This window comes from Rhinopithecus roxellana, chromosome 4 (genome assembly GCF_007565055.1).
Source record: "Rhinopithecus roxellana isolate Shanxi Qingling chromosome 4, ASM756505v1, whole genome shotgun sequence".
Lineage (NCBI taxonomy): Eukaryota > Metazoa > Chordata > Mammalia > Primates > Cercopithecidae > Rhinopithecus > Rhinopithecus roxellana.
The window spans coordinates 55010838-55155016 of NC_044552.1; positions in this window are offsets into that span (position 1 = coordinate 55010838).

Sequence of the window (144179 nt, forward strand, 5' to 3'; positions counted from 1 at the left end):
CATTTATGATTTATGACTGGATCTTAAGTGCATCTCACAGGACCTACATATTTTAAATGAATCTGCTTCAATCAGAAATCTCATGTTTATATATGATCATTCATTCAGAATTATGTGATATAGTGAAATGTTCTCTAATTTGTTGCCAGTTCTTGAACATGATCAAGAGTAGGGGTGCTGTAGCTCTTCAAAATATAAATTAGTAAAAGATGCTGTATTCTACTAAAATAAAAGTTTTCATTCTTTGCCATTAGATTATTAAATTATAAATCTGTTTAAATGAAACTCATTTGAGCAATGGCTTTATACATTATACAGTGCTTGCCATGAACGTGATAACTAGTAGTATCAGTAGACCTGTTGTCTGTTTTCTTTAATTTTAAAATAATTAAACTTTTTTGTTTTTTTATTCCAAATTTTATCTTACATTCAAGAGGATACATGTGCATGTTTGTTATATGGGTAAATTGCATCTCCCAGGGATTTGGTGTACAGATTATTTCATCACCCAGGAAATAAGCATAGTACTCAATAGGTAGCTTTGTAATCCTTACCTTCCTCTCACCTTCCACCCTCAAGTAAAACCCAGAGTCTCTTGTTCCCTTCTCTGTGTCCATGTGTACTCAATATTTAACTCCCACTTATAAATGAGAACATGGGGTATTTGATTTTCTTTTCCTATGTTAATTTACTTATAATAATGCCCTCCAGCTCTATCCATGCTATTGTAAAGGACATGAACTCATTCTTTTTTATGGCTGCATAGTATTTCATGCTGTATGTGTACCACATTTTCTTTATCCAAGAAAATGCAAATTTTCGGATTTTAGACAAATCCAGCCCACTGCCTCTTCTTGTAAATAAAGTTTTATTCAAACACAGCCACATTAGTTTGTTTCCTTATAATGTATGACATATTTGGCACTACAATGGCAGAACTGATATTTGTGACAGAGACTGAATGAACTACAAAACTGAAAATACCACCTGCTTCTTTACAGAAAATGCTTGTCCACTGCTGATCTAGATTATGAAATGTCTCCATTTTATACATTAGTATATTTACATGGCTTCCATGACATTTTGCAGAGAACCATGAACCACAAATTCACATATTCCTGGTTTGATTATCATAAGCACTCCTAGAACAGGGTCATTTGCTAAGAGCATTATATCAGTAAGAACTCTCATGCTAGAAAATATTAGTTTATTTACACAAGGTATGTTTTCATTATGTTTAAAAGATAAAAAAATACCAATTTTACATAAATATTTTAACAATGATACATATTTTCAGAGTGCTTCCACATATATACTGTTATTTGTATGTCTAATCTCAAACACCCTCTAATGAAGATAGGTCAGTCATATTTTTAACATATTCTAACATATTAGAAAGCAAGTTCAGGAATATTAAATCATTGTTCAAAGCATGTGTCACAAACTGTTCTGAAATTTGGATTTTTGACTCTTAGCCTTGTATGATTTCTGTCACACAATAATGAATATATATTCCATCATAATAATTCTGTCAGACATACTTGAAGGTATAAATACATAGAAGGCACAGGATTTAGAGAAAGTGAATGAAGTGAGGTTGTGTATGTGATAGGTTAAGAGTAAAGACTCTGGAGTTAGAGTACTCCACATCTACTACTTACAAAATATTTTACCTGGACAAGTTCTCCAAGCCTCAGTCTCCCCATATGGCTATCATTTAGAATAAAATGAGAGCAATATATACAGTCATCTATCAATATCCACAGGTGATTGTTTCTAGGATTTCTCATGGATATGGGAAAATCCACCGATATTCAGCACCTTATATGTACATTGGTGTAGTTCTTTCATATAACCTGTGCACACCTATGAATCATCTCTAGATTATTTACAACAACTAATACAATGTAAATGCTGTGAAAATTATTGTTATACTGAATTATTTAGAAAAAATAATTTAAAAAATCCTGTACATGTTCAGTACAAAGCAACCATCCATTTCTTTTCTCCCTGAATATTTTCAATCAATGTTTGGTTGAATTCACAGATGCAAAACCCCTGGATACAGAGATCAGATTGCATACTGCTTTGATAGGGGCCTAAATAGAGAGTGAACATTAAATAAACAATAGCTATCATATTGCAGGGTAAACCTCTCAAAATTAGTGAGATAAATTATAGGAGTAAAACACTGACTCACACTAATTTAGAGTAACTGAAATGAAGATGATCTTAATTATAAACAATTTTAATGCAGTTTGAGTTTATTTCAGTGAATAGTCATGTCATAACATAGTGGGATAAGAATGAACAAGTGAAGTGTAAGGAATGTGCAAAGTTGGATTTTCAGATTTCTAAAGTAGCATTTAATCAAGAACTTGACCCCATCAAAATACGCATTTCATGCAAACACACGGAGATTAATAAAATTATATTGGGAGTGAAGTTATTCTGGTCTTTTACCTATTTCTCCCTCTACACATTTTTTCTTGTATTTTCTTATATATTTAATTTTCCTATATATTTAATTTCTTATATATTTATATTAAGTCTTATATATTTAATTTTCATTAGTGTTTGACTCCCAACTTAGATCTGTCTGTCCCTGGAAATGCAGGGCCATGTATTGCACTGCTGTCTCAATATCTCTATTTGCATATTTCATAGATTCTTCAAACCTGACATCTCCAAACTAATCTTATCACCTCCATCTATTACATTTTTCAAAAGAAAAACCTAGAAAATGTCCTTGACTCCTTGTTTTCATTTATTCTCCATTTGCATTTCATCACCAGGTTCAGCTGATGTCACCTTATTTTTCACATAATTCCTTATCTATTGTTACCAACCTAATCCAGTTCTTTATCATCCCTTACCTACCACAGTCTCCTAATTGGTCTCTATGCCTGACCTCTTGCCCCTCCACCAGCAGTTTACATTCCTTTATATTTCTAATACAGTGATCTTTTCAAAATAGATACATATGAATCAGACTCAGTAAACTTTTTTCTAAAGAGTCAGGTGGTAAATATTTTAGACTTTGTAGTCATACGATTTCTGTCACAACTACTCAACTATATTAGTCCACTGTTATGCTGCTAATAAAGACATACCTGATATTGGGTAATTTATAAAGAAAAAAGGTTTAATGGACTCATAGTTCCATGTGGCTGGGGAGGCCTCACAATCATGGTGGAGGGTGAAAGGCATGTCTTACACGGTAGTGGCAAGACAGAATGGTGGCAAAGTGAAAGAGCTTTCCTCTTATAAAACCATCAGATCTCATGAGACTTATTTACTACCACAAGAACAGTATGGAGAAAACCACCTCCATAATTCAAGTATGTGTCACCAGGTCCTTCCCACAACACATGGGAATTATGGGAGCTAAAATTAAGATGAAATTTGGTTGGAGACAGAGCCAAACCATATTATTCCACTTCAGCCGCTCCCAAATCTCATTTCACATTTCAAAACCAATCATGCCCTCCCAACAGCTTCCCAAAATCTTAACTCATTTCAGTGTTAACCCAAAAGTCCACAGTCCAGAGTCTCATCCGAGACAAGGCAAGTCCCTTCTGCTTATGTGCCTGTAAAATCACAAGCAAGTTAGTTACCTCCTAGATACAATGGGGTACAGGCATTGGGTAAATACAGTTGTTCCAAATGGGAGAAATTGACCAAAACAAAGGGGCTACAGGGCCCATGCAAGTCTGAAAACCAGCTGGTTGGGCCAATCTTAAAGCTCCTAAATGATCTCCTTTGACTCCTGGTCTTGCATCCAGTTCATGCTGATGCAAGAGGTGGAGTCCCATAATCTTGGGCAGCCCTGCCTCTGTGGTTTTGCAGGGTACAGCCTCCCTCCTGTCTGCTTCCACAAGCTGGTGTTGAGTGTCCGCAGTTTGTTCAGATGCACGGTTCAGGCTATTGGTGGATCTACCATTCTGGGGTCTGGAGGATTGTGGCCTTCTTCTCACAGCTCCACTTAGCAGTGCCCCAGTGGGGACTCTGTGGGGACACTCACTCCACATTTCCCTGCTGCACTGCCCTAGCAGAAATTCTCCATGAGAGCCCTGTCCCTGCAGCATACTTCTGCCTGGATATCCAGGCATTTCCATACATCCTCTGAAATCTAGGAGGAGGTTTTCAAACCTCAGTTCTTGACTTCTGTGTACTTGCAAGCTCAACACCATGTGGAAGCTGCCAAGGTTTGGAGCTTGTACCCTCTGAAGCCATGGCCCCAGCTGTAAGCTGGCCCCTTTCAGCCAGAGTGGCTGGGACACAGGGCACCAAGCCCCTAGGCTGCACACAGCAGGGGGACCCTGGGCTTGCCCAAGAAACCATTTTTTCCTCCTATTCCTCTGGACCTGTGATGAGAGGGGCTGTCGTGAAAACCTCTGACATGCCCTGGAGACATTTTCCTCAGTGTCTTGGTGATGAACATTTGGCTACCTGCTACTTAGGCAAATTTCTGCAGCTGGCTAGAATTTCTTCTCAGAAAATCGATTTTTCTTTTCTACTGCATCATCAAGTTGCATATTTTCTGAACTTTTATGCTCTGTTTTCCTTTTAAAACAGTATGCCTTTAACAGCACCCGAGGTACCTCTGAAATGCTTTGATGCCTGGAAATTTCATTCACCAGATACCCTAAATCATCTCCCTTAAATTCAAAGTTCCACAAATCTCTAGGGCAGGGCAAAATGTCACCAGTTTCTTTGCTGAAACATAGCAAGAGTCACTTTTACTCCAGTTCCCAAAAATTTCTCGTCTCCATCTGAGACCACTTCAGCTTGGATTTCGTTGTCCATATCATTATCAGCATTTTGGTCAAAGTGATTCAACAAGTCTCTAGGCAGTTCCAAACTTTCCCACATTTTCCTCTCTTATTCTGAGCCCTCTGAACTCTTTCAGCCTCTGCCTGTTACTCATTTACAAAGTCGCTTTCACATTTTCAGGTATCTTTACAGCAGCACCTCACTCTACCAGTATCAATTTACTGTATTAGTCCATTTTCATGTTGCTGATAAAGACATACACAAGACTGGGTATTTCATAAAGAAAAAGAGGGTTAATGGACTCAGTTTCATGTGGCTGGGGAGGCCTCACAATCATGGTGGAAGGTAAAAGGCATATCTTACATGGTGATGACAAGAGAGAATGAGGGTGAAGTAAAAGGGGTTTTCCCTAGTAAAACCATCTGATCTCATGAGACTTATTCACTACCTTGAGAACAGTATGGGGGAAACCACTCCATGATTCAATTAGGTGCCACCACATCCCTCCCACAACATGCATAAATTATGGGAACAAAATGAGGTTTGGGTGGGGACACAGGCAAACCAAATTATCAAGTCTGCTGTTGTAGCACAGAAGCAGCCATAGACAATATGTAAATCAATAAGTATTGCCATTTTTCAAAAATGGGTGGATGGTTCTATTTAGCCAGTGGGCTGGAGTGTTTCAACCCTTGTGCTAATGTATTGCTTAAATACAATGTATTAGTCCATTTTTATGCTGTGATAAAGACATACCCGAGACTGGGAAGAAAAAGAGGTTTAATGGACTTACGGTTCACATGGCTTGGGAGGCCTCACAATTACGGTGGAAGGCAAAGAGGAGCAAGTCACATCGTACATGGATGGGGGCAGGCAAAGAAAAAGAGCTTGTGTAGGGAAACTTCAATTTATAAAACCATCAGATATCATGAGACTTATTCACTATTACAAGAACAGCACAAAAAAGACCTGCCCTGCTCCCATTATTCAATTACCTCCCATTGGGTCCATCCCATGACACATGGGAATTGTGGGAGTTACAATTCAAGATGATATTTGGGTGGGGACACAGTCAAAATATATCATTCCACTCCTGGCCCCTCCCAAATCTCAGGTCTTCACATTTCAAAGCCAATCATACCTTTCCAACAGTCCCCCAAAGTCTTAACTCATTTCAACATTAACCCAGAAGTCCATGTCCAAAGTCTCACCTGCAACAAGGCAAATCCCTTCTGCCTATGAACCTGTAAAATCAAAAGCAAGCTAGTTATTCCTTGATACAATGAGGGTACAGGTATTGGGTAAATACAGTTTTTCCAAATGGGAGAAATTAGCCAAAACAAATGGGCTACAGGCCACATGCAAGTCTGAAATCCAGTTGGACAGTGATCAAATCTTAAAGCTCTAAAATAATATCCTTTGACTCCCTGTCTCACATCAAGGTCACACTGATGCAAGAGGTGGGTGCCCATGGTCTTGGGCAGCTCCGTGCCTGTGGCTTTGTAGGGTACAGCCCCCCTCCTGGCTGCTTTCACAGGCTGGTGTTTAGTGTCTATGCTTTTTCAGGCACACAGTACAAGCTTTAGGTGGATCTACCGTTCTGGGATCTGGAGGATGGTGGCCCTCTTCTCACAGCTCCACTGGGCAGTGCCCCAGTGGGGATTCTGTGTGGGGCTGCAACCCCACATTTCCCTTCCACACTGCCCTAGCACAGGTTCTTTATGAGTGCCTCATCCCTGCAGCAAACCTCTGCCTGGACACACAGGTGTTTCCATACATCCTATGAAATCTAGACAGAGGTTCCCAAACCTCAATTCTTGACTTCTGTGCACCTGCAGACTCAACACTACATGGAAGCTGCCAAAGCTTATTACTTGCACCCTCTGAAGCAACAGCCCGAGCTGTACCTCGGCCCCCTTTAGACATGGCTAGAGTGGCTGGGATGCAGGGCACCAAGTCCCTAGACTGCACATAGCAGTGGGGCCACGGGCCTGGCCCAGGAAACCACTTTTTCTTCCTACACCTTCTCCTCTGGGCTTGTGATGGAAGGGGCTGCCATGAAGGCCTCTGACATGCCCTAGAGACAATTTCCCCACTATCTTGGTGACTAGCATTTGGTTTCCTGTTACTTATGCAAATTTCTGCAGCCAGCTTTTTTTTTTTCCTCAGAAAATGGGGGTTTCTTGTCTAATGCAATCAGGCGGCAAATTCTCTGCACTTTTATGCTCTGTCTTCCTTTTAAAAGTGAATGCTTTTAGCGGCACCCAAGTTGCCTCTTGAATGCTTTGCTGCTTAGAAATTTTATTCACCAGATACCCTAAATCACCTCCTTCAAGTTCAAAGTTCCACAAATCTCTAGGGCAGGGCAAAATGCTGCCAGTCTCTTGTACAAATAACAAGAATCACCTTTACTCCAGTTCCCAAAGAGTTCCTCTTCTCCATCTGAGACCACCTCAGACTAGATTTCATTGTCTACATCACTATCAGCATTTTGGTCAAAGCCATTCGACAAGTCTCTAGGCAGTTCCAAACTTCCCACATGTTCCTGTCTTCTTCTGAGCACTCCAAACTGTTCCAACCTCTGCCTGTTACCTTGTTCCAAAGTTGCTTCTACATTTTCAGGTATCTTTACAGCAGCATCCCATTCTACTGGTAACAATTTACTGTATTAGTCCATTTTTGTGCCGCTGATAAAGATATACATGAGACTGAGTAATTTATAAAGAAAAAGAGGTTAAATGGACTCACAGCTCCACATGGTTGGGGAGGCCTCAGAATCATGGCAGAAAGCAAAGAGGAGCAAGTCATGTCTTATATGGATGGTGGCAGGCAAAGAGAGAGAGCTTGTGCAGAACTCCTCTTTATAAAACCATCAGCCTTATGAGACTTATTCACTATCATGAGAATAGCACGAGAAAGACCTGACCCCATTATTCAATTGCCCCCAACTGGGTCCCTCCCATGACACATGGAAATTGTGGGAGTTACAATTCAAGATGAGATTTGGGTGGGAACACAACCAACCCATATCATACACCAATGGTTTTCCAATTCTTTTGCATAAAATTTATAAGTCTTAACATGGTCCTTCAGTATCTGAGCTGAATAGTCTACCCCTTCTGACTTCCCCATTTTCTTTTAATTTATTGAAACACCAAGAATTCTCATTTCTTAGAGCCTAACACATTTCTTTAAAAACAGTTTTTTTTTTTTTTTTTTTCAACTAAAGAGATGCTACCTAATTTTCCTTTTACTTCTTATAAGTCTTCTATTTTGCTCAAGCCAATTTAGGTTTCTCTTGTACATTTTCACTTTCTGTAGAATTATGGTGGCCCATGCACAGATAGTGTTCTTCTTATAAATCTAAATATTTTTAAAAATCTATATTTAAAAAAAAAGTTGCTTCTCTCTATTCCAACAGTATCTTCCCTCTGATTCCACACCCTTTAAAGCTCAGTTTTCACTTCCCAAGAAGCAGGTGTTCTGATCCACCAAGTCAGATTACCCCTTCTCTTTCTGGGGTTGATTTATATATATTTTACTGCTGTTCTGTCTTTTCTTTATCTACATAGTCTCTTCCTGATTCTCCACTGTAACATGGGCTCTAGAGCTGGCTGTGCTTATTTGGAAAGTTTACATCGTGACTTACATATGAAGACCAATATCCATACATAACCTACTTTCATGAAGAGACCACACCTATTCCCCATCAAGGAAGAATCATTTCAAAACTCATATTGCATCCAGCATATAGTTCACATTCTCAGTTGAGGTCCAATCCTAGCCACATGCCAAAAAAGCAAATTACATGCACCATTTAAAACTTAAGAGATAAAACAGGGTAAAATAAGAAGGAATAATGGGAAATTGAGGAGTCACTGACTCATAGCAATTATTAAATTCATGTTAGACAGACTTACCAGACTTCTCACTCTTGCCATGAAGTTTTCCAGCTAGTGTTGCTCTATAAAAGAAATTCTTGTCCACTGTCCCCTATAGTTACTGGATTTGTGCAATCCCAATCCTTTCTATTTATTTATTTTTTGATCTGTTATTCTGCAATGTTGCAACTAAAGTGGACTTTGGGATCTCCCTTCCTGGATACTGCACAATTATTTTGCCTGTTTTATTTTTCCTTAAGGAAGTCAATAATTCTTGAGACTGAAAATGTTATATATTTTAATCTTTCAAAATCATCTTTTCATAGACATCCTAGTAAAAAAAAAATTAATGATAGAAATCAACTAATGTTGAAATTAGTTCCTCTGCTCCCCGCCCCCAACACACACACACACACGCGCGCGCACACACACACACACACACACACACACACACAAGTTAAGCAACATTTATCAAGCTGAGAAGTTTGTCTCTTACAGCTGTCTGATTTTAGAAGTGGCTTCTAGTATAATTCAGAAAGCATTAAGTCAGAAAAAGTAATCTTATGTTTAATGCAGCTATAGACATCACTTTTGTAATGGAACTGCAGGCAGATTAAAATCGGGATTTTTTAATCAAAGTTTTATGAAATACAAAATAAAATACATTTTATCTAACCTTTAAATACCCATTAATGAGAAAGATGATTTCTTTGGTACAAAGAAAAATATTTAACATAAATAATGATAAAAAATAAATATATGAGGATTTCCAGCTTTGCATCTTGTTACATCTGGTATTGCATACATATTGTTATACTTTGTTAATTATGTGATTGCGTTGTGCTTTTTTAGAAGAATTATTAAGAAAATTATTTTGCAAAATTTTTACTAAAAATTGCTACTGTCTTGAGAATGAATATCTGAAGAGATTGTATTTATTCAATAATCCCATTTCCAAATGCAAAACCACTTCCTTCTTAGAAAAGTATCAGTAATTATTGATTTTTTTTTTTTTTTTTGAGACGGAGTCTTGCTCTGTCACTAGGCTAGAGTGCAATGGTGCGATCTTGGCTCACTGCAACCTCTGCCTCTTGGGTTCAAGTGATTCTCCTGTCTCAGCCTCCCATGTAGCTGAGACTACAGGACCACACCACCACGCCCAGCTAAGTTTTGTATTTTTAGTAGACACGGGGTTTCACCATGTTGGCCAGGATAGTCTCGATCTCTTGACCTAGTGATCCGCCCACTTCAGTCTCCCAAAGTGTTGAGATTACAGGCGTGAGCCACCGTGCCTGGCCTGATTTTTTAATAAAAGAATTTTGTAAGCAAAATAAATTAAAATGGTGTATGTATGTTGGAATGTAGGATATTAAATAAAGTTTATGGGAGTCTATCATTTTGAACCGAGTTCCTGCACCAGGCCCCAACAGACCAGATCAAACCAGAATGAATTCACTCATTCTAGGTGCCATGTAATCAAACTGAAATTTGAAATGAAAAATTAAAAAAAAAAAAAAAACGAAAAACAGGAAAATCACAGCAAATAATCAGAAGGGGCCCAGTCAAGTTAAGCTGAGAAAAGAGTCCTGTCCATAATAAAAAGAAAAAGTCCTCTGCTTAAAATCCACTTATTTTTTGTTTCTGCTTTTTTCAGCCTTTTCTATCTATAAAGCCTACCTCCTATGCTTGGCTCATTGAACATTTTCTGTTTTACAGATGGGATGCTGACCGGTTCATAAATTGCTAGTAAAAAACAATTCAATCATTAAACTAACTTCGCTGAGATTTTGTTATTTGATGAGGCAAACATTAATGTAATGAAAATTTATAAATTATTGTGACAGTCTCTGCTAATTGACTTAACGATATTCATTCTTTCGATTTTGCTTATGAAAAGAACCTTTTATTCACAATTTGTGACCAAGTAAAACAAAGCAAAACTACATTCCTAGTTTCCCTTCCAAATAAGATAAAGGTTTTAATGCTGGTGTTCCTTTCCTGATAAGAAAACCATAAGGACCATCTAGATATGCTCTCCTACCTCCAGCAACGCAGACAGGAGCTAATAGTGGGGCAGTCATCTCGTGGCCATGAGACTTTTATGAGAATGAGAGGCCTATACTAAGAATGGTGTTTTGGAAAGACAGAAGGTGTCCGGGGCATAAAGGACATTGTGAAGCTACTGATCCAGCTCTGATTTATTAATCTTTGGATTTCATGTCAGACAAAAATAATTTTTTATTTGATTAAGATACTGTAAAGAAATTTCAATTAATGTAGTAAATCACCAGTCCTGTCTGAAAAACCATTTAATGAAAAAGTCTTATAGCAAAACTTTTTAATGGCAGACAATGACTTATCTCTTAGATAGTATAGGTCCTGAATACATTCTTGCAGAGTGATCAGTTATAAAAAACTCTGAATGTTATATTTGTACATAAACACAAAAGGAGTCTATGCATTATTTTACAGAATACTTTCTACCTCATAATGCTAAAAGTTCTAGACATGTTGTAAATGTGTATTCAGATTAATTAGAAAATAAGATTTGTTACAAATATGACCATATATCCTGAGTGTTTTTGTTTTACAGATAGCATAGATCCAACCACTGCTGTGGGCAGTCAGATTTATTATGAAATAGTTGACAAAACCCTCATTATGTGTATGGCCCAGACTCTAAAAGGGGGTTTCTTGTGCTTTCCATGTTTGGAGGCATGCAGTGGTATAAAATTAATTGTCAAGTGAATAATTTATTTATCAAAAATGATAATGCCTACTGACAGATGGATAAAATGCATTTGCAACAAATTTGAAAAGATGAAGGAGCTTTTTGATGAAGCTCTTTAATTATTTATGGCTGTCTTCTCTTTCATCCTTTTCTTTCAAAACAGAATTTTTAGCTAATTCTTTGGTCTATCTTAAAGCACACCTGGCCACCTGCATCTCAGCTGCTTTGAGAGTCTGTTCTGTTATCAGTGATGTAACGCTTGAGTGGTTAAGTTTAGGAAATGTTTGGCTTAGATAATGGCAGCTGCGGGCAAGATGCCAGGCAGACCAGGTAATCAAATGGGGTTTTTTTTATAGGTTCCATGTATCAGACAGGCGGAGATAAATCAGTTCTACTTGAATTTGCAAAAATTCTCTTTAGTCTTACTTAAACATGCTTTTGTTACATGATGGAGAGTGCCAGAAAAGTCTGTTTCCAGTGAAATAACTGAAAGCTAAACATCTGTAGAAAGACAGTTACATTTGAACCACTGATGTGAACTTACCAAATTATGAGATCTGAATAAAGTCATCTAAAGTTATCTATGTGTAGGATAGTAATACAGACAATCACACATTTCCAAATGAATGTGTCGTAGGTAGTGCATTAACAACAATGAACACCTTAGGGGACATCTGAGAAATATTTAGTCCCCGGAGGCTTTGTGGTCACAGTTGGTGCATCCCTCTCTTATAACTTTAGTTTTTCTATTTTGCTTTCTTCTGCCAGTTGCCTACTCCATCTCCTGTACACAGCATTCCTTCTAAAAAATTCCCTAGGTTTTGTCTTTGTTAGCAATATGTTCAGTTACATAATCCTTTCCTTCAGATGCCCTTACAACCAGAGGAATGTGCCACCCAGTTTTTGCCAAATGAGAGAGAAGTCGACAGTGACACAGGAAGTCATTCTGATATAGGTCCCACTCCTCCCTGTTTTCTCTCTACCATGTTTTTCCCTTTGTGGATAATTGATTCTAGCTGAAATATACAGCAGTCATCTTATAATTGTAAGGCCAGAAGTATGAGAAGAACATGCTAAGTAATTCAAAGAATATGAAAAGAACATAGGTCTTTGACAGCAACACTAGCTATTTACTTCCTGATTAGTGAGGAAAAAAAAAAAAACTTATTTATTTTGTGTGTTGTTTAAGCCCTTGAAATCTACTTCCATTACTTGCAGCTGAACCTACTAACTGATGTCATTGTATTGTTACTGTAAATATGTCTGCGTTGTATACATGTGGGCAACAGCTTTATCTTATTGATATTCAGGTGCCTAGTACTCAGTGCCTTGTGTATCACACTGTAAGTAAATATTCAGTGACTGATTGTTGAATATGTAAGCAGGACTTTCTTATATCTTGGGAGCTGAAATCACCTGATACACAGATATTCTTAACCTCATGGACAATAAATCTAGATCTCAAAAGACAGCCTTCATTCAAACAAATAATTTAAGCAATAAGGACCGTTTCTTCTTTAGCTAGGCCAATTATCTATAAAGCTATAACGGATAATATCGTGAAATCTAATTGACAGTGAGGATGGGGAAATCTGTGTTCCTTATTGAGTAGCAATTTTTGCTAACAAGAGAAGACAGAATAAGCAGGCTCATGGTTCTGTTACTATAAAAATTTTCAGTAATTGAAATGTGGTGCTTCTTCTTAGGTCTAAGGAAATTAATATCTAGGTCTAGATTTGAGATCAATATCTCACATCATCAGTACAACTCTCTCTCTCTAGCCCCACCTCTCTTTTTCTCTTCTTCCCTCTTTTTGCATGTATGTGTATGTGTGTGTGTGTATCACATTGAATATTAAGCACACTCAACTTTCTTTTGAATGGACTTTATCCCAGGAGTTTGAGAACAGCCTGGGAAGCACAGCAAGACCTCGTCTCAACTAAAAACAACAACAAATTACCTGGGCATGGTGGTGCACACATGTAGTCCTAGCTACTCAGAAAGCTGAGGCTGGAGGGTCATTTGAACTCAAGAATTTGAGGCTATAGGTAGCCATGATCATGCCACTGCACTTTAGCTTGGGTGACTGAGCAAGACTCCATCTCTAAAAAGAAAAACATAATTTTAAAAAATAACATAAAGTGTGACACAAATACAGTCATAAGATGGTAGAAATGGTGCCAATATGGTAATAGTAATAATAATATTACTAAATAGTAATAATAATACTACTAAACTCACCAGGTATAAAATGGAAATTTTCCAAGTAGATTTTTAATACTAATCACCACCACCATCAACAAAATATCCTGTAATAATATAGGTCACAATGGGTTACAAAGAAGAGATTTATAGCACACATCATCAGCCCTGTAAGCTCTGAAGGGCTAATGGAGTCAATATCTCAGCACAGTGGTTGACTCACCCACCCACAGTACACATAGTACACTAGAAAGCACACTGACGGGGGAACTTTGGTACACCAACAGGCTGGAGATCACCTGATAGTCATGACTGGGAAAAGAATAGAAATTCATTTTATGTGATGTCAATGGTTGATTTTAGCAAATCATCTAAAAATAAATATTGCATGGGATCTTAGAATTGTAAGGGTTCTGAAAGATCATCTATCTATTCTAATCTTTCAATTTCATAGAAGACACTAAGACCCTATGCCCAATTAAGCAATTTTCCTTCCTGAATTTGATGAACAAATAAAAGATATGCAGATAATGAATCAAGAATCAATCACACCTTTTTATTATTAGACTCAATCCCAAGGAAAAATATGAGGGTGATAAAAGTATGTTTTTTTCTAAACTAATGCAAAATAATAATTCTGAACTAATGCAAAATAATAATTCTATCCATTTTCAAGAAGCCATCCATTCAGCAGGGCTGCTCAGGAAACAGGGAGACAGGAGGGAGAATATACCTAGATATACAGAATAATGGAATGATCTCTGATTATTCATAAAAAAAGGAAGATGAGGAAGGTAATTCCTTTATTTGGTTAAATAATTCCTTTACTTGGGAATTGTTTTACTTGGACACTGTATGCTGTTGTTGTGTCAGATGAAGTCAACATGACAACCCAGTATGGTATTATTCTTACCATTTTAAAGACTAGGAAACCAAGTTTCAAGCTAGGTTACATTAATCATTCATTATTTAGCTATTTGTACTTTATTTAGCTAATACATGCTGAAGATGTAATTAAAACACAGACTCCTCTGACTTCAAAACTCATGCTGGCTTCACAGATGACATGCCAATACAACTCTGCGTACTTTATAATTTTTCCTGGAGTTTAATTAATAACAATAGTAACAAAATGCTTGTTAACCTATTAGTACTATATTTGTTAGTAGCTAAATTTACGTAATCTTCATTGTGTGAATTGTAAAAGAGCCCTGACAAAGAAGATATTTAAGGAATGTAATTGTACCAGACAAGAGCCTTTCAGGAAACAAATGGCACACTCAAATGGGGTAATTAAAAGTTAATAAAGGTTTTAGTTGGGTTAAGAAAAGAAAATTAGAGGGATAAAAAACATCCCTGATAGCAAGAGAGGGAGTTAACACCTCCATGCCTGTGGGAATTGGGTGAAGGAACTCAGTCCCCAAAAGACAAAGATAAGAAAGAAAGAAAGCCATAAGAAAGTCACCAACAGGAGTTCTGGTTTTGGCTAAGGAAATACAATCACAATTTGTGTATTAGCAGGGAAGATGCTGGAGAAATTAATACCCCGACTTTTCTTCTGACCTCTGACCTTCTGCCAGTGCCTCTCATTGTCTGACCCTAAAAAAAGGTAGAAAGCAAAGGAGCCTGATGACGAAGTCCACACTTGACAGCTTCGTGGGCAGAGATTAAGGTGGAAATGTTAGATGCAATTAAAATCTAAGTGCAAGCCAGAGAGAATTTAACCACAGTTAGTAATTAGGCCGGTTTACTTTGTTAGACTCAGATACATGAGATCTATTATTACTTACTATACCAATTACATTTGCAAGGGATTAAAGAGAAAATTTTCAGGCCAGGAGAATATTTCTGTAGAAATAAGGTTTTCTTTTTACATGAACTATAATTTTAGAACAAAATTCAAATTTACAAATTTATTTAACTCATAAGGCAAACATTAGCTTGTAGTTTACTTACGAAAATATTTGCAAGGCTTAAAAGTTTACTTTTTTTTTTCTTTCTCATGGAAAACTACTAAAAGTTTGTAAGAATCTGGGAAGAAGCTATATACTAGTTCACTCAAAAAATAAAAATATATTTTCCTACTTAAGATACAAATTAATATATTATACATGAAAATAAAGAAAACCCATATTATATATTTTGCCATTGTTTTCTCTTCTGTTGTTGTGACTCTGACCACTTCTTAGTCTCCAATATTATGATGCAAAAACTTAACCCTTCAGGGAATGAATTTATCCTCTACTTCTCCATCTTTCACCAACTGTTTTTGTTTAGAAAAAAAGTGCAGCTTGTTGCCAGTGTTCATTTAATTTTACAAAAACGTGTTCCTGAGATTGAAGCAAATCTGACTGATTTTCAATAGGAAAATAAATTAGAAAAACTGCTTTTGGAGTTATTTCTAACAAAACTTGTCTCTAACCCTAATGTAATAGAAATATATATGATAATCAGTATTTAATAATTTTTTATATGTGTGTAGTAAATTTTAAGGCATGGAACAGCCAGGGAGGGTGGTTCATGCCTATAATCCTAGCACTTTGCACTTTGGGAGGCTGAGGTGGGCAGATCACTTGAGATCAGGAGTTCAAAACCAGCCTGGCCAACATGGTGAAACCACATCTCTACTAAAAGTACAAAAAAAATTAGCCTGGTGTGGTAGCCAGCACCTGTAATCCCAGCTACTTGGGATGCTGAGGCAGGAGAATTGCTTGATCCTGGGAGGTGGAGGTTGCAGTGATCCTAGTTCGCACCATTGCACTCCAACCTGGATGACAGAGCAAAACTCTGTCTCAGTAATAATAATAATACTAATAAATAAATACATAAAAAAAATAATAAAGCACAGAACAACACAAAGAGAAATATCACATCCTGCACAAAAATATCGCACTTCTCTCCAGATCTTCTTGCCATCTGTGTTGTTGGGCAAGCAGCAAACTTTGCAGCCACCAGTTAGATTGTGTTTCCGTGATGGTGATATGCTCTTAGGGAAATGTCTTCCAGACAGGCAAAAAGGTGTGACATCATCACAGCACAGATGACCTCAAAGATGCTGCCGCCATGGTTTGTGGTGCTTTTCCAGCATTCTTTCAATCAACATCAGTCTGAAGTTGACATGGTTAATTGTGTGCTCAGAATTGTCTTTCTTGAACAGGATGAAGGAGTTCAGCACTGTAATGTTTAGAATGGGGAGAAAGAATTATACCAAACCTTGTGCCTTTGTGCTTAGTTGGATACGTGATCAGCTTAGTCCACTGCTCTCATATTCTTGTTATAATCCACCATGGCACATGGCTTCTTAGTCTTCTTTCCATTTCTGCTGTCCACTTCAATCAAAGAATCACTGTGGAATGTCAACAACTTGTCACCTCCTTCTTGTCACAGCATTTCAGTGCAATAAGTTCACCGCAGAATTAACATCATGTGTAGGAATGTTAATTTTTCTAGGACTTGATGTTTTCAGTGATCGAGATTTACTATATTTTGTAAATGGAAATACCACTACTAAAAACAGAATGCTATGAATAGAATGATGTCTTTTGTTTCCGAAGTGGATATACTAGAGTGATGCTGAAATAATAATAAAGTAATATTAAAAGCAAACTTTGAAGGTAAGGTTAGGACTGAAATCTATGAGTTATGTCAAGGTAAATGCTGCAGCTGTAAGCACCACTGGAGATTATTGTTGGGGCAAAAAGGAAATGGGAAGTTCAGGAAGTTCATCTTTGATGATCAAATCAAGGTATAATTGAGGGAGGAGAAAAAAAGAGAAACTGAGCCTAAGAACTACACATTCTCTTAGAATTCAAACTTAGGATTCTGAGGCCAGATTGGATTTCATTTGACTAGCCTGGTGGTTTCACAGTTTGGAATCTAAATGTCCTTAGACATGTATACATTTTTCAGTTTGTCATGGTGCTAATTTAATAAGACTTCTTGTTGTCTTATTATATACATTTCACCTATAAGTTTTGGTTCTATATTTTATATTACAAATCTGCTTCTCATTCTAAGAGCTCTTTCATAAAATTTAAAGATTTTTAAAAATTGATAGTGTCATCTAGTTTCTTCATGTAGGAGTAGCCCAATTCCTCTCAGGTTTTCCTTCCTAAGACTAAATAAGCCTGGACATAGCACAGCAACAGAAAAATACTCTGAAAGGTAGAAAGTCAGGTAGTCTGGGGAACTTGAGACTGAAAGATTGTCATGGAAGTGAGTTCTCTGGTTTTAATTCCCCACCTAACCTAGACAGGGTGTCAGAAAAGCCTCTAAAAGGGAACTACCAAGAGATATAGAAAAAAAATCTCCAAGTAAATGCTTGTTTCTCCTAGCCAAAGAGTCAGGACCAGGATGGCCAAAAATAAAAAATGTTTTATACAATGCCTGCCCTATTCCAGACAAACACTTATGGTAAAAGTGCATCTTACTCCTTGTGGTTTTAGCATGGCTGAGTAGAAACTTGATTTCCCACTTAACCCTTCTGGCCACGAGAACATACATGTATTCTTTTATTTATTTATTCATAACCTCTTTCTCTTAAGATTTTTCAGTTAGTGTAAGTTTTTGGATAGAGAAATCATTTAGACACACTTGGATTTAATGTAATCTTTTTTATTTTACTTCATATATTGAGACTCCCTAGGGGAAACAAACAATAAAAAACCATGTGTCTCACCTCTTTGAACTGTAGTTATATGTCCCATTCTTAATCTAGTTGACTAGTTTATTTATTTATCTTTAAATCAATTCAATTCCAAATGTGTTTTGTTTTGTTTTGCTCAGCACAAATTCTTCTGACTTGATCTTTTAATCTCATCTCTACAATTTCTGTTTATTTCAAGATTTTGCTTGTCCTTTACTTACTTTATTTTTAATCCTTAATTTTAATCATGATTTTTCTAGATCTGAAAGTGGCTTGGTATATGCTTTCATGAGATTTAGCCTTTCTATTGCAGTTAAATTCTTACATTTATGTAAATTCTTACATAAAGCACATTTTATTATTTTTTTGATTTACTATATCAATAAAATAATACAATTTATTATAATTATTAACCTGCATACCAATTAGGCTACACTCATGCAAGATGTAAGTGTGGACACTGGAGTCTGTGAGGGCAGAACACCCTGTTTGCCCCTCAACTGCTCCCAAGTGTATTTTATCAATTCCCACAAGATAGCAATGCCTTCTACCATGGGATGACACTTGCCAGGTGCCAGCATCTTGCTCTTAGACTTCTCAGCCTCTAGAAACATGAACCAAATAAACTTCTGGTTTTTTTAATATATTACCCAGTCGGTGGTATTTTTTTACAGCAGCAGAAAACGGGCTAAGACAGACACTCTGGCCAATGTTGAAACAACAGGATCCTCTGACTGTTTCACACCTAGCATAAGAACTAGCTTGTTACCATGGCAATTAAATTTCAACATATGTTTAGGAGGGGACATGTAAATCATAGCAATGTCCCTGTGTTTTGATTTACACTGCTTCTCTAATTTATGTTAGGTGCATTTGGGGTACCCTTTTCTCTTTTTAAATGTTTTACAGGAAAAATATTGCTTATTAATGATATTTTCTTGGAGAAAGGTTTGACCATTGATGACAATATTAGTCATTTGAGAATTTCTTTATGTTTTGCAAGTACTTTCACATCTGAGTTTTCCTCTGTTTCTAGATTGCTAATTCAATTAAATACAATTATTACATTCTGGGAGAATATGTGCACTAAGGATGTTTGAAGTGTTTATGAGACTGATACCTAAAAGTCATGATTTTTGGGTTCTGAGATTCACTAGAAGATTGGCAGATATAAATTAATGAGAGAAGAATATGTGATTATAGTTATTAAATCTACAAAGCTAATACAGAAAAGAAGCAATATGAGCGATGCTTATATTAAATCATCTTGGTTAATAGGAAGGAGTTTGATTTTCTTTCTTTGCAGGTATTAATGAAAGAGGCATGATGAAAGAAATAGAAGTCAGCATCCACAAAAATATTGATTCTGACCCTAACTGTCCTTTCTTGATGTTCCATAGTGGTTTCAAGTTTTTAAACTGAATGTTTGGGCTGTAGAATTTTAAATTCAGGATTTGTATTCGTCCATTTTCACACTAATGATAAAGACATACCCAAGACTGGACAATTTACAAAAGAAAGAGGTTTATTGGACTTACAGTTCCACATGGCTGGGGAGTCCTCACAATCATTTCAGAAGGCAAGGAGGAGCAAGTCACGTCTTATGTGGATGGCTGCAGGCAAAGAGAGAGCTGGTGCAGAGAAACTCTCATTTTTAAAGCTGTCAGTTCTGAGACCCATTCACTATGACAAGAACAGCATGGGAAATATCTGCCCCCATGATTCAATCATGTCCCTCTTTGTCCCTTCCACAACATGTGGGAATTGTTGGAACTACAAAATGAGATTTGGGTGGGGACACAGAGTCAAACTATATCAGATTTGGACTATGATATCCGTTTTTAATTTTCAGTCCTGGGTTCCTCTGTTGCCTCTTTATAATTTCCTTGAAGGTATTTCAAAAAATTTCAAAGGGTGGTAAATCTTCCCACATAATATACAGCCATTCATTCAGTCACTCATTCAGCTAATCAACACAGGCTTAGAGCACCTAGAAAATATTAGACATTGTGATATAAAATGGAGATACAACAAAATATTTGAGTATCTCATAGTCTTTTAGAGAAATTTGCAATCTAATACATTCAACTTTTTATATTTTGGCTTCCTAAATTATTAAAAAATCAAATAGTTTCATCATCATTTCTGACATTCTCTCCTAAATGAAAGAAGCTACCATCTCCCTTGCATTAGATCCCCTTACTTACAAAATTTACTTCCAATAAGCTTATCAAGAGGTTTTCAGCAAGCATTAGCCAGCTTAACATATACATATTAAATAACCCCCTCCCCCCAATATAATCACCTAATATGAAAAGTAAAGAAAAAATAAGATATGAATGCTTTGGAAATGTGACTATATTTGTGGTAGTGATGGCATCAGAGCAGCCAACATTACTGACAGGAAAATTAATTACTGGCTGCCACAGAATTCTGAAGGCTGACACTGTTCTTTTTTCCTTTGAGAAATAAATTGTGCAATTACAGTTCTGGAAAATAAAATTTATTAGAATGTATTGGCAGCATTGATTTAAAATGTTGTACTCTGCAAATAAAGTATGTCAAATACAGATACACAAAACTCAAATTTAGTTTAAATAAAAATACCATTATATATTTTATTTTTTATATGACCCGAAAATCCAAGTTATAGAGAAGAAAATACTCAGTACAAGTTGAGGAATTATTCCCTCTCGAGACATAAAATATATTTTTTGTTTCCTGGAGGGTTTCAATTCAGTGCTAGGCCCTGAACTGTGCAGAAGCAGAATTTAGGGATCAAAACTGTTTTGCTACCTATTTGGGAATCAGGACTATTTGTAACTGCAAGCAACAGTACTAATGATTTAAGTCTTTGGCCTCCAGATATTTCATTGCAGGAAAAATACAATTTTTCTTTTCTGGGGAGTTTTAATTCAGCACTAGTCCCTGAACCGTGCAGAAGCCAAATTTAGGGATTAAAACTGTATTTATACCTATTTGGGGATCAGTATTATTTGCAACTTCAAGCAACAATACTAATGATATAAGTCTTTGGCCTCCAGATATCTCATTGCAGGAGTTAGGGTAGAGATGACTAAGAGACAATAGAGAATCTTGCCCCCACTGACCCCAATATCCCTGGAAAGAAAGCTGTTCTGTGAAGCAGAATTACACTGAATTTATTCACCATGAATTTCCAGTCTGTTAATTTGCTGTAAGGGAAATTCTTCTGAGTTAAATTAATGAAAATTTTTATACCAAGAATTTGTAACAGATGGCCATGCTGTGAAATTGCTTTCGTTCGGCCCCACAGACACAGGTTAGACTTGTTGAAATAACTAGGCTTATGAAAATGTGAGGAAATTTATATAACTCAACTATATAAAGAGCAGAGAGCTATAATCCCAACATAAAGCTATCATTTCCCAACTAGTGGTATGTGTTATATAAAATGTATTATGTAATACATCATGTTATATAATGTGTGTCGTGGTACATAAAATGAGGTCACCAGAGCAAATACTTTCAGAAAGCACTGATTTAAACAAAATTAAATGTGCTATTTAATTGCAAGACTTCTTGGAAAATTTGCAGTCACAATTGGTTCTATGTCTCTGCCATTAAAAGAAGCATATTAACCATCTTCCTCAATAATTGCTAAGCTCACGAAGAACCCTTTTGCCCTATTTTTTCCCTTCCATATCAGATGAATCCTAAATCGCAATTAATTCGAAAATTAATTGCAGAAGCTAAATTGATCTCATAAACCATCACATTTCTTATTTTGAAGATAAAGAAATGGCAGAAAGGAGAGATATGTTGATTTATCAAATGTCACAGTTGACATAATATGTATGCATGCCTTCGTAGATTGGGTTTTTATAAAAAGAAACCTGAAAAATATTGAAACATCAATCCTATGAAAATTCTGTTCTATTATGTTGAATAAAGCATAAAAATTGGAATAAGTGACTGTTACCTATTAATTTAATAGACAACATATAATACATATAGATTATTATTTTATGTTGAACTAAATTATGTCACTTAATTTCATTACTGTGTTCATTTTTTAGCAGCTAAAACATGTAGAAAAAAAGAAAATTATCAGATCTTACGGTGATTTCCAGGTTTCTTGAAATATTGTACAAGTATAGCTTAGCACAAGTAAGATGTATATAAAAATATACATAGATATTTTATCTTCCATTGAGCAACTATAAATTTTTCTTTGTTAAGGTGGACGAGTTGCTAGGGAGAGATGATATTGAGGGAGATAAACAGGTGAGAGGAAGCCACACAACAAAGATTGTCAGGCCTGCAGATCCTTCTTTCTTTTTCAGTGGTTCATGGGAAAGATGATGATAGCTTGGAATTTGGAAGTAGTGACAGAGATGGGGAAGAGTAAACAGATTAAGAGATAATTAGGAGATAATACCTTCAAGACAGGTGTGATGAGTTTGATATGAAAAATGGGTAGCATAAAACCACTTGATTACTCTATTTTTGAGGCTGTGGAACTAGAGAAATCACTGTGCCATTTACTGAAATAGTAAAGGAGAGAAGATAGTGAGGCTGTGAAAAAACAATTATAGGTCCTGTTTAGAACATGCAGAGTTGGAGATGCCTTTGAGTATATGGGAGCAAACACCAACCTAGATATGGAGTTCAAATGGGAGTTCTAAGCTAGAAATACATATTTGGAAATCATACAGGTAGAGAAAGTATTTGGGGTTATGGGTGTGAATGAGAATGCCCAAGGAGAATACTCTGGAAAAATAAGAGGCCCTAGAACTCAACCTTGGATGTCTATATAATTAATGTTTTAGAAGAGAAGGATGAACCTAAAACAAAGAAAATGGAAACATGAAAGGAAAATCATGAGTGTCAGAACATAGAAGCTAATGAAAAAGACTCTTACAAAAATAAGTAGTTAACGATATTGAATGATGCTGATAAAGAAATGATTTAGGATGCGAATTAACAAAGGGTCTTTAAAATTACATAAAGCTCAGGCAAACTATAAACTATAAGCAAAGAACCAGGGAGATCTCTTGACACAAAACTAGGACAAAATCCTAAAACTCTCTTTTTATTTTGAAAGAAATCTGCCAAGTTCACATTTAGCATGCAATAAAAAGTTTTCTCCTTATCTGGTGATAATATAATGGTAAAACCAAAAAGTAATATTTTAAAAATTGTTAAATTGTAGCTCTATTTTAAAAGGTGTTTCAATAATATTTTCTAATTCGCTGTTCAGCATCTGCTATGCTAATATACTTTTTTTTTTAAGCAAAAGAATAAAATCTTTTCCATTCCTAATGACTTTCATCAAATCTGAGGCTCAAGTCACTATCTGTTACATGGGAACAGTATATTGCAGGTTCTGACCTTGAGCTTTGAATATTAAATCATCCAACTGAAAAATCTGAAATACAGGTAATTTTTAACAGGAAGAGTGATTAAACGTGGACAAAATTCACTCTGTAGCTAGTTGTAGAGGAAGTGAATCTGGCAGAACATTTCAGTCATTGTGAAGACTGGTGTAACTTAGAGGCTGAGTCTTCTAAAAAGAAGTTAAAAAGGCTGCTAAATTTGTTTTTCCTTTAGAAATTTCTGGGTTTTGAATTTTCCCTTAATTATAATGCTAGATTTCCTTAGTTTGTCAGTTGCGGTCAGGAAGTCAGCCAATCAAAATGTTTTTTCATAATTGAGGGAAATGACAAATATGTCAAATGACCATATCAAGACTGAAATAAACCTTACAATCTAAAGACTAACAGCCTGGGATAATCCCTCATTAGAAAGATGATGGCAAATAATAACAGAATTCCAAAGCTGATAGAACTGCAGGGAGGAGGATTCTATCTTCCACCAATAGCGATTATTAAAAAATAATTTGAATTCCACAATGCAAGTAGTAGAATATGAGCATAAACATCATTGTAGTAAAGAAGAATGCTTTATAAGCAGATTTATGAAGTCAGCAAGGAATGAAAGAATGTTAAAAAAGACCAGAAAAATATAGTGTCTGAAATCTAACTTTGGTAGGTCAGTACTTAATATTTAATATTGGCAAGACTTTTCCCTAACCCTAACTCTGAAGTTATTCTAGCCTATGAAAGTTATTTCTAAAAAATAATCAAATATGTAAAATGAAGCAGTTAGAGATCAGCCTGGGCAACATAGTAAGACTGCATCTCTACAAAAAAAAAAATACAATAAAATAAATTAGCTAGGTATAGTGGTGCACCCCTGTAGTCCCAGTTGCTTTGGGAGGCTGACTTAGGAGGATCACTTGAGCACAGGAGTTCAAAGCTGAACTGAGCTATGACTGCACCACTGTACTCCAGCCTGGGCGACCGAGCAAGACCTTGTCTCAATCAATCAATCAATCAATCAATCAATCAATATGTAAAATAAAATGAGCACTGACTACATTAAACCCAGAAGGCAAGATGGTAAGAATGCTACTTCTTGATTGATTATGGGAAACACTCCAGGATGATAGAGGGGTGACAACTCTGGCAAAATGGGTAAAGTCCTCACTGGCTCACTTGTGTTACGTCTTTAGCAGAACAACAAAGGTGGGGAGGGATCCTCTGCCTCTCTTATTACTGCCTCCCTCAGTTTTGAGTTGATGGCCTAGCACTGCCCTACCCTGGAGGAACAGGCCCCATTCATTCTAATTCAGAATCTACCGTAAATCTAGGTATTCTCGTAGTTCAGGGTTTCTCAACCTCAGCACTATGGACATTTTGAGCTGAAATATTCTTCATTATGGGGCTGTCTAGAGCATTGCAGAGTGTTTAGCAACATCCCTACACTCTACCCGCTATATCCTAAATAAAAAACTCAAAATATCTCCAGATATTTACAAATGTCTTTTGGGAAGCAAAATCATCATTTTTTAAGGACTGTGGCACTTAAATGAGAAGCAGCATTTGAGGTACCAGGAAAATGGTACTCTCCCAAGGCATTTGCAGATTCAAACAGTCACACCTTCCCACAGTTCTGTATAAGAACCCATTGAAAGCAAATGTATAAAGAGGCCCATTGGGATGTTTGGCCATTACTTTGCTTCTTCCTCAGTTACTAAGCTGTTTTGGACCTGTTCCTGACTAATTTTCCTATGATATACTCAGGAAAATAGGGATGTTTTGTGTTGAGAAAGATATTTATTAAAAAGAAATCATAGAGAAACTCATATAACTGTATTACCAAAACTGTATTTAATTTTATTAATTATTTCTGATGGCAAGGTTACTTCAAAATTGAGAGTGGAGTAAATTTAAATTGTATAAAGCTGTAAATCAAATACAGTTTATTTCATTTAGTGTACAAAGTAACTGGAACTAGCTTACCACTAGTAAGAACTTCCACTTGTGTAAAGCTTCACTCATTTAAAAAATTGTATATATAGTATGTAACTTTCAGTATTCTCTTAAATTGAAGTTATTGTTATTCTCTTTTTTTGGAGAAAGAAGCTATGGGTTAAAGAAGCTAAATGACTTGCCCCAGGATATGTGACTAAGGTACTAAGTAGTGTCAAGTAGAAAGTATCAAGGAATCTAATGTTTAAAAATATCTAAGTCATCATAATTAAAAGACAAATTTTAGATAAATAACAAATATAAAGACCCTGAAACTATTCTTAAAGAAATGAAATTGGCATTTTACAATCTTGTTTGCATTGTTAACTTGCTAAATAACCCCCACCCCGACCCCTTTTCTAGACCTTTAAGCCTGAAAAGCTCAGGGCAGCCCTGGTAAGAATTATTGGCAAATATTAATGAAAGTTTTTCTGTACTATGAGAAATGACACCTTCGTTTTGTTGTTATTCCATGTTCAGTGCTGTAGGACTACAGAGAAAAAGAAAAGAAAAACAACTTTGCCCTTCATTGTAGTCTTCTATTGAGAACACAGCAGCAGAGCAGATGTCAAAAGCCAGAGTCAGCATATTGGGAAGAAAATTTGTTCGTCAGCTCCTAACTGTGAGGAGCAATGGCAGGGCTTGAAATCTGGAAAAAATGGGGCTTAGAAATCTGCAGTGAATTCCCTAGACAGGCTTGAAGCAGGAGATAGGATGGTTGCAGAGCAAATAAGCTATAGCGCTAACTCAGATGCAACCAGTCATGCTGACTTGTGACTTACAAAGAAAAAACGTTTAACATAATTGTGGCATTTACTATGAAAGCAGTTAAAAGTCTACTATTGCTAAATAGGAAAGGCAAATCATAAAACATAATGTTTGTTATATGAGTTCATTTTAATAAATTATATGTGCATACTTACGGTTATATTTATTCCCAGACTGAAAGTAACGTATTCCAAGAGAAAAGGGTAAAAATGTATGTGGGGTGAGGTGGAAGTATAATATGTATAATTTCTATTTCCTTCTTTCAGGATTACCAGCTGTTTCTGAGGTTCTTTATGATTAACATTTGTTATATATGACATATTGTACATTATTGGAGTTACTGATGACCCATGTAATATGGAGAACAGCATATGCCCTAATCTAACATTTGAAAGAACATGTGGTTGAAAATGTGCCAAAATAAATAATAGCTAAAATCTCACCAAGTTTGGCAAAATACATAAACTTAGAGATTCAAGAAAGTATGAGAACTCAAACAGGATAATTTAAAAGAAAACCACATCAAGCCAAAAAGAAAAAAAAAAAATGAAATCAGGGAGAAAGAAATAACACCTTGCCTACATGGTAGAAATGACTTGAATGTCAGAAGATTTCTCATCAGAAATCATAAAGACCAGAAGGAAGTGGCATAACAGTTTTCAGATGTTGAAAGAGAAGCACTGTCAATCTGGAATTTTACATTGAGGGAAAATAAATTTCCAGAATAAGGGAAAAATCAAGACATTCTCAGAAGAAAGAAAAGCTAAGAGAATTTGTTCCTAATAGATGTCCTTAAAAAGAATTACAAAGGGCAAATCTTTTTTTTTTTTTTGAGACGGAGTCTTGCTCCCAACTACAAAGGACAATTCTTTAAAGAGCTAGAAAATTATAAAAGCAAGGATCTTACTACTTCATTGTGACTGAGCCAGTATTCAAGCTGCAGGACAAAGTCTCCTTTACTCTTCGCTCTCCTTTACTCAAGCAGAAAGAGTCTAACCCTTTAGCTACCACACCTGAGAATGTGCTGGGTAACACCTGAAGACAGCAGGGCTCCGGGGCCCCTGGCAAGTACTGCCTCACTAGCACTACTGACTATTCAGGGCCAAAGAACTCTAGTCGGTAGGTAATAAGTCCTGCCAGGACTAGGTTCTTCCCTTCAAGAGAACAGTTTCCTTTCTGGCCCAGGGTGTGTCTAGATACGTTGTCCAGAGCTAGGACCTGAGATGGGAGACCTCAGGACTCTACCTGTTGCCCTTTTCTCCTGTGGCTGAGCTGGTATCCAAATTGCAAGACAAAGTCGTCTTTACTTCCTCTTCTCCTCTTCTCAAGCAGAAGGAAGGAGTCTATCCCAGAGCTGTGCACTGTGCTGCCTGAGGCTGGGGGAGGGGCGATGCAAACACTTCCTAGGTTGCCCAGCCTCACGACTCACTAGGTTACATGCACCACAAGTATGCTAGTTCTGAGCTCCCCCAAGCACACAGATTTTCTCCCTGTACTATGTGGCTATTGTCAAAGGATGGAGGATGAGCGATGTAGGTCCTTCACAACTGTTGTGTTTATCCTCTTCAGCACAACTTCCCTTAATATCATGTTAAAACTTTGTACTGTGATCACCCACCTGATTTTTAGTTTACATGAAGGTGCTTTTTGTGTGGATAGCTGTTCAGTTTTGTGTTACTTCAGGGAGTATGATCACTGGGGGCTTCTATTCAGCCATCTTGTTCTGCCTCCCTATCTATTATTATTATTAATTTTTGCCTCTGCTTTCTTTTTTTATTATTATACTTTAAGTTCTAGGGTACATGTGCAAAATGTGCAGGTTTGTTACATATGTATACATGTGCCATGTTGGTGTGCTGCATCCATTAATTCATCATTGATATTAAGTATTTCTCTTAATGCTATCCCTCCCACATCCTCCCACCCCATGACAGGCCCCAGTGTGAGATGTTCCCTGCCCTGTGTCCAAGTGTTCTCGTTGTTCCATTCCCACCTATGAGCAAGAATATGCAGTGTTTGGTTTTCTGTCCTTGCGATAGTTTGCTCAGAATGATGGTTTCCAGCTTCATCCATGTCCCTGCAAAGGATATGAACTCATCCTTTTTTATGACTGCATAGTGTTCCATAGTGTATATGTGCCACATTTTCTTAATCCAGTCTATTATTGATGGACATTTGGGTTGGTTCTGAGTCTTTACTGTTGTGAATAGTGCTGCAATAAACATGTGTGCAGGTGTCTTTATAGTAGCATGATTTATAATCCTTTGGGTATATACTCAGTAATGGGATGGCTGGGTCAAATGGTATTTCTAGTTCTATATCCTTGAGTAATCACCACAGTGTCTTCACAATGGTTGAACTAGTTTACACTCCCACCAACAGTGTAAAAGTGTTCCTATTTCTCCACATCCTCTCCAGCACCTGTTGTTTCCTAACTTTTTAATGATCACCATTCTAACTGTTGCAAGATGGTATCTCATTGTGGTTTTGATTTGCATTTCTCTGATGACCAGTGATGATGAACATTTTTTCATATGTCTGTTGGTTGCATAAATATCTTCTTTGGAGAAGTGTCTGTTCATATCCTTTGCCCACTTTTTGATGGGGTTAATTTTTTTCTTATTAATTTGTTTAAGTTCTTTTACATTCTGGATATTAGCCCTTCGTCAGATGGGTAGATTGCAAAAATTTTCTCCCATTCTGTAGGTTGCCTGTTCACTCTGATGGCAGCTTCTTTTGCTGTGCAGAAGCTCTTTGGTTTAATTAGATCCCATTTGTCTATTTTGGCTTTTGTTCCAAAATAGCCAAATCACTTTTGGTGTTTTAGTCATGAAGTCCTTGCCCATGCCTATGTTCTGAATGGTATTGCCTAGGTTTTCTTCTAGGGTTCTTATGGTTTTAGGTCTAACATTTAAGTCTTTAATCCATCTTGAATTAATTTTTGCATAAGGTGTAAGGAATGGATCCGGTTTCTGCTTTCTACATATGGCTAGCCAGTTTTCCCAGCACCATTTATTAAATAGGGAATCCTTTTCCCATTTCTTGTTTTTGTCAGGTTGTCAAAGATCAGATGGTTGTGGATGTGTGGTGTTATTTTTGAGGGCTCTGTTCTGTTCCATTGGTCTATCTCTCTGTTTTGGTACCAGTACCATGCTGTTTTGGTTATCACAACCTTGTAGTATAGTTTGAAGTCAGGTAGCGTGATGCCTCCAGCTTTGTTCTTTTGACTTAGGATTGTCTTGGCAATGCAGACTCTTTTTTGGTTCTGTATGAACTTTAAAGTAGTTTTTTCCAATTCCGTGAAGAAAGTCATTGATAGTTTGATGGGGATGACATTGAATCTATAAATTACCTTAGGCATTATGGCCATTTTCATGGTATTGATTCTTCCTATGCATGAGCAGGGAATGTTCTTCCATTTGTTTGTGTCCTCTTTTATTTCGTTGAGCAGCGGTTTGTAGTTCTCCTTGAAGAGAACCTTCACATCCCTTGTAAGTTGCATTCCTAGGTATTTTATTCTCTTTGTGGCAATTGTGAATAAGAGTTCACTCATGTTGTGGCTCTCTGTTTGTCTGCTGTTGGTGTATATGAATGCTTGTGAATTTTGCACATTGATTTTGTATCCTGAGGCTTTACTGAAGTTGCTTATCAGCTTAAGGAGATTTGGGGCTGAGACAATGGGGCTTTCTAAATATGCAATCATGTCATCTGCAAATAGGGACAATACGACTTCCTCTTTTCCTAATTGAATACCCTTTATTTTTTCTCTTGCCTCATTGCCCTGGTCAGAACTTCCAACACTGTGTTGAAGATGAGTGGTGAGAGAGGGCATCCCTGTCTTGTGCCAGTTTTCAAAGGGAATGCTTCCAGTTTTTGCCCATTCAGTATGATATTGGCTGTGAGTTTGTCATAAATAGCTCTTATTATTTTGAGATACATTCCATCAATACCTAGTTTATTGAGAACTTTTAGCATGATGGGCTGTTGAATTTTGTCAAAGGCCTTTTCTGCATCTATTGAGATAATCATGTGGTTTTTGTCTTTGGTTCTGTTCATGTGATGGATTACGTTTATTGATTTCCATATGTTGAACCGGCCTTGCGTCCCAGGGATGAAACCAATTTGATTGTGGTGGATAAGCTTTTTGATGTGCTGCTGGATTTGGTTTGCCAGTATTTTATTGAGGATTTTTGCATCAGTGTTCATCAGGGATATTGGTCTAAAATTTTCTTTTTTTGTTGTGTCTCTGCCAGGCTTTGGTATCAGGATGATGCTGGTCTCATAAAATGAGTTAGGGAGTATTCCCTTTTTTTCTATTAATTGGAATAGTTTCAGAAGGAATGGTACCAGCTCCTCTTTTTACCTCTGGTAGAACTCGGCTGTGAATCTGTCTGGTCCTGGACTGTCTTTGGTTGGTAGGCTATTAATTATTCCCTCAATTTCAGAGCCTGTTATTGGTCTATTCAGGGATTCCAATCTCGTCCTGGTTTAGTCTTGAAAATGGCATGACATTAAATAGGTCGTCTATTTCATGTAAAAATACAATGACTAGCACCTCCTTCTGGCTCCCAAAGTGACAGGGCCTAACAGGCCACGTGAAACATGAGTTATGACAGTAAATGTCATTATTCATACAGTATTGAGAAATCCATTACATTAGAGGAGTCCCATGTCTAAACCCTTCACTTCAAGGATACCGTGTAAAAATGAACTGAAGGGCACAAGGAGAGAACGGGCGGACACAGGCCCAGGAAGGTCCTTGCGAAGGGTGCGAGGAGATCTTTCAGGGACTATCTTTCATTCCATCCTCTGTTTCCAGTTCTGCCAACTGCCTTCTAAGGATATTGACTTTTGCTTGTAATTCCTTGTTATATTCGATGATGTTAACCATTTCTTCATATGCTTCATCCAAATACTTAGAGGATCTATTCCAATGTAGGAAAATACCTTCCCACAGCAGAAGACTCTGTGGAGCAACTGAAGGCCAGATGATAAGGTTGTTGGCTTCAAAGAGGAGACTGGTGAATTTACTCAGCTCATTGGGCTGATTGACCCAGGGCCACAAAGACATAGTCTTCTGCTGTAGCTTCAACTGATATCTTTTACTTTCGTTGTTGCCCAGAAGTGTCTATCATTATTTTTAAATGGTGGTGATAATTCTCATTGACACTGTTTTCCTTTCCTTTGGATATATACCTAGAAGTGGGATTGCTGGATCATATGGTGATTTAATTTTTAATTTTTTTCAGGAAACTTTATACTGTTTTCCATAATGGCTATACCAATTTATATTCTCACCAACAGCATACTAGGGGGCCCTTTTCTTCACCCCCTCTTTCATCAACACTTATCTCTTGTCTTTCTGATAATAGCCATCCTGATAGATGTGAGGTAACATCTCATTGTGTTTTTGATTTGCATTGATTGATGATTAGTGATGTTGAGCATGTTTTCATATAAGACGAAAATGGTTATTCATATGTCTCCTTTGGAAAAATATCTATTCAAGTTTTCTCTCACTTTTAAATCAGTTTTATGTTTGCTATTATGACATATAGAAGTTTATTCTATGTTTTAAATATCAATCCCTTATCCCATATATGGTTTGCAAATGTTTATCCTCACTTTGAAGGTTGTCTTTCCTTTTTGTTTATTGTTCCCTTTGCTGTGCAAAAACCTTGTAGCTATACATAGTCCACTTGTTTATTTTCATTTTTATTGCCTGTGCTTTTGATGTTATATGAAAAATATATTGTCAAGGCCAACATCGAGAGGCTTTATTCCTATATTTTCTTCTAGCAGTTTTACAGGTTCTGATATAATATTCATGCCTTCAATTTATCTTGAGTTAATTTTTTTTATATGGAGTAAGATAATGGTCCAATGGTCCAATTTCATTCCCTTGCATGTGGATATTTAGTTTTCCCAACACTGTTTAATGAAGAGATTATCTTTTCCCCATTGGGTTTTCTTGGCATTCTTGTAAAAGATTAGTTTATCTTATATATATACATTTATTTCTAGGGTTTCTATTTTGTTCCTTTGTGCTATGTATCTGTTTTAATGTCAGTATTTCACTGTTTTAATTACTATATCATTGTAATATAGTTTGAAATCAGAAAGTATGATACCTTCAACTTTGCTTTTCTTTGTTGAGACTGTGTTTCCCATTTTGGGTCTTTTATGGTTCCACATAAATTTTAATTTTGTGTGTGTGTGTGTGTCTATAAAAATGCAACGAAATTTTGGTTAGGATTCCATTGAATGTATTGATTGCTTTTGGTAGCATGGACGTTTTATTATTATTTGAATTTGTAAACATGTTGTTTCTCCATTTATTTGTATTTTCAGTTTCTTTCATCAATGTCTGATCTTTTCTGCTTTCACATCCTGGTTAAATTTGTTCGTTCTTATTTTATTTTATTGTATGTATTTATTTTTGAGTCAGAGTCTCTGTCACACCGGCTGGAGTGTAGTAGCACAATCTCAGCTCACTGCAACCTCCACCTCCTGGGTTCAAGCAATTCTCATGCCTCAGCCTTCCCAGTAGGTGGGATTACAGATGTGCACCACCACACTTGGCTAATTTTTGCATTTTTAGTAGAGATGCGGTTTCACCATGTTGGCCAGGCTGGTCTTGAACTCCTAACCTTAAGTGATCCACCTGCCTCAGGTATCCCAAAGTGCTGGTATTACAGGCATGAGCCACCATGTCTGGTCAAATTTATTCTTAAATATTTTATTCTTTTCAGTGCCATAGTACATGCGGTTGTTTTTTTATTTATCTTCAGAGAGTTTGTTGTTGGTGTATAGAAATGCAACTAATTTTTGTATGTTGATGTTAAATAATACTTTATTGAATTTCTTTATTAGTCTAATTTTTTTTTTTTTTTTTTTTGGTGAGTTCTTAGGGTTTTCTATATATATATATCATGCCCTCTACAGGCAGATTTAGCATCCTTTTGTGATTTTGATGCCTTTTATTTCTTTTTCGTGCCAACTGCTCTGCTAGGACTTCCACTACTCTGTTAAATGGAAGTGGCAAGACTGAACAGACCTGTCTTTTTCCTGATCTTAGAAGAAAAACTTTTAGCTTTTAACCATTAAGTACGATGTTAACTGCAGTTTTATAATAGATGGCTTTTATTATATTGAGGTACATTTCTTCTATATCTAACTTGTTGAGAGTTACTTCTTTTGTAATTATGAAACAGTGATAAATTTTGTCAAATACTCTTTCTGCATCTATTGAGATGATCGCATGGGTTTTGTCCTTCATTTTGTTAATGTGGTGTATCACATTGACTGACCTGTGTGTTTGAATCATCCTGGCATCCTAGAAATAAATTCCACTTGATCATGGTGTATGATTCTTTTAATGTGCTGTTGAATTCTGTTTACTACATTTTGTTGAAAATTTTTGTGCATATCTTCCTCAGTCATATTGGCCTATAGTTTTCTTTTCTTGCAGAGTACTTATCTGGCTTTGGTTTGAGAGTAATGCTGGTCTCATAAAATAGGTTTGGAAGTGTTTTCTGCTCTTCAGTTTTTTGGAAGAGTTTGGAAAGGATTGAAGTTCTTTAAATGCTTGGTAAAATTCCTCATGAAGCCATCTAGTCTTGGTCTTTTCTTTGCTGGGACGCTTTTGATTACTCAATCAACCTTATTACTCATTATTGGTCTGTTCAGATTATTTCTTCATCATTCAGTCTCAATAAGTTTTACATTCCTAAAAATGTAAATATTTTTTCTAGATTATCCAGTTTTGTTGGCATATAATTGTTCATATTAGTGTCATGATTCTTTAAATTTCTGTGGTATCCGTATGAATATTTCCTCTTTCATTTATAATTATATTTATTTGAATACTTTCTTATTTTTCTGGTTAGCCTAGCTAAATATTTGATTTATTTTTTAAATTTTATGTATCATTTCAAAAAATAATACGTTTTCATTGATCTTTTATATTGCCTATTGCCTTTCTAGTCTCCATTTCGTTGATTTCAACTCTAATATTTATTACAATTTTAATTTTGCTAACTTTGTTCTTACTTCATTTTTTTGTAGTTCCTTGAAGTATAAAGTTAGATTTTTTATTTGAGATCATTTTTTTCTGCATTTAGGTTTGGGCATACTGTTTTTATTGTTTGAAGGTAATTGTTGATTTCCTTGTTAATGTCTTCTTTGACTCCTTGGTTTTCAACAGTGTGTTGTTAAATTATTACCTATTTGTGAATTTTCCAAAATGCCTCCTGTTATTGATCTATAGTCACACCATTGTCAAGTAGAAAAGATACTTGATATGATTTCAATTTTCTTACATTTTTTAAAACTCGTTTTGTGTCCTAATATTTGATATATCCTGGAGAATATTTTACATATACTTGAGAAAAAGCTGTACTTTGCAGCTATTGGATAGAATATTCTAATACACATCTATTAGGTTTATCTGGTCTAGAGCATTACTAAAGTCCATTTTTCCTTATTGATCTTCTGTACAGATTATGTATATACTTTTGACACTGGGGTATTGAAGTCCCCAACTGTTATCGTATTGCTGTGTATTAATCGCTCAGTTCTGTTAATGTTTGCTTCATATATTTAAGTATTCCAATACTGGGTAGAAATATAATAACAATTGCTATAGCTTCTTAATTAATTGTCCCCTCTGTCATTATATAGTGATCTCCTTTGTCTCTTATGGTAAATATTGCCAGTCTATTTTTTCTGATATACCTGTAGCCATTCTTGCTCTCTTCGGTTATCATTTTCATTTTATCTTTTTGCATTCCACTACTTTCAGTCTATGTACATCCTTAAAGCTAAATTGAGTCTCTGGTAGGCATTGTATTGCTGGATTTTTTGTTTTATCCATTCTGTCACTCTGTATCTTTTGATTGTAGAATGAAATCCATTTACATTTAAAGTAATTACTGTGAGGTAAAGATTCTATTTCCATTTAGTCATTTGTTTTTCTAACTGTTTTGTATTTTCTCTGTTCCTTGTTTCTTTCTTGTTATCTTCTCTTGTGTTTTGTTCATTTTTAATAGTGGTATGTTTTGATTCTTTTCTCTTTATTTTTTCGTACATGTACTAGAGGTTTGTTTTTTGTGTTACCACGAGACTTACATAAAATGTCTTATAGTCATAATATTCTTTTTTAAGCTGATAACAAGTTAATGTCATTTGCATACAAACTACAGTTTTTCTTTCTTTATCCGTGACATTTTATGCTATGATATCATACTTCTTTTGTACTGTGTATCCATTAACAAGTTATTATAGCTAAAGTTACTTTTCATCTTATTATTTTTAACCTTTATACTAGAGTTAAAATTGGTGTTCATGTCATCATTTTGTATTAGAGTTTTCTGATTTTGACTCTATGTTTACCTTTGCCAGAGAGTTTTATAATTTAATGTGATTTCATGTCATTACTTAACATAATTTTGTTTAATCTCAAAGAACTCACTTTGGAATTTCTTAGAAGGCAAGTGTAGTGGTGATGAACTCTCTTAGCTTTTGTTTATCTGTGAATGTCTTTATTTCTCCATCTCTGAAGGACTGCTTTGCCAAGTACAGTATTCTTTTGTAGCAGAGTTTTTCTCAGCACTTTGAATACAGAATGACTGGAATACATTTGGATAAATGTGTCACAAGGTGGGGTGGTTCACACCTATAATCCTAGCACTTTGCACTTTGGGAGGGTGAGGTGGGCAGATCACTTGAGGTCAGGAGTTCAAAACCAGCCTAGCCAACATGGTGAAACCGCATCTCTACTAAAAGTACAAAAGAAATTAGCCTGGGGTGGTAGCCAGCGCCTGTAATCCCAGCTATTCTGTATTCCAGAATACAGAATGACTGTAATACATTTGGACAAATGTGTCACAAGGCAATATGTGTCATTGTACAAGCATCATAAAGTGTATTTATACAAATCTATGTGATACAGCTTACTATATATCTAGGCTATATGGTATAACACATTGCTCTTGAAATACCAATCTGTACAGCAAGTTACTATAATGAGTACTGTAAGTGCAACATAATGATAAGTATGTGTGTATCTGAACATATCTAAACATAGAAGAGGTATAGTAAATATACGATATAAAAGATAAAGAATGGTACATCTGTGTTGTCCACTTAACATGAATGGAGTTTACAATACTGGAAGTTCCTCTGAGTAAGTCAGTGAATGAGAGAAGTGTAAATGCAAAAGCCTAGGACATTGTTGCACACTACAGTAAACTTTATAAGTACTATACACTTAGGCTATGTTACATTTATAAGAACATTTTTTCTTTCTTCAATGTTAAAATAAATCTAACTTACATTTTTACTTTATAACATTTTTACTTTATAAACTGTTTTAAGTAACATTTTTACTTCATAAACTTTTAAATATTTTAAATTTTTGACTCTTCTGTAATAACAGTTGGCTTAAAACACACATTGTAAAGCGGTACAAAAATATTTTATTTATATCATTATAAACTTTTCTCTGTTAAAAAGTTTTTAAAATTTTTCAGCATTTTTCTTGAAAACTCAGGTATAAAAACACACATTAGTCAATGCCTACACAATATCAGGATTATCAATATCGCTGTCTGCCACTTCCACATCTTGTCCCACTAGAAGATCTTTAGGGGCAATAACAAACATAGGGCTGTCATTTCCTATAATAATAAACCTTATTCAAAATACTTTCTGAAGGATCTGAGGCTGTTTTACAGTTAACTTTTTAAAAATAAGTAGGAATACATTTAAAAATAACGATAGAGAGGGAGGCAGAACAAGATGGCCAAATGGAAGTCTTGAGTGATCATAACCCCTGCAGTAACACCAAACTAAACAACTATCCAGACAAAAAACACCTTCAAGTAAACTAAAAATCAGGTGAGTGATCACAGTACAAAGTTTTTACATGATATTAAGGGAAGATGCACTTGAAGAGGGTAAAAACAGCAGTTGTAAATTACCTACACCACTCCTTCTCCATCCTTTGACAATAGCCACATAGTAGAGGGAGGAAATCTGTGTGCTTGGGGGAATGAAGAGTGCAGTGATGATGGGACTTTGCATTGGAACTCAGTGCTGCTCTGTCACAGTGGAAGGCAACACGGAGCAGAACTAAGCTGGTGCTCATGGAGTAAGCATGTAGATCAGTTCTAACCAGAGGCAAATTGTCCATCCCAGTGGTTGGATCTGAGTTTTAACGAGAATTGCTGCCATGTGCTAAAGTGCTTTGGGGTTCTAAATAAACTTGAAAGGCATTCTAGGCCACAAAGACTGCACTTCCTGGGCAAGATTTGGTGTTGCACTGGGCTAAGAACTAGCAGACTTGGAGTAGAGGTAACCTAGTGAGATGTGAAGCTGGGCAACCCCAGAAGTGTTTTCATCACCCCTCCCCCAACCTCAGGCAGCACAGTTCACAGCTCTGGGATAGACTCCTTCCTTCTGCTTGAGAAGAGGAGAAGAGAAAGTAAAGGGACCTTGTCTTGCAAATTGGCTACCAGCTCAGCCACAGGAGAAAAGGACAACAGGTAGAGTCCTGAGGCCTCCCATTACAGGTCCTAGCTCTGGACAACGTATCTAGACACACCCTGGGGCAGAAAGGAACCTGCTCTCTTAAAGGGAAGAAACTGGTCCTGGCAGCACTTATTATCTACCGACTAAAGAGTTCTTTGGCCCTGAATAATCAGCAGTGGTAGTGAGGCAGTACTTGCCAGGGGCCTTGTGTGAAACTCAGAGCCCTGCTACCTTCAGGTGTTACCCAGCACATTCTCAGGTGTGGTAGCTAAAGGGATAGACTCCTGCTTGAGCAAAGGAGAGGGAAGAGTAAAGGAGACTTTGTCTTGCAGCTTGAATACTGGCTCAGCCACAATGAAGTAGAGTACCATCTGGGCTCTTGGGGTATCTGATTCCAGGCCTTGGTTTTTGGGAGGTATTTTTGGGCCTGCTCTGGGCCACAGACGAGCCCAATGCCTAGGAAGGAGAGAGCTTGGTTTTGCAGCATTCAGCACAAGCCGACTGAAGAGCCATTGAGCCTTGAGTGAACACTGGCAGTAGGCAGGCAACACTCACTGTGGGCCTGAGGCGGTGGTGGCTACAGAAAGATAGTCTGCTGTTTTAAGAAAGGGGAGGAAAGAGTGGGAAGGGCAGTGTCTTGTGGATTGGGTGGCAGCCCAGCTGCAATAAAATAGAGCACCAGGTAGCTTCCTAAATTTCCAGACTTCAGTTCCCAGCTTCCAGATGGCATCTCTGGACCTGCCCAGGGCTGGACGGAACTGGCTACCCAGAAGGGAAAGAGGCAAACTTGGCTGGAATTGGCACTTACTCACTGTAGAGTCCTTGGACCTTGATTGAACACAGGTGGTAGCCATACAACGGTCACTGTGAACCTTGGGGAAGACCCAGTGCTGTCCTGGGTTCAGGTCTGATCCAGTGCAATCCTAGTGGTGGTGGCCACAGGGGTGCTTGTATCATCATTCCTGCAGCTAAAGGAAGCTCAGCACACACAGAGAGATTCTGATTGTCTCAGGGAATATAAGGGAAGAGAAAAAGAGCCTGGTAACCCAGGGAGTTCTCCTGCACCATACCCAAGGCAACCAATGGGGCACCTTTATAAGAGGGCTGCAAGAGCCACCGTGTTACTGGGCTTCAGGTGCCCCTTAATGCTGATATGGTGTTAGTGACTGAAGACTTAGGTCATAGCATCCAAGGCCTTTCAAATACTTGGAAAGCTTTCTCAAGAAGGATGGATATACACAAGCCCAGACTACGAAGACTACAGTAAATACCTAACTCTCCATTGCCAAGACACCCACGAAGATCCATGAGCATCAAGACCATCCAGGAAGACATGACCTCACCCAGTGAAATAAAGAAGGCATCAGTGACCAATCCCAGAAACACAGATATGTGTAAATTTTAAGGTAGAGAATTCAAATTAGGTGTTTTAAGGAAGCTCTATGAAATTTAAAATAACACAGAAAAGGAATTCAGAATCCTATCAGATAAATATTACAAAGAGATTGAAATAATTAAAAAAGAATAAAGCAGAAATTCTGGAGCAGAAAAATGCAACTGACATATTGAAGAATGCATAAGAGGCTCTTAATAGCAGAATTGATCAAGCAGAAGACAGACATAGTGAGCTTAAAGGAAAGGGTATTTGAAAATACACAGTTGGAGGAAATAAAAGAAAAAAGCATGGAAAAGAATGAAGCATTCCTCCAAAATATTTTTACTTTATAAACTGTTTTAAGTAACATTTTTATTTTATAAACTTTTAAATTTATAATGTATGAGTTTATAATCAATAAATTTATAATTTATAATCAAACTTCCAAAGGGCAAAAGATAAAGTAAGTTCTTAAAAACAGAAAAAGAAAAGAAACAAGTAATATGCAAAGAAGTGGTAAACTGTTCAGTGGAAGCGTTGTAGGCCAGGAGAGAGTAGCATGACATATTTAAAGTGCTGAAGGCAAAAAAAAAAAAAAAAAAAAAAATTGATTCTAGAATGCTGTATCCAGCAAACTATCCTTCAAATAGAAAGAGGAAATGAAGACTTTCCTAGAAAAATAAAAGCTGAGGGACTTCAATAACACCAAACTTGTCCTACAAGAAATGTAGTGGCATTAAATTTGCCACTACCTTTTGGGCTGTAACTGTTACTATTTTATAAATAATATCTCCTAAATGTCTAAACTTGTATAAGTTAACTTAGCAACAATGGTTTAGGAAAACCAACTTTCTGAAAATTTTACAGTTTGATATCTGACTAAGACAATATTTCTGGGAACATAGATCCCTATATATAAAACTTTAATGAATTTTTCTTTCTTTTTTTTTTCTTGAGATGGAGTCTTGCTCTGTCGCCTAGGCTGGAGTGCAGTGGCACAATCTCTACAGGCTCCGCCTCCCGGGTTCACGCCATTCTCCTGCCTCAGCCTCCCTAGTAGCTGGGACTCCAGGCGCCCACCACCACGCCTGGCTAGTTTTCTGTTTCACCGTGTTAGCCAGGATAGTCTTGATCTCCTAACCTCGTGATCCGCCCACCTTGGCCTCCCAAAGTGCTGGGATTACAGGCGTGAGCCACCGCGCCTGGCATGAATTTTATTAATAGCCCAGTGTAACTTTATTCCTAGAGGCTAAGTGATAATCCAAATTCATGACTAGGTTACTCTGCCTAGACAGGATTGCTGGATAAAATATAGGACACAATTTTAGATAAACAACATATATTACTTTTAATATATGTATGTTCTAGATATTGAATAAAAAATACTTTTAAAAAATTGATTGTGTCTGTAATTCAAGTTGAACTGAGTATTCTGTAATTCTGTTTGCTCAATCTGATCACCTTATTCCTAGAATTTTTGTTATAATTTATGTTATACCTTTAAGATATTGGTATAAATATGTAGTATATCCCTAACTAAAGTCCTTTTCTAATAATATTGATTTTACTATACAATCCACCATTTTTATCACTCATATATGCTTTTCAAAGAGAGGTTCAGGCATCCTAGGAGGAATCATCTGGAGGAGGAGAAGCAATTGTTAAAAATTGTACCTCACTGTTTGAACTCTGAGATTGAATCTCAGAAGACTGAATCCAGCAATCTACATTTCACCAAAGATAATTTGTATGAACAAATAATATTGAGAATTGTTATGTTAAAGAGATGCAGCAGAGCCCTTGAAATACAATAAAGTATCAAAAATGGTATGGATAGCTACAACCTTGGACCTAAGAGATGATACCTCTCACTAAGATGAGGAGATTCAAAGCCAATGTGATAGGTACCTAGGCTGTCTGTAATTCCATTTGCCACCTCAACTAGAGCTCTTCAAAGCAGGTTTCTCTGCACTGACATTTGGAAGACGACTTCCAGCAGCTCCAGCTGTGACTGCAAATGGAGCCTTGGTCAGCTGCTGTGGACAGCCATTATGTTCCTAATCAATGCTATGAGTCATGAAATTATTTCAACCACTAAAAAATAAGCCAGTTTTCCTGCCAGTAATGCTTCCAACATCCTGTAATTATTTAAGAGAATTCATCAGTCATTCAAGTGACATTGAGTCTTCTTGCTGAGAGCTAAATTGCTGGCTAGGATAGAATCGGAAAGCAATACTTCAACACTCTTGATTGCTCACCTGGTAAAATTTATTTGATGCAATTTGTATTATGATCACAGCCTGAAAAACAATTTCTTAAATGCTTATGATGTAGGTGGCTCAAATTATAACAATAGAATTGAGATTAGGTAAGGACTCATCTCCAAGAAAACCTCACCCATAAATGTGAGCAGTCCTGAGAATTTTCTAGGCTAGCGTTTCTGAATTTAAATTCACTATGGACCAGAATTCTGTATATTTCTTAGTGGGGGGTCCCACAAGTGAAAGCTGTCAGGATGGAAAAAATCGAGATTAGAGAAAATTTTAGTAGTAACCACAATCAAAGGAACAGAGATCTGTTAAGTATTAAGCTATAAAACTTTGTTAACCCATCTGTAAAACTGTCATTGTAAAACTCTTCTACAGAGCAAAGTTTTGCTTTTTGTATCAGTTTTTATTTCTTGCTTAAAGCATGTCTTCTTTCAAAAAAATTTTTTTTGAGACAAGGTCCTGTTCTTTAATCCAGGCCAGAATGCAGAGGCAAAATCACAACTCATGGGGCAGCCTCGACCTCCTGAATTCAAGTGACCCTCCCACCTCAGCCTCCCAAGTAGCTGGGACTACAGGTGCATGCCACCATGCCCAGCTAATTTCTCTTTTCTATTTTATCGTAAAAACAGGATCTCACTATGTTGTCCATGCTGGTCTCAAACTCCTTGGTTCAAGCCATCCTCCTGCCTTGGCCTCCCAAAGTGTTACGATTATAGGTGCCAGCCACTGCATTTGGCCCCTTTAAATTTTACACTTGTTTACTTCAGATCTCTGGTCTGTGAAATTCAGTTAAGCATACTGACATATTGACAAGTAACCAGAATAATGTTTCTTCAGTGCTCTGAGATTTTCTATCTTTGCCCCACAAAATAAATAAGAATATTGTCTGCTTCCCCAGCTAACACAAGCATAAGATGAAGAGTAATATAATTTTAAATTAATCTGTGGAAATGTTAAGCACTTAATCTCTGCCAGTGAAGCAAATAGTAGAAGGGAAATTAGTTAGGATGCCTTCGCCAGCAACTAGCAAAATGTTAGCTTAAACAATATGAAAATTAATTTTTTCTCCCGAGATTTGAAAGCAAGGTAGTTTTAGAATTGATGTAGTGATGTCATCAAGTTATTAAGAATTCAGACTCTTCTTCTTTATGAGGTAGCATCCTCTGTCTGTTTGCCTTTCTTCTCAGACTTGTATCTTTGTATTTACAAGATGACTAATGCAACTCAGGACAGCTTATAGTCACATAGTCACGTCCACAGGCACACACCAGAAAATGGGGTAGTTTTTCTGTGCTTATCACTTTCTCTCAAGGATGAAAACCTTTCCTCAGATCTTCTGAAGGCCTTTCTCTCAGGTTCTGTTTTCCATAATGACTATGTCCTAGCTACAGTGAAGGCTGGGAATGTGTTAGATATTTTGCCCTCTATATTGGGAGGCAGACCTTGCCAGTCATAAATAAAGGTATTATGAAAGGTGGAATTCAGAAGACTATTTGGTAGACAACCAACATATAACTTCCATAAAGCAGAAGACTTTCTTTTAATTTCAAAATCTTACAAGATGATCACAGTCATCAGACTAATAATTTAATTATACTTTTAGTATACTGATTTACATTTGCAAATTACACTAGATATGTTATCTCATTCAGTTGTGACACTAATTGTGAAATATATACCATTGCTATCTCCTGCAAGTAAGAAAATAGAGTCACAAAATGAACAAAGATGAATGAACATTATAATTTGAGCTTTTTTATATGTCATGGTGTCAAAGTTCTTAGTGCTTAGTGACAGGAGATAATAATGCTTTTGGAGGCAATAAATCTGTGTCAGAATGATAGAAGGCAGTTCCTCCAAGGTCTAATTCCTACTATAAAACAGATGCTATTGCAAATGGAAAAAAAAAAAGTAGCAGAAGAGAACCACTGGAGATCAATTAAATGCTAAATTTTGTGGTACTTACTATTAGTAAGTGTAGTGAGTTGAACTGTGCTCCCCAGAAAGATATGCCTATTTCCTAAATCCTGTGAACATGAGCTTCTTTGGAAAAATTAGCCTTTGAAGGTGTTAGGGTGACACCTCAATCCAAGGACAGGGTTCCACATAAGAGAAAGGCAAAAGGGGAATTTGATTCAGAAAGATGCAATGGAGAAAGCCATGTGAAGACAAAAGGAGAGGTAATTAGCGTTATGCTGTCACAAACTAAGGAATGCCTGAAGCCACCAGAAACTGGTAGAGGCAGGGAAAGACTTTTTTTATTCCTCCCTCAGAGAATTTACTGTCTCTGTAGGCTTTGTCCTAGTCTAACGTAATTTTATGTATACTTTCAGAATTAATCAAAGGAAGTACATAATTATGGTGCAGAAAGAATCCCGTTATGAATTCCTTTATGTAGATTTAGGTAGAGCCTTGAGTTTTGATAAGGCTTATTTCCCAGCCTAATGATATAACTTCAGTGAGCCACAGATCTGGGTTTCTCTGCTGCCCCTGGAAAATGGCATACTAGATATTTTTTTTTTTGAGTCTAACTCTATTGCCAGGCTGGAGTGCAGTGGGACGATCTTAGCTCATTGCAACCTCCGCGTCTCGGATTCAAGCAATTCTCCTGCCTCAGCCTCCTGAGTAGCTGAGACTACAGGTGTGCACCACCACATCCGGCTAATTTTCTTTCTTTCTTTCTTTCTTTTTTTGTATTTTTAGTAGAGACGGGGTTTCACCATATTGGCCAGGATGGTCTCGATCTCTTGACCTCGTGATCCACCCACCTCGGCCTCCCAAAGTGCTGGGCGTGAGCCACCACACCCGGCCATGGCATACTAGAGTTTTAGGTGGACTGCATTGAACAGGGAACTCAGGGTATGTCTTCATGATCCCTGGGGAATCACAAAGAAGTTGTGTCAACTTGTTAGTTCTTCTGGTCTATTCTATCCTTTGTACTGTGTGGTTATAGGTTCAGATGTAAATTAAAGTGAAAGCAATTTGAAGTAGGTTCAAATCAACATTATGCCAATCTATGAATTTTGAAACTTTTGTTGTCTCATCTATCCTGTCATTCATTTGTTGGGGAAGATACATGCATAAACAATACACAAAAATAAATACATACTAATATAGGATCAAATCCCTAAAAGACATGTGCAGTCCATATGTTAGCACAGATGTCACTTCCTCAACACGATACGTGTGGAGAGTCACAATACCCTCAGCCTTATATAACTATCACATTACTCTGGTTGGTTTTCTTAGCAGCTTTAACTGTCTAAACGTATCATTATATATTTTGTGTTTAAATTTACCTATTTTGTTAGAATTCTTGGGTCACAATAATGCAGAAATTCTTGTCTTATAAAACTTACATAACTTATATAACACACTACTGTTTCCCTGTGTCTAAAACAAATAATTTATTGGTATGAATGTGTGGAATACATGGATAAATGAATTGATGAATAAAACAAATATTACAATAAGAAATACCTATGTAACAATGTTAGCTCTCTTGTTACTGAGCACCATGCCCTGTACCTAGTAAGCTCTTTAAATATTTGTTGAACTATTTTATTTTATTTTTGAAATTGACAAATTTATTACCTCAAATGCTCATCTTGTTTTGTGGTGGGAACATTTCAAATCCTATATCCAGTTATTTTGAAAAATACAATAAATTTTTAAAGCTTTTCTTTAAAATTTTTAATGACCAGGCAACTGACAATAAAACAATAAATTATTAACCAAAGTCACCCTACTGTGTTATCAAACACTGGTAGTTATTCTTTCTATCTAACTGTATGTTAATACTCATTAATCAACCTCTCTTCATCACCATCTTCCCCAATACACCTCTTTCCCAGGCTCTGGTAACAATCATTCCACTCTCCACCTCCATGAGATCAAGTTTTCTAACTCCTACATATGAGTGAAAACGTGTGATACTTGTCTTTCAGTGCCTGGCTTATTTCACTTAACATAATGACCTCTATCTAGTCCCATCCATGTTGCTGCAAATAACAGGATTTCATTCATTTTTATGGCTGGATAGAATTTTATTGTAAATATATAACATATTTTATTTATCCATTCATATGTTAATGGACACTTAGGTTTATTCCATATCTTGGCTACAGTGAATAGTGCTGCAATAAACATGAGGGTACAGGTCTCTTTTTGATATAGTGATTTCTTTTTCATTGGATAAACTCCCAGTAATGAAATTGCTGGATTGTAGGTAGTTCTATTTTGAGTTTTTTGAGCAACCTCTGCATTGTTTTCCATAAAGGCTGTACTAATTTTCATTCCCACCACCAGCATATGACTCCGTTTTCTCTGCATCCTCACTAGCATTTTGCTATTTTTGTCTTTCTGATAATCGTCATTTTAATGGGGATGAGATGAAATCTGATGGTGGTTTTGATTTGTAATTCCTTCATGATTAATGATATTGCGTATTTTTAAATATACCTGTTGGCCATTTGTATGTTTTCTGAGAAATATTTATTCAGATCTTTTGCCCACTTTTTAGTGGTAGTCTTCGTTCTTTGTTTTGCCTTTTGTTTTAGCTGTTATATTCCAAATATTGTTTCCTTGTTAGATAGTTTGTAAATATTTTTCCCCAGCCGTTTGTCTCTTCACTCTGTTGATTGTTTCCTTTACTGTGCAGAAACTTTTAGTTTAATATAGTCCCACTTGTCTATTTTTGCTTTTGTTGCCTGTGTTTTTGAAGTCTTAGACATGAAATCTTTTCCTAGATCAATGTCCTGAAACACTTTCTCTATGTTTTCTTCTAGAAGTTTTATAATGTTGCATCTTACATTTAAGTCTGTAATCCATTTTGAGTTAATTTTTCTTTATGGTGAGAGATGGGTCCAGTTTTATTCTTCTGTATGTGGATATTCAACATTTAAAATGTAGTCTCTCAGCAATTTTCAATCATACGATGCATTATTATTACTAACTATAGTCACCATACATACATAATGGAATTCTATTCACTATTCAGCCTTTAGAAAAGAAGGAAAATTTGTCATTTACAACAATATGATAAATGAAATAAGCAAGGCACAGAAAGACACACACTGAATGTTATCACTTATATGTGGAATCTAAGAAAGTTGAACTCATAAAAGCGGAGTGTAGAATAGTAATTCCCAGGAGTTGGAGGTGGGGGGAATGGAGATTTTTAAGTAAGTGGAAAACTGATTAAAGAAATGCAAACTATAATATATTAAAACACAAAACATACGGTGTATTTTAATAAATTCAAAAAATAGCATAGGAGTAAGAAAAGGAATATACATTTTTTCTGATGCTTCAAAGAAGAGAATACCTAAAAACTGGATTAATTTACAATATAAACAGAGCTAATTAAGTGAAAATAGATCTTTGTTTCTTCATGAAATAAATTAGGTGTGCTAATTTTCAGGCCATTGGAAACTCTAATTAATCATAAAAAAGAAATGTCAATGTCACCTTTTAATTTATCCTGTGGGGTGTATTTACACTAACATTAGAAAAATATAGTGCCCTGGACATTTATGTAAGTTCCCTTTGAAGAAATTATTACAGTAAACAAAACACACAAAAGCAGCAGCAGCAGCAGGAAGTGGGAAAATACTCATGTAGAACTCCATAGTTGACTCAGCATATTGAGGGCCAGTGCTGCATCTCTTGGCTGGCAGTTGAATAGTTTGTGAAGTTTTTATGTAATTGAGAAAAAAAAAAAATGTTTAATCTGAGGAAAAGTCCCTTAAATTATCAGGCCCAGAGAGGCATTTAAAATGTAACAGTAGTCACATCTCACTCCATCTTGAACAAAGTAATTACCTCTTGGAGCCACTTTGATTGCAGTGTCTTGAACTGCTTCCATTCATGTCCCAGTATGTTTTTAGCTATAATTTCTGCTTAATCACTGGTTCCAAGTTGACTTGCAAGCCCAATATAATACAGTTTATTTTCCAGTCCAACAATATTTAATATCTTAGTTTGGATTATAATAACTTTTTTTTTTTTTTTTTTTTGCTACAGTCTCACTCTGTTGCTCATGCCGGAGTGCAGTGGCATGATCACAGCTCACTACAACCTCCATCTCCTGGGCTCAAGTGATCTACCTGCAATTACATAAAAACTTCACAAACTATTCAACCATGTGTTTTGTTTACTATAATAATTTCTTCAAAGGGAACTTACATAAATGTCCAGGGCACTATAAAATACTATCTTCTATACTTGTTAGAGACTATCTCAAAGAATGATCTGTATTTTATGTGTTTGACTGTTTATCTCTTTGTAAGAGTACAGAAAAAATATGATTTTGGTTTTATATTTTCTGTTTTCACACAAAGTTGCCTATATTGTGACCTTAACTAATTTTTTTTTTCTCTCTGGTGACTAGTGGTATCAGGTGTCGAAGAGAGGAGGGGAACTGGTGAGTACTGTGTGATTTATTTTTATTCCCTTCCTCCTCCCTCCCCCCCACCCTCCTCCCTCCTCATCCCTGACCAGAAAGCCATCCCTCCCCAAGAAGATCAACCTTCTCCCTTCCGTAATTCCTTCCTGCTTACTTCCTTCCTTCCTTCTTCCTTCATTTCCTTCTTCCTTGCTTCTTTCCTTCTTCTCTTTCTTTCCTTTCTTTCTTTCTTTCTTTCTTTCTTCTTTCTTTTCTTTCTTTCTTTCTTTCTCTCTCTTTCTCTCTCTTTCTCTCTTTTCTTTTCTTTTCTTTTCTTTTCTTTTCTTTTCTTTTTTCTCACCCAGGCCGGAGTGCAGTGGCGCAATCTTGGCTCACTGCAACCTCCACCTCCCAGGTTCAAGCGATTCTCATGCCTCAGCCTCCCGAGTAGCTGGGAGACGTGCAACACCACACTGGTCCAATTTTTGTATTTTTAGGGGAGAAGGGGTTTCTCCATGCTGCCCAGGCTGGTCTTGAACTCCTGACCTCAGGTGATCCACTCGCCTTGCCCTCTCAAAGTGCTGGGATTACAGGAGTGAGCCACCGCGCCTGGTCTATGTGATTTCTATAACATTCTTAAGGTTTAAGAATGAGAAATTATTCAAGTTAGTCCAGTCTCCCCTACCCTGGCTATTTTTGCTTCTCCTTCTCCTTCTTTTTGCCTGTCTTTTTTATTTCCGGACTTCTGCTAGACTGAGCATAAATTGAATAGATGAGTGCATCTACGAGACAGGTGCTTGTCTCTTGAGAATTTAGATTTTGCAGGAAACACTACTGTACTGACAGTAACACAAAAATGGCTCTTATCTTCAGTTAGTTAATGATGAACAATCCGAAACCTGAATGTTCATTCCATAATCAAACCCCATTTCCTCAGGTTTAGCTGAGATTCACTTCCTGGCAACTTGTGCAACCTAGTCTTTCTCTGCCTTCTATAGTGACAATAATGAGCTTGCTGCACCAGACTGTCTAATCCTGCACACATTTAGTTAAGGTCACAATATAGGTAACTTTGTGTGAAAACAGAAAATATAAAACCAAAATCATGTTTTTTTCTATACTCTTACAAAGAGATAAGCAGTCAAACACATAAAATACAGATCATTCTTTGAGATAGTCTCTAACAAGTATAGAAGATAGTATTTTATTGTATTTTATCATTTATTTATTATATTTTATTTTATTCTTTTTTTTTTTTTTTTTTTAAGATAGGGTTTCACTGAAGTGCAGTAGCATAATCATAGCTCACTCACTGCAGCCTCAACCTCCTGGGCTCAAACTGTCTTCCCACCTCAGCTTCCTAAGTAGCTGGGACTACAGGCACATGCCACCATGCTTAGCTAATTTAAAAAAAAAAATTGTGTTTTTTTTGGTAGAGACGGGGTTCTTACTATGTTGCCAAGGCTGGTCTTGAACTCTTGGGCTCAAGTGATCTTCCCATCTTGGCCTTCCAAAGTGCTGGGATTACAGAGATGAACCACCATGCCCAACCGAATATGATATTTTTGGGATGGAAGTAAATAACAGATTATACAGTCCAGTTTAAAGAAAAGGAAACAGATGTATATACATAAGAAACTTGCCCTAGTTAACACCAACATTTAATTGGAAAGCAGGACAGATTTGCTACAGGATACAAAATTATAGCTGAATAGGAGACATAACTTCAAATGTTCTATAGCACTGTAGGATGAGCATAGTTAACAAAAATATATATTTTCAAATATCCAGAAGAGAGACTATTGGATGTTGCCAACAAAAAAAAATGATAAATATTTGAAATGACAGATGAGCTAATTACCCTAATCTGATCACTATAGTTTGTATAGTATGTATCAAAACATCACTATGTACTCCATAAATCTGTACAATTATTATTTATTAATTAAAAATGTTTTTAAAGATGTATTTGGAGATCCAAAAACAGTAGTCAGCTTTCTGAAATTTCAAACCTTTGAAAAAAATTTAATCTGTAAAACTTTCTACCAATTTTATCCAAGATGCAAACACCACTTCCTTATTCTACTCTTTATACTCAGTCTCTGAATGTATATCATTTTCTTGTCACTTAATTTTTGAAAGAATAAAAAGAAGAAAGAGTTGGAAAACAAAAATTTTAAGGACTGGCAGGGGCAAATGAAAAGAGATCTTGAGAAAGAAACCTGGCACTTTCTACCTGCAACCATAGCAACTTCAATCTAGAATTGATTTTAAAGGTGTATTAGCTTTGGTCACTTGAGAAGCAGACATCAGATGAGTTTAGGTGTGCAAGAGATACATCGTTAAAGATGAAGGAGTGAATGTAGATGTACAAGGAATAATCCTTTAGACTATGATGCAGTCTGACACCAGTGGAAGGAAAGGGGGAAGGAGGAGATATTGGATAAGAAGAGTCTCACTGCCAGACAGTCAAGGAATTTCAACAAGGCCAATGGGGAGTTCCTGAGGCAAAGGTTCTCATTGGAACACTGCTGTGTCCTGCAGAAATGGTCATGCCCTAGCACCCCTGCTGTACTCAGTCATTGGCTGGAAGCATCACAGGGAAGTGTGATGGCTGAACACAATGGAGAATCCAGAGAGATAGCAGCTCGGACTGTCAGTCTACTATGCTCTGCCTAGCAGAAAATCTGAGCAGCAGTATTTATGGCCAGTGCAGACCACTGTATTTTATGACCATTCTTAGATGACACATGTTTCTGTAGAAGCTCCTCCAGAGTCTTTGTTGGTCTCACTTTGTGAGAAGAAACTTAGAAGAGAGAGGTTAAAGGGATGAACTACAAATCTTAGTTGCTACAATTGGCCTTGTGGTCACAACTGGTACTCATAATCTGCCTCTATTATCCAATCGAAATTCTTCCTACCCACTACTATCATTTCAGCCTGTGCTAGTGGCTGCCAAGTAGCCTAGACATTTCTGAAGTGTCTGAGCCATAATCCTAGCTTTCTCAGAGTTGCTGCATAAATTTATTCCAGGTATAATGGAGCAAGAATTACCTGAGGCCAGTCTTCTTTTCCCTCTTTGGTTTCCAGACTCATGCTTTTGTTCTTTTGGGAATACAGGACTATGTAGAAGTCTCCAATTAATGTATATACTAGATCCTAAAAGGTGGCATCTCATTGGTTTCGAGTGTTGCCTCTGAGTTGGAGCTTCAATTGTGTCTTTAGAAAATGGACGAACCAGCCAGGCACAGTGGCTCACGCCTGTAATCCCAGCACTTTGGGAGGCCGAGGCTGGCAGATCACGAGGTCAGGAGTTCGAGACCAGCCTGAGGCCAACATAATGAAACCCTGTCTCTACTGAAAGAAAGAAAGAAAGAAAGAAAGAAAGAAAGAAAGAAAGAAAGAAAGAAAGAAAGAAAGAAAGAAAGAAAATGGAAGAACCTGTATACCTTCAGTATCTTCAATAACTGCCTGAAGCCAATAGCTTCTGAGAAGGGCAGTATATGATAATGATAACACCAGTGGGTCCTATCATCATGAGATCACTGTCATACCCTCTTTGCTACACAGTAAGTTTCCTGTTTCAATGCCATTGTTTGAAATTCTGTGTCTGTGGATTAGGTATTTTGTAAACCCTCAGATAGTGGCGCTGCTGATTTCTGTGAGTAGGAAAAGTAAACACATACCTAGAATAGAAGAGATATTTATCCCTGTGAGGATGAAATATTGACCTTTTCATAATAGATGAGGCCCAATGGAATTGACTTGCTTTCCAAGTGGCCACTGCTTAGTCTTCGTGAAGAAAGGTGCCATATCAGAGGCTCAGAATTGATACCTATTGCTGACAATTTTGACATTCAGAGGCAGCAGTAACTGAGTCAGCCTTGGTTAGTGGGAGTCCATGCTGCTGGCCCATACATTTCTCCCATCTCTTCACCAGGACCCCCGTTCACGTGTACATTGAATCAGTTCCAACACGACCTATGGTGTAGACTGGCTAATATTAACTGATCTACTTGAGTGTTCAATTCCTCTTTTGGGGTGCATACCTTGTTTTGGTTATTAAAGTGTGATACCAAAATTTGTACACTTGGTGCTCACCCCATATGTATATTCACATGTACTACACCATACTTACTAATATCTGACATTCTAATTCTTTTCCTTGCAGTTACATAATGAGAAGTTCAGGTCATAAGTTACTTCTCTGTGGTCCAAGGACAGTTGAGAGAAGTTCAAGATGTTTTCCTTGGTCTTTTATACCATAACAACTCTTACACCACAAGCTAGCAACACAATAGGGAGGTTACTGTTACTTCTAAGTATGTAGATTTTAGGTATACAGTTCAAAACTAGTTAAATGACCACTGGGTGAGTCTGTGGTCCCACTGCACACAATAGAATCAGAATTTTATTTTATTGTATTGTATGGGTACATAATGGGTGTATATATAGTGTGGGGTATATGAGATATTTTGGTATAGGCATATAGTGTGTAATAATCACATCAGGGTAAATGGGATATCCATCACCTCAAACATTGATCACTTCTTTGTGTTAAAAACATTTCAATTATACTCTTTTAGTTACTTTAAAATGTAAAATAAATTACTGTGTACTGTAATAACCCTATTGTGCTATCGAATACTAAATCTTATTCATTCTATCTGACTATATTCTTGCACCTATTAACCTTTCTCAGTCCGCCCACCCCCACTGTCCTTTCCAGCCTTTGTGATGGTAAATCATTCTACTCTCTATCTCCATGAGATCAATAGTTTTAATCTTTAGCTCTGAAAAATGAGGGAGAACATGTGAAGTTTGTCTTTCAGTGCCTATCTTATTCTACCTGATATAATGACCTCTGGTTTGATCCATGTTGTTGGAAATTATAAGATCTCATTCTTCTTTATGGTTGAACAATATTCCGTTGTGTATATGTGCCACATTTTCTTTATCCATTCATCTGTTGAAGGACATTTTGGTATCCAAATCTTGGCTATTGCAAATAGTGCTGCAATAAAAAAGGGAGTGCAGATATCTCTTTAATATACTGATTTCCCTTTTTTTGATATATACCTAGCAGTGAGATTGCTGTGTCATATGGTAGTTCTATTTTTAGTTTTTTGAGGACCCTCCAAACTGTTCTTCATAGTTGCTGTACTAATTTACATTCCCAACAACAGTGTACAAAGGTTCCCTTTCCTCTACATCTTCACCAGCGTTTACTGTTGCCTGTCTTATGGATAAAAGCCATTTTAACTGGGTGAGATGATAGCTCATTTTGAACCTTTTCATATGCCTGGTTGACATTTGTATGTCTTCTTTTGAGAAATGTCTTTTGAGGTCTTTTGGCCATTTATAAACTGGATTATTAGATTTTTATTCTATAGAGTTGTTTTAGCTCCTCATATATTTTGGTTATTTATCCCTTATCAGAAGGGTAGTTTGCAAATATTTACTCACATTCTGGGGATTGTATCCTCACTTTGTGGATTGTATCCTTTGCTGTGCAGCCTCTTTTAAAGTTGATGCAACCCCATTTGTCTATTTTTGCTTTGGTAACCTGTGCTTTGGGTATTACTCAAAATATCTTTTTCCCAGACCAATGTTCTAGAGTTTTCCAAAAGTTTTATTTCACTACTTTTATGGTTTGAGTTCTTACATTTAAGTTTTTAATTGTTTTTTATTTAACTTTTGTATATGGCAAAATAAAGGAATCCAGTTTCCTCTTTCTGCATATGAATATTCAGTTTCCCAGCATCATTTATTGAAGAGACTGTCCTTTCTCTTATGTATTTTCTTGGCACCTTTGCTTTTGGCATATAGAAATGCTACTAATTTTTGCATGTTACTTTTGTATCCTACAACTTTACTAAATTTTTAAATCAGTTCTAATAGCTTTTAAAGCAGTCTTTGGGTTTTTCAAAATATAAGATCATACCATCTCCAAATAATGGGAATTGTTCTGGAAAACTCTTTTCACCCTGATATAGCTTGGATATTTGTCCCTCCAAATCTCATGTTCCAGCCAATAGGTGGAATGGATTCAAAATCTAACACTAAAGCCTTAAATATTAATTATATTATCAAAATAACTACTTTGGAATATTAATGAGATACATAAACTTATTATTCCTTCCCAATTTGGATGCTGTTTATTTCTTTCTCTTGTCTGATTGCTCTATCTGGGACTTCCAGTACTATGTTGAATAACAGTGGTGAAGGTGGGCATAGAATCAGAATTTTAGCTGGGTATCCCGTTGTTACATGGCTCCTGCAAACTCCCTCCCAACAGGGGTGTCAAGATGATGCTTTGAGTCACTGATGAACATTAACATCAACTCAGAACTTATACTTTGTTTTCCTCAATATGTCTAGATATTCTGTTCCCCACTATATAGTCACCTGTATAAATGGCTGTAGATTAATTAATGAAAAGATTGGGGGAATCATACTCGCCACAGTCTTCTTATAAAGTCATCCCCCTAGGGACCCATTCACTTTATTAGTTGACAAGTTCTGAATTTGAAAATTGACTCAAACCTGGAAACTGAGCAAGGGATCATGCATGGCTTTTTATTGGGGTGGCAGCCCTCAGTCTACTGCTTCTTCATTCTTGTCTTTTTTGGTTATAGATATTAAACTATATTCTTATTGCCTAGCTGTCTCTTTCCCCTTAGGGATACCAGGCACTATTAACCATGTCCATTACTCTCTGTGGGCCAAGACTTATTGGCTGCTCTTCTGACCTTGATGGTCATTACAATAATTGTGTACTGATTTCTGGCAGCTAAATATCACCACCTGGCCTCTATTATTTCAGAACTGCCTTATCTCCATAAATATTAATGAGCCCTGGACTGGGACCATCTCTCTTACCATCAGCTCTGGCCTGTGGAAGTGAGCCACCCTTGAATTTGTTAGTAACACTGGTGTTCCTCTCATCAGTGCCAGTGCATTCTTGATGGTCTTGGCAAATGGCATTTTATATATATGTATGGGTTTCCACGTATTATGTTATCATGTTGTCTTGCATTGTAATATATCTATTCTAGTATTTTTACTTCCTTAATCTTTCTAATTCTTAATCTACCATCTTCCAGGCATTTTCCCTTAACTCAGGATAAAACCATTCATTTCTCCCAGTCAATATGTGAAAGAGATCCAAAATCTCATACCAAAACCTATAATTATAATCAAAATAAGTAATTTGGAACATTAATGAGATACATAATCTTATTATATACAGTTATAATTTTTGTGAATATTTTAAGGCTCAGCAATGGTGCTCACTATTCTTAGATATGAGTTAACTATTGCTTTTTTCTTCTTTCCTAGACCAAGCACATCCAAGTCAGGTTAAGATGAGTTTTGAACTTGTATGAGGCCTGTAGCCCCTTTCTTTTGACTGATTTCTCACTTTTGGAATACAAATGTTTACCCAATGCCGGTACGCTTATTGTACCTTGAAAGTAAATAACTTGGTTAGTTTCACAGGCTCATAGATAGAAGGAACTCATCTCCAGATGAGATTTTGGTCTTGGGACTTTTGATTGAGCTGATGTTGGAATGAGTTAATTGGGCAACGACTGGGAAGGTGTAACTGTATTTTACAACGTGAGAAGGACATGAGATTTGAGTGGCCAGGCCAGAATAATATACTTTGAATATTTGCCCCCTCAAATCTTATGTTGCCATGTAATCACCAATGTTGGAGGTGTGGCCTGGTATGAGGTATTTGGGTTATAGAGGCAGCTTCGTGCTGTCCCCATAATAGCGAGTGAATTTTTGTGAGATCTGGTTGTTTAAAAGTGTATGCCACCCCCCTTCTTGTTCCCACTCTTTCCATGTAGGACCCCTGCTCTGCCTTCACCTTCCACCATGATTGTAAGCTTCCTTACACTAGAAACAGATTCCTCACTAGAAACGGAGCGCCTCAGGTGCAATGCTTCCTGTATAGTCTGCAGAACTGTGAGCCAATTAAACCTCCTTTTTAATACATTAGCCGGCCAAGATATTTTGTTATAGAAAGGTAAGGACCACCTCACACACATCCCTTCAGGCTGCACAAGCAGAAAAAAAAAAAAAATGAAAGCATTGAAGCAATGAAGACACCAGATAAATCTAGCCAAATTTTTTAAAAACACAACAAAGTTTCTGAAAATTATTATTGTAACCACAGTATGAAATCCAATTTTAAAATGGACTGAAGATATGAAGAGGATACAGAGAAGGCACATACACAAATAGTGTTCAATATCATTTAATCATTACAGAAATAGAAACTAATCTTCCAATGAGACATCACTATATACCTATCAGATTTGATCAAATAAGCAATAAAGATAACACCGAATACTCACAGGGACACGGAGAAACTGAATCACTTATACATAGCTGGTGAGAATGTTAAATGTTACACTCACTCTGGAAAATAATTGGGTGGATTCTTATAAAATTAAAAATGCAATTGCCATACAACCCAGCAATTGTATTTTTGTTCTATTTGAAAGAAATGAAAATTTATGTTCACACAATCTGTACCCAAATGTTCACATGGTTTTATTCATAATAGACAAAATTAAAAAACCCCAGATGACTTTTAATTAGTGAATGGTTAAAGAAACTGTAGTGTATTTATACAATGGAATATCACTTAGCAATATAAGGAAACAAACTATTGTACACACATCAACTTGAACAAATCTCTAGGAATTATGCGAGTGAATTATGCTGATTCTAAAGAGTTACATATTGTATGATTCCATTTATGTAACATTTTTGAAATGACAACATTATAGTAGTGGAAAACAGATAAGTGGCTGTGAGTGTGTTGTAAAAGACCAACATGGGGGCTACTTGTGATAATGGAACTACTCTGCATCTTGGCTGTGATGGTGGATACATGGGCCTACACAAATAATAAAATTGGATAGAACTAAACACATATACATGTATAAACAAAACTGTATATTCCAATAAGATCCATGGATTGTATCACTGTCAATCCTGTTTGTGATAATGCTATACAGTTTTGCAAGATGTATCCACTGGGGGAAACTGAATAAAGGATATACGGGATTTCTGTCTTATTTCTTACAACTTCAAGTGAATCTACAGTTACCTTCAAATAAAATATTTAATTTAAAATTAAATGGAGGAAAACATACCATGTTAGTTCAAAGGAGGAATAGATTTTAAATAAATCATTAAATAAGAGAGTAAATCTTGGTATTAGAAAATGCCAACAGTTCACATTTCTGGAAATCTTTCATACCAAACTAGGCAAGCCCTGAGGCTGGAAATAGGGCGTACAATGTTCTATAAAGTCTGTTTCTGAAAAAGAAAAATGTTCCAAGGAAAAAAATAAATTGCATGAAAAGCCAAAGTGAGAGCTGATGTCTTAACCATCTGTTAAGCCAGGAAAGGTACAAAGTCAGGTACAAAGTTTACATCCACTTGGTACCTTTGCCAGTCCAGTCATGAATGATACTTTGGAAACTATTTTTTGGAATCTATTTCTCCGAGCAGCATTCCTAAGTATCAGGAAAATCTCAAGACCTGACAAACACTAAGGAAAATTTCAGACATCATCAAGGACTTACACAGAGAACAGAGAACAATTGAATAAAGAAGTGAAAAATATTGCAAGGAGTTTCAAAAAAAAAAAAAGAAAAACAAAGAGTAGTGAAACAAGTGAAATCGTTGCTGGCTAAATGGCTAGAGAGAGGCAAATAGGAATCTCTCAACTGTGAAATTAAGATCGCCTTATGAAAAAAAAAGTCTAGAATGTATATCTTCTGTCAATTGGTGCTTGCTAAAAGTGAACGATCTTAACAAAAGCGAGTCCTTATCCGTGCTTTTAAAATTTTGGTCTTCTTCTTACCCTGTTTGAATGGCTAAAGAATTTGAAAATAAATGCTATCAATTAAAATTTTTCTAAAGCATAGGAGTTAACCTAAGTACTCTATCACAAAACACGCTGGCATTGGAGTTGCTTACAAAGATACTAGTGTGTTTTATGTTCTTAAAAGTCTAAGGTATAGGGTGTAAATCTATGTTAAACACAAAATAGCTTCTACATTTCGATAGTCATTTGCTTCAATACAAATAATATTTTCAACACAAATTATTTGGCTTTAACTGTTGCAACTAAACACTCATTTCTCATCTATCTGAGAGGCAGTTATTTTCTTGGTAGTAATTAGGTAGTCATTGCTCACTCATACCCAATTCAGACTGCTAAAGTTCACCTGAAATTGTTCTTCATTAGCTCAGGATAATGAGTGCCAATCTTTACCATTTGAGTACTTAAAGAAGCACCTGCTACAAAGTAAGGAGTTGAAGTATATCTGGAACCAGGGCATGCTTTCCGGTAGCCACACAGGGCCCCACTTTCAAGGGGCGCAACATTGTGTTTCATACCTTGGTCTCATGGTCTTGAAATTCTTAGCAATTTTTGAACAAGGGTTCCAGAACTTTCACTTTGTATTGGGTCCTGAAAATTATTTATCTAGTCCTGGTGGAACTCCTTGACTTGATATCCCTGGAACTCAGCTCCTAGTAAATTTGGCATGGAGGTGACAACTTTGCTTACTTCCATATCTTTCAGTACTGGGGATTCAACATGCCAGTTTCTGACAGGCCTTTTCAGAAACTACCCGAAATGTTTTGTTTACTCAAGAGGTAGTTTACTCAGAGTGGAAAAACCAAACAAACGAACAGACAGAAAACAGGAGAGGGAGGGAATGTGGCAAACCAAATCTGAGTCCAGTTTTGTCAATTACAAGAGAAAGCTAGAGAAAGACGCTTTCTCTTGTCCATGTGTTTCCCCCCATGATAAAAGAGTGTATGCTATTGCCTATAAAATAATCATTAAGAATTTTGAAGGTCCAGCTTGTTTTTAAAATGTCCTGCCAGTATTTGTTTTTAGCTTTTATTTTGGTTTCAGGGGTACATGTGCAGTCATACTGCATGTCATGGGGGTTTCTTGTACAGATTATTCTGTCACACAGGTAAGGAGCATAGCACCCTATAGGTAGTTTTTTGATCTTCACTCTCTTCCCACCCTCTACCTTGGAGTAGGCCCCTATGTCTATTGGCCCCTTCTTTGTGTCTGTGTGTACTCAATGTTTAGCTCCCATTAACAAGTGAGAACATGTGGTATTTGGTTTTCTGTTCCTGCATTAATTTACTTAGGATAATGACCTCTAGCTCCATCCCTGCTGCTACCAAGTACACAGTCTTGTTTTTATTGCTGTGTAGTATTCCATGGTGTATATGTACCACATTTTATTTTTCCAGTCCACTGTTGATGGGCACCTGGATTGATTCCATGTCTTTGCTATTGTGAATAGTGCTGTGATGACTATATGCAAGCATACATCTTTATGGTAATTTGCATTCCTTTGGGTATATACCCAATAATAAGATTAATGGGTAGAATGGTAGTTCTGTTTTAATTTATTGGAGACATTACAAAACTGCTTTCCACAGTGTTTGAACTAATTTACATTCCCACCAGCAATGTATAAGCATTCCCTCTATTTTTTTTTTTTTGCAACCTCACCAGCATCTGTTATCTTTTGACTTTTTAATCGTAGTCATTCAAACTAGTATGAGATAGTATCTCACTGTGGTTTTGACTTGCATTTCTCTAATGATCAGCGATGTTGAGCATTTTCTTGCATGCGCTTGTTGACTGTGCGTATGTCTCCTTTTGAAAAGTGCTTGTTCATATCCCTTGCTCGCTTTTTGATTTTGTTTCGTTTTGTTTTCTGCTTGTTGATTTACTTAAGTTCCTTATAGATTATGAATATTAGACCATTGTGAGATGCATAGTTTGCAAGTATTTTCTCCCATTCTGTGGGCTGGTTGTTTACTCTATTGATAGTTTCTTTTGCTGTGTTGAAGCTCTTTAGTTTAATTAGATCCTTTAGTTTAATTACTTTTCCATTTTTATTTTTGTTGCAGTTGCTTTTGGCATCTTTTTCATGAAATCTTTGCCAGGATGTATGTCCAGAATGGTATTTTGCAAGTTTTCTTCAATGGTTTTTATAGGTTTACGTGTTACTTTTAAGTTTTTAATCCATCTTGAGTTGATTTTTGTATATGGTGTAAAGAAGGGGTCCTGTTTCAATTTTCTTTGTGTGTGTTCTGCCAGTATTATAATGCTACTGTCCTAGAAAATATCTTAAGCAACAGAGAAAGAAAATATGCAATCTACTTCTAAATCTTGGAAAAGAGATTAGATGAAATGGACACAAACTTCCAGAACAGAAAAATACTCTATAAATATTCATTCCATGAGTATTGTGGAGTTATAAAATTGTTCACAGATTTTATGTATGATTAGATATATTCACTGTGACATATATATGTGTGTGTGTATATATATATGGTTGAGTGCTGAAAAATATAGATATCCTTCTCAGATTTAATTGCAATAGTGAACTTCCTTTTTTATTTCTGTTTTTTAGGAGCTTTACTCATACTTAATTTATATCTCAAAATATTCATCCATTTTAATATACAATTCAATAGCATATATAATATGGAAAGACAGACAAAGAGAGAGAAGAAAATAGATGAATTTCTTATAAGGAATTGACTCACACAATTACGAAAGCTGGTGAGTCCAAAATCTACAGTGTAGCCTGGCAGGCTAGAGACCCAGGGGAGTGAATAGTGTGATGGTGTAGATAAGTCCAAGAGCAGTCTACTGAAAAACTCCCCATTGTTTGTGGAGACTAATCTTTTTGTTCTTGTTAGGCCTTCAACGGATTAAATGAGGCTACCCACATTATGGAGGAAAATTTGCTTTCTCAGTGTTCACCAATTTAAATGGTAATCTCATCCAAAAAATACCCTACAAGTTGATACATACAATTAACCATTACACTCAATAACTCAGAATTCTGGCATTTTCAGACATTAAGTCCCTATCATTATCCCTTTTCATTTTCTTTAATGTCAGTCTACATACCTTCCCATCGCTCTTTAGTTGAGGAGCTGCCTAGAAGTGACTTCAAATACTTCATTACAAGTTTACAAGTTTTTAAGGAGTGTCTCAGAAAAGAGATTAAAATAATATAATTGAATCTTAGAACAATTTGAATAAAATAAAATGAATTTATTGCATCTACTTTTTATGTGTATGCTATATATTTTATAAAATTTCAAAATCTTTTTTGCAGTTATAGCAAAAGACTAAATATTTCATTCTGGAAAAAACATAGAAAACATCAAAAATGGGTTCAAGTTGCACATTGGCATGTATTTAGACAGCCTGAATCAGTTGCAATTCTGCCCATGTGCATGTATATTTTAAATGGAGAATACACTAGAGAAATGTGTTTGAATATTTAAAAGTAGAATGAAGAGAAATGGTATTCTTTCTGCATAAAAACACAAAGAACAAAGAAATGTGCATGAATGCCTTTAAATTACTATTTTGAAAAAAAATTTCAAAAAATATTTTTTTACTCAAGCTTATTTATCCAATCCATAGAATATTTTCAAAGTGTTTCTAGAAATCACTTTGAACAAATCAGAAAATAGAAATCTTAAACACACTCAAAGAAATATCTTGCTTAATGCCTACATCAATTTAACCTTTGCATCATTGATTTTATAGTAATTTCATCAAAGTAAACTTTCAAAAAAATACTGCTCCTCAGTACAATCTGATGACTATTAACAAAGTTAAATACAAATAGAGCAAATGAAGCAAAACTTGCCAATACTCCAGAAGTTCCTTTTGTAGGTTTTTAAATTTCAAACGTCTTATTTTATTCATGTATTCTTTCTTTCATTTACTTAATTATCACATTTGTAAATATGTATTTTGCAGTGAATCATGAAAGCACACATGATACCTGCCCTTGTGGCACCTGTAATGTAGAGGGTGAAGCCAACATTAAGTGACCACACAAATATACTTAAAAAGTCTTAAACATATTATGTTGGAAACGCATGTTGTCATGAAATTCTATGAATGGATTTGATTCAGTATGAGACATGAAGCATGCCTATTTTAAGAGGAAAACCATGTGAGTTGAAAGCCAACAGTTGAAGAGTAGTTTAATATGAAAAGAAGGTTTGAACAGAATATTTTAAGCAGATGGGAGAAAGTACAAGTGCAAAGACCTTCATTGTGAGGGAGCATAGTTTTCTGAAAGCTGAATAAAGTTCTAGGGTCTAAGCAGAAGGTGAGCTGGGGAGAGACAGTGACAGCAAATGAATGCAGGATGAGAATAAGCAGGGTGGTTTAGTGCATGCTAAGAACTTTAGCCTTTTTAATGAGATGTCCAGTTTTAAAAGATCACTCATTTCCATATGTAGAATAGATTGAAACAGAGGCAGTAATCTGAGTTGAAAGCCATTAGCTAACTATTGGAGTGGTCCAAGAAAGAGAGGAAGGTAGGTAAAACTATGGGGGTGAACTTATTAAGATGAATTAAAGAAGCCAGTTTTGAGAAATATTTAGAAGATGATATTAATAATAAATGAAGACATATGAATCATGAGTGTGAAGCAGTAGGAGGAACCAGGGATAAATGCTAGATTTCTGACTTGCACAATTATATACATTATTGCTTTGTTCATAAAATATATCACCCGAGAAAAAGATCTGGTTTGAGGGAAAGATAATAAATTTAATTTCAGACATATTTAGTTGAGTAGCCTTTAAGATATCTCAGCTAGACATGTTAGGAAAGTAGTTACATATAAGGGTATAGACGCAAAGAAAGAGAGATCAATTGTTTTTTAAAAATTGCATGGATATTTTATTTGAAGAAAATATAGTGGATTATAGTAGAGTTAAAAGATTATAGAGATGATTCTGTCAGAAGAGAAAGGAATTTGGAAAGATGTTTGAGGAACTTAAAATTTAAAGTTCAGGTATAGGATAATGAACTGGTAAAGATGACTAAGAAAAGGCCACAAGGACACCGAACTGTTTTATTTCTTCTAAATTAGAAGTACTTAACAGAGGTGAATGAACTGGTGAGTTCCCCAGTGACCATCTTTTGGAAAATTTGGATGGGTTTCTTTATTCTGCAACCCAGAAGCATAGTTGCTTTATGTTTTTTCCACTAACAGGTAGATTAGTCAGCCTCTCATGCACTATTAATGGGTCTCTGGAAAGGTCTCTCCACACAAAAAATTAAGATTGCTGTTGTCCTACATTTCAAGTTAGAGCTTCATCTGTAAACATATAAAACTCATAGGAACTATCTTAATTTTAACCAGCAACTATTTATTTACAACTTATGTTGAATGTGTCTATGAGGTACTTTTATGAAATTACATTATTATCCAGAAGAGAAGGGAATGGAAATGATGGCTTATGGAAGAAAATAAGAAAGACTCAGAGAGTTAACCAAAGGTAGGTGGTGGAAAGGGGCTTTGAAAGACACGCTTCATTTTCTAAATGACATTCTAGGATACTCTAGAGTGAATATTCCCTCTAGAATATTCTAGAATTACTTATAACAAATCTTATTTTTAGGAATGGATCTGGTAAGCTTTTAGGAAGAGATATACATAATATATCATCTAGGGCTCATGGGTAAATATATCTTTAAAATTAAGCACCATCTAGTACAGGAAATCTTTCTACAGCCCACCCTCAATATGAGTCTAGGCTTGCATATTATTTGTGACAGAGTTGGTTATATCACAACTAATATACCTCCTCTTCTCTTCTCTTACACAATGGCCCTGATGGATATCACTGGATTAGTACTGAATGAATAAACCTCTTATCTGTGTCAGAGTGCATTGGATAGAGATCTTGTTTTATTCCTGTTATTTTCTTTCTTTTGGGATGATCATCAACTACATCTTTAGTTCTTTATATGCTGTAGATTCCACACACATAATCATTCTATTAATCACATTCTATAAAATGTCAAATTGTCTCTTAAAATGAAATGCTCAGAATCTAACTAAATGTTTCATGTGTAAATGGCTGGGGCAAAATGGTATCTATTGCACTTATGGTAATACCTTCCTTACCCCAAATAAGGAGTTCACTATAGATTGTAAGCATCTTTTTCTCGTGAAAAATTACTAAGTCTTTTCATTATAAGCAGGCCATCTCTATCTTCAGAGCAATTAATTTTTTAATTGGATTTTTTTAATTTTAGTTTTTAAAAGGATGTATATATACATACATATGTATGTATACTTGTGTGTATGTGTGTGTGTGCACATATATATATAACATTTTTTCTTTACAATTTCAATGTCATTATCCTGAAAGTCTCTCTTCATGCTTAGGGCACCCATACATTTCAAGATTACCCCTTCTTTAGTTTCACCTACACAATGGCAACAAATCAAAACAGATTAAATAGTAACTTATTAGACACATTTATTAATCATCATATTTATTTTCTTATATTTTGTTCTTATATATTTTTGGGCTTTTATTATTTTTGTAGGAAATGATACTATCTTTAAAATCAATATATAATGTAAAATTTCTGTATCTAGGCATTTTGTAATATCTTTTAAGGTAGAAAGGGAGCAAATTCTTGATTGTGTGAAATCTATTATATCAGCACTCATCTGCCTTGCTTATTGTTAAGTATATCTCTATTTAACAATATGAAGTCTTTGATAGAAAGTGATTGACAAATAGGCTACTTTTCCATTTCTGATATTTTCATGTAATTTTTCTCTGTTATTGTGAGTCAAGATTGTTGGAACAAAATGGTATCTAAATCAAGGACATTTGTGCAAAGTCTAGATGATACCATATGACTTTAGACCAAGATAAAAGATAAATACTGTGTGCCATGTTATTTTAAGTACAACCGTCTTGATCTCACCTTGCCTCTCTTTTGCCTCCTAACTTTTTTTAAGTTTGACAATTGATTATGCAACTGTCTTGTCATAGACTTTTGTAAATATTGTTGAGGCATTTTTTCCAGATTGAGAAAAATGGCTTGAGTGTCTGCCTAGCCTGGTCTCATTAACATGCACCTACATAGCCCTCCTGTGACAGACAGCAGAGAAAATACAGAGACAAGAGGGTGGGAAATTAAATTATGTAAATTTTCTTCTACTAACAAGGTGAGGAATTAAGTAACCACACTGGTATCTTGATATTTATTTTTATTCCTCACTCCAGGAATTTTCTAGCAGGTAAGGCAAACAACCAGGAAATCTAGAATATTTATTTACATTGAGGTAAGCTGACAGCCTTTCATAGAGTGAATCGGAAATTTACCCTTGACTTCCAAATAAGGGCATGGGCAGTTTTAAAGCAGAAACGTTCAATTGCATAAGTTCTTGAACATTAGTTTTTGTTCAGTATTGAAGCCTGTATCTAAATGGATAGTAGATGATCCCAGAATAAAAATAAAAAGCTTTATTAATTGGAAACTTTGGCCTGCAAGCTTCACTTTACCCATATCTGTGTATTTTTTCTCACTTTTGATTTTATCATTAGTTCCTTCCATAAATAAAACTAATGTGGGACTATAGCTTTTATTACAACGCTCATTTTTAAGACTTTCAGTTCTTGTTAAGTAGAGATGTTGAGTTTGAAAACAATTAGGAGAGAGTTATATGTCTGAACTTACAAAGGTAAATTAAAAGTAATAATTAGAAACAAGATAGTAAGGTCTAGAAATAAGACTCTACCTATTGTGATTATACAAGACATCCTCAGAGATCGCTCTTAAGTAATAACTTGTTACCTAAAGCAGACTCTCTAGATCCATGACTGAAGAAAGATAAAAACAAAACAAACTGATATAGAGCACAAGAATTAGAAGGTCATTATGTGCCTTCTCCACCCGTAGCAATCAGGCATATTCTTTGTACCTATGCATCATCTATCTTTTTATCCATCCATTCATTCATTATCTACCTATTAATAACCTGTCTCTCTCTGTATGTCTCTGTCTTTATATAGTAGAATCAATTATTCCAAAAAACTAAAGGACAATATACAAGTAGACTAAAGCAAAACTGCTTTCTTTTAAGACAGAGCCTCAGGATCCCTGTGTTCTAGTTTCACCCCTGTGCCTCGTGTTTTCCTGCATCCTTTCTTTTCAGAAAGACCACAGAGGCATACACAGTGCTCAGCTTTAAACTCCTGCTCAGAATTCTGGTTTCTGGTTCTTCATGTAAGGAGCTTGGAAGTTGCCACCTTATCCTAACAATCAAAAAGGTGACAGACTGAAAAAAAATCAACAGATCTTATGGATCCATAAGAGAGGTGAAGACAAACCCTCCTGTCTCTGTATTTTCTCTGCTGTCTGTCACAGGAGGGCTATGTAGATGCAGGTTAATGAGACCAAGCTAGGCAGACACTCAAGGCATTTTTCTCAATCTGGAAAAAATGCCTCAACAATATTTACAGAACAAACCTTTGACCTCAAAATTTGAGAGACAGGCAAATACAGGAAATCATGGCTTACAAAAGCAGAGATTGATAAATTGTAAAAGTACAGACAAATCTTGAGAGTTAGAATTCCAGGACGATCGAGTCATAGAGAAGCCTCCATACTTTTCTAAGTTTTACCTAAAGGATGTTGACCAGATTCTCATAGTAAAATCAGAGAAAAATTCCCACACTTCCAGAATTGGGGGAGTGGGGGTGGGGACGGGAAGGAACAGAGCAGTCTTGTATTCTAAATAAGGCCTCTCCTCAAGGAAACTAATTAACCAGAGCCTAACCTCCTGGGGTACCATCAGAGCCTAATCGACCTGGGAGAAGGAAAATACCCAACTCTAGCCCACTCTAGGCTCCCTGTTACACCTAATTGGGGAGAAAAAAACAAAACAAAACAGGAAACACTTGCGAAGTTCACAGTCTGGAGGCATGCTCTTACTGAAAGATTGAAACCTAATCAGAGTACTCAGAACACTTCCCCTCCTCCACACCTTACCACTACATTAATAGAAAACTATTTACAACAGTTCCTATTACCTAGTACATCATTAAGAAAAAATTATAAGACATCCTAAAAGGCAAAAACGACAATCTGAAGAGACAGAGCAAGCATAAAAATCAGACAAGGCAGGGATATTGGAATATCAGATAAGAATTTTTTTAAGAAACAACTGTGATTAATAAGTTAAGGGTGCTAACAAATAAAATACAGAATGTGAGAACAGATGGGCAATGTAAGCAGATAAATACATATCCTAAGTAAGCCAGAAATAAATTCTAGGAGGCAAAAGCACTATAACCAAAGTAGAATCCTCTCAGTGGGCCTATTTGTAGACTAACTGAGGATTGTTTGAGATTAAGGATATATCTATAGAAACCTCCAAAACTGAAAAGCAAAAAGAACAAAGACTGAAATTTAAAAAAAAAAAAAAAATACCCAGAACATTCAAGGACTGTGTGACAACTACAAAAGATGTTACAATACATCTGATGGGACTACAAGAAGAAGAAGAATAAAGAAAGGAAGAGCAGAAACAAATATTTGAAACAATGACTGAGAATTTTTCCGAATTACTGTTAAACACCAAGCCAAAGATAAATCCAGGAAGCTACAGAGAACACGAAATGCTAAAACCAAACAAACAAACAACAAGCCAAAACCAAATATTGGCATGTCATTTTAAAATTACGGAAAGTCAAAGATTAAAAAAAATGAAAGATAATAAATAAATAAATAAATAAATAAATACTGTTGAGAGAGAAAAATCCACTAACCCAGAATTCTCTACCCTGAAAAATTATTTTTCAAAAGTGAAGGAGAAATAGAGTTTCTTAAACAAATTCGAGAAAATTTGTTACCTGTAGAACTGCCTTGCAAGGAATGTTAAAAGAAGATTTTTGCAGCTAAAAAGAAAAATGTAGGTTAAAAACTCATATTTACATAAAGAACAGAAAGTATTGAAGAAGAAATAAATGAAGGTAAAGTAAAAACTTTAATTTACAAAAATTCTCAATTGACCCAACAGATTTAAATTGCTTAAAATAATATCAACAATATATAAGATTATGTATGCTTATGTATGTGTAGTATATAGGTATAATATAGAATAGTGTTATGCTTATATATGCTTATATATGAAATTAATGACAGCAATGATATAAGAGATGAGAGGAAAGAATTAACATTATTTTGTTATAAGGTACTCACACTAATCTTGAAGTGGTATAATGTTTTTTGAAGGTAGACTAGGATTAGTTGTAAATGAGTACTGCAAACTCCAGGACAACCATCAAAAATAGTGAAAAACAAAGTATAACTGATATTTTAAGAAAGCAGTGAAAATGGAATCATATAAAATCACAGTTAAAACTACAAAAGGCAGAAAAAGAGTGGAATACAAAAATAAGAACAAAGAACAAAGGCAACAAAAACAAAATAGAACCAAATATAATAGATATTTACTTAACTATACCAGTAATCACTTTTAATGTCAGTAGTCTAAATGTATTAATAAAAGGACAGCTTTTTTAGAGTGGATTAAAAAGCGTGATCCAACTATAGATGTTGTTCACAAAAATGCCACTGTAAATATGAAGACACATAATAAATTCTGGAAATCAAAAACACTATAACAGAAAGAATGCCCTTGGTGAGTTTAATAGATTAAAAGTAAATGAATGAAGAAAAATATATCATGTTAACACTAAGCAAAAGAAAGCAGAATAATGATACTAATTTGAGACAGAGTGGAAGTTAAGGCAAGAAGAGTTATCAGATATAAAGAAGGTTATTACACAATAGGTAAGTTCTCTAATAAGATGTAACTAATTCTTAATATGTTTGCAACTAACAACAGAGCATCAAACTATATGAGGTTAAAAACTGATAGAACTGCAAGGAACTCCACTATTATAGATGGAAACTTAAACATCCACCTGCAGAAATAGATCCAGCAGGCAGAAAATTAGTAAGAACATTGTCGAACTCAACAATACTGGCTATAATTGACATTTATAGACTACAGCAGAATATCCATTTCTCTTAAGCTCACCAGATAGACCACATTCTGGATTAAAACACACAGCTTAACAAATTTTTAAATATAGAAATCATATAATGTTTTCTCTCAGAATATGATAAAATTAAACTAAGAAATCAATGACAGAAAAATAATTGAAAAGTTCCAAAATACAGAGAGATTAAACAACACATTTCCAAATAACACATAGGTTAAAAAAGAAATCTCAATATAAATTAAACAATATTTTGCGTAAGTGAAAATAAAAATACAACTTATCAAAATTTGTGGGATGTAGCAAAAACAGTGCTTTGAGGGAAATTTATAATACCGGATGTATAAAATAGAAGTAGACCCATCATAAATAATGTAAGCTTCCACCTCAGGAAACTAGAAAAAGAAAATTAAATACAATGTAAGCAGAAGAAAATAAGTAATAAGAATCAATGCAGAGATCAGTGAAATTGAAAAGGGGAAATCAATAGAGAAAATCAACAAAAACAAAAGCTAGTTCTTTAAAAAGATAGATAAAATGAATAAGCCTCTAGCCAAGAAAAAAAAAAAAAAGACAAAATACAAATTGCTATTATTAAAATTTCAGGTTTCATGAGCATTAAAAGGACAATAAATACTAAGAACAACTCTATGTCTACATATTTAATAACCTAAATGAAATGGACCAATTTCTCAAAAGACACCATGTGCCAGAACTCACACAAGAATAGACAACCTAAATAAGTGCATAACTATTTAAAAATTTAATCAATGATTAATAGTCTTTCAAACAGAAATCACCAGGCCCAGATGGGTTCACTAGTAAATTATATCAAACGTTAAAGGAAAAAATTACAGCACTTTAAGCATCTTTTAAAGTAATTAGAAGCAGAAGGAATACTTTCTAACTCATTCTGTGAGGTCATCATTATCCTAATACCAAAACCAGGAAAATCCATTATAAGAAAATAAAATTACAGATCAAGATATCTCATAAACATTGATACAAAAATCCTCAACAAATATTAGCAAATGGAATCCAGCAACATATAAAAACAATTATACTCCAGGGCCAAGTGGGATTTATCCCAGGTATCCCACTCTGGTTCAACATGCAAAAATTAATTAATGCAATCAATCACATCAATAGGCTGAACAAGAAAAGAAAAGAAAATGTATACAGATGGAGAAGTAAAAAATGAAATTTTCTTTGTTCACTGATGAAATAATCATCTATGTGAAAAATCCAAAAGAATCAACAAGAACAAAAACAAACTCCTGGAACTAATAGGCTATTATTGCAAGGTTGTAGAAGACAAAGTTAATAGACAAATTTAATTGCTTTTTTATACACCAGTAATGAACAAGTGGAATTTGAAACTGAAACACAATAGCATTTACATTAGCACCTCCAAAACTAAATAATAGGTATAAATCTAACAAAATACATACAAAATGTATGTAATCAAAAGTGTAAAGCCCTAAAAATAAAATCAAGAAGAGCTAAATAAAAGGAAAGATATTTCATGTTCACAAATAAGAAAATTCAATAATGCCAAGATGGGAGTTCTTTCTAACTTGATCTATGGATTCAATGCATTCCCAATCAAAACCTCAGCAAGTTATTTTTTGAATATTAAAATTGTACTCTGAATTTTATATGGAGAAGGAAAAGACCCAGAATAGCCAACACAATATTGAAGGAGAAGAACAAGTTGTACAATGACACTACACAACTTCAAGACTTACTATAAAGCAGCAGTAATCAAGGCAATGTGGTATTGGGAAAAAAATAGAAAAATAGATGAATTGAATAAAATAGGGAACCCAGAAACAGACTCAAATAAATACTGTCAATTGGTTTTTGATAAAGAAGAAAAGAACATACAATGGAGCAAGGGAAGTCTTTTTAAGAAAAGGTGCTAGAACAGCTAACTGGCCATCCGCATGCAAAAACATGAATTTCGACAGACCTAACACCTGTCACAAAAATTAACTCAAAATGCATGATAGAGCTAAATGTAAAGTGCCAAACTATAAGACTTCTAGAGCATAATGTAGGAGATAACCTAGATGACCTTGGGTACGGTGATGATGTTTTAGATACAATACCAAAGGCATGAAATAATCCATGAAAGAGATAATTGACAAGCTGGACTTTCTTAAAATTAAAAACTTCTGCTCTGCAAAGGACAATGTCAAGACAATAAGACAAGCCAAAAACTTGGAAAAGTATTTGCAAAAGAACAAAGCAAAATATTTGTAATACCCGAAATGTATTAAGAACTTTTAAAACTCAACAGTAGGAAAAGAAATAACTCAATTAAAAAATGAGTCAAAGACCTTAAAGGACATCTTACCAAAGAAGATACATATACATATATGTGTGTGTATATACATATATAGGTATATATGTGTGTATATACATATATACGTATATATGTGTGTATATACATATATATGGCAAAGAATTCTGTTAAAAGAATCTCCACATTTTATATTAAATGCAAATTAAAGCAATGAAATACCACTACACACCTATTAGAATGAACGAAATCTAGATCATTGACAGCACAAATTGATGAGAAGAATAAGGAGCAACAGGAAATTTCACTCATTGCTGGTAGAAATGCAAAATGGTACAGCCACGTTGGAGACAATATGGCAGTTTCTTTTAAGACTAATCATACTTTTACCATGTCATCAGGCAGCTGTGTTTCTTGGTGCTTACCAAACAAAATTGAAAACTGATGTTCACAAAAAAACCTGAATATGAATTATTACAGCCACTTTTAGAGAATTTTAGTGGATTTTACCACTGTAATAATTTGTCTTTTAATTGATATATTTAGATCGTTAGCAGTAAAAGTGATTATAGATATATTTAAATAAATATTTGCTACTGTTTTGTATTTGTTGCCTTTGTTCTTTGTTCTTATTTTTGTCTTCACTCTTTTTCTGATATTTGTGGTTTTAACTTAGATTTTATATTATTTCATTTTCTCTGCTTTCTTAGACTATCAGTTATACTTTTTTTTTCACTATTTTTGGAGGTTGTCCTGGAGTTTGCAGTACACATTTACAACTAATCCAAGCTTACCTTTAAATAACATACAAATTTAAGGACAGTGTGAATACCTTATGGTAAGAAAATAATCCTAATTCTTTCCTCTCATCTCTTGCATTTTTGCTGTCATTCATTTCACTTATATATAAGCATACATAAGCAAAGATACACATAATATACATATACATAAGCACACATAATCTAACATAATTGCCAAAATTTGGAAGTCACCAAAATGTCCTTCAGTAGATGAGTGGATAACTTATGGTACATGCAGAGAATGGAATATTCTAAAGAATTAAGATCAGTTCTAAAGAATTAGGTTATGAGGCCATTAAAAGATATGGAGAAGACCAAAATGCATACTAAGTGGAAACTCCAAACCAAAAAGAATACATGCCCTATCACCCAACTATATGACATTCTAGAAAAGGCCAGTAAAAACTTTAGGCCAGTAAAAATTCAGTGGTTGAGAAGGGTTGATAGGGGCAGGGATGACTAGGCAGAGCACAGAGGATTTTCAGGGCAATGAGAGTACTCTGTATGATGCTATCATAATAAGTAGATAGAATTATACATTCATCCAAATCCATAGAATGTGCAGCACCAAGAGTAAGCCGAATGTAAGCTATGGACTTTGGCTGATTATGCTGTGTCAATGTAGGTTCATCAATTGTAACGAGATGTACCATTCTGGTGGGGGATGTTGATAATATGGGAAGTTATGCATGAGAATGGGGGATGTTGTTAACATGGGAAGCTATGCATGTGTGGAGTTGGGAGGCATATCGGAAATCTCTATAACCTCCTCTCAATTTTGCTGTGAATCTAAAACTGCTGTAAAAGGTAGCTTAAAAAATGACTTCTCAGTCACTTCTGCAACATGAAAACCCATTTTAAGGATGGACTTCTTCTCTATATATTCAAAGTTCCTTACGTCTTCACAAAATTATGAAGAAGGCCAAGAAAATTTACTTTCTTCTCTTTTTGGCTACATCTTTTATCTTCTGGCCACTTATTTATTTATTTATTTATTTATTTATTTATTTATTTATTTTGCATGCCTAGAAATTTTCTGCAGCTTGTGATTGACAAGATCCGTACTCTTCTACTCCTAATTTATATCCAACTCAAATTTGCCCATTCTTATTCATGCCACATACTTTATATGAATGACGACTCTCTCAATTTATCTAGAGTTAGCTAGTCTTGGCTTCCTGTATAGAAGGGAAAACTCTTATTAGATGAGATGAATAAAATTTGTTACCAGTTTAATTTGTTTCTCCTTTTGGAAAATGTACCCCTTATAAAAGATGTAAATTCTGAATCTTTTCCTGTAAAATTAGGTGAAATTGCAGGTTGTATTTTAGGGCATAGCACTCTTTTAGATGTTTTGAAAATTCTACTACATAGGTGTTTACCAAAGCGTCTAACATACTGCTAATGTATTTTATATATTCAACAAGTTCTTGTTGAATTTTATTGAAAACATGTTTATGTCTAATAAGAGAGTCATGAGATTCAGGATCCCGCAGCTCTTACAAAACAAGGCCTCTTTCAGCAATTGCAGTTGAGAGGGGACACTAGACATAGGTAAAATGGGTACAGTGTGAGGGGAAGGGAGTCAGGGTCTGGATCTTATTTTAATGGCACCAATTTAGAAATGGGCCTATGTTTGTTAATCTTACAGATAATAGCATGTATTAGTCTGTTCTCAGACTGCTAAGAGAGATGTAACAGAGTAAGTAATTTATAAAGGAAAGAGGGTTAATTGACTCACAGTTCTATATGGCTGGGGAGGCCTGACAGTTATGGCAGAAGGTGAATGAGGAGCAAAGTCACATCTCACATGGAGGCAAGCAAGAGAGTATGTGCAGGGAAACTCCCCTTTATAAAACCATCAGATTTTGTGAATCTTATTCTCACTATCGCAAGAACAGGGTGGGAAATTTCAACCCCCGTGATTCAATTATCGCCCACCAGGTCCCTCCCATAACACATGTGAATTATGGGAGCTACAATTCAAAATGAGATTTGCGTGAGAATATAGCCAAACTATATCACAGGATATTTTGAAAATTTTGTAGAAGTTATTGATGATCCTCTTGCCAGCAACAATATGAGTAATTTATGGATATTTTATGGGTTTCACGAAGCCTTTGAAATTAACCCAATGGGTCTATAAACTCCATGTTAAGATTCCCAGTTATATAGTAGTCTGAAATAGAGCCTACAGATGAGACCACTGTAAAAAAACAAAATTCTCTTTGATTATTTGTCAGAGAATGGCATGGGTTCTGCTCCTAACAAAACTGCAATAACCCTATAGAGAGCAGATTGTGATAAATGAATTTGTGATTTCTATATTTCAGCATCTATTAGAATTCATAGTGATAATTTATATATGTGTTGGTCTGGTTGAGTAAGCTGTTAGATAATGCTATTAAATTAGTTCTATTTGATTCATGGAAAATGCAAAACTATAGAGATTCACATAGCTGTTAGTTTGCATAATGATGACTGAAGATTTTGCATTTACATTAATGAGTGTTAGTGACTCAAATAAGCTCTGAGAACCAACAACATGAAATCTGAAAGCTGCAGCTTGTAAAGAAAATAACAAAGAATGCTGCAGTAAGATGATCCCCACTGTCCTTAATTCAACTCTCTTAAACAGAGAAAGTACATTCTGTTAGTTCTCCTGTCCAAGGGCAATAAAGTTTACCATGATTTGATTTTATTTAATACATAGCCACTCCTGCATGCTGCAGCAGGAGACAGCTGGATTAAGTTATGTAGCACTAAATAAATCATACATTGATAGGCATACTGTTGCTAAAAGTCCAATCTATACTCAAAAAGGTAAAGTTTGTTATACTTAGATATTTGAGCAACACATTTGGAGTTTAACTACAGTAATTTTCAAGGAATTAGCTTGCATTTAAGATTTGATAGTGATTCACTTGCAAAATGTAGACAATTTCAGAGTTATTCCCATGACTTGGCCAAATAACCTCTGCAAACCCAAAGAGGGAACTTAAAGGAATGATTCTCAAGTGGGTCAACATAGAGTGAAAGTCTTTTCCTTTATTACTAAATCCCGTTCAAAATTGTGGAACGTGGTCTTTCCCATTGCATATCAACTTAACCTCCCAGATGTCACTATTACAAGATCGAAAGCAGACAAAATAGTATTGTACACTTTAAATTGTTGGGTGGTGACCAATTTGCCAGCTGCCTTATACATCCTTTGAAAATTCAAATCAAGCAGAGATGGCAAAAAGCAAATGAATTATTAATGATGCACTTCATATTCAGTGTGTGTATCCAGCAAGTAAACTCTTTTTTGAATGCTGACTTTTAAAATGTTTAAATAAACTCTTCTATTTTGCTTTATGTTAGTGCCCATCTGATTTTAAAATACTAGGAGGATGTCTTTGTGTCCTCACATTACATATGCTTCAGTCTTCATTATTTAATTAATATGATGTATATCTGTGGTCCCAGTTACTCAGGAGACTAAGGTGGAAAGATCCCTTGAGCCCAGGAATTTGTGGGGGCAGTGAGCTATGATTGCACCACTGCACTCCAGCCTAGTCAACAAAGGAATACCTCCTCTCTAAAAAGTTTTTTAAATAAATAAATAGATAAAAATAATTAATTAATATTGCAGGAGCAATAATTATTGACATGGAAAAATATTCACCATAGGCTACTAAATGACCAAAACATGCATTATAAAGCAATATACTCATTATTTAGACAAAAGAGATAAATTTAAATTACACCTTCCCCTCCCCCGGCTCCACACACACAACCTCTGGAACATGCAACAAAAACATCAATATCAATTTAATCTGGATAGAAATATCAAGATTTACTTATTTATTTTTTGTAAATTATTTTTAAAACACATAATTTTATCATAGCTCTAGATAAAGAGAAATATTTTTTCCCACTATATTCATCACTGTACCTACCCTGTCTTCATCATCATACGTCTTTATCATGTGCATGAAGCTGAATAACATGATAATAGAGGCTATATTCATTTAACAGAACTTGAAGACTTGAAGGTCTTGAAAGTTGAAACTGCACTAGCTATATGGATACACAACTTCCACTCTGATTTTAAGGCATTTAAAATGTATGTATAATATGCATAAAGTACACAATCATAAATGATGAGGTCCAATAAAGTGAATGCCTCTGTGTAACCACCAGCCATTTAAGGAAACAGACCATGAAGAGCATCACAAAAGTGCTTTCTCAACTCCTCTCATAACCGACCACAAAAGATAACTACTAGCCAGGATTTTAGCTCTGTAGAATTGTACATACATGGAATTATATAAAATGTACTCCATGTCTGTGCCATGTTTAGTTCAATAATATGTGTGAAATGTATTAATGTTATTGCATGTAGCATACTGTATTTATTCTCATTGCTTTATATTATTCCATTGTGTGAATGTGATACATTTAATCTATTCAATATTAATGGATATATTTTTAAACGTTTTACTTTCTTAAAACTTTACTTTCTTATTATATATATGAAATTATTCTATCAAAGCGTGTATATGTTCATCTCACTAGATACTGTCAAATGTTTCTGAAAGTAATAATACAATATACCTTGTTAGTAGTAGTATCTGGAAGTTCCTATTGCTCCACATTCTTTGCAGCACTCTGTGTCATTAGTTTATTATTATTATTAATTATTATTAGCCATTCTGCAGAGAGTATAATGCTTTGTCATCATGTTCTTATTTCCTTTTATCTTCTTGTTTACTTACTGACTGTCACTCTTTGGTTATTGTAGAGGTTGTTTTACACTTTATAGCTTTCTGATTTTATAGTATATGCTGTTAACTAATCAGAGTTTATGTTCATGTGATGGTGTACCACTTCAATTGTAAGAACTTTACAATAATACACTCCCACCCCTCCTCTCCTGATCTTTGTGCACTTACTAGCATATATTTTACATTATTTATGTAATAAACCCTAAATTATATTTATATTATTCTTGTTTGAAGCCATCAATTATCTTTCAAAATTTAAATAATAAAAATTCTTATATTTATCCATGCAGTTGTCATTTTTGGTACTCTTCACCTCTTTGTGTAGATCCATATTCCTACCAACTGTAATTTTTCTTCTGTTTGAAGGGCATCTTTTCACGTTTTATATAGTGTAAGTCTGCTGGGGATGGATTATTCAATTTTTTGTATGTTTGGAGAAGTCCTTATTTTACCCTCACTTGAAAAGTATTGTCAGTGGATTTAGAATTCTATGTTGTCTGTTACTAGTTTTCTTTCAATACTCTAGGTATTTTGCTCCATTGCCTCCTTAATTATTTTGTCCTCAATAAGAAATCTGTTAAGCTCTTTTTCTTTGTGCCTCTGCATATAGCACGTCCTTTTACCTCTGGCTACTTTTAAGATTTTATCACTGTTTTTTTAGAAATTTATTTTCAGACGCTTTGGTGTAATTTTTGTAATATTTCTTGGGTGTCACTTTTATTGGGCTTCTTATATTTGTAGACTTTTAAAATCAAATTTGAAAATTTTTGGTCTTTTTTTCTTGAAATATTTATTATTTTCTCCCTTCTCTCTTTTAAGTAGTCCAATTACATGTATATAGGCTACTTAAAACTGTCACTTAATTCACTGGTGCTTACTTCACTGTTTAAAAATTTGCTTTTCTCCCTGTTTTTGTATAGTTTCTATTACTCAGTTTTTAATTCATTATGTTCCTCTGCAATAACTAATTTTCCATTAATTTCACCTAGTGCATTTTATATCTTAGTCTTCAAGAGATAATCACTTTTATCTCCAGGAGTTTAATTGAACATTTTTCTTACATCCTTTCTTATATCTACTTAATTCTTTGATCATATAAAACATAGTTATAGCTTTTAATTCTAACATAATTGCATATTATAACATATTGCACATTCTAACATATTCTGTTAGAATACACAATTATTTCATATATTCTGACATATTCTGTTATAATTTGCAAATATATTGTTAGAATTAAAATATATTTAGGTTAGATATCTAATCTAAAATCTATTCTAATCTAAAATTGCTTTTCATTCTAACATAATCATAATAATAGAGCCTTTTAATTCTATCTGCTATTTCTAACATTTGTGCCAGTCTGCATTGGTTTTGATTAATTTTATTTTTTTCCTCCATAACGGTCATGCTTTCTTTTCATGGCTGGTCATTTTTTATTGGATTCTAGATATTGTTAATTTTATCTTTGTTGGGTGTTGTATCTATTTAGATCCCTGTAAGTATTCTTGAGCTTTACTCTAAGCTGCAATTAAATTACTCAGAAACAATTTACGCCATTTGGGTTTTGCTTTGTTAAATGGCAATACAGAAGTATTAATTATAAGGTTTATTATTCCCCACTTCTGAGACAACAACTTCCTGTGTACTCTTACTAATCCCTTGTGAATCTTGAGGTTTTTAGTCTGGTTGATGGGTACATGCACTACACTTTCACTTGTGCAAGCACCAATTTCTATTATCTCTATTTCTTTTTATTTTTCATTGAAGTGACATCCACATAACAAAATTCATATACATAATTTTAAAAGTACAGAATGTGTTATTTACTACATTCACAATGTTATGCAACCACCACTTCTATAAAGTTGCAAATTATTTTTATCACTCCTCTCACCCTCAAAAAGTATGCCCTGTATCAATTAAGCAGTCACTCATCATTTCTCCATCCCCTGCAATGAATCTGCTTTGCCTATTCTGAGTATTTTATATAAATAGAATCATAAAATATGTGCCATTTTGTGTCTTGTATCTTTCCTTTAGCATAATGTGTTTGAGGTTCATCTACATTGTTGCATGTATCAGTACTTCACTCCTTTTATGACCAAATAATACTTCACTGAATGTATTAGTCACATTTTGGGTATTTATTGATCAATAAATGGAAATTAGGTTATTTCCAGCCTTGAACTATTTTCTTAGTCCTTTAGGGCTGCTATAACATAATACCATAAACTAGATAGCTTATAATCAATGTAAGTTTATTTCTTACACTCTTAGAGACTGGGGAGTCCAAGATCAAGCCTCCAGGAAGTTCAGTGTCTGGTGAGGGTCCACTTTCTTGGTTCATAGATGGCACCTTCTTACTATGTCCTCAGTGTGGTTAAAGGGAGCATCTGTGGTCTCTTCAGACCTTTATAAGGTACTAATCATTTTCATGAGGGCTCCATTCGCATGACCTAATTACTTCCCAAAGACCCCACCTCAAATTACCCTCACATTGGAGGTTAGGTTTCAGCATATAAATCTGGGGGGCAGAAGGCACAAACATTTAGTCCATAGCAGATACTGTTTATCAGTATCTGTTTATGACATTTAGTCATAGCAGAATAGTGCTGCTCTGAACATTCATGTAAAAATATTGGTTTGAGTATCCGCTTCAATTCTTTGGGGTATGTACATATGAGTAGAATTGTTGGACCCTATGGTAATTCTACGCTTAACTTTTGATGGAGATGTCAAACTGTTTCCTATATAAGCCTTTTTATATTTCCACCATCAGTGTGTGAGGGTTTAAATTTCTTTACATCTTCACCAACACTTCAAATATTTATTTTTTTTCTTAAAACCACTCTAGTGTGTGTGAAGTGGTACCACATTGTGGTTTTATGTGTATTTTTCTAATTACTAATGATATTGAGCATTTTTTAACGTATTTGTAGACAATTTAAATATATTCTTTGCAGAAATGTCTATTCAAGTTATTTGCTTATTTTATAATTGCACTGTTTATCTTTTTCTCCTTGACTTGTAAGTATTTTTTCTATATTCTGTATACTAGACTCTTATTAGATACTTGATTTGCTAATATTTTATCTCACTTTTAGGTTGTTTTTCTACCTTCTTAATAATATCTTTTGATACAAAAAAGTTTTTAATATTAGTGAAGCCTGATTTATCTATTTTTTTTTGTTCATATGTTATCAGTGTTGTATCTAAATATCCATGTCAAATCCAGGATTGTGATGGTTTATTCCTGTTTCTTTTTATGAACTTTAGGAGCTTAATTCTTACATTTAGGTTTTTGATCCACTTTGAGTAAATTTTTCTATATGCTTTAAGGTAACTTTCCAATTTTATTCTCTGGCACCTGTCGGCTAGTTATGTGAACACTATTTTTTGAAGAGAATATCCTTTTCCCTATTGAACGGTATTGGCACATTTATCAAAAATCAATTGGCCATAGATACATGAATTTATTCGTTGACTCTAATTTCTATACTATAGATCTATATAGTTAGCTTTATGTCAGTTCCTCACTGTTTTGATCACTGTAGTTTAGCACGTTTTGAAATTGAAAACTGTAGCCCTCCAGCTTTGTTCTTTTTCTATATATTTTTGGCTATGAAAATTTTACATGAATTTGAGAATTGGACTTCCTATTTCTGCAATAAAAAGAGGGCTGGTGAAATGTTGATAGGCATTACAATGAGTCTTCAGATTGACTCATATAGCGTATCCATCTTAACAATATTAGTTCTTCCAAACCATAAAATTGGTATGTCTTTCTATTTATGTGTCTTATTTAATTACTTTAAGCAAGTAATTAAATGTTTTGTAGTTTTTAATGTACAAATCCTTCACATCTTAGGTTTCATTTATTTCTAGGTATTTTTTCCTTTCTGATGCCAATACAAATAAAATTATTTTCTTGATTTCTTTTTCAGATTGTTCATTGCTAGTGTACATAGGTTATTTGAATAAAACAATGGTAATGAGAGACGGGGCCATTCCAGTAGAAGTTCGGACAGAAAATTACTCTTAGGTTCATGGTACTTAACTCTTATTTTTACATTAGAGTCAATCAGGAAGCTTAAAAATACTTTTGTTTTGGCTATAACCCTAGAATATATTCATCATAATCTCTGTGGTGGTGTTTGAGAAGCAGTAGTTTTAAGAATTTTCTAGGTTATTGTGGTGTGTAGTTAGAATTGAGAATTATTGTCTTACAACATTACTCCTCTTCATACCTCAATTTCTACTTCTCCTGCCAGGTAAACTGTGTTTTATTAAAGGCTTTATTCTTATTACACATACTTCCTTCCGGCTGCAGGAAGACAATGTGTTTACAATTGCATATAAAGCTCAGGAGACAAGGTTGCTTTCCTGGCATCAGTGTTGTAGAGGACCTTCACCTTCTCTGTCAGACAGCCCCTGAATTTAAAAGGATCACATCTAAAGGCACCTATTTCCACAAAGAAGAAAACATGTTAGCTGTTAAGTGGAGGAAATTACTGTCTGATACTCAGCAAATCACAAAACCTTTCTCCTAGATTTCATGACTGTGGTAGATCTCTCTATATGAACTAGTTTCATTGAAAATATAGGAACAATTTTTAGCTCACTAATCACTAATATCAGGAATAAATTAACATGTTTAATTTCGTATACAATACAGAGAGAGTCTTAGGAAAATCATCAAGCTTGTTCAGAGAAGATATGAATTGTAGCCATTTTTTGTTTTATGCAGTATGACTATAAGGCATTTTCTATCTAGACATGACTCTAACTTACAAAATCAAAGTTGGAATTGGGATTCTTTAAATTTCCTAGTGACTCTAATAATTTGTAACTTTATATGAAATAAAAGCTATGTTTATTTACCACTTTACTGAAATCTAGAGAATAGAATCTATAGTATATCTTCAAGTAAGTAGTAAAAAACACTAAAACCAGTCACAATTAGAATTGAATGAGGTTATGCATATTGTTTGACAATTATTTTGTAATAACAAATGTTTGTGCAATATTATGTGCCAGCCCTTTTAAGTATATAAAGTCATTTTATTTTTAAAGTAACCATTGATGTAAGTACCATTATTATCCCTATTATACAGATGTGCAAACTGAAGGGCAGTGAGTTCTGGTAACATGCCAATGTTTTCATACCTCACATGGAGCAGAAAGAGTCCTTGATCTTAAACAACAAAGCGTTAGAGCTTGTGGTCTGAACCACTAACAACCACTATCTCACATCTTCTCCATAATGAGAAAAAAAAGGACTTACTTGGATTGATGTTACTACAGGGTCAGTAAGCCAATTTTAACCAATCACTAGTCATAAATTGCTTCATTTGCATCCCCCAGGCCTTATTTTGTTAGATGTGATCTTCACTTGTTCCCTACTGCCTAGAGCTTTAAGTGAAGTCAGTCAATGCTGACCATGATTATTTTTCCTCATATCAGCATTCCCTTCCACAGAGAGAAATGGAGATCCTTCCTTCTGTCCTTTCTGCATTTCTCAACTTATCTATGGATTTTGTTTGTCTGGCAGAGAGGCTTATTCACATATTTTTTAATACTGTTAGACAGGTCATGCATTCTCCAATTCACCAGTCTCACAGCTACTTATTGCATTACTGGAGCCCATTTCATTCATTTATGTAACACATTCTAAATCACATTTGATTTTTCACCCCTGCCTGGAAAGTATAAGTAGATCATAATTAATGTTGTTTATATTTTATTTAACATTTGTTTTAACTAGCTCAGCAACAAATTTTCTTCCACAATAGCTAAAAAAAAAATTATAGTATGGAAATAAATAACTTAACCATTGGATTTACAAAGGCTGCATGATCATAATGCCCTGAAGTTTAACATTTTAAGAATATGAAAATAAAACTAGTATCTTTACTAGGGGATCCAACTAGTGTTCAAAGAAAATATGCCTCCTGGGTAATCAAATGAACATAGTTCAGAAACAAAAACCAATCTCCTGGAATGTTTGATAAATAAACATAATTTGTATAAAAATTCCAGACACAAAGGTGAGGAAAACTACAAAGTGGACTTGTCAATGTAGAAAAAATGCAAAATCATCCTCTGTGTTTCTCATATTGTCCACAGTTTTTCAAATTTAGAGTCTTTTACCTTAAACCCTGGGGTTTTTAGCACATGCACGTAATAACCAACAGAGTTTCACATCTTGAAAATCAACCCTATGAGATAAAACATTTTAACCATATATGTTGTATCACAGTCAAGAACGTAAGTTGCACAGGGTTAGGAAAAGATATGAGACTATATAAAAGGAGGGTCTTTTCAATAAGCATTTAATCCTCTAGCCATTTTTCCTGAAAATAATTTTAAAGTCACCATACAAGGTTGCATTAGGAAGCTTGATGCTTTTCTTGGTCTTCACTATATAAAGTGCTAAATTTCTCTCTCAGGATATTCTCAGCCTCCCTTAATAGATACACCACCTTTTGGAGGTATTTTGGCAAGCGATTTAGAAATCCAAATTTCCTGTAGGTCACTTTGCCCTTGTAACTCTTGTCTTTCATTCTAGTCACAGGGGTTGACCATCTAGACCATCCCTATATAATACGATTATAGGACCCTGACGTTCCCCATGCATCATACAATATATAGCTCAAGCATGCCACTTGTTGCTTTTATAGAATCAAAATGAGAGAACATAGATTCTTTTATCCCATAAAATTGCCCAGGCCATGTAATATTTTTGGCAAGCCGAAGAAAATACTGCTGGGGTTGAATAAGAAGCATTTGCCAATAATTAAAAAAACAAAAAACAAACAAAAAAACAGCAACAGAAGATGATTTTAAACTCATTGATATGCTGCTGCCTGTGGGAATTACCGAAAGTGCAGATTAGAACACATACACACAAACGTTAGGCTGGGGCCTGGGTAACAGATTCTATCTAACCCCTGTATTTCAACCCACTAGTTACAGAAAACTCCCTGCAGCTGCCATTCTACGAGCAAGTGTAAAAAGAATGGACAAAAAAATTTACCCCACAGAAGAAGTTTAGAAGGATGAGTCAATGTGCCTGGTGGGTTCTGTGCTGTATTGGAGCTGACCAGAAAAGTGGCATTATGAGTGAATATAGAGTGGCTTTACACTACCTGTAGAGTTGTTTATATTACATGCTATACTTAATTCTGATCACTTTTAAATTCTCATTTTATAATTGAGGAAACTGAAACAATCGATGATATAATGATATATTTTTACAATTGATCAGGGAGAAAACTATTATGACAGAACCCTTAAGTCTTGGTTGCATAACTACATTTCCCCACCAAGTTCATGTAAGATAAATGTTCACTGACCACCTACTATGCAGAGAGCATTTTTCCAGGTGCTTTAGAGATAAATGAAGAGAACAAAATCTATCTAAGAGAGTCTAGGCTACACAGAGGGAAGAGAAATTGGAATTTCAGAAATATAGGATCTTATTCCAGCACCATGCCTTATTTCAGATGTTCAGATGTTGGACAAAGGCTCAACATCTCTGAATGTGTTTTTTTTTTCAACTGGACAATGGAAATGATATGATGTATCTTTCAGAGTCATTTTAAAGACCAGAGACAATGTTTTCAAAAATTTACCATAGGGTAAATGACCAAGTGGCTTTTAAATAAATGCAAATTTATATAGTCATCAAAGGAATAAGACAAGATAACACATTATGATAATGACGGAGAGAATGAAGTAAATGCCTTTACAACTGTTATCATACAAACTTTTTACTATCCGTGCTTTCATGCCTCAAAATGAGAAAATCTCAAGATTGGAAGGAAATAAATATAACCCTTACTTTAAGTTCACTGCTACTCCTTTAGAAATAAATAAATAAGTGTCTTTTTTTTTTTTCCTGTGATGAGTCTTTTATATATCCTCATATTATTTCCCAGTAATATTTTAAGAAACAAGAAAGCTCAAAATATTTCATTATGCACCATATCTACCAATGTTCATGGGAAGAATTTATCAAACTACATAGTACAAACATCTGATTTTTGTAGTATAATTGACAATGGATTCAGTCAAATTTTACTTCTGTCTAGAAACATTAAACAATAAAAAACATACACTGTCAACACTGCTAACTTGCCTCCCAAACAAGGTTTTAAATTAGGACTTATTGTACAATGTTGTGCAATATTAAGATGGTATGAATCCTTATGTATGCTTTACCTTGCATACTTTAAAAAATAGCACCCATTCTTGCAAATGATAACTTAACTGTTGTTACATCTTTCCCCGTAAACAACATGGAAGCAGAAGAGTAGAGTGACTGATGGTCAGTGTAAAGGAAATGCATATCCTCATCTCACAGTGCCTACTGCCCTGCATATTATAATATGCTTTTGCATTGTCAGCATGGCTAGAGGTAGAGTTGTAAAATGATTCAAGGAAAGTTGGTAGCAGTTTCTTTCAATCATTTAAAACTTAGAGTTAATGTGATTAGAAGACAAAGGAATATGGGAAACAGGTATGTGGCTAAAAATATAGATTCTCTTTTTCAAATCAGACCCTACCAGGTAAATTGATACATAAAGATTAGAGAACAGAGTATGTATTAGTCAGAGTTCTTCAGAGAGAAAGAACTAGTATATATATCCCATTAATGTCATGGAACATTTCAGTCTCCATAATCATATGAGGCAATTCCCCTAACAAATCCCCTCTTCTCTCTCTCTTCTTAACATATATATTCACATGAGATGTTCCATGACAGGCCATCTGCAAGCTGAAGAACCAGAGAAGCCTAGAGTGTGGCTCAGTTCAAGTCCAAAGGCCTAAGACCTAGTGAACTCAATAGTATGACTCTCGATCTGAGGCCAAATGCCTAAAAACTAGGGGTGCAGGGTTACTGATGCAAGTCCTGAGTTCAAAGGCCAAACAGTTTGGAGTTCTGATGTTCAAGGGCAGATAAAGAAGGGTGCCTCAGCTCCAGAAAAGAAAGAGAGGGTCAATTTGCCTTTCTTCTGCCTTTTTGTCCTATATAGGCCCCCAGCAGGTACCTCCAATGATGGTACTTGCCCATCCAACTGGAGGAGGGTGGGTCTTCATTACTTAGTTACTGGTTCAAATAGCAGGTAGATTACAGGCTTTTAGCATGCCTCTGCCACTTGGAAATACCAAGATAGTACATACAGATAAACTCTGTGAGCTTATTAGTCAGGATTCTTCAGAAAGACAGAAGGAAATCCAAGAAGAACATTTAACTAATTCAAGAAGGAATATGGGAGTCCACCAGAATCATGAAGGGCACCCCAGATTTTGGGAAAGAGATTGCTGGCAAACAGTCCCTGTGATGGAATCTGGCTGACAAAAGGGAGCGAAGCCCCAGTACACAAGAGATGCAGAGAGCCTTTCTCTGTGACTCACCTTTGCACTGAGGACCCGAGCAACCCAGGCTGAGGGAGAACATCTTGTTTCTCACAAGCCCTGGAGCTAACATGGGAAGAGGCTTTTAGATGGTATAATGGAAAGACACTGGGAAAAACTGCAACACTGACCCAGACCTAGGACTGAGAGCAGGATACCATTTTTAATCCAGGTGAATACAAAGTCAGCCATTCTTTGGTGACCCCATTCTTTGGCAACCCATTCTTCTGGCTGCAAAAGCATGTTTGTCTCGGGCCAGAGATTAGAATGTCCACTCAGGGGTAGGATAGGGGACTTCATAGCCAGAACTTTGGGAAGTACCTCAGCAGTAGGAGCTGGAATTGTATTCCCCCGTCATAGCCTGGGGTGGGAGGAGAGCTGCTACAGCTGCAGTTTCTCCTGGGCAGAAAATTTACAGGTAGAGCCAACTTGGCAACCTAGAACCAGTCTGTGTATGCCTTTGCTGGTTTCCCCAGGCTGCTCCCCTGAGATCATGGTGCAGCAGGGCTCTCTCTACTCCACTTCCAGACAGAAATCCAGGTATCTGGAGCACCCACTTGCCTGGACCAGCAACCAGAGCTGTTCCACCCTTCATGGAAATAATTGTGGTGCAGAAGAGCTCTCTCAGTTCCATGCCTAGACAGATCTCTAGGCATTCAGAGCACCTGCTTACCTGGATCAGCAGCTTGACCAGCCCCACCCTTTCCGTGCAGAGATCCTGGTGCAGGGGGGCCCTTTCTGTTACATGCTCAGGCAGATCTCTAAGCATTCAGTGTACCTGCTTTCCTGGTTTAGCAGCTTGAGTCACAGTCACCTCACCCCCTCTATGCAGAGATCCTGGTGCAGGAGGCCCTATGCCCCATGTCCAGGGACGTCTCCAGGCATTCAGAGAACCCATTCACCTAGATTAGTAGCCTGAGTTGCCTGCCCTTCCTGTGCAGAGATCCTGGTGCAGGATCAGGGGTCCCTATTCTTATATCAGATAAAAACAGACTGTCAACCAAAATCAACAAAGGCAGGCATCTGCTTCACAACCAGGCAGACTTCCAAGCATTTGGAAAACCCATTCATCTGATTCAGCAGGCTGAGCTGCCCACCCCACACTTTCCGGACATAGATTGTGGTGTAGCAAGGCCCTCTCTGCTTCATGCCCAGGCAAATCTCCAGGCATTCAGAGTACCAGCTCACCCGGATTTGCAGCCTGAGGCGCCCCAGCCTTCCTGTGCGAAGATTCTGGTGCAGGAGGGCCATCTCCATTTTTGTTCATTAAATTTATTTTGAACTAAGTCAGGTAAAATTAAAAAAAATAAATTTAATGAACAAAATCTGAGAAATATCTGATTATATAAAGCAACCAAGCATACATTTATTGGCATTCAAAAGAGAGAATGAGCAAAGGAAAACACCCTGGAAAACACATTTAAGGAAACAGTTTTTTTAAATCTTCTAATTTTGCTAGAGAGGTAAACATCAAGATGCAAGAAATCCAGAGACACCTGCAATATTCTATAAAAATAAACATCACTGAGGCATATACTGACCAGACTGTCCAAGGTCAACGTTAAAGAAAAAATCTTAAACCAGCTAGAGAAAAAGGGCAGATGATATACAAAGGGTATCCCATCAGGCTAACAGCAGACTTCTCAGCAGAAACCTGACAAGCCAGGAAAGACTGGGAGCATATTTCAGCATTCTTCAAGAAAGGAAATTCCAACCAACTTTATAAGCAAAAATCAAATAAAATCCTTTCCAGACAAGCAAGGATTAAGGAAATTTATTACTTCTAGGTCAGCCTTACAAGAGACCCTTAAGGGAATTCTAAAGACAGAAACAAAATAACAATACTTGCTACCAGAAACGCATGCTTAAGTACCTAGCTCAGGTTCTGTAAAGCAACAACACAGTGGAAACTATAAAGTAACCAGTTAACAACTTCATAATAGGATCAAAACCTCACATATTAATATTAAATTTGGATGTAAATACTCTAAACACCCAACATAAAGGGTAGAATGGTAAGTTGGATTAAAAAGAAAAATGACTCATGTATCTGCTGTCTTCAAGAGACCCATCTCACACATACTGACACTCCTAGGCTAAAAGTAGTGGATTGGAGAAAGATCTACAACACAAACAGAAAACAAACAAACAAACAAACAAAAACCATCAGAGGTCACTACTCTCATAGCAGATAAAACAGACTGTAAACCAACAACAACAAAGACAAAGAAAGGCATTACATAATGACAAAGGACTCCAGTCTATAAGAAGACTTAACTATCCTAAATATTATGCACCCGACATTGCAGCATCCAGATTTATACAAGCAGTATTTCTAGATCTATGAAAAGACTTAGAAGGCCACACAACAATAGTGAGGAACTTCAACATCCCTCTGTCAGCATTAGACGTCTACAGAACATTTCACTCATCAAACACAGAATATATGTTCTTCTCATCTTCCCGCAGTACATAATCCAATATCAATGAAATGCTTGGCCATAAAGCAAGCCTCATTTAATTCAAAAAAATTTAAAACACACAAACAATATTCTCAGACCACAGTAAAATAAAAACAGAAATCAATACCAAGAAGATCACTCAGAACCACCCAATTATAGGAAAAATTAAACAGCTTGCTCCAGAATGACTTTTGAGTAAGCAATAAATTTAACATAGAAGTTAAGCTTAAAAATTCTTTTAAATAAATGAAAACAGTTTCAATGTGCCAAAATCTCTGGGATGCATAAAAAATTGTGTTAAGAGGAAGGTTTGTAATATTAAATGCCTATGTCAAAAAGTTAGAAAAATCTCAAATTAATTATCTAACATCACACCTAGGGGAATTAGAAAAAATAAGAACAAAGTAATCCCAAAGCTAGCAGAAGGAAAATAAAATAACTAAACTGGAGCATAATTGAATGAAATTAAGACCCCAAAATTATACAAAGAATCAACAAAACCAAAAGTTTGTTTTTTGAAAGCGTAAACAAGATTGACACTCACTACAATATACAAATAAATACAATCAGACATGAAAAAGATGACATTACAAATGATCTTATGAAAACACAAAAGATCATCAGAGAGTATTATGAACATCTCTATGCACACAAACCAGAAAAATCTAGAGAAAATGCATAAATTCCTAATAGCACACAATCTCCCAAGGTTCAATAGGAAGAATTTGAAACCTTGCATAGATGAATTGGGTTTTGAAATTGAACTAATAATAAGAAATCTACCAATAACCCCAGACAACATGGATTCTCAGCCAAATTCTACCAGAGATACAAAGAAGAGCTCGTACCAATTCTACTGAAACTATTCCAAAAAATAAAGGAGATTCTCCTCTCTAACTCATTCTGCAAAACCAGAATCACTCTGATACCAAAATCTCGCAAAGATATAAAGAAAAAAGAATACTACAGGTCAATATCCCTGATGAACACAGACACAAAAATCCTCAACAAAATACTAGCAAACCAAAGAGGAAAGCACAACAAAAAGTTAATTCACCATGATCATGTAGGCTTTATTCAAGCAGGTTTTATTTATTCCTGTGATGTAACATTATTTCAACACACACAAATCAATAAATGTTATTCACCACATAAGCAGAATAAAAACAAAAACCATATAGATGCAGAAAAAGCATTCAGATAATCCAACATCCCTTTGTGATAAAAATCCTCAAGACACTAGGCATTGAGGGAACATACCTCAAATAGCAGCCATCTGTGATTGCCCCACAGACATCATCATACTGAATGGGCAAAAACTAAAAGCATTTCTGATGCTAACTTTTACCACACCTACTCAACATAGTACTGGAAGTGTTAGCAAGACCAATCAGGTAAGAGAAAGAAGTAAAAGGCAAACAAAAAGGACAAGGCAAACTCAAACTATCTGTTTTCAGGTATGATATGATTCTGTACCTAGAAAATCCTAAAGACTCCATCAAAAGGCTGCTGGAACTGATCAATATAACTTCATTAAAGTTTCAGTTTACAAAATCAATTTACAAAAATCAGCATCATTTTTACAAACAGAGTTGATGTATAAAAATGAGAGATGAGAGCCAAATCAATAACACAATCCCATTTATAATAGCTGCAAAAAAATAAAATACCTAGGAATACATATAACTAAGGAGGTGAAAGATCTTTAAAAGAAGAACTGCAATACACTACTAAAATAAATCATTAGTGACACAAACAAATAGAAAATCATTCCATGCTCAAGGATTGGAAGAATCAGTATTGTTAAAATATCTATATTGCCCAAAGCAATCCACAGATTCAATACTATTCCTATCAAACTGCCAGCGTCATTTTTCACAGAACTACAAAACACTATTCTAAAATTCATATGGAACCCCAAATCAGCCTGAATAGTCAAAGCAATCTTAAGCAAAAAGAACAAAATCTGAGGCATCGTATTACCTGACTTCACTCTATACTGTAAAGCTATAGTAACCAAAAGAGTCAGGTACTGGTACAAAAACAGGATCACATTACCTGAATTCAAACTATAATATAAAGCTACAGTAACCAAAACAGCCTGGTACTAGTACAGAAATAGGCACACAGACCACTGGAACAGAATAGAGAAACCACACTAATGTTATCAGATATTTTTTTTTAAATGACAAAATATAAGCAATGGGGAAGAGACTCCCTACTCAATAAACAGCGGTGGAATAGCTTGCTAGGCATTTGCAGAAAATTTAAATTGGACCTCTATATTTCACTGTATACAAAAATGAACTCAAGAAGGGCTAAATATTTAAAAGGAAGACCTCAAATTTAAGAATTCTAGAAGGAAATTTAGGAAACACCATTCTGGACGTTGGTCTTGGAGAGAATTTATGACTAAGTCCTTAAAAGCAATTGCAACAAAAACCCAAAATAGAGAAGTGAGACCTAACTAAACTAAAAGCTTCTGCTCAGCTAAAGAAATGATCAATAGAATAAACATACAACCTACAGAATGCTAGAAAATATTTGCAAACTACACACCTGACAAACATATAATACCCAGAATCTGTAAGAAACTTAAACAACTGAATAAACAAACAAACAAACAAAAACCTCCATTGAAAAATGGGCAAATGGTATAATCAGACAGTTCTCTAAAGAAGACATAAAAGTGGCCCACAAATATATAAAAAAGTTCCACATCACTAATCATCAGAGAAATGCAAATCAAAACCACAATGGGATACCATTTCACTCCAGTCAGGATGTTTCTTATTAAAAAGTCAAAAAAACAGCAGATAATGCCAGTGAGGCTGCAGAGAAAAGGGAACACTTACACACTGTTGGTAGGAATGTAAATTTGTTTAGCCACTGTGGAAAACAGTTTTGAGATTTCTCAAAAAACCTGAAACTAAAATATTAATACCATGTGATGCTGCAATCCCATTACTGAGTATATATCTGTACTAGTACATTCTCACTCTGCTATAAAGAACTGCCTGAGACTGGGTAATTTAAAAGGTAAGAGGTTTAATTGACTAACAGTTCCACATGACTGGGGAGGCCTCAGGAAACCTACAATCATGACAGAAGGGGAAGAAAACACATCCTTCTTCACATGATGGCAGGAAGGAGAAGTGCCTAGCAAAAGAGGGAAAAGCCCGTTATAAAACCATCATATCTGTGAGAACTCACTCACTGTCACAAGAACAGAAGCAGGGGGGTAACTGCCCCCATGATTAAATTACCTCCCAGTGGGTCCCTCTCACAATATGTGGAGATTATGGGAACTACAATTCAAGATGAAATTTGTGTGGGGACATAGCCAAACCACATCAATATCCAAAAGAAAGAAATTTGTTCTACCAAGAAGACACATGCAGTTGCATGTTCATCATAGCACTATTCACAATAGCAAAGACACAAGTCAACCAAAGTGCTCATCAACAGTGGACTGAGTAAATAAAATGTGAGATATATATATATATATATATATATATATATATATATATACCATGAAATACTATGCACTCACACAAAATAAAGAAATCATATCCTTTACAACAACATGGATACAGCTGGAGGCCACTATACTATGGGCATTAATGCAGTAACAGAAAACCAAATGTTGCATGTTTTCATTTATAAGTGGGAGCTAAACATCAGTTACTCGTGGACTGAAGATGGCAACAATAGACTCTGGTGCCTACTAGAGAAGGGAGAAAGAGAGGAGGACAAGAATTTAAAAACTAACTATTGGGTACTATGCTGAGTACCTGAATGATGGAATCATTTGTACCCCAAACCTCAGCATCATACAATATACCCAGTAATAAACCTGCACATGTACCTCCTCAATCGAAACTAAAGTTTGAAAAATAAATAAATAAAAAATAATAATATACTCCACTGGCATCATGAAAGACAGGTCAAATCTTTCTCTTTACATCTTTGATTTCAGGATATATGTACCACTGCATAAGCCATGTCAACTCTATCACTTAATACAGTTTATTTATTGACTGATTTTAATTTTCTTCTGAATATTCAGACCTTCTAAGTTTGCTGGAGGACAAACTTAGAAGCTGCCCTTCAGGGTCATCTTGGGAGGATACGTGAGTGAAGCAGGAAGGAAAGGGCAAGGCAGAAATCAGGTGACAGAGGGCACCCATAGCTATGGCAACCTGGAGAGCACATGATCCCGCCTTGTAGGCATTGAAGTTCAAGTCTCCCAGATGTCATGGAACTGCCCAGACCTTGCTGATAGGCTTGTGCCCTTAAGTCCATTCCCAACTGGAGGGCTGTTTGGAGGAAGAGAACTTCATTTATCCTACGAATGATACATATAAGTAAAGGCGATAGTTCAACCACACTCAGGAGCTCTCTGCACATCTGTAACATGGATGGATGTCCAAGATACTCTGACCACTAAGGACAGACCCATTGCCTTACAACAATGGCAGGACAATGGGCCTTTACAAAGTGACCATTCTGAGAGCCTGACCATCCAGATGAGTGGCTTCTGTGTAAAAGTAGGCCACTCCAGACTTGTGGCGATGGCACACACAGAGTGGCTGAGAGAGGAGCATTGCATTTATTAATTCATCTGGAAAGCCGAACTCCTTGTATTGAGAAAGTGTTATGTTCATAATGTCCAACATGGAAAATATGGACTCCCACAGATACAGTGACCACCCAGCTGAACTGACAGCAAAGAGATGAAAACTTACAATTCTTTCTTTTCTCACAAGTTTTGGTTTGAAAGGTAGCATATATCCACTAAAATGCATACATCCTAATGATACAACTTTAATGGATAGACACTCCAGTGTTGCCCACATTTGTATTAAGATGCAGCCTATTTTCATCACCCCAGAAAGTTCCCCTGCTCAATACTAATGCCCTATAAGGAGAATTCATGTTTTATTTTTACTTTTAGCTTCTATTTGATTGCCTATTCTAGAAATTCATGTGAATAAAATGATACTGTATGTAAAACAAAAACAAAACCCAAGAGGTAAAAAAACATACCAATCTATCATGGAAACATCCTCACAGACACAATTAGAAAAATGTTTTATCAGATATCTGGTTATCCCTTGATCTAGTAAAGTTGACACCTAAACTTAACCAACATACATTCGCAAATCAAAAGGATGGACTAATATAATGGTCATCCATCTTTAGCTGAGGAATATAAATTATATTATGCTAGGTATTATTTGGTCAACTCAAAAGTCTCTGTCATTATCTACATTTCCAAAATTAATAGAGTAGTGCCTAATAGAAAATAATTTCACATTTATAAATTAGTTTACCATCCTAAAAGAATACTTTATTACAATCATTTCAGTTAAAAATCCTCAATAATTTTTCACTGCCCCTCAGATGACCAAACTCCATATTTTGATAGTTGATTCCCTTAAGTTTCACTTTATTGTATTGTTTACATGCTTTGTTCAATTACTTCTTTTGACAAATCTCTTACCTCAATGAAACTGTTCTATTCATTGTTCTCTGAAAATGTAATATTCATTATGAATGAAAATCTATAATAAGGGGGCACACTTGCCAAGTACTCTTCATTTTTGTTTTCTTCATTTCTACCCATGTACATTCTCTTCTTGAATCCTTTCCCAGTTTTCTAAACACTTAATGACTTCTTTCTCTTAAGAACATCAATCTTTCTTCTTCCCATGTTACCCCTAGCATGTGCAAAAAAAAAAAAAAGAAAAAAACCCATTTTATCATATTTGTATGTCTTGTGACAGTTATGTTTATGTTAGGCAAACATAGGAATACATTTCTTTTCATAGGGTCATCTTAAAACTTCCTAATTCATTAAAAAGCTCACTTTACAAAGGCCTGTAATTTATAATTCATTGTACACCAGAACATTTTCTTTATTTAAAAATTTTAGCACCTTTGAACACAATCTTCTTTTTTTTTTCAACCAGAGAGATATAAATTCTTTCACTGATCTGGTGTTTAGAATTCTAAAATTAAGGGTTTATAGAAAAATGGAATGCTTTCTATCCATTTGTTTTGTTTTATTTTAATAAGTTATTGATTCTTTACTTTACCTAATTATTTATTTATCTTATAATTAATTTACACACAACTTACATAAACACAATTTGTATATCTTAAATGTGTTTTCATTCAATTTTGACAATTGCACGTTAAGATTGGAACATTTCCATCACCCCAGTACATTTATTCATTCCTCCTTTCCACTAATCTACTCCTCTGCTAATGTGACATCTATCAACATAGATTAGTTTTCCTGACTCTGCAGTTTCATGTACATAGAATCATGTAGTATACACTCCTTGTGTCTAGCTCCTTTTACTCAGCATAACACTCTTGAGATCAATTCATGGTGCATGCATCAGTAGTTTACTCCTTTTAATTTTGGAGTGATATTTTATTTTGTGACAATAACACCGTTTATTAATTTTCCTGTTGATGGATAGCTGCATTGTTTGCAGTTTTTGCCTCTTATAATTAAAGCTGATATTTAACAATTTTTAGTAACTGACAAACAAGTTTCTTTACCAACGAAGTTGTAACATTTTACCTTCTCTCAGATATGTTGGCAATTTCTGGTTTTACAACATCTTCTCTAACATTTGGTATTTTAAATCTTATTACATTTTAGCCACTCAAGTGGAGATATAGTGGTATCTTGCTTTGGTTTTAATTCATATTTTCTTGATACCAGTAATGTTTAATATCTTTTAATGCACATATTGACCATTGGTATAAATGTATGTGTGAAGAGTTTGTTCAAATTTTTGCTCTATTGTATTGGGTTCTATATTTGTTGTTACGTTGGGATAGTGAATTAGTTTGCTAGGGCTGCTTGAACAAAATCCCACAAACTAGAGGGCTTAAAACAACAGAAATATATTCTCTCACAGTTTTCAAGTTTAGAAGTCTAAAATTAAGGTCTTGGTTTAGAAGTCTAAAATTAAGGCCATCTCTCTCCAAGTTTCTACAGGAGAATCTGCTCCTTACCTTTCTCTTGGCTTCTCTTATTGTCAGAAATCTTGATGTTCCTTGACTTACCAATCTCCGTCCACATTATCACCTGATGTTCTGCTTGTTCTCTGTGTCATGTGGCCATTTTCTCATAGAAACACCAGTTGTATTGGGTTAGGGGTCTATGTTAATCCAGTAAACTCTATCTTAACTAATTGTATCCACAGTGCCCCTATTTTCAAATCATTCCAAGGTCCACGTATTTTGCAGAAGTCACTCAGTTCAACCTATAACATACAGGAAATATTTATCTACATGTTATAGGTTGAATTGAATCTATGTATTAGGTTTTGAAGAAAAAAGTATTTTGTTATTGTGATAGTTCAGATGTTTGAGGGCCATTGTGTTGAGAGTTTACACTGGCAAGGTAGGTTTTCAGACGCAGAAGTTGGCATGTTGTCATAAAAAGGTTTACTTTTCTTTTATTGGTTTTGGGAAACCATTGAAGTGTTGTAAACATGAAGATAACAAAATCTTTAAAAATGCTTTCATAGACAACTACAATGACCATCTAACAGATTTCTCTACCTTCAAGCTCTCCCCAAACACAACCAACTTATACACTATCATTGCAGCTGATCAGTTGTGCTCACTTTGATCACATTTCATTCAAGTAGTCCCTTGTCTATGAATATTTTTCTGATTTTACCAAGTAGAGTTGTCCACTACCTTCAATTATGTGTTATATATGCTTAATTTGTTGATTTTAACATAGAACTATATTTATAAATGTGTTACTATCTTTTCCAGACTTCCTACACAGTGAGGGCAAAATCTACTAGTCATCTTTACAACCCCAAGGCTAGCATTTGTGCTAGAAGACCGCTTTTGCTCCATAAAACGTTGTTAAATGAAAATAATGATTGAGAAAGGAAGTTAAAAATATTTATAGCTGAGGAAAATATTAAAGGTACTGTTAGGCCAACTGATATATTTTGAGGTATACATATAATTGTATTAGGAAAGATAACAGTATTAGGGATCAGGTATTTGAATCCTGTCATCCAGTTATTTCCTATTAAAATATGCAGTTTAAAACAATTTACAATTTTGATCCTTACCTGATACTCAGGAGTAGTTTTTATAGCTTTCTTAGGAATTCCTCTACGTTGATAGAATCTTAAAATATAATAAATAATTATTATGCTATAAATCTAGTTGCATCTTTATTTTTGTGTTATTTTATAATGCAGGTACTATTTTTATATTGTGCAGATTTATAGAATTAATTTATTGGATTATAGAATTATGGAGCTTAATGAGTTTTAAGTTTGCCTATTCACTCTAATGCTTAAATGTAATAATTGTTTAAGTATATGATGAAAGATTTTTAAAGTTTGATAGTTACTGCTGTTTGACCTATTAAATAACTCACATTTTACAAATAATACATATTGCTTATTAATTACTTTATGATAAAGTCATTTAACTTCTTTTTATTCATTAATTCATCTTTTAAGGGATTTTTACTGGCCTTATAAATTGCTTTAAAAACTATCATTTTTTAACTAGGGTCAAAGTTTAGCATGGGTAGACATTTGTTTATTGGCATATCTATTGTCACTCAACTTCAATTTTTAAATTCATATTGGATGCCTGAGATCTAGCCCTGCTTTAAATAATTTCTTCATGATCATTCCCTTAATTCTTCCTGTGGCAGCAAGTACATAATTAATCCCTTGCATTCTCATCATAAGTGACTTAATTGAAGTGGAGCTTTGGGATGCTGTATTCCAGTCCAAAGTAGAAAATACTGATAAGGAAAGAAAAAGTTTACCAGTCATGTATTGCATTTCAAGGATCCTAGAAAGACACACACTTGAGTCAACTATAGACAATAACCAATGCCCCGATAGGGTTTGGCTGTGTTCCAGTCCAAATCTCATCTTGAATTGTAATCCCCGTAATATCCATGTGTCCTGGAGGGACCTGGTGGGAGGTAATTGAATCATGGGGGCAGTTTCCCTCATGCTGTTCTCGTAATAGTGAGTTCTCATAAGATCTGATGGTTTTATAAACTTTTAGCAGTTTCTGTGCTGACACTCATTCTCTCTCTTGCCACTCTGTGAAGAGGTGCCTTCCACCATGATTGTAAGTTTCCTGAGGCCTCTCCAGCCATGTGTAACTGTGAGTTAATTGAACCTCTTTCCTTTACAAATTACCCAGTCTCATGCAGTTCTTTATAGCAGTATGAAAATGGACTAACACAGCCCCCAAGCAGATAGAGTGCTACTTTAATTCCTACCTTCCCAAACCCTATGTGGCTACAGATTACATGCAGTGACTCTCCACTACCTGGAGACCTAGAGTAGTTTCAGAGTCAGGAAAATTTTACACGAAAATTGTACTTAGAATTTCGAAACTTATTAGTTTCTTCAAAATATTTTATCCCTATTCTCCTCGGTCACTCTCACAAAATGTAAGCTCTACAGTTTGTCTGTTCTTTCTCATTCCTGCCTCCATACCATTCTCTTTTTTTTTTTTTCTAACTTCAGCTCATTTTTCAGTACCAAACTCCATCTAGACATTCATAGTTTCCCATTTATTCAAGAACAACTGTTTTATACTCTCAGTCTTATAAAAATCTTCTTCTACCTTATATATTTTTTACTTGCACCAAACTTTGCTTCCTACTGAAGAAATGACTTTTTTCAGAGTCACTCAAGTAAAGGATATGAAACCTTCTAAACACCAATCATCAAGACTTGGAGTAGGCATATTGCTCTTCCTAATTCTACCCTATATCACATTTTCCTTCCTATAGAGGAAGGAAAGTCTATTCTAGCCTACAGACAGAAGCCTACTCTTGGTTCCTATCTCTTGCCTATTCAGCATAAGCTCTAATATACCTCATTTTAATCACACACAGACAGCTCCCTGGAACCATTCAGCCCCATCTCTCCATCACATCAGTGCTATCAAAACCCAATTATTTGGCATCTCATCTCCAACAACTGAGTTGTTTAAACGTGGCTCAAGGGAACTGCAATATAGTTATCTATTCTATTTCAGAATACTTTAGTAAGTGCTTAATCTACATGTTTCTCAATATAAATTTCTAAAAGCTTGTCTAAAGCCAATTCAATTTTTAAATCATATATAACACATTTAGGTCACACTTACATATTAGTTATCTTTCTGGAGGTGAGGGTTGACTACTGTTTTCCAAATTTTTCACCTTGACACAAAGGCACACGCTTATCTGGGTGCTAAGTGACTTTGTCCTTTGCTTGTTTGTTTTCCTTTAAGAGCTGTATGAATTGTTGTGCACATGGAATTATCTAATTGACATATCTAGTATGTAACCAATTCTTGCTTTTCCCACACAGGATTTAATATTCAACCCTCTCTTCTTTTCATTTATAACTCATTTTCTAAAAATTATGTCTATTTTCATGTTTTCAAATGCCACAGGCCAATAATTCTAAATTCTCTTTCTGTAGTCTAGGTATTCCTTAATATCTAGAACTGAATATCCAACTGCACGAATCTCCATCTGGATGGCCCACAAATACCTCACAGATGACATGATCAAAAACTAAATAAATACTCTTTTTCTTGAATTTTTTTTTCTCTTTAGTTCCCTACTTGGGTAAATGGCTGTTTTATAAGATTTAAAGATTCTTTTGTTGGCAGAACACAACAAACTGACACTCAGACAGATGAAAGGCAGAACTCTTTGGTGCTTACAGCTCCAACTGAAAGAAAGTTGCTGGCCAGGCGTGATGGCTCACGCCTGTAATCCCAGTACTTTGGGAGGTCGAGGCAGGCAGATCACTTGAGATCAGGAGTTTGAGACGAGCCTGACCAACATGAAGAAACCCCGTCTCTACTAAAAATACAAAAATTAGTTTGGCGTGGTGGTGCGTGCCTGTAATCCCAGCTACTCAGGAGGCTGAGGCAGGAAAATTGCTTGAACCCAGGAGGCAGAGGTTGCAGTGAGCCGAGATTGCGCCATTGCACTCCAGCTGGGGCAACAAGAGCGAAACTCCGTCTCAAAAAAAAAAAAAAAAAAAGAAAGGAAAGGAAAGGAAGGGAAGGGAAGGGAGGGGAGGGGGGGAGGGGAGGGGAGGGGGGGAGGGGAGGGGAGGGGGGGGAGGGGAGGGGAGGGGAGGGAAGGGGAGGGGAGGGGAGGGAAGGGAAGGGAAGGGAAGGGAAGGGAAGGGAAGGGAAGGGAAGGGAAGGGAAGGGAAGGGAAGGGAAGGGAAGGGAAGGGAAGGAAGATAGTTGCCAAGTAGCACCACACAGAGAGTTGCATGTGGGGAAAGGGTAACAGCAAATTGAAATTAGTGGGTACCTATGCAGATCGATCAACACAGAGTTAGCTACGATTTTGAGGCTGCTTGTGAGCTGACTTATTTGAATAATGTTGCAGGATCTAGTCATAAAGGCTGTCGCCAGTTTTCTGGTACTTGACCCTAGGAAGATTAGGGATGGTGAATAGTGGCCAAAGTAAGAAAGCCTAATGAGAGGAGTGATCAGAGTGTGGACTTAATGAACTGCACAGGAAGAACTAATAGGACTCTACCAGGGCCTCAAAACTTAGTCAAGAGAGCTTTGGAAATAAATACGTATTTATAGATATCCATGTATGCATATATATACATATCACACCCGCACACATATTTAGTATATATAACAAACTATGTATAACAATGGCCAAGTAATTTAGCCTAGAGTCAAATGCTTTCTCCTCTTCATGATTCTATTATTTTTATTTCCAAAATAGAATTTTTGTTCATTATGATCTTCTAGATTCTTCTTATTCTAGGTTTGCTTTTTCTTCTTAGATTTTGCTAATGCTTCTTCATGTTGTTATCATACTAAACTTTCTGTTTCTAAATATGATTATGGCATTCTTGTCTTAAAAATTATCCTTTAACTTGAAAAATTTAACAGATAAAATCTCAGCCTGTTAGTATTCTATGCAAAGTCGTGTCCACCTCTGTAACTTTAACTTCTGCTCCTCTCTCACTCTACAATATGTCTAGCTTAATTAAAGGCACAGAAAAGGACCAATAAATAGTTAAGTGAATGAATAACCTGACTATAGCATGGCAATAATAAAATTTCTTAGCAAATTTTTCTGAGCATGGGTTATATTTTAATGATTTACTAGTAAAAGCACAAGCAAGGAGACAACAAAACTGCTCTTTGGGGCAAGGTATGAAAATGGAGGTGTTACACAGATGGGATCAAAGATTAGTATAATAACTTCTATATTATTGACAATAATTCTTAAAGTTTATTTTCACATAGAGACAGGGTCTTTGTAATGGCAAATCTAACTCCATTTTCTGATGTTTGCTGACAGGTTTTAGCTTACTTCTCCCCTGTGCCTCACATCTGTGCTAACTGATAAGACCCACTCCTTTAGAGGCATTTAAACCATACAAGCCCTGCCTGCAGGCAGGAACTCTCAACCCAGCCCCAGCCCCTAACCACGGGGCATTCTCTTCTTGCTCTCTCAAGTCTTCTTTTTTTCATTTAAAAAAATTTTGTGGGTACATAGTAGGTGTATATATTTATGGGGTACATAAGATGTTGATACAGGCAGGCAAGGTGAAATAATGTATTTGCCATGATGTGCTTATTTCTCAAGCCATTTTGGACATGCTTGAGAAGTTTGTCCCTCTTGAGAGAGAGGCTTTAATTATGCAAGTAATAAACATTGTCATGGCATCTTAGTATGTGTGTTGTATCGTCAGTCTCAACATCTGAACCCCAGTTTGGAATGGGAGGGGTCCTTTTTTTGTTTTCACGGTAACCATATGAGTGAGATGCCAGGTATGTCAATATGAATCAGAATCCAGTCAGAGCTTCTCAGAAGCAGGTAATAAGGATTCATCTGTGTTTGAGACTGGAATTATAAGTTTTATATCCTTCATAAGGAATAATGAGGCTAAATCTGGAAGCACAAAAAATGTTGCAGAATTAGAAACAGACATGTGCAATAAGTCTTATTTAAATTGGACACGGCCCATTTTTTTAGCTGAAAAAAAGGCTTTTAAATGCACCTTTCACTCATTTATTAATTTCAAGTCTCCCATTTTAGTCTTTGAAAAGCCATTTCATAAAAAATCTCTGCCATAATTGAGGTCATTAGAGGGAATGTGGCAAAGTTCTAACTCATTAACAATAATTAGCCTCAAGAGAAAGAAATAAAGCATATTCAAATACACGAAGAGAGGAAGTCAGATTGTCCCTGTTTGCAGATGACATGATTGTATATTTAGAAAACTCCATCATCGCAGTCCAAAATCTCCTTAAGCTGATAGACAACTTCAGTAAAGTCTCAGGATACAAAATCAATGTGCAAAAATCACAAGCATTGCTATACTCCAATAATAGACAAGCAGAGTGCCAAATCATGAGTGAATTCCCATTCACAATCGCTACAAAGAGAGTAAAATACCTAGGAATACAACTTACAAGGGATGTGAAGGACCTTTCTCAGGAGAATTACAAACCACTGCTCAAGAAAATAAGAGAGGACACAAACAAATGGAAAAACATTCCATGCTCATGAATAGGAAGAATCAATACCATGAAAATAGCCACAGTGCCCAAAGTAATTTACCAATTCAATGCTATTTCCATCAAGCTACCATTGACTTTCTTCACAGAACTAGAAAAAACTTTCAATTTCATATGAAACAAAAAATAAAATGCTTGTATAGCCAAGACAATCCTAAGCAAAAAGAACAAAGCTGGAGGCATCATGCTACCTGACTTCAAACTATACTACAAGGCTACAGTAACCTAAACAGCATGGTACTGGTACCAAAACAGATATATAGACCAATGGAACAGAACAGAGGCCTCAAAAATAACACCACACATCTACAACCAACTGATCTTTGACAAACCTGACAAGCAATGGGGAAAGAATCCCTATGTAATAAATGGTGCTGGGCCAACTGGCTAGCAGTATGCAGAAAACAGAAACTAGACCCCTTCTTTACATCTTATACAAAAATTAACTCAAGATGGATTAAACACTTAAACATAAAACTTAAAACCATGAAAATCCTAGAAGAAAACCTAGGCAATACTATTCAGGACATAGGCATGGGCAAAGACTTCATGATTAAGACACCAAAAGCAATGGCAACAAAAGCCAAAATTGACAAATGGGATTGAATCAAACTAAAGAGCTTCCTCTGCACAGCAAAAGAAACTATCATCAGAGTGAACAGGCAACCTACAGAATGGGAGAAAATTTTTGTAACCTATCCATCTGACAAAAGTCTAATATCCAGAATCTACAAGAAACTTAAACATATTTACAAGAAAAGAATAAACAACTTTACCAAAAAGTGGGTGAGGATATGAACAGACACTTTTTAAAAGAAGACATTTATGTGGCCAACAAACATATGAAAAAAAGCTCATCATCCCTGGTTATTAGAGAAATGCAAATCAAAACCACAATGAGATGCCATCTCATACCAGTTAGAATGGCAATCATTAAAAAGTCAGAAAACAACAGATGCTGGAGAGGACGTGGAGAAATAGGAACAATTTTACACTGTTAGTGGAAGTGTAAATTAGTTAAACCATTGTGAAAGACAGTGTGGTGATTCCTCAAGGATCTAGAACCAGAAATACCATTTGACCCAGCAATCCCTAACTGGGTATACACCCAAGGGATTATAAATCATTCTACTAAGTCCAAAGACCTGAAACCAACCCAAATACCCATCAATGGTAGACTGGATAAAGAAACTGTGGCAAATGTACATCATGGAATATTACGCAGCCATAAAAAAGAATGAGTTTATATCCTTTGCAGGGACATGGATGAAGCTGGAAACCATCATCCTCAGCAAATAACACAGGAACAGAAAACCAAACACTGAATGTTTTCCCTCATAAGTGGGAGCTGAACAATGAGAACACATGGACACAGGGAGGGGAGCATTACACACTGGGGTCTTTTGTAGGGTTGGGGAAAATGGGAGGGAGAGCATTAGGACAAATACCTAATGCATGTGGAGCTTAAAACCTAGATGACCATTTGATAGGTGTGGCAAACTACCATGGTACATGTTTACCTACCTAATAAACCTGCTGGAAGGCAGTGATCCTGAGTCTGAGGTTGCTCCCAATAAGGTAGGAGACCACCCCTCATATCATCTTATGTCCAATTTCTGCCTCCAAAGAAAGAAGAGTAAAAACTAAAAGGCAGAAATGAAATCTACGGGCAGACAGCCTGGCACCACACTCTGGGCCTGGTGGTTAAAGACGGACTCCTGACCTCATTGGTTCTGTTATCTATAGATTACAGACATTGCATAGAAATGCACTGTGAAAATCCCTATCTTGTTTTGTTCCGATCTAATTACTGGTGCCTGCAGCCCCAGTCACGTACCCTGTGCTTGCTCAATCGATCATGACCCTCTCACACGCATCCCCTTAGAGTTGTGAGCCCTTAAAAGGGACAGGAATTGCTTACTCGGGGAGCTTGGCTCTTGAGACAGGAGTCTTGCCGATGCCCTCGGCCAAATAAACCCCTTTCTTCTTTAAAAAAAAAAAATAAATAATAATAATAATAATAAACCTGCACTTTCAGCACATGTATCCCAGAACTTAAAGTTAAAAACAAGAAAAAAATAAAAAGAAAAAAATCGGGACCATGAAATAAATAAATAAATGAAAACTAATAATTGTTTCCTCTTTTAATTGTGCTTTCTTTAATTTAGTTACAATGAATTGCCTTATTTTTTTTCTATATTTTCTTCATCTTTTTCTAAGGTGAAGAATTTATAATCTCTTAAAGATTGTTTTTCCAATTTTTGACGTAATCTTTTGGCTTTTATTTGAATCCTTTTCAAATTATTATACTTGCCCTCTGCCTATTAATATTATTTATGGAGTCTAGAACTCTTAATGGTGCCTAAGGAACATTTAAATTAGCACTAAGTATAAAGAAAATATGTTCTTATTTTTCTACTTTCTGTATCCCTGTAGAATATCAGCTGATAGAACATTTCCTCATCTATTACTGATTCCTCAGTCTATCTCAGGCATGCATGCAGGCTCCGGTCATTTGAAATGTACTTAGGTGTCATGAAAATCACTATTGTTACTGTCACCACAATAATCTGTATGTGCTTATTAAATGTTTCCTGTACAGATTGACTACAAAGTGCTATCCTATTTGCTGAAAATGGAGAGAAGTTCAACAACTAAGAATTCTGCTTGGAACATTTTGGTTGGAGAAAGATCATATGCCACCTATCAAATGATTAGAATAAATTATAAGTTTATACAATTTCAGAAGAGAGGTTATATGATTAGAGATGGCTTCACAGAGGATATAGAATGTTAAAGACAACAGAGTTTAGAAAAGTAGAGATTTAAAAAACAGCATTTCTAGTAGATCTTATATCCGCAACCCATATGGAGGAAGATGAGCAGAGAACTCTGGCAGGGATGAACAGCTGCGAGGAGTAACTAGGACATAAAGTGAATGAGGCACATTGGTGCTCAGTGGTAGAGGTATCAGACATGAAACTAAGAGTTTGGAAAAGTTGGTTGGGCACTTTTGAAATAAAAATAACATGGGTTCAAATGTCTTTTCTGCTGCCTTTCTGCCAATTGACATTGGTCATTAGGTTAACTCTTTCTGTTCTAATTTCCTCATCTGTAAAATGAGGATAATTAATACAATTATTTGTTACATTTTTAGCAAGGATTAACATGCTTAGCAAAGTATCTTTGAAGAGGGTATTACCTACTCTTATTTATCGTGTTGTTATTATTTCTGAGCAGAGAGAATAAGACATTTTCTAGCTGTTTTTGATACTTTATGGTTCTTTAATAAAAGGAGCTAGAACTCCTTAGATAAACGGTTGAGTATAGGACTGTGGTGAGAAATATGCAAGATGAGTATATACTCCATCTTGTGCCAGAAAGTTTAAAAAAAAAAAAAGCTAAAGATTAAAGTGATGGGATTATGTCAAAGGGATACAGAAGCCAATCTAAAGAGCTCCCAAAGGCCAACTGGATTAATTCAAGTAATAAAATAAAGTAGTATTGGATTATAAACCTAAGTATAAAATAAATATCCATGAGTCCATACAATCATACTTGAATAACTGAATGCCAAAAAAGTATTCACAATTCTCCTGCACAGTAATTTCCTGTGCAAGAGAATTCCGAATACATTATGTAAATACTTTGTCTTCAAGGAGATCGAGTTCTTACTCCGTAAGAGTGGACTTCACATAGGAACATCCTTCCAAAGAGCACACATAGAAAAGTGAAAAGAGAGTAACTTTACAGTGGAGAAATATGACACAAGCTATCTAAGGCAAGTGATCAGCATCAGCATCAACAATGATGAGTTGTAAATCATGTTGATAATATGTACTCTTGATATGATGAGATAAGAATGACAATTTATTTTTGTGGAACACTCCCAAAGGCACATAACCCAGTCAGTTCATGAGATAAACATCAGAAAAATCCCATTTGAGAATATTCTACAAAATATCTGATCAGTACTCCTCAAAACAGTGAAGGTCATCAAAAACAAGAAAAGTCAAAAACACTATCATAGCCAAGGGGAGCCTGAGGAGACATGAGAGTTAAATGCACTATGACATCTTGGGTGGGTCCTGAAGCAGAAAAACGTTAGAAAAAAACTAAGAAAATATAAATTTAATATGGACCTTTGTTAATAATGTGTCAATAAAATATAATTTATTATAATAAATGTGTCATACCAATATGAAATGTTAATAACGGATTATATACATATACAATGTGGGGTATATGAAAACTCTTTGTAGTATCTTTGTAATTTTTCTGTAGGCTTAAATTTATTCTAAAATACAAAGTTTATTTTTAAAATTGTACATGTTTGTAATGTGGTTATATATAAACTATACACATAATTTACCTACATATGAGTTTTGTATATTCAGTCTCATTGCTTTATATTCATACTTCAGAGCAACACAGTCAAAGGAAGAATTTATTTCATTTTTCAGATTTTTCATTAAACTCTACCCAAACCCTAAGGGGATGTCAGATCAGTAGGGCTATTTTGAACTAAACAAATAAAATTAAACAAGCCTTGGTAATTTTGCCTGCATTCTATCCCTACAGCTATAATTTCTTTCACCACAAATATGTTTGTACCATAAACTATTAATTATAATGTAAATTATGCTAAACAAGAAAATGATTTTTGTGAGGAGAGAGTTATTTTGTTACTCTCCTATAGCATTGACTAGAAATAGAATTATTTGGAGAGAACCATTAATAATATTTTAATAGAATACTGGAAAAATTTATTATTATAATTAAAATAATAATGGTGTTTATCTATGATCTGGCATAACAAGGCCTTAGAATTTTTTGTCTACATTTATGAATTAGATCAGTGGAAACAGGCATGATTATTACTCATACAATTATTAAGAGAATAATAACCTTTTTTATCAAGCTAATCAACAGTGCAGTATTAATTATTTAATCTATTCAAAGTGAAGAAAAATCCTCCAGCTAAACTATTATTTTGTTCTCTCTTTCTCTAAATAAACATATGAAAATGTGTTTGCTCTCTTTTTCTCTAACGAATCCTACAGAAAGGCTCTTATTGAATAACCATAATTGTGCATCCTTCATTTAAATTTAAAAAGCACTTATTGTAGAATCACCAGTTTCCTTGGATCTGTGCTGAAAACAATTGAAGCTTCAAATACAAGAAAATATATGATATTTTCTCCAAAGAAATTAAGAATCTGATAGAAAAACAACGTTCTTTTTATTAAAACACCTGAGAAAAATGTCTCAAAATCGTGTATGTACAAATATGTGGTATTAAGCATGAAGATTTAACAAAGAGCAATATTTCCTTTGTAAGGTTACTTTAGGAGGCATGTATAGAGATAGAAATCAAAAATAAGGCTTTGAGTAAAGGAAAAAAGTTTTCGAATACAAGGAATGCGAAGGCCGCACAAAGCAGAGGTGAAATACTGTAAGAAGATTGAGGAGCAAAGTAAGAGAGAGCCTGGAGGAGTTACCCTGGGAAAGAGTGAAGCATGAGTGGGGATAAATCAGTTCCATAGACAGACTATGAATAGCACACAACAGTAGTTTTCAACTCTGGCTGCACATCAGACATAGCCCCAGGGATATTGGTTTAACTGGACAGGGATGAGGCCCAACCGTTGTTACTCTTACAAAGCTTACTAGATGGTTTTAACGTGCCACAGGCTGCATAACCAACCATTTGGAATGTGCGGGGTTTTTTTTTTTCCCCTCAAATTTTAGCATATAGGATCAGCATCACCCGGAGACCTTGTTAAAACACAAATTTCTGGGCACCCCAGAGTTTCTGATTTATTAGGACTGTGGTAGGTGCTGAAAATTTTCATGTCCAACGAGTTCTCAGATGGTGCTGATGCTATTAGTCCAGGGACCACATTTTGAAAACCACTGTTCTACAACAATTGTTGAGGCATTTGGCGATTAAGATGGTCAATAGGAAACCCCTGAAATTTAATCCAGCAGCAATGAGAAACACAGATTATATAGAGTTTTGCTACTAAAAGTGTGGTCAACAAATTAGCAGCATCTTAGGTCCTAGGCCAGACCTTCTGAAACAGAATCTTTATTTTTGCCAAGGTGCCCATCACTCCTCGCATTCGATCCATCTTTTCAGTTGAAAAACCACCTACCTGTGCCAAAACACTGATATTGCTCTTCTCAATGATTGAGAAACATTTTTATATCTGCCTTGCATAAGATATTTCTTTCCTTGGTATGTTTACAAAATTATTAGCATTCAGGCAATGGCTATTATGCCATAATTTAGGTAAGACCTAGTAAATCTGAATTACTGTACTAAACACGTATCACCCTTAAAGTGAAATATTTGAGCTACATGAGACTGCATCTTCCTCTTCTTGAATTCTAAGAATAGTTAAAAGTGTTAGAAAATCTCCAGTCCCCTCTTTGCTTACCGGTTTCTTGAAATTCTTCAATGACATTTCTGTATATTCTTCGAAACACACACAAGCCCACACAAACACTAACACAACACACAGCTTAAGAAAACTTACATAGAATTCATTTGCAATCTTACCACTGTAGTTCTGAAGACTATTAAAAGAGAGGCTTTGATAGCCCTTCCCAATGGAAAATTTTCTTCTGTGTGGAGGAACACATATTATTTACTAAGTCAAACTTCTTTTCTTGAAATAATTGTTCTCCAGTTTATAAATCACAAATACACAGTAAAATATTTCACATTGACTCTGCTCCTTTTATTATTTTTTTGTTTTCTTCCAAGACAAATTTTGCTTCAGAATTAGTTTTTTTTTTTTTTATTTGATAAATTAGGTATTTTGTTGTGTGTGGGCTATTTCAAAAAACTAGTCTTTTTCTTTTTGCATCACAGCCTAATTTAATGCTATGTTTCTCATCTTTTTTCTTTCTGCAAATACTTTGTACACAGGAACCATTTTGCATATTTTATTAGAAAATCTTTATAAAAGCAGAAATAAACTGTATGAATAGATTTAACTCCAAGGGGGTGGAAAACAGCAGCTGAAAAATGAAAATGATCTACAGACAAAGCACCTGGCAAATGATGCTATGGCAGGAGGCAGTGGCCCTGGATTTAGAAACAATGTCAGCAGGAGTCTGGAAATAATAACTATCTTATTCTCGATAAGGAAGTAACTGTACTAACAAATAAACGAACCACCGCAGAGACTAGTAATGCATTTGTCAGTAGTAAAATCATAACTGGAAGACAAAAAGGCATAGACTTAAAAGAGAATCAAAAGACAGCAGCAGCCAAGATAAACTACCACCATATACAGAGTGTTTATTCATTTTAAAAATTAATTGGGCAGTATGCCAAACAAAATAAAAAGAAAATTTTAAACTAACATTTATGATTATATTGAGTTTGATTCAACATTTAACTTCACAATCATTGCAGCATATATTTGCACAGGAACAGAGGCACAGTCAAATTTAAGAGGACAAAATCTCTCTTGGTCCAGCTTTATCTCTGTTTATGTGTATGTTTAAAAACTGAAAATAGATATTACTTATAGGTCATTTTTCAATGAAGTTTTCACTTTTAATAATAATACTTATTGATCATCTGCAATGTATCAACCAATATAAGGGATAATTCATATATCTGGTAACTGATATTTAGGGCAATAGTTCAAGGAAAGTTTAATATTCTAATTTTACAAATGATAAAATTGAGGCTAAAGTTGATTAAATAACTTGCTGTATATCTGTCTAACTCCAAAGTCCATACACTTTCCATTCTCTAACAATAGCTGTTAGTACCACTCAAATATGAACAAGATTTCTATTCCATACTTACTTGAGTATACCCTTTAGAAAACAAGCAGAAAACATCTTACCAAGTGCTAATTACATGAATCCATTTAACTTGTCACCACTTCACTTAGAATTCTTATTTCTCTTGTGGGTTCATTTTGAAGCAATTATATCTCCGGCAAGTGAAAGATATAAAGATGACTGTATTGACTTGTAAGAATAGCTTTGCCAGAATCACCCTTTGAATTTCTGTGTATTTAGTATTAAGAATGTATTTTACATTTAAAAGTTCACTTGTCATACAGCAACATAAAGCATTTTAAGTCATTGCATTTTAGCAACAGTAATTAAAGTGTACTTTTTCCTGTAAAACACATTTTAAAATGTTACATTTCACAGTAAGCAAATGTTGATGAAAACCTGATTCCTTACAAAGCACTTGATTGTTGTTTAATGTCATCTCACATTAACATAGGCTTGATGAGCATCTTGTTGGCATGAGTGCTGGGACTAGCCCTGTTTGGGAAACTTTCTTCTATTTCTAAGTATAAAAGTTCTAGTTTAAAGAATACGATTTTGCTTTAAACTTGGACTGATTTTTTCCTAGCAGATGGATTTTTCTTATTCAGGACACATACAAACATTGTTCAGTGAATAGCAATATTACAAGAATGTCACTACCCTTGGAAAATTACAGCAAAACTGAACAAAATAGTAAAGAGAAGTGAAGAGAGGGAAGCCCTAATGTCAGGGTGATTCATGGGAGGTATGACCTGGCAGAGAGCACAATTCCTTGTCATCTGAATACATAACAGAGGAGAAGGAGGTGACCTGGCACAAAGAGAGGAGCAGGAGGGAAGGACTTGAAGAAAATCCAATTTTAGGAAAACCTCTGCCAAAAAGCATTGCAGTGTGCCCCTGAGAGTTTCAACTCCAGAATGAGAGCTATGTGGCATTTTAAAATAGGCCTAAGTGACTTATATCTGCAAAGTTATAACAAGAATTCATAACTTTAAGATTCTACTTCTCTAAAAATAAAACTAACCCAGTCTTAATGAGTGAGGAGGAAGAAGGGAAATATATTGATGGAGATGGTAAGACTGTCAGGATCACTTTTTGTGTTTCTTTGATATTGCCTAACTCTTTCTTCAGTAATTTACAGTTAGGGTGATTATAATTTTGAGTATTTTACAGGCTAGATATATACACACACTATGAGTTATAAAATGGGATGTTTAACAATTTCATGTATGTTTCTTTCAGACATATCTGAAATTCTCAGGCACAACTACTAACAATATTAAGAATCTCAATAGATCAAACTTGATGTCACAGCTTACTGAGTCAAGCAGTGCTAGTTTGAATCCAGGCTCTATCAGCTATTAGTTGTTGACTTTGGACAAGTTATTAATCCCTCTGGGTCTCATTTTCTTCGTCAATAAAATGTAGTAATTATAATGTCTACTTTGCATACATATAACTGGTTTAGAACAGTTGAAAACAAATGGAAAGACCTTAACTCTTAACTGTAATAATGATTATATTAATGTCATTATAATTTCAGTATTGCATTATTAACATTATTTTCCACCCCCTACCTCCATTCTTTACTCCAGGAAGTTCTAAGTACAGTCCTTGAATAAAAGGCTTCTGGAATCATAAAGTCTGTCTCCAAATCGTGGCTTCGTTGTCTACCAGTTTAGAAACCACAGACTAGTAGCTTCATTTATCTCAGCTACAGTTTCTGTGCCTGTAAAATAAGGTCAATGAATCACTTACCTTACAAGTCAATATGAAGATTACCTAAAGCATATTGCACTATAGTATGAGTTTAATAAATAAATCAGATTTCTGGCTACTCACCACTCCCAGACAGATTGAATCTTTGGAGCCTACATTTAAAAACTAGCTCCTGTGGAGAAAATTAAATTTTTGAAATGTTGTAACAGTGAAATCCTGTTTTGCACTCTGTTTTCTAACCTAGGAGTCAAATTAAAACAGAATTATTAGGAAGATTTTCTAGTGTATTTTATTTATATTCAGAAACCTAAACATTCCTGCTCTATACCTTGCCTTATTTTTCAGAGGTTCCTACTTTCCTGCTCAGCCTGATTCTTTCATCTACAATCCCATATCATACCCTATATTTGAAGGTTCTGTCAATCCTACCATGAAATAAATACACAGTGGAACTCCAGATGCAAGACCTTAGCTGCGATTTATATTTTAAACGACAAACAAGTTTAATTTTAAAAAGAGACTGAACTAAAAATTTCAAGTGGAGGAGAATATGGGTGATTCAGGACTTTTCCGTAGCCCCTGAAGTTGAATGCTAAAGGGAGACACTAGGTTTCCTATGAAATAAAATTTCCTAGTTGGTGGGAGTGAGATAATTTGGTAAGAAATATACAACAGGAACTTTTGTTTCTGCAATATCTGAGTCCCACAGCAGCTTAATGACTGAAAGACAGTGTGTCCATTGGACTTGCACATTAAATCCTGCAGGTTTAAATCTCATTTTTATTATTTATAGCTGAGTAATGTCAGCCAAGTTCTGTAAATGATCCAAACTTGCTTTTTCTCTTTCATGAACTGGAGGTGGTACTAATACTTATTAGGAAGAAAATAGGTAATGTCTGTAAAAGCCCCTTTCAAATGCCTAGTTAATCATGGCACACATATAGGACATTTTTCCAAGTTAACTCAGTTGCAACTGCATTTCTAGTTTTCATGCTTTAGGTATTGAAAAAACAAAAACAAAACAAAGAAAAACATCCTTTTCTTAGAAACACCACGTTCTTCCTTAGAAGTAACATGTAAAATTGATTTGAGACATCAAATATTAACTCCATAATCATTGGCACTAGAGTATAATAACTAATTTTTAAATATTTTAATATGTGGCTATGAAAAATTGTCTTTTTCATGTACATTTTAATACTTTCAGTCACTCAAAAGTTAAAATAATGCTTTTAATCATAGTAATATCATGGCTTATAAACACAATTTTTTTTTTTTTTTACTTTACTCTTGTTTCACGATCTGAAACTGCGATGGGCTACTTTGGTACAGTATTAGAGCAGCAGCCATTGAGTACTGGGGTAGTTTCACCAGATAGAATTTTACAGAATTAGAAGTCTTTCAGCATTGACCCTCATCTTGATACTCAAGACTTTCTTTTAAAATTGTACTCCTTTAGTGTAGGTAAATGTCTGATTAAAATAAATTAGTGAATTAATGAATTATCTTCAATTTATCTAGTAAATAAAGGAAATGGTTTTATTGCTTTTACACTAATGTATTTCTTTTAAAATATGTATAATTTTAGATTTTATATAAATGTGACAGTATTTTTGTATGGAAATTACTTTGATCATAATATAACAGTGATTCAAAAAGATTAACTTTGAACGTTGGGGACTAAAGTATAAACAGAAATGATGATTATGAGTTTTCTAATTGTTCTTTGCCTGCTGTACATAATAACATAATATTGGGAATTTAACTATTTACCATTAACTATTATTATAGATCCAGCTGTAAACCACAATGCAAAACTTACAACACTGTAAGAGATCCTCATAAATTACTATTTAAATACCTCTATTTAAAAATTGGAAACACTCACCTTCAGAAAGGTTAAATTTATCCAAAGTCACATAGCCATGTCAAAAGTCTTTATCAACGTTTTACCATTAATTTCTCTTTCTCCATTTCCTATAGCCTTCTCATTTATTCACCTCTCCTTATGTGCTATTGATTAAACTTATTCACTACATATGGTTAACAATGTACTTAGATTTGGTATACCAGGTCTCCGAAAACTATCCATTTTTGCTTTAACTTTTGATTGCCAAATTATCTTGATGATTGACCTAAAACGTCCACAATCAGAGACCAGCGGATGCCTTTCAAATACTTCATGTAGTCGTCTGTTTTCTCCATTCACCACTTTTTCAGTGTTTAAAAAATAGGCAATTAATAGACAACGTATTCTGTACACTATATATAATATAACATATAAATATAATATATAAAATTTAATATAATAAAGTTTTTCTATTATTTATAAATATTTTTATTTCTTTGTCAATGAAGTATATCCAAATTCTTAAGTAGGAACTAAAATTCCAATTTAATATAAAAAATCCTTAGATTAGAAGTGGTATAGATGGATAATATATAACTTCAACTACTTCTAAAGTTCAAGTTTCTTAGTTCTGTTTCAGAATAATTTCCTTAGATAGAAAGACAAGAGTAAAAGGGATGGCGTATTCTTCAGTGGAAAGCAGAGAAAAGTTAATACCGCATCAATTAGGTTTATCTATTGTGAAAAGTAGAGAAGGTGATAATCCTAGGAAGTGCTTTTAATCCAATATGAAGTTTAAATCAATAGTAACTTTGATGCAAAAAAAAAGTAAGTAGATAAAATAAAATGTTTTTAAAATAGCATTTTTGTGAACTTGATTTGGTAATGAAATTTTTTGAAAGATGAGATTACTAATTTAGAATGCAGATAGAAATACTAAGAAAAATGCTTTGTTATACATTTAGTAAAATGTAGGATTACTGAAAAGGATTGGTTAGTAAAAACCAAACTGCTGAAATTTTCATTCTGTTCATGCGCATCGTCCATGTTTTCCGTTAGATACTTTAGCATATTAGTCACAATATGCTGAAGTCCCTGTCTGATAGATCCAACATCTGGACTATTTCTGGGTCTGATTCTCCCAATGTTTTTATTTGTTTTGTGTCTCATGATTTCTTATGTGATACCTGTTAAGTGTTGAAGAATAGTAGATGTTGAAGTAAATGGTATTCACCCTTGGAAATGAACATGCCTTCTTTTCTGTCAGGCTGCCATTGTGGGGCTTAAATCAACCCAATTGGAAGTTAGGCATCATTGGTGTTTTGTCACTACCATCATTTTCAGTGCCACACAGGTTAAAATTCCAACAACTGGCTGCCATTTTGTTGTGCTTTGAATTCAAGCTGGGAGGTAGAGGATTTTGTCAGTGTTCCTCATCTTCCTTCTGCTTTCAAACGTCCCTATTTTTTTCCTAGTTTGCCCCTCTCTCAGCAGCCTACTGCTTCTGCTATTTACTCAGTACTAGGCCCATTAAAGGGCACGGAAGTGTAATTTGTTGTCCCAGTCTTGGTTCACTCTTTTTTTTTTTTTTTTTTTTTTATTATACTTTAAGTTCTAGGGTACATGGGCACAACGTTCAGGTTTGTTACACATGTATACATGTGCCATGTTGGCGTGCTGCATCCATTAACTCGTCATTTACATTAGGTATATCTCCTAATGCTATTCCTCCCACACACCACAATAGGACCTGGTGTGTGATGATCCCCTTCCTATTTCCAAGTAATCTCATTGTTCAATTCCCACCTATGAGTGAGAACATGCGGTATTTGGTTTTCTGTTCTTGTGATAGTTTGCTGAGAAAGATGGTTTCCAGCTGCTTCCATGTCCCTACAAAGGACACAAATTTATCCTTTTTTAAGGCTGCATAGTATTCCATGGTGTATATGTGCCACATTTTCTTAATCCAGTCTGTCACTGATGGACATTTGGCTTGATTCCAAGTCTTTGTTATTGTCAATAGTGCCGCAATAAACATATGTGTGCATGTGTCTTTATAGCAGCATGACTTACAATCCTTTGGGTATATCCCCAGTAATGGGATGGCTGGGTGAAATGGTATTTCTAGTTCTAGATCCTTGAGGAATCGCCACACTGTTTTCCACAATGGTTGAACTAGTTTACAGTCCCACCAACAGTGTAAAAGTGTTCCCATTTCTCCACATCCTCTCCAGCACCTGTTGTTTCCTGATTTTTTAACGATTGCCATTCTTACTGGTGTGAGATGGTAGCTCATTATGGTTTTGATTTGCATTTCTCTGATGGCGAGTGATAATGACTGTTTTTTCATGTGTCTGGGCTGTATGAATGTCTTCTTTTGAGAAGTGTCTGTTCATATCCTTTGCCCACTTTTTGATGGGGTTGTTTGTTTTTTTTCTTGTAAATTTGATTGAGTTCTTTATAGGTTCTGGATATTAGCCCTTTGTCAGATGAGTAGATTGCAAAAATTTTCTCCCATTTTGTAGGTTGCCTGTTCACTCTGAGGGTAGTTTCTTCTGGTGTGCAGAAGCTCTTTAGTTTAATTAGATCCCATTTGTCAATTTTGGCTTTTGTTGCTGTTGCTTTTGGTGTTTTAGACATGAAGTCCTTGCCCATGCCTATGTCCTGAGTGGTATTACCCAGATGTTCTTCTAGGGTTTTTATTGTTTTAAGTCTAACATTTAAGTCTCTAATCCATCTTGAATTAATTTTCATATAAGGAGTAAGGAAAGGATCCAGTTTCAGCTTTCTACTTATGGCTAGCCAATTTTCCCAGCACCATTTATTAAATAGGGAATCCTTTCCCCATTTCTTGTTTTTCTCAGGTTTGTCAAAGATCAGATGGCTGTAGATGTGTGGTGTTATTTCTGAGGGCTCTGTTCTGTTCCATTGGTCTATATCACTGTTTTGGTACCAGTACCATGCTGTTTTGGTTACTGTAGCCTTGTAGTATAGTTTGAAGTCAGGTAGCATGATGCCTCCAGCTTTGTTCTTTTGACTTAGGATTGTCTTGGCAATGCGGGCTCTTTTTTGGTACTGTATGAACTTTATAGCAGTTTTTTCCAATTCTGTGAAGAAAGTCATTGGTAGTTTAATGTGGATGGCATTGAATCTATAAATGACCTTGGGCAGTATGGCCATTTTCACGATATTGATTCTTCCTATCCATGAGCATGGTATGTTCTTCCATTTGTTTGTGTCCTCTTTTATTTCACTGAGCAGTGGTTTGTAGTTCTCCTTGAAGAGGTCCTTTACATCCCTTGTAAGTTGGATTCCTAGGTATTTTGTTCTCTTTGAAGCTATTGTGAATGGGAGTTCATTCATGATTTGGCTGTTTGTCTGTTACTGGTGTATGAGAATGCTTGTGATTTTTGCAAATTAATTTTGTATCCAGACTTTGCTGAAGTTGCTTATCAGCTTAAGCAGATTTTAAGCTGAGACAATGGGGTTTTCTAAATATACAATCATGTCATCTGCAAAGAGGGACAATTTGACTTCTTCTTTTCCTAACTGAATACCCCTTATTTCTTTCTCTTACCTGATTGCCCTAGCCAGAAATTCCAACACTATGTGGAATAGGAGGGTGAGAGAGGGCATCCCTGTCTTGTGCCAGTTTTCAAAGGGAATGCTTCCAATTTTTGCCCATTCAGTATGATATTGGCTGTGAGTTTGTCATAAATAGCTCTTATTATTTTGAGATACGTTCCATCAATATCGAATTTACTGAGCGTTTTTAGCATGAAGGGCTGTTGAATTTTGTCAAAGGTCTTTTCTGCATCTATTGAGATAATCATGTGATTTTTGTCTTTGGTTCTGTTTATATGCTGGATTACATTTAGTGATTTGCATATGTTGAACCAGCCTTGCATCCCAGGGATGAAAACCACTTGATCATGGTGGATAAGCTTTTTGATGTGCTGCTGCATTCGGTTTGCCAGTATTTTATTGAGGATTTTTGCATTGATGTTCATCAGGTATATTGGTCTAAAATTCTCCTTTTTTGTTGTATCTCTGTCAGGCTTTGGTATCAGGATGATGTTGGCCTCGTAAAATGAGTTAGGGAGGATTCCCTCTTTTTCTATTGATTGGAATAGTTTCAGAAGGAATGGTACCAACTCCTCCTTGTACCTCTGATAGAATTCCACTGTGAATCCATCTGGTCCTGGACTTTTTTTTTGGTTGGTAGGTTATTAATTATTGCCTCAATTTCAGAGCCTGCTATTTGTCTATTCAGGGATTCAACTTCTTCCTGGTTTAGTCTTGGGAGAGTGTAAGTGTCCAGGAAATTATCCATTTCTTCTAGGTTTTCTAGTTTATTTGCGTAGAGATGTTTGTAGTATTCTCTCATGGTAGTTTGTATTTCTATAGGGTTGGTGGTGATATCCTCTTTATCATTTTTTATTGCATCTATTTGATTCTTATCTCTTTTCTTCTTCATTAGTCTTGCTAGCAGTCTATCAATTTTGTTGATCTTTTCAAAAAACCAATTCCTGGATTCATTGATTTTTTGGAGGGTTTTTGTGTCTCTATCTCCTTCAGTTCTGCTCTGATCTTAGTTATTTCTTGCCTTCTGCTAGCTTTTGAATGTGTTTGCTCTTGCTTCTCTAGTTGTTTTAATTGTGATGTTAGGGTGTCAATTTTAGATCTTTCCTGCTTTCTCTTGTGGGCATTTAGTGCTGTAAATTTCCCTCTACACACTGCTTTAAATGTGTCCCAGAGATTCTGGTATGTTGTATCTTTGTTCTCATTGGTTTCAAAGAACATCTTTATTTCTGCCTTCATTTCATTATGTACCCAGTAGTCATTCAGGAGCAGGTTGTTCAGTTTCCATGTAGTTGAGCGGTTTTGATTGAGTTACTTAGTCCTGAGTTCTAGTTTGATTGCACCATGGTCTGAGAGACAATTTCTTATAATTTCTGTTCCCTTACATTTGCTGAGGAGTGCTTTACTTCCAACTATGTGGTCAATTTTGGAATAAGTGTGATGTGGTGCTGAGAAGAATGTATATTCTATTGATTTGCGGTGGAGAGTTCTGTAGATGTCTATTAGGTCTGCTTGCTGCAGAGTTGAGTTCAATTCCTGGATATCCTTGTTAACTTTCTGTCTCATTGATCTGTCTAATGTTGACAGTGGGATGTTAAAGTCTCCCATTATAATTGTATGGGAGTCTAAGTCTCTTTGTATGTCTCTAAGGACTTGCTGTATGAATCTGGGTGCTGCTGTATTGGTTGCGTATGTATTTAAGATAGTTAGCTCTTCCTCATGAATTGATCCCTTTACCATTATGTAATGATCTTCTTTGTCTCTTTTGATCTTTGATGGTTTAAAGTCTGTTTTATCAGAGACTAGGATTGCAACCCCTGCTTTTTTTTGTTTTCCATTTGCTTTGTATATCTTCCTCCATCCCTTTATTTTGAGCCTATGTGTGTCTCTGCATGTGAGATGGGTCTCCTGAATACAGCAAACTGTTGGGTCTTGACTCTATCCAATTTGCCAGTCTGTGTCTTTTAATTGAACCATTTAGTCCATTTACATTTAAGGTTAATATTGTTATGTGTGAACTTGATCCTGTCATTATGATATTAGCTGGTTATTTTGCTCATTAGTTGATGCAGTTTCTTCCTAGCATTGATAGACTTTACATTTTCACATGTTTTTGCAATGGCTGGTACTTGTTCCTTTCCATGTTTAGTGCTTCATTCAGGATTGCATGTAGGGCAGGCCTGGTGGTGACGAAATCTCTAAGCATCTGCTTATCTGTAAAGGATTTTATTTCTCCTTCACTGATGAAACTTAGTTTGGCTGGATATGAAATTCTGGGTTTAAAATTCTTTTCTTTAAGAATGTTGAATATTGGCCCCCACTCTCTTCTGGCTTGGAGAGTTTCTGCCGAGAGTTCTGCTGTTAGTCTGATGGTTCTCCCTTTGTGTGTAACCCGATCTTTCTCTCTGGCTGCCCTTAACATTTTTTCTTTCATTTCAACTTTGGTGAATCTGACAAATATGTGTCTTGGAGTTGCTCTTCTGGAGGAGTATCTTTGTGGCGTTCTCTGTATTTCCTGAATTCGGATGTTGGCCTGCCTTACTAGGTTGGGGAAGTTCTCCTGGATGATATCCTGCAGAGTGTTTTCCAACTTGGTTCCATTTTGCCCGTCACTTTCAGGCACACCAATCAGACGTAGATTTGGTCTTTTCACATAATCCCATATTTCTTGGAGGCTTTGTTCATTTTGTTTTACTCTTTTTTCTCTACACTTCTCTTCTCACTTCATTTCATTCATTGGATCTTCAATCGCTGATACTCTTTCCTCCAGTTGATCGAGTTGGTTACTGAAACTTTTGCGTTTGTCACACAGTTCTCGTGTCATGGTTTTCATCTCTATCAGTTCTTTTAAGGTCTTCTCTGCATTGATTATTCTAGTTATCCATTCATCCATTCTTTTTTCAAGGTTTTTAGTTTCTTTGAGCTGGTTATGTAATTCCTCCATTAGCTCTGAGAAGTTTGATCGACTGAAGCTTCCTTCTCTCAACTCGTCAAAATCATTCTCCATCCAGCTTTGTTCCATTGCTGGAGATGAGCTGCGTTCCTTTGGAGGGGGAGACGCAGTCTGATTTTTTTAATTTCCAGCTTTTCTGCACTGCTTTTTTCCCCATCTTTGTGGTTTTATCTGCCTTTGGTCTTTGATGATGGTGATGTAGTTTGGTCTTTGATGATGGTGACATACTGATGGGGTTTTGGTGTGGGGGTCCTTTCTGTTTGTTAATTTTCCTTCTAATAGTCAGGACCCTCAGCTGTAGGTCTGTTGGAGTTTGGCTGAGGTCCACTCCAGACCCTGTTTCCCTGGGTATCAGTAGTGGAGGTTGCAGAAGATAGAATATTGCTGAACAGTGAGTGTTTCTGCCTGATTCTTGATCTGGAAGCTTCATCTCAGGGGCGTACTCCACCATGTGAGGTGTGAGGTGTCTGTCTGCACCTATTGGGGATCTCTCCCAGTTAAGCCACTCAGGGGTCAGAGACCCAGTTGAGCAGACAGTCTTTCCATTCTCAGATCTCAACCTCCATGCTGGGAGGTCCACTGCTGTCTTCAAAGCTGTCAGACAGGGGCATTTACGTCTGCTGAGGTTTCTGCCACTTTTTGTTTAGCTATGCCCTGTCCCCAGAGGAGGAGTCTACAGAGGCAGGCCAACCTTCTTGAGCTGTGGTAGGCTCCACCCAATTCGAGCTTCCCAGTGGCTTTGTTTACCTACTTAAGCCTCTGCAATGACAGACACCCCTCCTCCAGCCTTGCTGCCACCTTGCAGTTAGATCCCAGACTGCTGTGCTAGCAATGAGGGAGGCTCCGTGAGCGTGGGACCCTCTGGGCCAGGTGTGGGATATAATCTCCTAGTGTGCCATTTGCTAAGACCCTTGGTAAAGCGCAGTATTAGGGTGGGAGTTACCCAATTTTCCAGATGTTGTGTGTCTTAATTTCCTTTGGCTAGGAAAAGGAATTTCCTTCCCCCTTGTGCTTCCCAGGTGAGGCGATGCCTTGCCCTGCTTCAACTCTTGCTCGTCGGGCTGCATCCACAGACCAGCGCCAACTGTCTGACATGCCCCAGTGAGATGAACCCGGTACCTCACTTGCAAATGCAGAAATCACCTATCTTCTGTGTCGCTCACACTGGGAGCTGGAGGCTAGAGCTGTTCCTATTCGGCCACCTTAGGCGCACCCTCCTTGGTTCACTCTTAGGCCCTCTGAATTATGTTTTGTGGGTTAGACATTCTCAGAGTTCCTGCCGCACTGATTTATGGTAACTAGACTCTTGTAGAGTCCTCTAGTTGGCTCAACCTTTTTTGTTTTTGTAAAGACAGGGTCTCTCTCTGCCACTCAGGTTGGCATGCAGTGGTGGTGCAGTCTCAGTTCACTGCAGCATCAACTTCCCAGGCTCAAGTGATCCTCTTGCCTCAATCCCCCAAGTAGCTTGGATTACAGGCACATGCCACCAGGCCCAACTAAGTCTTGTATGTTTTGTAGAGGCTGAGTTTTGGCATGTTGCCTAGGCTAGTTTAGAACCGTTGGACTCAAGATATCCACCCTCCTTGGCCTACCAAAGTGTTGGGATTTCAGACATGAGCCACCACACACAGCCCCCCATTTTCTTTCTTTGTCCTCACCAAGAAAGAGTACCTTGATGACCCCATGATTTAACCAGATGCATGCTTTTCCTTGTAAGTATGAACCTAAACCAGGATTTTGAACATTCCCAGGCATTGATAAACTTGTTCAAATTGTTGCTCAAAACACTGAGAGTTTACCCTTTTGCTAAACATGTAAAAACTAACAGTAGCCCTGAGCCAAATTTCTTAAACCCTCATATAAATCAATAATCCAATCCCCTTGTTGTGGATATACCTTGGTAGAACATTTATTTTCTTTCTATCTGTCTCAAGGACCACAGCAGCACTCTCTGTGCAAGTTTCTCTAATAAATGCTTTGGATTGATCATCTTGGCATCTAGTGTTTCTTTCTTTGGAATCCCAACCAGCCCTATCTGGGGACACTTTGGGGCAGTCCCTTACAGGGACTCTCCTGCTGCTGCTTCTGGGGTGACTCCAGTAGTGGGTACAGCTGGTTGAAACAACTATGTGATTTACCTCTGATCTTTATTGAGACACAGTTTCTTTCCATTCTCCCCAAGACAAAAGACCTCTACTTGTTGTTGACATGAGATTCTATCCCAAGAACATTCCCCGTCCCTTTTGTCGTGAGTTACCTATTATTGCTTCTAAACTTCACCAGTGATAATGGAGTTTTTGCCTGTGACCTAGTGTGGGAGGATTTCCTCCCTCTCTTCCAGTGAGTAATGGTTTTTGCTTCTAATTCTCTCTCTTGCCTGGGATATAGAGAGATTGAGGCCTCTCCTTCAGTAGTTTAAGGATTTCTCTTCTTATGGAAGGATGGGAACTGGCCCAGGAACACTCATTTACATCTCTCATGTCCTTATCACTAGTGGATACTGTATGATCTCCTACCCTGCCTTATATCTTTCTTACGATCCCCTTGATTATGGGACTATAGCAAAGAATTTTTCAAAGTGTGCTACTCTTTTGGTCTGTATCCTTCAGCATTTTCCAATTAACACAGTAGCTCCCACTTTGCCTTTAAAATCTGTTAATATTTTGGTTGATTTATTTTTACCTGCTTGTATGAAGGCCATCTCTTGCTCCAGTCTGGTGCTCTGACTAAAACAAAACAACTGTATGCCTCATATTTTCTGGAGATGCCCGTTACTCTTTGGGATTCAGTTTTCTCAGTTTTATGACTTCAACTCTCTTAAGGTTTCAATAAAATTTATGAGTTTTTATGTTATTCAGTTTCTTTCTGGTTGCTGGGCTGGAAATGACTTCTGTGGTTTGCTTTTAATTCTCCATTTTCCATTTTTTCTCTGACACTACCTCTCATGGTGCCTTTCCCATAACAGGACTTAAGTGTTTGCTGCTTGCCTTCTCACACAGAGGGTATAAATACTGTGTCATATGAACAACTTTTTCCTAATTTGAAAATTGGCTAATGTGCCATTCTTTCCAGTTATCAAAATATCCAAATTCAGGTGAATAGTATTTTGATTTTGTTCACAGAAAATTTTAGTCAAATCTAGTAATACAGATTTAGGACAGGATGATCTAAACCATAATTTTATGTCATATGATATGGTTCAGTGATTTTCATAAAAATGGATTTCTCATGCCAGGCAAGTGGTTTTCTTTAGGCTGGTAATGTCCTATCAGTGAGATCCCCTTCATTTTGTATGATAATAGATTTATATTCTACCACTAGAACCGTGGGCAGGACTCAGCAGGATGGAATTTACCTCTGATTGTCGAATATCTAAGCTCCAAATGTGAGATAAAATTCTGACAAATGAAACATAAATTAGAACATTTGTTTCTTGGGTATAATTATAACCTAATTAATAATATAAACCAGAAAGAGAAAAAGAAAATAGGGAAGGGGAAACAAGATTAGAAATTGGTGTGGCAAACCAATCTATGATCAGGCTACAAGAAGGAAGTCCTCCTTAAAACATTCTGTGTGGAGGGTGAGCCTGTGGGGAGGAGTAATGTTCAAAGGCAACTGACCATCTGTCAGCACTGTGGTACCTGCTTCCCAGAACAGCTGGGCAGTTGATTGGCCCCATATGGCCTTTCCACCTCTTACTGGCTGCCTGCCCTCCACTCCAGTAGCAGTGAGAGTGGGCAAAGGTCTAACCAGAACAAAGTGAAGAGAGAAAAGTCACCACCAGAGTGTTCTCCTGCAGTTTTACGCTTGCATTGCCACTCTGTCAACCACTCACCCTGTTGGCAAACACCTTCTGTGCCTCTAGGGACTTAACACAGTGTTATATTAATTCCTCTAACCATCAAAGTTGAGTTCAGGTGGGCGTCTAGCTCCCATGTTATTTTACCACCTTCCCTGGAGGACTTTAATTGCAAAATAATTTGTGACATTTGTTGTCGCAAAAATCCCAAACTCTAAAAGAGTGCCCATTCGATTTGTATATTGCAACACCAATATAATGCAGCTAATAAACAACTGGGATAATGACAGATATAAAGAGACATGGAGAGCATGTCATTTAGGGTGACAAGTGTAGGCACAACAGAACAGCAAAGAAATGATCTCTGTACACCTGAGAAATATAGGTGAGTATTCTTGTTCCTAAAAGTGTGTCGGATTTATATTTTAAAATAAATTCAGACTTCATATTGTAAAATTTCTGTATTTTAGCCCTTTGCACAGCTATTCAGTTGGATCCCTTTAGAGGAAACATAATCTAAGTATTTAGTATTTGAATTCACCATCACCATGGGCCAGATGTCGTGTTTGTGATGTTATAATACAACCATTTTGTAACTTACATTTTTTTTATTTTTTTATTTCAAAAGGTTTTTGGGGAACAGGTGGTGTTTGGTTACATGAATAAGTTCTTTAGTGGTGATTTCTGAGATTTTGGTGCACCCATCACTGGAACACTGTACACTATACCCAATGTGTAGTCTTTTATCCCTTGCCCCTCCCACCCTTTCCCTCAAGTCTCTAAAGTCCATTATATTATTCTTATGCCTTTGCATCCTCATAGCTTAGCTTCCACTTATGAGTGACAGCAAGCAATGTTTGGTTTTCTGTTCCTGAGTGACTTCACTTAAAATAATGAACTTCAATTCCTTCAAGGTTGCTGTGAATGTTATTATTTCGTTCCTTTTTATGGCTGAGTAGTTTTGTATGGTATATACACACACAGATACACACACACACACACATATATCATGTAGTATTTTACGGTGTGTATATATATATATGTAGTAGTATTTCATGGTGTGTATATATATGAATCTACATATATATATATATATATATCAGAATTTCTTTGTACACTCTTTGATTGATGGACATTTAGTCTGGTTCCCTATTTTTGCAATTGCAAATTATGCTGCTATAAACATGCATGTGCAAGTGTCTATTTTGTAAAATGAGTTTGTTTCCTCTGGGTAGATACACAGTAGTGGGATTGCTGACCAAATGGTAGTTCTACTTCTAGTTTTTTAAGGAATCTCCACACTGCTTTTCATAGAGGTTGAACTAGTTTACATTCCCACCAGTAGTGTAAAAGTGTTCCCTTTTCACCACATCCATGAGGACATCTATTGCTTACTTATTTTTTGATCATGGTCATTCCTGCAGGAGTAAGGTGATATTGCATTGTGGTTTGATTTGCATTTCTCTAATAATTAGTGATGTTGAGCATTTTTTTCATATATTTGTTGGCCATTTGTATGTCTTCTTTTTAGAATTGTCTATTCATGCCCTTACCTTACTTTTTGATGTATTTGTTTGTATTTTTTCTTGCTTGAAGTCCTTATAGATTTCTAGTCCTTTATCAGATGTATAGGTTGCAAATATTTGTTCCCACTCTTTGGGTTTTCTGTTTACTCTGCTGATTGTTTCTTTTGCTATGCAGAAGCTGCTTAGTTTATTTAAGTTCCATCTATTTATCTTCATTTTGGTTGCATTTGCTTTGGGGCTTTTGGTCATGAAGTATTTGCCTAAGCCAGTGTCTGGAAGGATTTTTCCAATGTTATCTTCTAAATTTTTTTTGGTTTCATGTCTTAGATTTAGACCACCTTAGATCTGATCCAATTTGAATTTATTTTGGTATAAGGTGAAAGATGCAGATCCAGTTTCATTCTTCTACACGTGAATTGCCAATTATCCCAGCACCATTTGTTGAACAGGGTCTTTTCTTCACTTTAAGTTTTTGTTTGCTTTGTTGAAAATCAGTTGGCTGTAAGTATATGGCCTTAGTTCTTAGTTCTCTATTCTGTTCCATTGGTCTATACACCTATTTTTATAACAGTACCGTGCTGTTTTTGTGACTATGCCCTTATAGTATAGGTTGAATTTGGGTAATATGATGTCTTCAGATTCGTTCTTTTTTCTTAGTCTTGCTTCGGCTATGTGGGCTCATTGTGGGTTCCATATGAAGTTTAGCATTGCTTTTTCTAGTTCTGTGAAGAATAATGGTGGCATTTTGATGGGAATTGCATTGAATTTCTAGATTGCTTTTGGCAGTATGGTCATGTTCACAATATTGATTCTACCTATTCATGAGCATGGAATGTGTTTCCATTTGTTTGTGTCATCTATTTCTTTCGACAGTGTTTGTAGTTTTCCTTGTAGAGGTCTTTTACTCCTTTGGTTAGGTATATTTATAAACTTTTGCAGTTATTTTAAAAGGGGTTGAGTTCTTGATTTGATTCTCAGCTTGTTCGCTGTTGGTGTATAGCAGAGCTACTGATTTGTATACATTGATTTTGTATCCTGAAACTACTGAATTCATGTGTCAGATCTAAGAGCTTTTTGGAGGAGTCTTTAGGGTTTTCTAGGTATACAATAATATATCAGCAAATAGCGACAGTTTGACTTTCTCTTTACCAATTTGGATGCCCCTTATTTCCTTCTCTTGTCTGATTGCTCTGGTTAGGACTTCCAGTACTATGTTGAATAGAAGGTGTGAGAGTGGGCATCCTTGTCTTTTTCCAGTTCTCAGAGGGAATGTTTTCAACTTCTCCCCATTCACTATAATGTTGGCTGTTTGTTTTTCATAGATGGCTTTTATTGCATTAAGGTATGTCCCTTCTATGCCAATTTTGCTGAGGATTTTAGTCATAAAAAGATGGTGGGTTTATCAAATGCTTTTTCTGCATTTACTGAGATAATCATGTGATTTTTGTTTTCAGTTTTGTTCATGTTCTATCACATTTATTTACTCGCATATGTGTTGGTATGTATTTACTCGCATATGCAGAAACCATTTCTGCATCCTCATATGAAACCCACTTGATCACGCTTGATTATCTTTTTGATATGTTGTTGAATTTGGTTTGCTAGTAGTTTGTTAAGGATTTTTGCATCTATAATAATCCGGGATATTGGTCTGTAGTTTTCTTTTTTTTTGTTATGTCCTTTCCTGGTTTTGGTATTAGAGTGATACTGGCTTCATGGAGTGAATTAGGCAGGATTTTCTATTTTTCTATTTTGTGGAATAGTGTAAATAGGATTGGTACAATTCTCTTTGAATACCAGACAGAATTTGGCCTTGAATCTGTCTGTTCCTGTCTGCTCTTTTTTGTTGTTGTTGTTTGGCAATTCTTTTATTACCATTTCAATCTTGCTGCTTGTTATTGGTTTGTTCAGAGTTTCTATTTCTTCCTGGTTTAATCTAGGAGGGTTGCATATGTCCGGGAATTTACTCATCTCTTCTAAGTTTTGTAGCTTATGCACATAAAGGAGTTTGTAGTAGCTTTGAATTATCCTTTGTATTTTTATGGTATTGGTTGTAATATCTCCCATTTCATTTCTAATTTAGTTTACTTGGATATTCTCTCTTCTGTTCTTGGCTGATTTTGCAAATGGTCTATCAATTCTATTTATCTTTTCAAAGAACCAGCTTTTTGTTTCACTTATATTTTGCATTATTTTTGTTTCACTTTCACTTAGTTCTGCTCTAATCTTTGTTATTTCTTTTCCTCTGTTGAGTTTGGGTTTAGTTTATTCTTGATTCATTGGTTATTATTTCTTTTCCTCTGCAGGAAAAGAAGAGCTGCAGCTCTTCTCTCCTTGTCATCCACAACTCAGTGAGCAGAAGGCATATTTCAACCCTGTTTGTGTTACTGCTCTTTCAGTCCCACCATTCAGCAAGTCCTGAGTTCTTGTCCTGCATTCAGGAAGAATGAGGTACGTGGACAACTGGAGGGTGAGCAAGGCAGAGAGGAGCTTCTTTGAGTGATGGAACAGCTCTCAGAATACCCAAAGTGGGTAGCTCCTATCTACAGGCAGGCTTTTCCAACGAGTGTCCAATTCTCAACAGAGAGGGGACCTGGGGTGGATAGCTCCTTTCTACAGGCTGTTTATCCTGATGAGTCAAAGAGATCTGAAGTGGGTAGCTCCTTCTAACAGCTGGTATTCCTGATGTCTCTGTGAATCTGGCTGAGTCCAGGGTTTTTATGGGCTTCAGAAGGGAGGAAGTGCATGCTGATTAGTCCATGGACAGCTATGGGTGGGCCCAGAAAAAGCACCCTACATTCTCATTCTGGCTGCAGACTCCACCCAGAACTGACAGCCTTGCCCCCATGCTCCAGGCTGTTTCTGTCTTGAAGGTGGGGCTTCACTGAGAACCTATCCCTTTCTGCCCAGGAGCCTGTATACCTCCTGACACCAACAACCATATTGTCCATAGCACCCAGGCTGTTTGTGCTGAGGGGCACCTGCAGGCCCATGCTGAGCCACCCTCAGACTCACCTCAGCGTCTCTCTCATGTTCATTGGTGCCTAAAGTCCAGAGGGGGCCTAGGTGGCTAGGGGCTGGCGTGTCAGCATTGCCGCAAACATGGGTTCACCTGCCTAGGTCATGAGAACATATGGGTTCCCAACTTTACTCTGAAACCAGAGCAGGCACCAGGAGAGGGGAGAGGCCAGGCTGTAGAAGCAGGGACTTCTTAGCCTGTAGAGGTAGAGGGGCATCCCAGGTTCCTGAGAATGCAGGGATGCTGGGGTCCATAGCTGTGGCAGGGTGACTGCCGCTGCATCTGGGAGCATGGGGTTCCTGCCCTGCCAACTCAGAAGGAGGTGGGTCTCCTGCCTGTTCCTGGCTCTTGCCAGCTCCATGGAACATGCAGCACTGGCCACACCTCCCTGGCTATAACCAGCGTTTTTGCAGTGACCACTCCAGATGGGCTGCTGCTGCCACTAGCACTGCCATTGCTGTATTTCAGAGGTTTTGATAGGTTGTTTCACTACTATCATTATGTTCAAAGAATTTTTTAATTTCTATCTTGATTTCATTGTTGACCCAACAAACATTCAGGCGCAGGTTATTTAATTTCCGTGTATTTGCATAGTTTTGAGGGTTTCTTTTGGAGTTGATTTTCAATTTGATTTCACTGTGGTCTGAGAGAGTAGATGATATAATTCTGATTATCTTAAATGTGCTGATACTGTTTTGTGACCTATCATATGGTCTATCTTGGAGAGTGTTCCATGTGCTGATGAATAGAATTTATGTCCTGCAGTTGTTGAGAAGAATGCTCTGTAGTATCTATCAAGTCCATTTGTTCTAGGATATAGTTTAAATCCATTGTTTCTTTGTTGACTTTCTGTCTTGATGACCTGTCTAGTGCTATGAGTACTGAAGACTCCCATTATTATTGTATTGCCATCTGTCCCATTTATTAGGTTTAGTAGTAATTGTTCTGCAGTTTGCAAGTTCCAGTTCTAGGTGCATATATATCGGGGGAAATCAGCCCTCAATATTTCAATGTAAGTTCTTTCTATTTTCCCAGTCTGAGAAAAAAAGAGAAAGTGTACAAAGAACGGAATTTTACAGCTGGGCCTCCAGGGGTGTCATCACATATTGGTAGGACCATGATGGCGACCCTGAGCACAAAACCAGCAAGTTTTTATTAGGGATTTTAAAAGGAGAGGGGGTGTACGAACAGGGAGTAGGTCACAAGGATCACATGCTTCAAGGGCAATGAAGATCACAAGGCAAGGCAAAATTAGAATTACTGATAAGGGTCTATGTTCCACTGTGTATGCATTGTCTTGATAAAGATCTTAACAGGAAACAGGGTTTGAGAGCAGGCAACCAGTCTGATTAGAATTTACCAGGCTGGAATTTCCCAATCCTAGTAAGCCTGAGGGAACTGCAGGAGACCAGGGTGTATTTCAGTCCTTATCTCAACTGCATAAGAGAGACACTCCCAGAGTGGAGTTCATAGACCTTCCCCTAGAAATGCATTCCTTCCCCAGGATGTTCCTTGCTAGGAAAAGAATTCACCGATATTTCTCCTACTCGCACATCGGTCTATAGGCTTTCCGCAAGAAGAAAAATATGACTCTATTCTGTCTGACCCCACAGGCAATCAGACCTTATGGTTATCTTCCCTTGTTCCCTGGAAATCACTGTTATTCTGTTCTTTTTCAGGGTGCACTGATTTCATATTGTTCAAACACACATATTTTACAATCAATTTGTACACAGTGGTCCTGAGGTGACATACATTCTCAGTTTATGAAGATAACAGGATTAAGAGATTAAAGTAAAGACAAACATAAATTATAAGAGTATTGATTGGAGAAGTGATAAATGTCCATGAAATCTTCACAATTTATGTTCAGAGATTGCAGTAAAGACAGGCATAAGAAATTATAAAGTATTAATTTTGGAAACTGATAAATGTCCATAAAATCTTCACAATTTATGTACTTCTACCTTGGCTCCAGCCAGTCCCTCCATTTGGGGTCCTTGACTTCCCACAAAACATATATATTTAGGATTGTGATATTTTCTTGTTGAACAAGTCCTTTTATCATTATATAATGTCCATCTTTGTCTTTTTTAACTGCTGTTGCTTTAAAGTTTGTATTGTCTGATACAAGAATAGCTACTCCTTCTCAATTTTGGTGTCCATTTGCATGGGATATTTTTTCCCACCCTTTTACCTTAAGTTTATTTGTGTCCTTATATGTTAGGTGAATCTCTTAAAGATGCCAGGTACTTGGTTGGTGGATTCTTATCCAGTCTGCTATTCTGTATCTTTTAAGTGGAGCATTTAGGCCATTTATATTCAATGTTAGTATTGAGATCTAAGATGTTATTCTATTCATCATGCTATTTTTTTGCCTGAATACCTTTTCCTTTTATTATTGTGTTTTTGTTTTATAGGTCCTGTGAGATTCATGCTTTAAGGAGGCTCTATTTTGGTGTATTTTGAGGATGTGTTTCAACATTTAGCCCTCCTTTTAGCAATTCTTGTAGTGCTGACTTGATAGTGGTGAATTCTGTCAGCATTTGTTTGTCTGAAAAAGACTTTATCTTTTCTTCATTTATAAAGTTTAGTTTTGCTGGATACAAAATTCTTGGCTGATAATTGTTTTGTTTAAGGAGGCTAAAGTTAGGGCCCCAATCTCTTCTAGCTTTTAGATTTTTTCCTAAGAAAGCTGTTGTTGGCAAAACCCTATCTCTACTAAAAATACAAAAATTAGCTGGGTGTGGTGGTGGGTACGTGTAATGCTAGCTACTCAGGGAGGTTGAGGCACAGGAATCACTTGAACCCAGGAGGTGGAGGTTGCAGTGAGCCAAGATTGTGCTAGTGCACTCTGGCCTGGGTGATAGAGTGAGACTCCATCTCAAAAAAAAAAAAAAAGAAAGCAAGAAAAAGAAGAAAACTGCTATTAATATGACAGGTTTTTCTTTAAAGGTTACCTGATGTTTTTGCCTCACAACTCTTAAGATTCTTTCTTTTGTCTTGACTTTAGATAACCTGATGACTGTGGTAATCTTTTTGAGATAAATTTCCCAGGTGTTCTTTAAGCTTCTTGTATTTGGACGTCTAGATCTCTAGCAAGGCTGGAAAAATTTTCCTTGATTATACCATCAAATACACATTCCTAACTTTTGGATTTCTCTTCTTCAAGAATGCCAATTATTCTTAGATTTGTTTGTTTAATACAATCCCAAAGTTCATGGAGGCTTTGTTCATTTTTTTAAAAAAATTTTTGTTGTCTTTATTGGTTTGGGTTAATTCAAAAGCCTTGTCTTCAAGCTCTGAAGTTCTTTCTTCTACTTGTTCAGTTCTATTGCTGAGGCTTTCCAGTGTATTCTGTTGTTTTTTTTTTTTTTTAAGTGTGTCCTTCATTTCCAGAAATTGTGATTTTTAAAAATTTATTTTATCTATTTCATTGAAGATTTTTCCCTTCATATTTTGTAACATTTTTTTTTTATTTCTTTAAGTTGGACTTTACCTTTCTCTTGTGCTTACTTGATTAGCTTAATAATCGACTTTTTAAATTCTTTTTCTGGAAATTCAGAGATTTCTTCTTGGTTTAGATTCAATGCTGGTGCGCTAGTGTGATCTTTTGGGGGCGTTAATAAACCTTGTTTTGTCATATTACCAGAACTGTTTTCCTGGTTCCTTCTCATTTAGGTAGAGTATGTCAGAGGGAATATCTGGGGCTCAATGGCTGCTGTTTATATTCTTTTTTCCCATGGAGTGCTTCCTTGATGTGGTGCTCTCTCCCTTCCCCTAGGGATGTGGCTTCCTGATAACCAAACTGCAGTGATTGTTTTTCACTTCTGGATCTAGCCATACCCAGTGGAGCTACAAGGCTCCAGGCTTGTACTGGGGAGTGTGTCTGCACAGAGTCCTGTGATGTGAACTGTCTTCAGGTCTCTCAGCCACTGATACCAGCACTTGCTCTGGTAGAGGTAGACGGAAAGTGAAGTGAACTCTGTGAGGCTCCTCAGCTGTAGTTTTGTTTATTGTGCTTATTTTGCAATGGTTGGCCTCCAGCCAGCTGGCATTGTTTTTAGGAGAGCATCAGCTACAATAGGTGGGAAGGGCCCTAAAGCTTCTATGAGATTATGTCCTTTGTCTTCGGCTACCAGGGCAGGTAGAAAAGACCATCAGGTGGGGGCAGGGTTAAGCGTGTCTGAGCTCAGACTCTTGGGCAAGGCTCGCTGTGGCTGCTGTGGGGGATGGAGGTGTGGTTCTCAGGCCAATGGAGTTATGTTCCCAGGGAAATAATGGCTACCTCTGCAGCATCATGCAGGTGGCCAGGGAGGTGGGGGAAAGTCAGCAGTTACAGAGTTCACCCAGCTCCCACACAGCCCAAAAGGCCAGTCTCACTCCCACCATGCTCCCTCAATAGCACTGAATTTATTTCCAGGCAGCCAGTGAGCAGGTCTGAGACCTTGTCCAAGGTTACCAGCTTCCTGATAAAGCAAGAAAGTCTTTTAGCTTTCATGCTTCCCTGCCTGCCACGGCTTCTGTGCTGTGTCTACACTCCCAATTCACCCTATCCCAGGTTATGTCCAGGAAACTTCATGTTGGGTTGAAATTGTTACAAATTTAGCTGGAAGTTTCCTTCACCTTGTGATCTTCCCAGTTTCTCTGGCAGCCCCCACCCTCAAGGACTCCTGTGAGATGAAGTCAGAAATAGCTTCCGTGGGGACCAAGAAAGCCCACAGGGCTCTTTCCGCTGCTTCTTCTACCATTGTATTTTGCTTGGCCTTCTCAGTTTATCTCAGCTCCAGATAAGGTCAAATCTGCACCTCCAGTCTCCCCAGTGATGGTTTGTGTTCAGGGGTAAACAATCCCCCTTTCATGCTTTCACACTTTGGATATTCACGGATTTTCAGCTGTTACTCAGGGCCTGCACCACCAATTCACTTTCTTCATTCTTCAAAGGGTCTGGGGTTTCTATCTTCTTTCTTGGTATGTTCCTGTGATAGTTCTTGGAGCAAAAACTCACAACGTGAGAATCTCCACATGCTGCTGTGTCTGTCCAAGTGGGAGCTGAAAATTAGTCCTGCCTCCTATCTGTCATTTTCCTGTGTAATGTAGCATATCTTTTATAAGAACTACTAATGAAATTTTTTTCAGATGCAATTCCTTTTCTGAATATTATTAGTAGAGATAACTATTTTACAAATTATGGTTTTTGTTTAATATATTATTCATTAATGAAATATCTGACACCTTAAAACCGAATTAACATATTCACAAGTTTTTACTTTAATTCCATAAGGCAAAAAGAAAGGATTCTAGTCTTTTGGGTTGATATTATTTTTTAATTTACTTCAGAAGAATATAAGGAAGCAAGTAATAGTCAATTCTTATATAAAAAATTAAAATACTTACAATAAGTTACAATGAATTTGCAAGAGCTTTGTAAAATTCAAAAAGCATAAAACTTTACCAGTGTTATTGTAACTCATTGAAGGATGTTTCTTGCCTCAAACTTTATTTCCTTGAGACAATATATAAAGAAGAATTGTATGGAATTTGGAGTTAAATGTGTTCAGATCTCAGAGTCATTGCTACTCAATACTCATCCTTCAAACCATTTCATCAGTCTACATATGAATTGCTTATTTATACAAATAGTTAACTCATTGTCTTTTAAAAAAAAAACTGTCAAATTAGCTCTATATAGTTAACCATGTTCTTTGACATGCATCTGTTATTTCCGAAATTAGGTACAAGAAGTAACTGAAAGTCCTATGAATATTGGCTGTGGAATATACGCCAACACCCAAATCTAAAGCAGAGATAAGAGTTCAATATCCTCTTAAGGGTTTTTTTTTTTTTTTTTTTTGGTCTTTCAATAAACTCTCAAGACTGGTTTATATTATTAGTTTCATTAAAAATATGAGGTTCTCATCTACCTCATCTCCCCCCCACTCCACACACACACAGGAGTCGTCTTTTCCCTTAGGGGTACTATGTAAGCCTTGCTCCCTTAATACTGGCATTCTATACCTTTGCAGGATTCTTCATAATACTTTTTTATTCCCCTGACCCAGAATATTGCAACTTTGTGAATATTTTACAAAGTAACTTCAACAGTTAATGTGCTGTCTAAATAATTGGAAACACTAAGAATGCTCTTAGATCATCTGGAGGCTCAGGGAAGGATAAGGTCATATTTCTCTCAGATAAATTCAGAAACAAGAAGGGTCTCCTTCATAAAGTATGGACGTCCTATAGAAATTATTCAGCGGTAGTCAGTGGTAATGAAAAGCAGCTTCTTTCTCAGGATGAAGCTAAGCATGAACACAGAGAGAGCAAACTTAGCTCATCCAGGGAGTATGACTGAAAAATTAGGTGGTACATTGGGAGATAAGTGAGAAAGAATCAGTAAAATAAAGTAGTCTTCCTTCAAATATGGAAGATGGCTACCTGACAGCCACGTGTGGATTGTTGAGATGATGTTATATCCAACGTTCTATTGTTATCATAGTAAAGATTGTGGTGAAAATGGTGAAGATGATGATGATGATCATGACGACTTTGTTGTTGCTATTTGCTTTCTAAACATCCTTTTTACCCTCTTCAGGATGGTAGCCAGATGGCTGTTAGTAGGGTAAGCCAGTTTCTTTTCAGGTATTTATCTTTCAATCTATTAACTATGAGATACAGAATTTTACTTACAGTTAAGGCCAACTCTTACATGTGCTTTGTGCTTTAAGATGGTTGCAATAAATGTGTGCATCTACCCCATGATGGCCTCTCAGTTTTGTTTCTGCCCTTTATGATCTCAGTCATCATACAATTAAATGATGGGCCATGGAACACACCCAGCTCTGCTTAAGCAGAATTTATAATCTAACTGTGAAACTTATGTAAATAATATTCCCACCCTTCTAATTAAAGGACTTCCTAAGACAGCATTCACCACGTCAACCACGTCAATGTAGTACTGTGTGATTGAAATTTTGACTCAATTCATTTGTCACTTCAGTCTTCTTTGATGGCCTTTAAGGGGTTCCACAACCTCAATCAATATTACAAAAATCTTAAGACTAGAATTATGAGTATGAAAATACAATGTAATCACAGACCCACCTCCCTCTTAGTGGTTTGTTGAGGTCCCCAGGAGTAGCATGCCCCACAAAAGTCACGTCCACCTGGAATCTCAGAATGTAACATTAGTTAGAAACAGGGTCTCTGCAGATGTAATTAGTTGGGAACGCTGAGATAAAATAATTCTAGATTTAGAGTGGGCCTAAAAAGGAGGAGATCTGGCAATATAGTCACAGAGAAGAAAGTTGTGTGATGATGGAGGCAAAGATTGGGATGATAAAGATACAAGCCAATAAACTATCAGGGATTTCCTGGAAGCACTGGATGCTAAGAAGAAGTGAGGAGGAACTTCACTCTACAGCCTTCATAGAAACACTGGCCCTCCTGACTCCTTGATATGAGGCTTCTGTCTTTTAAGAACTGTGAGAATACAAAACTGTTGCTTGTGGTAATTTGTAACACCAAGTTTGTAGTAATTTGTTATAACATCTTTAGAAAATCAATAGACCAGAAAAGAGGGAGGAACTCTCAGGAGCATGTCACGCAGGACATACTGTTAATACTATCCTACCAGTAATCCTAGAAAACTAGAACAAGCTTCTTTTCATGTCAAGTTTATCCTTTAGCATGGTTATAATTTCTGTGACTCATTTAATGAGAACCTTGCAATAAATATAACCTCAAGATGTCATTTGGCACATCATTTTCATTGATATGTAAACTTCTCACACATGTAAGCTACTGGAAGACAAGGGCCCCACTATTTGAATTCAGTATCGATTCAGTTGTGGATTATCTGCAACTGAAAAACCACCCTGTGCTTTAACCTCCTCTATAGGATACCTACCAAATTCTTGATTAAGCTATTTATGCTAAAGGGAAAGTTAATTCTTATTGAGATAGCTCATTCTGGCTTTGCAAAGTACCTTAAGAAATTCCTTAATGTGGAGTTAAAATATTGCTAACTATAAGATTTATACCTCCACTCTAATTTTAGCCCACAAGGCCACAAAAGTAAAGTATTTCTTCCCACAAGTACATCCTTAAATGTTTGAAGCTAACTGTATTGTTATCCAGTCTATGTATCTAATAACATTTTACTTTCCTTTTTTTGCTAAGTTAAACTTGTTCATTTCCCCAAACAGATGCTCAGAAAACTAAGGCTTAATTTCTTGCAGTATTATTATCTTTGAATATATCTCAGATTGACTGTATCACCCCTAGAACTCAGCATCCAGAATTATATATGATTTTTTAAAAATATCTTCCATACTGCAGTGAAAGAAGTATCACTTATTATCACTTATTAATGCTTATCAATTATTAACATATCAATTATTAACACATCAATTATTAACACAGTATCACTTACTAACAAACACCGATTATTAAGAATGTTACATCTGCAATTATAGATATTTGAAGAATCCTACACTGGAGATTATATATAAAAGTTATATAGAAAATAATTTGATATTTAGAAAAAAATTATGTTTAAAATATTTTTTGCTTCCCCATTCAAGGTAAATCTACCTTCTGAGCTTCTTGCATTTGACTATCTAAATGTCTAGTCAGACTTGGAAAGTTTTCCTGAATTATTCTCTCAAATAAGTTTTCCAAACTTTTTGTTTTTTTATTCTCCCTCAGGTACAGCAAAGATTCTTAAGTTTGGCCATTATACATAATCCCATATTTCTTATAGACTTTGTTCGTTTCCTTTTTTAAAACTTTTTAATATTTTGTTTGATTGGGTTAATTCAAAAGCCTTGTTTTCAACCTCTGAAATTCTTTCTCCTACTTGGTCTATTCTTTTGTTACAACTTTCCACTGCATTTAGTAATTCCTTAAATGTGTCTTTCATTTCCAGAAGTTCTGATTGTTTTTTCTTTAAAACATCTATTTCTTTAGAAAATTTCTCAATTAGATCTTAAATTAAAAAAAAAAAATCTTTATGTTGGTTTTCACCTTTCTCTTACACTTCCTTAAGTAGCTTAATAATCAACCTTTTGGATGCTTTATCTGTATTTCAAATATTTCATCTTGGTTTGAATTCATTGCTGGAGAGCTAGAGAGATCTTTTGGGTGTGTTATAGAACCCTGTGTGTCATCCTGCCAAATATTTTTTCTAGTTCCTTCTCTTTGGGGTAGACTATTTCTTCTAATTATTTTTGAATTATTTTTTTAATTTGACAGTGTTTTTAATGTTTCCTTTTCTTCCTCTTGAGGATGTGACTTTAATTTTTAAAATTTCTTGTAAACTAATACAGCTCTGTGTGCTTTCAGGGTTGAAGTTTCTGTATGAGTAACCTACTTATAGAGTCTTTGTATGATGGCTTTCTCAGCAGCTAGTTGTAGTAGCAATGTGCTTGGTGTATGATCAAGTTCATTGTCTTCTTTGCAGTTGGAATGACAGAGGTCTCTTGAAACTTATCTCAAGGGCCAGATTACTGTGATTGCTGCTGTTCCTCTAGGTCTAGTCACCTGGTGGGGGTGCCTCACTCCAGGCTAGTGCTAGGGAATGTCTGCAAGGGATTCTTTGATGTGATCTGTCCTCAAATCTCCCAGCAGCGGGTACCAACACCAGCTCTGATGGGATTGGCAGGGGAGTGACGTTGGCATATACTTTGTGATATTCCTTGGTTATAAATAGCCTTAGTGTGTTGACTTTCTCAAATGCCAGTTATAGTGGTAATAAACTTGCCTGTGGACAGGTTCAGGACCTCCTGGTTAGCCAGAATCATGTAAGAAATGGTGATAGCTGAGGCTACAAGTTTTCTCTTTTCTAAACATTGTGTTATTGTTCCTGCAGATGGTGTAATGTACTGTGTTGTTTGGACTCCAGTCAGGAGGTGGCGCTTGCCAAAAAACACCAGCTGTGGTGGTATTGGTAGGATTTTTGTTTGCCTTATGTTACCCAAGAGAGGTACTTTGGCATCTCAGGCAATGGGCAGGGCCATGAAACTCCCAAGAGTTTCTGTCCTTAATGTTAAGCCACCAGGGTGGATGGAGGGGCAAATCTGGGTGGGAGCTGGGTCAGGCAAGTCCATGCTGTGGCTCCGCATGTGTGGGCACAAACAGCAGCTCCAGTGGGAACCAGAGGGCAGTTCTCTGACCACTGGGGTAAAGTTCCAGGGAGGAGCACAACTGCCTCTGTCATACCGAAGGGACCACATGAGGAGTGGGGAGCAGCAGGCAGCAGTAAGCCCCACCCAGCTCCCACACATTTGGCGAGGCAAACCTCACACCTGCAGTGTTCCACTAGCAGCAACTAATTAGATTCCAGGCAGTGTGCTCAGAACTCAAAACTGCCCCTGGCCACAAGCCTTCCCTGCAGAGACGGAAACCAAGGCTTTCAGTCCACGTTCCCCAAGCCTGCCTGTGAAGCAGGCGCGTCTAGCTCTCATGCCTGTGGCTGCAGCCCAATCTCCACTCGCCCCTTGGTTTTTGCCAAGGTCTTTTATTCCCATGTGAGAGTATATCATGAATCTCAGTTGGGAGCTTCTCTCAACCTTTGCTGCCTAGTTAGCAAGCAGACTTGCATGAAGTCTCCTGCAGTGTAGGATCAGGTATGGGTTCCCTCCATCCCCACTGGAAATGGGGAGTGCACACAAAGCCCATCTCAAAGCCACTCCTTTTTATATACTCCCCACTGCTCACTAACTCGGCTCCAGCGCTGGGTAGGATTAAGGCCTTTCCCAATGGCCTGTATTGCCAGGTTCCCCAGTGGGAGGGTATATCCCAAAGTCACTTTATCCCCCTCTCACACTATGGAGACTTACAGCTTTCACCTACTTCACAGTGTAGGCTGCAGCCTGATGTTTCTTTCAAAGGGTCTGTGGTTTCTTTTAGTTTTTTTTAAGTTCCTGTGTTGCTTCTTGGGAAAAAGTTCGGTGTGACTCTCTACACACTATTTTCTGTTTCCAAGTGGAAGAGGCGTGCTAGCAATGTCTCCAATCTGCCATCTTGGAAAAAAAAATGGGTCTTAATTTTCAACAAAAGGCTTTAAAATAAAAAATAACAAAACTATAAATAGAGCTCATAGAATAAGGATATAAAGAAAGAAAATATTTTTGTACAGCTGTACAATATGTTTGTGTTTTAAGACAAGTGTTATCACAAGAGTCAAAACGTAAAAAGTATTAAAACGTTTTTAAAGTAAAAATGTTACATTCAACTGAGGTTACTTTATTATTGGAGAAATAAAAATATTTGTATAAATTTAGTGTATCCTAAATGTGCAGTGTTTATAAAGTCGACAGTAGTGTACAGTAAAGTCCTGGGCCTTCGCATTTACTCACCACTTACTCACTGACTCTTCCGGAGCAACTTCCAGTCCCGCAATATCCATTCATGGCAAGTGCCCTCTACAGGTGTATTATATTTTATCTTTTATGCTGTATTTTTACTGTCCTTTTTCTATGTTTAGATACACAAATAATGACCGTTGTGTTATAATCGCCTCCAGTATTCAGCACAGTAGTATGCTGCACAGGTTTGCAGCCGAGGAGCTATAGCAAATAGTCTAGATGTGTGAAAGGTTATACCATGTAGGTTTGTATAAGTATACTCTATGATGGTCATATGATTTCCTAACTACACATGTCTCAGAACATATCCTCATTGTTAAGTGAGTTATGACTGTATCAAATAAGTATTTCCTAAAATCTCTTATGCTAAAACACACTTTCCTTATAATAAACACTCACTTACGTTGCATCTTCCTCTCTCAAAGCTCAGTGACTAACTCACTACACAAAGCTAGAATGAGTGTTAAACAAAAAGGTCTCTGGATTTTCCTGTACTCCTTACAGTAGTCCGTCATTCTTGATCCATTCAAAATAATTAACAAGAGAACCAGCCTAGCCATAACTTGAACTTTATAGAATATAATGTTATTAAATAAACTTAGACCCAGATGATACCTTAAAATCATCTCTTCCTGATAACTTACAGCAGTAAAAGAGAGATCAGGGACGCTAAATAACCTACTGAATGTTACACAGTTACATAGACATATATGTCAGGGCTAGAAATTGAACATACCTAATTTAGTGCATTTTCATCTGTTGTTTATAATATGACTTATGTCTTTATTTATAAAATAATAAATGATTTTTTGATAGTTAAGAATAAGAAGGATATTTAGAAAAATAATATGGGTTGATTATTTTAAGATAATGTAGACACAGACTCAAGCATTAGGATATAGTTTCTAACGTACTTACGTTTCTTTAGTGATTAACTCCAATAGTTGCATATAAATTCTAGAAATTTTATGGATTTAACCAACAATTCTAAAATAATACTTTGCTTCAGACTATGTTTAAAGATTTAAGTTAAAGATGAGTAAATACAAATAGAAATTCATTTGGTACATGAATTTATTCTCACATGTTAAACTGAATTCTCCCTAATTTGAACATACTTTTCTTGAAGGCTGATATAATAAAGTGTCTTACTAGTGCTTAGACAGTGCCATTTAATCAGTAGATGCCCAATATATGTTGCTAAAGATGAACTTAAAATGAACCCTGTGAGACTACTGGGCACATGTCTCAGTTTAAGGATGAATGATGTCTCCAGTACTTGTAGCCTCAACTATTTCCCCTGCCTCCTTGTCAGTCTTCCTTCTGCAAGTCTGACAAAGAGTAAATGAACCACATGCATTATTAATATAGCTAACCCTGGAGAATTTGTATTCTAACAAAGATCAAAGCCTCAAGGTAAATCTGTAAATTCTTGGTATAGAAATGCAGACATGAGTAAGAATTAAGGGAGAAAAACAGAGAAACTATCCAGCACCTTGCAGTCACACTATAGTATGAAGAACATGCTTACAAATGATCAATTCTTTGGTGTTGATTATTTTTTTTTTACACAAAGTATCTATGGCTTTAGTCATACTATACCAGTTGGTAGAAATATTTCAGTTATAGAAATAGTTTGAGTGATTTGCAAGAAATGTATCTCGAAAATAGCAAAATAAGTAAAGCTAGCAATTTTTTCCCAGAACAGCTAGTCTCAGTTTTGTGACTCCCTAGGGCAATGCTTTTGAGGCTTGTGAGCTTGATAACACCAACCTGAGGCAGTTCCATTGAACAGAATCTTAGGGGTTCTCAGATAGCCTGCAGGGACGTATCTTGTGTAAGATGTAATTTTCAGGTTGTAAATTACTTTTAACCATGCGTATAAGATTGCCCAGTCTAAAATATTCTGCATACTTCAAAAGTAATGCTTTTTTGTTAAGCTTTGAAAGTTGGGAGGGGATTGGAGGTGTGTGTGTGTGTGTGTGTGTGTGTGTGTGTGTGTGTGTGTATGCACATGCCTGCATAGACAAAAAATAATACAGACAGTTCTTTTCTATTTAGAAATAACTGCTGGAGGGAGAAATTAAAATTGATGATTGAAGTATGTGTTTTATTCCATTAATAAATTTAAACTCCTAGATTCTCCTTTTAGTGTGTATCCTCTAAGATGTGCTAAGTCTCCCTTGCTTAGTGTGGCAGCCTAAAATAATAACTTAATGCATGAATTGAACTCCCCCTCCTCATATTGTGAAGTACGTAAAATTTCTCTGAGTGGCCGAAACTGAAAATCACTAACTTTCTATGCTCTGGAAAGTGACATTTATCAGGGCAAGGACATGACAAATATTTAGAACAAAGTTGGTCTCTTGGGTATGAGTGTATAATCTCCTGGTCCATAATCCTTGGTCTCAGCCAAGTTTACCATGGAGGCACAGCCAGCCTTTTTCATAGATGGATCTTTCCATTTGTGCATTGCAAAATTACTTCACTGGAGTGATTTGGTGGTTGACATTCATAAACTTGAGAACAGTGACCTCATCTTATTTACTAATTTGACATATCTGAGGCTGCATTAAAGAAAGTTCACTAAGATATTTCATGCAATTGATGCTGGAAAAATGTCTTGAAGTCTGTGACTGATCAGTCTAAAAAGTCACACAACTCAAAATACATGTGCACCATAAAACAGTGACTTGCCGTGTACATGCATTTTCCTTCTATGTCCATTGGCGTACACTCATTCATTCAATAAATAACATTGTAAGTGCCCACTATGTTCTTGCAGATGAAAATACAGTTAGACAAAATAGTCAAATCTCTGTCTTCTTTGACCTTTTATGTTTTTGATTTTATGTTTTTGATTATTTACAGAGTTTCTGCTCTGTGATTCTGTATTTCACACATATTATCACAGTTAAACTTTGAGCAACTCTTATCAGTTATATGGCATCGTTTCTTTTTTTTTCTAGGTAAGGAACATGAGGCTCAGGGAGTTCAGTAACACATGAATTCAGTTTATTAAACAGGATTAGAATTCTGTTTCCTATACTTACTGTCAGTTGTGTATGACTCCAAAAAAGATTCCAAGGAGGAAAACATTGAAAAGGAAGCAAAAAATATTGTAACAGAATAAATTCATCTATTGAATTATTTTTCTCTGAATTGTGCCTGGAATGTTTATACTGACAGTCGATTAAATTTCAGGTGGTCTGTAGCAAACCAGTCAACATTTTAGGCATCTTAATGTAGGAAAAAAAATGCTAAAACTCCTCTCTATTTTATATTTGCACTTGAGTTCCTTGCCTTTACTTCATAATATCTGACTCGAATACATATACCTGGCTTGGAGGACATCATCTCTCAACTTCACCTCCTTTATGTCTTATTTTAGTTAATAATGCAACAACCCATCATATTGTTGGGAAACTGGAAACTTGGGAACATCTCTAGTTATTTACTTTTTTGTTCTATTCTTTATACCGAGTTGGACTCAAGTTCTGTTTATTTTGCTTCAAACTGTCTTTAGAATCTGTTTCTTGTGCTTCTGCTATTTATTTATCTCAGTCCTTATGAATTAGCGTCTGCTGAGTAGCAGCTATGTGCTAGACTTTAAGAAAAAAATATGCCAAATAAAATAAAAGAGCATCAAAAAATTAAAAATCATACATCATCATCATTACCCCATTATTTATATATGAGGAAATAAAGAAAACCTCACAGTTGTTAAATAATTTAAGATAAAAATATTAAATGGTAAAGCCTGTGTGCCTCTAAGGACAGAGTAGTTTATGCTACAGCAGCAAACACCAAAATCTCTGAGAATGAAAACCTTGAAGGTGAACTTCTCCCCACAGCTTTAGGGAAAACAGCAGATTATGAAATATTTTGTCTTCCACCCATAAAAAATACATATAACTTGTGCTCGTAGTTTTTTGGTTAATTCAAGACACCTGGGCTTGCTTAATTTAATAGGGATTCAAAGTTGTGGCTAGAAGAAAGGGAACTGGAAATTTCAGTAACCAGCACTAGTGACTACTCAGACAGGATTTGAGCCTACATCAGACTGATTCCAGAGTTTATTCTTTTTAAGTCTTATGTTACCTTCCTGTTTTTAAATTTTCTCCTCCCACCTTAAATCTTCAGTTCTTTCTCTATAGTTATGTAAAAGTGCTGCCTTAAGAAAACAATTCAACACATCTCGGTCCTTTCGAAAAATGACTTTCATAATACTTAGTACATTATAATTGATTCTTTCTAATCTGACTCCAACTGATCTCCTATTCTCATATTTTATTATTTATAACATACCCAAGTCCAAAAAAGCTTTTACTCTGAGATGTG